Here is a 113,529-nt window from a genome sequence, read left to right as displayed (position 1 = left end):
TCTTTGTTTGCTATATTGGTGTATATAAGCATTATCGTCGTTGTTGTTCTAAAGATACTCGTAAATTTTTCTCATTTTTATCTTATCAAGAACCACTGGACCATAACAACGAAAATTAACACAGAATATTTTTGGTAAAGTTTTGTTCAAATGAAGGGTCACATCCTCTTTTAACGGATACATGTAGAAAAAGTTAGATGGGGTCCAGGCGCAGATCAAGGAATTTTTTTCCACGGAGGGGGGGGGGGGGGAGAGGAGGGGATCCCAATAAAAAAAAAATATTTCAACCCAGAAATTTCTTGACGAGCCAAAAAAAAAAAAAAGAAACTCTTTTCCCAAACGTGAAATCCTATTTCGTGTGTGTGTTTGTGTGTGTGTATGGGGGAGGGGGGGGGGTCAATGACTTTTAAAGCTTCATACCTAAGACTTTTCATACCATTTTAACACAGATCCGCGTTTTCGAGGAAGGGTCCGTGTTTTCTAAAGGGGGGGGGGCATGGTCAGTTTTACTTGTTAGCTCACCTGAGCTGAAAGCTCAAGTGAGCTTTTCTGATCGTCCGTCTGTCTGTCCGTCCGTCTGTCTGTCCGTCCGTCTGTCTGTAAACTTTTCACATTTTCAACTTCTTCTCAAGAACCACTGGGCCAATTTTAACCAAACTTGGTATGAAGTATTCTTGGGGGAAGGGGAGTTAATTTTTTTTTAAAATAAAGGACCAAGTTCCCTTACAAGGGGAGATAATCAAGAAAAGACAAAAATAGGGTGGGGTCATTAAAAAATCTTCTTCTCAAGAACCACTGGGCCAGAAAAGCTGAAGTCATGACCCCCGGGGGTAGGGCGGGGCCACAATAGGGAATCCAAGATTTACATTGAAATATATAGGAAAAATCTTTTAAAATCTTCTTCTCAAGAACCACTGGGCTAGAAAAGCTGAAACTTATGTGGAAGCATCCTGGGGTAGTGTAGATTTTAAATTGTTCAAATCATGACCACTGGGGGTAGGGCGAGGCCACAATAGGGAATACAAGTTTTACATTGAAATATATAGGAAAAAACTTTAAAAATCTCCTTCTCAAGAACCACTGGGCCAGAAAAGCTGAAACTTATGTGGAAGCATCCTGGGGTAGTGTAAATTCTAAATTGTTCAAATCATGACCCCCGGGGGTAGGGCGTGGCCACAATAGGAAATACACGTTTTACATTAAAAATCTTCTTCTCAAGAACCACTGGGCCAGAAAAGCTGAAACTTATGTGGAAGCATCCTGGTGTAGTGTAGATTCTAAATTGTTCAAATCATGACCCCCAGGGACAGGACTGGGCCACAATAGGAAATACAAGTTTTACTTAGAAATATATAGGAAAAATCTTTAAAAATCTTCTTCTCAAGAACCACTGAGCCAGAAAAGCTGAAACTTTTTTTGGAAGCATCCTGGGGTAGTGTAGACTCTAAATTGTTCAAATCATGACCCCCGGGGGTAGGGCGAGGCCACAATAGGAAATACAAGTTTTACATTGAAATATATAGGAAAAATCTTTAAAAATCTTCTCAAGAACCACTGGACCAGAAAAACTGAAACTTATGTGGAAGCATCCTGGGGTAGTGTAGATTCTAAATTGTTCAAATCATGGCCCCTGAGGGTAGGGTGGGGCCACAATAGGTATTACAAGGGGGGAAGTCTGGTAATGAACAGCATGGCCAAAGTTACTCAGGTGAGCGATGTGGCCCATGGGCCTCTTGTTTAGTATATACATTTAACTGCCCCCAACCCCCTCTAGATCCGCGCATGGGGTCATTTGAAAATAGTATTCTCAAGAATCCCTGGACTAGAATGAGAAAATTTCCAACATAGCATACATTCATTTTTTTCTTTTTTCAAATATTGATTCCAGCGAGAAGGTTTGGGCCGGAAAGAGTGTTCATAATTTAACAAAGGAATTTATATATCCCCCCAAACGAAGTGTGTGGGTTTGGGGTGGGGGTGTTTTGAGTCTTTCGGAATCACACTGTCCGTCTGCCTAGCTGTCCGTCTGTACGTGATAGTTCGCCAAGGATATTATAACTTTGTTATGAAGAAACTGGAAGGTCATACTTGGTACAAAGATTACTAATGATCCGAAGGTGTGTCATGGTTTTGATCCAACATCTTCCCAGCAAGTTCAAGGTCATTGGAAAAAAATAGCAAGTATCATACTTGATACAGAAATTGCTCATGACAAAATTAAAGGGTTTGACACGACTTTCATCCAAGGTCATTCCTGTAAGTTCAAGGTCACTGACAGAAAACTGTAAGATTACTGTATGTGTTATAACTTTTGAAGCTCATACTTGGAACAAAGATTGCTTATGATCCACTGGTTTGAGATAACATAGTACTAGACTGGCAGAAGAAGTGGCAAAATTCGTGCCTGGATTATAAATTTATAAGGGGTGGGAGGAACACAGGAAACTTTTTCTCAGATTGCTTGAGATGGGTTTTCCTGACCTTGAACAAAGGTTTTTTCGGCAAGTTCAAGGTCACTGGCAGATAAATATTTTTTTTTTTCCACATGCTATAACTTTGTTATATAAAATCACTGGAAGCTTTTACTTGATACAGAGATTGCTTATGATCCAAGAATGTGTTTTGACCTTGATCCAAGGTCTTTCTGGCAAGTTCAAGGTCACTGACAGAAAAGTGCAATATTCTTTTTCAGGTATATCTTTGTCATTGGGTATCACTGGAAGCTCATAATTTGTTCAAAGGTTGTTTTTGACCTTAACATAGGTCATTTAGGCAAGTTCAAGGTCACTGATATAATAAGTGTAAAATTCAAAAAGGTCTAGTCGCCCACGTGGCGCAGTGGTAAGAGTGTCTGCTCTAGAGTCGTGGATTATGGAGTTGATCCTTACGTCGCAGGTTCGAATCCCACTGTGGGACGCAGAGACTGATCCTTCGGATGAGACCGTACAAACTGAGGTCCCGTCTGGCAGTAGGTGCTGGCACGAAAAAGATCCCTCACTGCTAAACGGCCATGTGTGCCGAGTATAGGTCAAAATTTGCAGATCTCCATCGGCAAATGGTGGCGTCTCCATATGATTGAAAAATTCTCGAAAGGGGCGTTAAACAACATACAAACAAATAAACAAAAAGGTCTATACTTTTGTAATAGAAAAAATTGCATGCATTTGCATTTCACTGAAAAGATGATAAATATATCATCCAGAGTGTGTAATGGCCTTGACTTAAATACGAGGTCACTTAGAATATGATGTTTTGGATGAATAGTCTGAAAGAATACGTGACTGTGATTTTTTTTTTTTATGTCGGTGACATAAAGATGGTGTTTGCTCTTAACAAGCTGCAGAATGTGTCATGACTTGACGCAAAGTTATTTGGACAAGTTCAAGTTCACTGACAGGGGAATTTTACATTCCTTTGCTGTCTTTCTACTGTTGAAACATTGAAAGTTGATGCCCCTTACAGGATTGTTTATAACCTTAAAATGTTGCATGACCTTGACTCAAGGTCGCTCTGTCCTGTCCAGAGCTCCGACGGAAGACCTATTCGTTGCATTGCAACGAGCTCGGCTCTAGTTTTTTGACAACTTTTCGTTTTATTTCATTTTTTTCAAAGTCGAATAAACCAGTCTACTAAAAAAAGGGGAAAAAAAGATAACCTTTTCTTCTTATCATATAAAAACAAACAATATACTGAGAAAATAAAACATAACTTTGAAGCATAGACTATTTACAGCCATTAAGTGTGCGCCTTTTACATTCACCTTGTGTGTTTACAATTATGTAACACCTCCCTCGATAGCGCGTGGCAAAGGAGGTCACCGGGGATCAATCGGCGTGTGTGATCCAGCGACCTAGTCATACACAAAACAAATCATAGAATGGCCATTCCAAATTCATTTTGTAAACTAAGTCATGAGTGGATAAATATGTTGAATTTTTCAGATTATTTCATAATATCTTTGATTAAATCGCTAGTGTATTTTATTTAATATTTTATTTGCTGAATTACAGGAAAGTTGCATAGTTATTTTTATAAACAATTTATTTCTCGATATCGAGTTAATTGTCTGTTTTATTCATAATAAAATTCAAAATATGTAACCTTAATTAATTCCTACTAGTAATGGAACTGTTGAAACTTATTATTACAAATTTATTAGACACCTAACCTTGAACAAATTATTTTTTTCTACTAAACTTGTTATGCGAACAAAATGATAAACATGTAATTATTTATAGGTTCCCATTATTTTTTCTGAAAATCAGAACACATTTATCAGCTCTCTTAAGGTTTTACGGATACATACAATGTACACGCATGCAAGTACAGAACATGCACGTTTTATAAGTGCATATGCAAGAGCGCCCCAAATATATGCATATCGAGCGTTTGAAATTCAGAAAAATTCTAAATCCCAAGTCTTTTTTTCCCATTATCTTTGCAATAAAATATCGGTTAAACTGAAATGATTTTATTGATTTACAGCATATATTAAAGTCAATTATAGGTCCGCTGAGTTGATCATGAGTTGTTTTTATAACGGGTAGTCCTTCTGGCCAGTCATCGTCACGGTTTGTAACATCGTAATTACACAGGTAAATACTAAGATGTCAATCCATATATTTTCCATAAGAAATGAATTACCGGGAGATGTCTCGTTTTCTCTGATCATATATATTAATTGACAGCGTTTATGAACAGCTGTTAAATCACAGGCCTTTGTAAACCGGTAAATCACAAAAAAAGAGAAAAATCTGAGACAAAAAACAGAAAATATAAATGTCTCTGGAAATAACATTGCCTTTAGATAACTAAAATAAATTAATGTCCGCCGATTTTTGAATTAATCTGAACATTCATTGATGTGTACCTGTACAAGCAGTGTGTATATTTTTATGAAGCCTTCGTCCAAACGAACAATATAATAAATCTTGAATGAATTAACTAACCCCTCAGTACACACACATTCGCCTACACCTGAAATCTAATCAAAATCAGATCTTTTTTACGGCCCGAAATTCTGATAGTCGCTGTATTTCTAATCTGATTGACTATACATGTACAGTACAGGCAAAGCGGATCCCGTATTTCCCGCGTCCCGTCGCGGTATAAACACAACGCGGGATTTGGCCAGGTGAGACAGGTAAACCGCGTTCCCTCCGCGGGAAATTCATCACCTACCTGTCCCCGCCGCGGTTAAAGCATCGATCAACTAGTATCGTAAACAAACGGGAGTTATCTCCCCGAACAGGAATTTTGCGAAATTCCCTCTTTAAAAAAAAAAACAAATTAAAATCCCGCAGTGTATGTATATTTATGAAAGTATTTTCTTGTATTTCGCAAAAGATGAAAATAATGAATGAACAAAAAAAAAATGTAAAGCAGAATATATTTAATCGGTTTTTTTTTTTTTGTTTTTTTTTTTTTTTTTGTTTTTTTAATTTTATTTATTATTATTAATTTTGTTAAGTTATATATCAATACTAAAGCGACATCTTTTTTTAAATAGTATCAAGAAAACTATTTATAAGCTGAGTCATTTGAGAGTTTAACGTGACAAATTTTAATGTCGGAAATATAAATTCTAATAACTTCTCTCTTCAAATTATATGCGAACTGCAATGTTACATACACGTGCTAAACAATAGTCAGTGCGAGTTCCGATTAACAGTTTTCAGCATTCCTATGAGGAAAAAAATATATCTATATACCGTTCATGTTTTTTTTAACCAATTTTAGAACAATATAATTCATTTAAATAATTTCACTTTACTGTATTAATGTGCAAGGATTTCCCTGAAATTGTCGAATGACCGGAAAGCTGTAATATTCGATGGTGAGCGTTTGCAGTGAGTGGGCGCGTGAACGTTATAAAAGATATCAATAAAATATAACATTTTTTTTCCCTCGGTATTTACTTCTTTTGTAAACAGTGGTTTGTTTTTAATTTAAACATTTCTCCAATTGCAGAAGATGGAATGTGCATGGTGATGAACTTCACAAAACAATTAAAACGGGGGGGGGGGGGGGGTTATATCACTAAAACTTATTATTCTCAATAATACTCAAGAAAAAAAAAATCAATGCCAAGTTTACTTGAATATATTCTGTTTCTTTGTGTATTAAGTATTAGTCGCGATAATTTCCTGTGTATAGGGATTAGCAGAGCAAGAGCAGGAAACGGCATGCCCTAGGGGTTTCACACCTGTCCTAGGGTACCTGTGGTAAATTTCTCTGCATGTGCAAGGCGTTGTCTAGCCATACAACACACCAGTCCCTTCAACGTTTCATTATTTCATTATTTCTTCATTTTCAAATGTAACTACAACCATGAAAGTTACGCGAGTCAATATATACTTTTTTTTTACCCTGAGTGTATATTAAAAGGAAAAAGATCAATCATACTTTTAAAACAAATTAATAGAGTTTAAATGAAATAAAATAAATCAAATCAAATTATGTTTTATTACTTTTTTTTTAAATGACGACGGGCTTGGTATTTATGTTTCTGTTTAATATATATGTACATGTACATGTGCATGTATTATGCAAGTAGAATGTAAAATAAAAAAAAAACGTACAGAATGTTACGGCACGTGCAACGTTTTTCCTTCGGTCAGTTTATTGATTTATCGGGTCCATCGATTAAAACAAAATATTCATGATAGAATTTCAATGAAATGAATTGCTTCTGGATTATTTTTTTTTTCCAGTTTCAATATGTCGTTTCTGTGAACAGATAATATACTGTAGCCGATTTATCAGTTTATTGTCCAGTTGTGGACTTTGACTAATTCTACGATCAAGTTTCTGAAAAACACCGAAATAGTGACAGCCACAGACACTATTTAAGGTCTTTCGTTTAAATAGGACGATTAAAGACAAAAATATCTACCGAAACAAGATCATCGTCGCAAGCCACGGGTTTTGTGTCCATTCTATTTCCACAAACCCGTGGCTGCCTCCTACCAAATTCTCTCGATCTCGCGACTGAATCATTGAATATTTATAAAGTGACGCCAGATTTACCCTGACCAATGAACTCACTCTGTAGCAATTTTTGGTACGCTTAAATGGCGGCGCCTATAATGAAATCATGTTCGCTATGCGTGGCAGATTTATTGAAAAAAAATACGATAGATCCTGAAGAACAGATGTGAGTAACGTATATTCTAAAATACTTACAAAGTTTTACATTAAAATACAGGGTTTCGAATGTAGACGTTGTGTGAGAACGCTGAATAGCGTTACTCGTTAAGAAAGGAAATTCGAACCGAAGTTGATGTACAGCTCGTGGTTATGGTTACATCCAAATACAAGATAGACTGATCATTTTCATTGGTTCTGACTTGAAGCGTCAGATGTTATTCCATTGGTTGAATGTACGTTATTAATATTCATGAGAACAAGAGAAATTAGAAGGAGGCAGCCACGGGTTTGTGGAAATAGAATGGACACAAAACCCGTGGCTTGCGACGATGAAACAAGATATAATAACATATTTTGGTGACATGTGGTAGGTACATGTATATGATATTTTAGGCCCGATATCCAAGAGGGGTCCAGTGTTAACAAATGGAAGTGACTTACCTTCTCTATTTCATAATACCGCGGGTATGATTTTTTAATAAAAGGTTAATTCTACGTTATTTTTATGGATTTTTCATATGGAATACATTGTAAATGTGTACTAGAAGATTAATTTATGGAAAAAGACGAATAAAAATATTCTTGGACCCCGGGGTGAATATTGGGGGGGGGGGGGGTTCCTGTCCACAAGCACCTGTGCAGCATTCAAGCTTAAAAGACCATTCAAACAATACAAATCAGGAACAGTGCAAATCTTTTGAAATCAGAGGTAGAATCAAGTGCCATGGATCTGTCATGTTGTAAATTTTGAACTTACCGGTTGTCAGTATTTACTGCCACCCGGTAAATTCAACCTTTATAGCATGAGAGATCCTTTTCACGCTAGCACTTACCCCGACACGAGACCTTATACGGTCTCATCCAAAGGACCAATCTCCACGTTTTACTACTTATCCAAACTGGGCATAAAACATTCTCAATGAATTTTTTAATCATTATGTTGAACCTAACAAATTATTCCGACTCGCTGTATGATCTGAAAAAACATGGCTGAACTTATCCATTCAGAAACTCACAGACTGGTATTGCTTTTAACCAGTGTGTGTTATGGCCTTGATGCAAGGTCATTTCGCTACCGTATTTGTACTAGTGAAACATTGCTGGTATCATGCAGAGTGTGATATGGCCTTGACTCAAGTTCAAGGTTACTAAGGATAAGATGTTTTGACTGTATGTATGGACTAAAAGAACATGAAGTGTCAATGTGAACTTTTCAAGTCGGTAACACACAGATTGGGTTTTATGACGAGAGTGTGTCATGGTTTGACGCAAGGCATTTGGAATGTTCAAGGTCACGTACATTCCTTTACAGTTTTTCCTAGCGAAATATTGTAAGTTGCTTCCCCTTACAAGATTGCTTACATGTATAACTTTAGAATGTGGCATGACCTTGACTCAAGGTCACTTCTTCCTTCCGCAGCTCCAACGGAAGACCTATTCGTTGCTTTGCAACGAGCTCGCTCTAGTTAATACAAAATCATCAATTTGAATAATATGTATAATTAAGAAATAATTCCTAGGTCAGAGGAAATGTTGGAAAATATACCCTGATAGTTGAGAGATTTTTGTAGGCAAAGCCACCAAGCCCGAATAATTCTGATAACGAGGGAATTATTTCTATTCTGCTATATAAACTCCTATATTTGGAAGCCATCATAAGTTGTCTTATGACATCACAATTGAATGCTATCTTTGTTCATTAATTGTATCTCAAGGATTAGAAAAAGTACATGTACTATGTAATCCAAACCCAAAGTAAATTTTTTCCTGACATTTTGTATCACAATCAAATGATACCTATATCTAGTGAAGGCAGTCAAAATTAAAGGAAACCGATTTAAAATTATTGATAATTTGTTGATGACGTTTGTGATTTATTGGAGAATAATAGCCGCAGCATATCTTTGATCTTTGCAATAACCATAGTAGAATGTGAGATAACTAAAGAGATATAAATAAACAATAACATAACAATCATGGATAATTAAGATTAGTTCTGACTATACAATCATATAGTTATGTTCCCTGTGTACAAAATGCATTGTCTTCATTTCTATCACAGACACTTACACACTTATCAGCTGTCACTGTTACATTTTAGATATCTTTTTGAAGACAGGGCTGTTTTTCAGAGCCCAGTAATTGTTTTCACTTGTGAGCCATGCTCCCCCATCTGCGATCACTGTCGTCCCCGTCAATAGCTCTGCGGCAGGGCTTACTACGTACAACACAGTATTACCAATGTCTTCTCGTTTCCCAAGTCTTTGGACTGGTATTGACTTTACAAAGGCATCAGTGATTCTTTCTCCTCCTAAAAATATTAAAGAATATAAATAATTTGAATAACCATGTCCCTATATCAGTCATAATCAGTGTGTATAATCAAATTGTCAAGGGAGTTAATTGCTGTTTTGGGTCCACTATATTTCTTGTATAAAACATACAAAAACTTGTCAGTCTTCCAAATCAAATTGCTATAAAACAGCATACATACAGTAATTTGTATATGCCCCGAAATAGAACTCACCCAGTCTCTTCATTCCTTCCGTGTCCGCTATGGGGCCAGGTGCAACACACATCATTCTTACTCCATTGGGTCCCCACTCTACTGCCAAATGTTTAGTCATAGCCTCTGAAATAGACAAAACTATATACCATCCTTCCAACATCTATCAAGTATCATGCTGTATGTTTATTCTGTGACTTATTTTTCTGTAACAAGTATGAGTTAGTTACCAGTTTTTCTCCAACTCTAGTTCTGTAATATTTTGTAATTATTAAAGTACTTGCTGAGTGTAATTTGACAATTAAAAAAAATTAAGGAATGAGAATGGGAGCAGTAATAATAGCCAACATTGAAAATGATAACAAAAGTAGATCACAGTTTTATTGTGCACTCAAATACACTTAGCTTAAGGGAAAAAGAAATACTGTAGAGGCAGTTATACTTGGGGGAGGGATTAAATTTTGATTATTTTAAGAATTAGATTCCTTGATGAAATTAAACTGCAAATAAAATTGCAAACTACAGTATTAATGCTCTTTATGTATTTGCAGAAGAAATCATGATGTGGAGTCCTTCAAATCACTCTTCAATGGAATAAGACTCTGAAATCTAAAATTTTCCTGCTTCTAATGTTAACTTTACTCTTAGTTACTCCTATGAGTAAACATCGATAAACATCCCTACCCTTCTTATATACCTCAGACTGTGCCAAGTCAAAAGTATCTTGCCATGAACATATAATTTCTTCTTACCAATGGCAGCTTTGGCTGATCCTGCATGTGTTTGTAAAATCCGTCCACGAAAACTAAGTGTTGCCGTAATATTGATAATAACTCCACCATTACTCTAAAAAATCAATAAAAATGGTTTTATAATAAAACATTTCACTTATGTACTCATCTAAACTACAACAAATAAACTAACTTTGATCATAAAATTAATTATAGAACAAGCTAATTCAGGGATTTTGTGTCTCCCACTTATGGGACAAAATGTACCCTTGCTTATTACATTTTTGTAATCAGTTTGCCTCCTAGATGCCCAGGAGCAGAGCAGAAAATTTTCAAGGAAATAATGCATTTTCACTACACAAGTACATTCAACACAGCCCTGCCCTAATACCAGAACACCTGACCCTGGGGCCACAAACTTTACAATTTTAGAAGAGGCACCCTTGCCCATCATAACTATGCACTTAGTTTATCTGCTTAATACTCAGAGGCAGAGAAGAAGATTTTCAAAGAATTAATGCATTTTCACTATACAATCGATAGAACCCCGCCCTAACACCAGAACCCTGACCCTGGGGCCATGAAATTCACTTTTGGAAAAGACACCCCCTACTCACCATAACAGTAACTATTTACTTAGTTTGTCTGCTTAACATCCAGGAGCAGAGAAAACAATTTTCAAAGAGATAATGCATTTTCACAATATGATCATTTAAAACTCCAGAACCCTTGACCCTGGAATCATAAATTTTGGAAGAGGCACCATTGCTCATCGTAACTAAGCATCTAGTTTATCTGCTAAATATACAGAGGAAGAAGAGATTTTATGCATTTCCACTATATGATCATTGGAGTCCTGCCCTAACTCCAGAGCCCCTGAATGTCTCAATTTGGTAGAGGACTCAATCCTTATTACAATCATGACAGTTCAACTGCTTAATGTCAAAGAGTAAAGAAGAAGATTTATAAAGATTGCATTAATTTTGATTGTTTTAGCCCCACCCCTCAGATTCCAAAGGGGGGAGGGGGAAGGGCCATCAAATTCAAAATTTTTGTTCCCCTTTCACTCATAGATGCTATATGGCAAAATTGTGTGAAATTTGTTCAGCGGTTCCAAAAAAGCTGAAAATGTTCAAATGTTAATGGATGAAGCATGTCACACGATGACGGACAAAAACAGATACTGTAGCAATAGGTCACCTGAGTGACTCAGGTGATCTAAAAATAATATATGCCAACACAAATGGTTTATAAATCTCAATATTTACTGGATTTGTAAGCCATATTAACTGGAGAGTCAGTGTGGAAGAAGCAACTGCAACATTACAAAGGATAGTGTAAACAATGGCTGCAGTGGTTGGTGCCAGCTGTGCAAGAGAAATTACCGTATATACATGTACTCACCTATAAGTCGGATTTTTGGGAGTTAAACTTTGGTCCAAAACTGTACGTCTGACTTATAGGCGAGTTATAAAAAGAAAGGTATTTTAGAAGGCCAATCCCTCTAATATAAGCTTCAAAAATACAACCAACTTATAGGCGGACCGACTTATAGGTGAGTATATACGGTAACATTTTGCAACCTATCAGAGGACGCAAAATTACTGGACATACTGATGGAAAATAATGTTAATATGACATACTGATGGAAAATAATGTTAACATATCAAGAAAGATAACAAGGAAATTGTATCTTGTTACACACACATTTTGAATTTATCTGCAAGAGTTTTTTAATGAAAATTTTGTCATTATGCAGCCTTCAGGGTTTCTTTTTAATGAATACCTCACTGTATAATAAAGCAATAATGGACTCTCAGAGGGTAAATATGCCTCTATATTCACTAGGAGAATTCAATATTGTTCTTGACTTTGCCTTAGTATTATTCTAGTGAATATGAAACTAAATTAACTACCAGTACCCAGAAAGTCCATAACTGAATAATATTGAAATACAGTAATCAGTACGTGTATTGAGGAATTAAACAGTCAGGTTTAGTGGTACAGTAAAACTCATTTAGTACGAACATGGATATAGCGAACTCACAAATACAGCAAAGTTTTTCAGGGTCACCGGCAAAATTCTTAACAATTCTTTGTAAAATTTTACAGTTATAACGAACTCTGATATAATGAATTTTCAGAAATAGCAAACTGATTTTGAGTCCCTTTGAGGTTAAAAATAATGAAATTGACATCTTTTATAATGAATTTTCAAAGATCTCAAAATTTGATATATTGAACTGACTTTATTTTCAGTAAGTATTTATATATAAAATTCAATTCAAAATAAAACCTTAGTTATCCAAGGTATGTTTTGTAATAATTGCTTCCCTAACATATTTGGTAGTAATACTTGAAGGAAAATGTGCATATTGTGAATTCGCTATATATAGTTATACAAATTCATTAAAAGGATATAAGGAATTATGGATATAGCGAATTAAATTCACAGGTCCCCAGACCTTCTTATAACCGAGTTTTACTGTAATTGTAGTTAAATACCTTCATGTACTTGTCAAACACAGCTTTGGAGACATTAAAGGTTCCATGAGCATCAATCTCCATAACTGTTTTGAAGGCATTAAAAGAAAGGTTCTCAGCTGGACATAGAAAGTTTCCTGCTGCATCTGAAAAGTCAAACATACCAGACAGTGTATTATAGTGTACACTGTATTTAATATTCTGGTATAAACTACCTGCAATGGCCAGTTTATATTTGTTCAATACAGTTATGGACATGTGTACCTATTATAATTAAATAATCATTATACCCCCCGCTTGAAAAGCATATGGGGTTGTTTATAGTGATGGGGGTGTCCGTCCGTTACGCTTTGGGGTATTCATCTCTTATCCGCAACTCCTCTTAAACCACTGAATAGAATTTAATGATAAGTGTACTTTCACAGAATCTTTGTTACATAGTGCCATTGTGCACCTCCTATTTTACTTTTTGATTGAACTTATATTTTGGGTTTCCAATAGCAAAACATAGACACTGCCATTTTTTCTATATTATTGAGGGGTACCCATCTCTTATCTGCAACTCCTCTTAAACCACTGAACAAAATTTAATGATACTTTCACAGAATCTTTGTTACATAATGCCATTGTGCACCTCTTATTTTACTTTTTGATTAGACACTTATTTCAGGTCTCCCACAGCAAAACATGGACTTTGCCATTATAAACATATATATACAAATGTATGTGGGGGGGGGGGGGGTATCATTTTGTGAGCTCAGTGCTCACAGTACCTCTAGTTTTGATTTTTTTTCAATTACTGTATAATGATTGCTACAATAGTTTTTCATTCACACTCCTACCTGAAAGAAACAGTACTCTGTGAGAAATAAGAATTATATGTTGTTTGTGTCAACTGAGTATATACAGGCCCACAATGGTTTTTTTTTTATCAGAAAAAATATCTATTTAGTATTAATTGAAAAAAATATATAATTCAAGTGTATTTGGCCATGCAAGTACTTACTGTTGACAAGGATGTCAATATGTTTGAATTGACCCAGAGCTTCATCAATAGCTTTTGTTATAGTCTCTGGCTGTAAATATTAAATCAAATACTCAGTACTATAAAATACTCAGTACCTCAGTACTGTAAAATCACTTTTGGTGGGGTCAAATTTTTGTGGTTTGAAGAAAAAAACTGTTCATGAGGATTGGATGTGATGGTAGACAAACAGGTGTTATTGTAGTTTGAAATTTTAATACTGTAAACCAACTTTTATTCATGGCCAAGAAATATATTTGAGTTTGGCAACCTTGGTTTACTCGTGAATATTTCTCACCATCAATTATTTATTTCTTTGTGTATTTATGTAGAATTATTTATTTGTCACGAAAATTAGTCGTCACAGATAAATTTAAAATTGAGTAATTGCAAATAAAAGTTATTGCAATTAATACTAGTAGTTTACAGTATTTCATGGAACACAAGAATCCATGGGTCTCTTCAAACCACAATAACAACCCCCCTCCTACTCTTTAAACAGTATAGCATACAAAAATAATTTAACCTGACAATTATACCATATGAGAAGAATATCTTTATTTAGTTAAATTTTCTTTTATTCAGAAATTTAGTTAAATGCAAAACCTATGGCATTGTGCATTGTTGTGCATTGCATTGTGTCTACAAATGAGTAAATGTTTAACCTTTCTAACATCCATTTGTAGTGGCAGACATTTTTGACCTGTGCCCTTTGACAGTTTCTCAGCTGAACTTTTCACAACATCCAGTCTGCGGCTAGCTATGACTGTGTCACATCCATGTCTGTGCAATAAAATTATACAATATTATTATGCTTCCTGTCAGTTTGTCTCTATATAATCAAAACCCAACTATTTTCACATAATAGCATGCAAAATATTTATATAGCGTAAGCACACTATGCCGAAATGGTGCATGGCTGTTTTTTCTGGAGAAAATATGTTGGCACCTATACTTTAGGGATCAAACTCACGATCCTAAGAATGTCAGTCCAATGCACTACCATTGACACCACAAACACTATTACATTAAAGAATGTGTTTTCTATAAGTATAGTTTTCCTACATTTGACACAAAAGAAATAAATGAATTATCATTTCCAAAAGATTGATATCATTGACAATGATCTTGAAGAAAAATTCTCTAACAACACATATATGAATTAATCAATGATCAAAACTGCAATGTAACATGAACTGGTACTTCAGAATTATTAAAATGCCTTTTGATATAATGCTTGATACAGATTTATGTTCAAGAAAATTTTCATTTAGATTTAGCATCTGCCAACAGGTTTGGGATTGAGAATTTAATTAAATTGTTCTATACAAACAACAGTCAGTATAATATTAATAATTATATTAGTGTTATTATTTGGATGTACCACGCTCTGGCTAGTGCACCATTCAAACCCTGACTACAATTTTTGCAGAATACATCCAAATAAGGCTTAGATAAATACAAAGTGCGTCTCCTATTCCAAACTGGAAAAAAATCGGGTTGGTTCATATATACTATAGGGTCAGTCAGAGAACTGGAAATGCACAATTTATAATTTATCTAGGCCTTATAACACTAAATAATAGTGTTGTCAATGAGTATCCAGTCAACCAGATAGTTACATGTAACTGTTGAACGATGCATCGGTTGGTAAAACTGCTACTCAGTTACTCGGATATATATATATAAATATTTGTTATAAATAAATAAAAAGTGTTCATAAATGAATTCTAACACATCCCCAATTTTTCTTTCCATTATATATATTGTTAGATTTGATCTACTAGGCTTTCCACAAATAGGATCACTTTGTTGTGATTAGTTTTCACTGTTAATTTCATTAAGTAATTGGTTATAAATAGTTAAATACCTTATTCAAACCTAATACTAGCCACTTGTACTAGATATAAACACGCGCCCCAATCATCAAAAGCATGGAAATATTTTAAAAGAAGACACAGATCACTAGCTTACAATATATAGCTGTACAAGTAATTTAGGCTGGACTGAGGATATTGGCCCTAGTTAAATGATAGCTCAGTGGTTAGAGCACCTGACTAGTAATGCAGGGGTTCTGGGTTTGATTCCCAGTCCAGCAATATGTTTTTCATTATAATAATATATGTATTTATCAATTTTCAATTCCTCCTTTCTATACTACATAGCATTACAGTATATATAGTATTTCCCTCAAAATGACATATGTGCATGTATTTAAAAAAAAAGAAAGAATTAATTAAATTGACATCCTGCAAGTCAACCTTAGGCTCTTTCAGATTAACTCGTAAATTATCGATCTGGGAACAACCGATACTTTTCTGGATCCGCCCCATGCATCTGCACACATGGTGATAAAATATGTCACGTTCTAGTTTTTGCACCCCCAATGAATCTTTCCATGCTGGTTGCATGTAAAAAAAAAAATATACATAAAGCCTTACCTCATCAACACTTCTGCGATCGTGAATCCTATTCCAGTTCCACCTCCAGTAATAAACGCCACTTTACCTCTGAAATACCGTAGAATATATTGGTGTAGCTCTGTTTCACTTTCAAAATCCGCCAAAATAAACTTTTATACGATACCAAATGAACTAATCTAAAATGGTAACCTTAATACATCTTTCTGAAAAATGTATTTGTATTCAGGTATTAGTGGTTCGTCAGACATTATTCTTTTCGATATAAGGTCCACCAGCTGATATGTTCAGTTTACTCCCAACCTTTCACGCGTGCAGACGGTTCCTACTGTCAATATATTGACTCTTTATTGTGTGTTTGCATGCTCTCATGAGCTCACAATATATATTGGTCTCAATAAATCTTTTAAATTTTATCTTACGAATTAGGTTGAAATTATTCTGCTCTTAAGTGCAGACCACGTCCAATGAATTCGATCGTTAAGGGTTCGTAGGATGAAGGACGCTCTAATATTTCTCAGTTTATCTCAGGGGAAGGAGGGGGGTGGGGTAAATCTGACAGCGGTACCTATACGTTTTATTAGATCAGGTACACAAAAAGTTTTAGTTGTGTGCTGTGATTATTAAGTAGATATATTTATTTATAGTAAACTTACTGTTATTATCAGCAAGACAAGGGGTATCTTGTGCATGATGTGGATTCGTAACAGGATCTGGGAAATTTGTCGTTAAGTTTTCTAGACATTCGACTAAATCACTGACATCTACTCCTGCCGACTCCAACCTTTCTATGTTACGTCGTAGGTCAGACAAAGATGACCGTGCAGTGTTAGCATCAAAGGATTCGCTGGTGGCTTGACTTCTAAGATTATCCAGGAGAGAATTAATTCTGCTATTGCAGTTTTGTACGGATGGCAAATTCGCTCGTGCTTCCCTTTGAAGAGCCATTTTCTAGAATGGCGCACATTTTGTATTGCCTCTCACGATTGGTTCCTCGAGAATTCAAATTGAAAACCATTGTTAACAGATTTTTTTTAATACATAATCTATATTTCACCACTGTAAACTATAGTTTACGAATGTGGATTATAGTTTATCATGATAAACTATGATTGACAAATGTAAAAAATAGTTTATCTCTCAAAACTATCGTTCACGATCGTGAATTATAGTTTACGTTTGTTAAATATAGTTTATGAGTATAAATGATCGTTAACTGAAGTTTACGGCCGAAAACTATAATTAACGAATGTAAAACATAGTTTATCTGATAAATATAGTTTCACGATTTGTGAAACTATGATTAACAACTCTTAACTATAGTTCACGATTGTAAATTATAGTTTACAGATGTGAATCTATGTTTATCAACAAAATCTATTGTTAACGTTTAATTACAGACAGATAAACTTAGATTAGCATTCGTAAACTATAGTTAACAACCGTTAAATATAGTTTTACAGATGAAAACTATAGTTAACGATTCGTTAACTATAGTTCACGGTTTGTAAACTATGGTTTACGGTCGATAAACCTAGTTTATCAACTGTGAAACTAAGTTTCGCTAATTTTTGTGAAATTGGCGTGCCATAGAAGTGCGCTGATTTTTAGTTTTATGGCCTTTCATTCCAGTTTCAATAGTAAAGAATGTTGCTTTATATCAATATGTTTCATTGTTTAAATACTTTAATATAAGTTAGTACTACCCAATACTTGTTTAAATAAATAAAAAAAGTACATGTGTCATTGGAAAAAACGCGTTTATATGGTCACATTATTTCTACTCCCCAATTTCTATTGAATCAACTTCTCCTAGTAGCCATGTCGGTACAGTCGTTAGAGTCTTATTTAATATTTAGCATCAGTGCTAAATGTGACATTATCTGCACATGTATACGAACGCTAATCGTAATCATTCGAAGCAAGATCTTATTAACGATTGTGTAATTTTGAAAGTGATTTTATAAAATTAATGTCATCAAATCATAGAGAATGCGTTTTGAGCACAAAATACTGTGCATAAAAAAACTCCGATGTCATGTCTATAAATACATAAAACCATGTTACGACTGTATTCTAATAGTAAAAGAAATATATTTGCCGACAAAGAAAAAATTATCCTAAACTTCTAAAATTATTTCCACTAATTAATACGTATCAAAACCATGTTAGAGAAGTGAGAGTCTCGTGTGTACCTATCGACCTACAATTAACCTTGCCGCAAGCCACTGACAACAGGTCGCAGGTGATCATCTTTTAAAAACAAACAGCCAGATCCGTGTTTTTACAACAATTAACACCCAGATCAAGAAATTTGAGCAGACTTGACAGACCAGTTAAAAAAATTATCGTCCGGATAAATGAACCAAAATATAACGTAAAAATTCATTTTGTGGTGAAAAAGGACCGCCCGGATACGGAACGCGGAATTCCGGTTAACCGAGACAAAATAACGTTAAAAAATTTCGTTCCCATGAAAAATCGTCCGGAAACTGAAGTGTACGGATATCTGGCGTCCGGATATCTGAAGGTCCACTGTATAAATTTGATTTGTGGCCCCACCAAGGATCTGAACAAATCTGAATCTACACTACCCAAGGATGCTTCCATATAAATATGACTGATGATGGCATTGCTCTTCTTGAGAAGAAGATTCTTAAAGATATTTCCTATAAATTCCCATGTAAAACTTGGACTCCATGTTGTGGCCACATCCTACTCTCTGGGTCATAATTTGAACAAACCTGAATCTCCAGTATGTAATTAAGCTTTCACATAAGTTTCTTTTCTTGCCAAGAATTAAATGACCATCAATATTTTTCGGGGGTGCTATTGATATAAATTTTGTTGACCATTTCTCTATATAGAGACTATAGAGATTACCATATAAGTAGAATTTTTAGCGAGATGCAAATTTAGTGATTTGTTCTTAATAACTTATATACAGTCAAACCTCACTATCTCAAACTCGCTGGGACCAAGAAAAAACTTTGAGATATCCAAGGTTTTTGAAGTATCCAGGGTAAAATACTTAAATAAGAGCTTGGGACTTCCAAATCACTTTAACATATCCATGGTATTCGATATATCAGTGATCTAGATACTGAAGTTCAACTGTATAATTTTAGCAAGAGGTAATTTTAGCAATTATATACTACCATGATAGATAAGTCTTACCTCCTACTCAGAATAAATTATTAGCAATATTCAATTTTAGCACCTCAACAAACTTGCCAATAATGCCAAAACTGAATCCTTGTTAAAAATTCTGCTTATACCATATTCTTTACTGACTATAACAAATGGCAACAATTGGGAAGTACTAGTATATGTATACATATTTGTTTATTTTTAAAAACTGTATAGTAACAAAAACATGTGATAAATTTTATAATAAACTAAAGTATAGAATACTCACATTTAATTATAAGGAAATAGCACCAATCATTGTTCATAATATAATTCCTGATCTAACAATAACTGAATAATCACAGAATGATAGACTTGTGTATATGGATGTAAATGACAGATTTACCGCTATATATACATGTAGGTATGGGTAATGAGAACAAGGATCAAGATTTTCAAGCAATCAATTCATAAAAGCTTTAAATATTCTGAACTAAAATGATGAAGGACATGGAAAAAAAAATTAAGAATACATGGTATACTAAAAAGCTATAGTTTTTCTATTGATATACATAAATAGTTAATATTTCTGATAACGTTTATTTTATTATGGTTGAGAGGCAAAAACAAAACAAAAAACAAAAAAATTCTGAATAGAGGTAATATCACTTGATAAAAATCTCGATGTTATTGGAACACATAATTTATGTTATCCATCACAGTCTATATAAACCAAGTAAATTGTATATTTTACATTTTAGATATCAGTTGTTTGAAAACTGGGTTGTTTTTCAGAGCCCAGTAATTGTTTTGACTGGTGAGAAATTCCCCCCCATCAGGGATCACTGTGGTTCCAGTCAGTAGCTCTGCAGCAGGGCTCACTATGTACAACACAGTATTACCAATGTCCTCTCGTTTTCCTAGTCTCTGGACTGGTATTGACTTTATAAAGGCATCAGTGATTTTATCTCCTCCTACAAGTATTACACAGAAAGTCAAATTGAATATATAAGCATATTCAAAAATTGATAGACTGATAGTCAGGAGATCTGAGGCTTGATGGCAACTGATCAGTTACATGGTACTCACGTATGTGACCTATTTCTTTGCATTAATTGTTTTTTTCTGATGTGTTCCTTTTTGCATAAATTTTTAAATACATGACTCATTCCAATGAACCCCCTCACAAGTTTTTGAATGGAAAGCAAAATTTTATTATTTTACATTAAAAGCCACATCCTTTAACCTGGACTGTGGCCCCCATAAGCGATGTAAGTTGACCTCTTTCTAAGACCAACAGATGGTGCAAATATAGGCATCCCAACCTAAACAAGTCTTAAATTATTGCAAAGGAAACAAATATTTTCAATTAGTAACAGTGCTTTATTTTTACTGTACCCATCCATGCTTTAAATTTGAATATCTTGACCTAAAAGTCCTGAACTATAATCTCAGATTAAGTTATAGAATTGAATCTTAAATTATTTGATGCTTAATTAACTTTTCAAATAATGTTATTCAAAAACTTTTCTAAATTTACTGATAAAATTTTTTAATAACAAGAAAAAAAAAGAAAAAAAATGGCTGAAAAGGGGGATAACTCTAATAAAAGAAATTGAGTTTTCCAGCATTCTTGCAAGAGAAGAAAATAAAGATAAACTTTTTTTGACCACAACTTAATTATATTATATACCAATGATTCCTACCAACTAGTTTGAAATTAATGTAAAATATAGTGGAATGCCAGAATCTCAGTTTAATCTTCTATGTGCCCCAAATGAGTACTGACCCAGTCTTCTCATTCCCTCCGTGTCTGCTATGGGGCCAGGAGCAACACACATCATTCTTACTCCATTGGGTCCCCACTCTACTGCCAAGTGTTTAGTCATAGCCTCTGAAATAGTTATTGAAAAGGTAATGTATCTTTTCCCATGCACTTATAATATCTTAATACCCATACTTGCAGCATTCATTAACTTGACCAAAATCAAAACAGGTAGGGAATAAGTACATGTATATATTTATGCACACTGGATGTTCATCTTATTAAATCATTTAATACATGTATTTCATGACAATTAGCACTTTTAACCTTTGAAAGTGTGCTTATTCCATAGGTTTGAATTTACAAATTGTGTCATATATATAACCAAAAAGCTTCCCTAAAATGAAGGTTTGACAGAATAATTACTTTGCTAATAAACATCAATATAATTACACAAAGAAATGTGCCTGATGTTACTTTCATGTGACACAAAATGAAAATCATTAAAATTCTTCCACTTGTATTTCACATGCAAAAATACTTAATTGAAATTACGACATCTATGTGAATTTTTTTTTTTCGCAAGAGTGTACCATGTAATATTCAAGTTAATACTAAGTGAAACTCTTTTCTTGTTAGACCTATTTGGCTTTAAATCAACTAAGATGAGAATTAAACTTCATTCTTACCAATGGCAGCTTTGGCTGATCCTGCATGTGTTTGTAAATGCTGTCCACGAAAACTAAGTGTTGCTGTAATGTTGATAATAACTCCACCATTACTCTGAAAATTCAGTCATTTGAAATGAATATTATAAAATTGCCCATTTCCAGTCAAGTAACTAAATAATTTAGCCGTACAAGGGATATCGGACTTTGTTTTAAAATGCGAAAAAAGTCTGTGAAAACAAAACTGAACAGGTCAAGTATTATTATTATCTAGTAAAAAAAAAACATTGGTAGAGGACTAGGTTTAATTACTCATGTAATCATAAAAACAGTTTGTCTCTGCCAAGAAAGAAACATAGGTAATCAAAGATTACAAAGCTCACCTCGACGAATGTTATCTATAAGTAAGGCAAATTTCACATCATATTTTTTTTCTAGTTAGGGTACATCCCAAGATCGATATCCATGCAAGTTTGGTTTAAGTAGGACTTATAGTTACTTGGAAATAGACCTGCTCAAAAAACTTTTAACCTGTTTACTAATCAAGAAAATTTTGGTCAGTTCCAACATCCAAAGCAAGTCTGGAAGTTTCATCCTTAAATGCACCATCTATGCAAGTTTAATCATAACAGGCCATAATATTATATAGCTACTCCAAAAAAAATTACCCTGGTCACTCATCTGGAAAATGCAAGTCAGATTCAGAATCCAAAGAAAGTCTGGAAGTGTCCATCCCTAGATACATCATCCATGCTAATTTAGTTAAAATATTGCTAAAATTCACTCATGTGGAAAATCTAGGTCTGATCCAGCATCCGAAGCAGGTTGGTTAGTGTACATCTCTAGATGCATCATCCATGAAAGTTTGGTCCAGGTAGGGCTTATAGTCACTTGGGAATGAGACTGCTCCAAAATCTAAATCTGGTCTCACATGTGAAAAATCTATATTAGATCCAGCATCCCAAGCAAGTGTGATAATGTCCATTCCTAGATGCATCATCCATGCAAGTTTGGTCCAGGTAGGGCTTATAGTTACTTGGGAATGGACCTGCTCCAAAAACTTTAACCTGGTCACTCATCTGGAAAACCTAGGTCAGATCCAGCATCTGAATCAAGTGTGGTAGTGTCCATCCCTAAACGCATCATTCATGCAAGTTTGGTCCAGATAGGGCTTATAGTTACCTGGGAATGGACCTGCTCGAAAAACTTTAACCTAGTCACTAATCTAGTAAAATGTAGGTCAGATCAAGCATCTGAAGCAGGTATGGTAGTGTCCATCCCTAGATGCATCATCCATGCAAGTTTGGTCCAGGTAGGGCTTATAGTTACTTGGGAATGGACCTGCTCCAAAAACTTTAACCTGGTCACTCATCTGGAAAATCTAGGTCAGATCCAGCATCCGAAGCAGGCGTGGTAGTGTCCATCCCTAGATGCATCATCCATGCAAGTTTGGTCCAGGTAGGGCTTATAGTTACTTGGGAATGGGACTTGCTCCTTTAACCGGGGTGCCAACGCTAACACCGACGTCGGGGGTATAGCATAAGCTCATCTAGACTTCGTCGAGGTGAGCTAAAAAGGTTTTAAAAGATGCTAAGTACACATGTATTTTAAATATAAGACCAACATAGCTATGTTTTCTATATTTATATGTAACTTATTTCAAAATGTGCATTTTTTTCCCCTAAAACAAAGTGGTTGTGTTTAGTACAGCATTAAATGAAATAAAATACAGAATCTGGTTTAATTGTAGCTTGATACCTTCATGTACTTGTCAAACACAGCTTTGGAGACATTAAAGGTTCCATGAGCATCAATCTCCATAACTGTTTTGAAGGCATTAAAAGAAAGGTTCTCTGCTGGACATAGAAAGTTTCCTGCTGCATCTGAAATGTCAAACATACTTACTACATGAGATTGTATATAGTTTCTGTAGATCCTGGTATAAAAAATAATACAACATCAGCAAATGTTGAAGGAAATATTCATTTATTATTTATCAGAGCTTTTAATTGACAAAATTATGTGCTTTTTAATCATTCATAAACACTCTTATGTGAATAGTAGATAGGCCAAAAAATAAGTACTGTAAATCACAAATATTTTGGCTCTACAGGCATCCAGAAATGATTTCTCATTTAAAATTTACTGGACCTACAAGAGTTGCCAAAGGACAAATGATCTGTTTCTTACAACAACACATGCAAAGTTGAGAGAAATTGAATTTAAAGTTTATGCTGAATGCTTACTGTTGACAAGGATGTCAATATGTTTGAATTGACCAAGAGCTTCGTCAACAGCTTTTGTTATAGTCTCTGGCTGTAAAATGAATCACATATGAAATAATAAAGTATATTCTTGGTAAACATACTATAAATACATAATATATACATAATATATGTACATACATTTATTATATATCATATACCCAACTGTGTATCACTTAATTTTATTGTTGATTTCACACAATCACATGATGGTGTGATCTAACTTTCAGGATCACCACACAGTGGTTTTTTGAATCCATATCACCCCTTTCTGAAACTGATGGTGTAGTGCACAGTATGCATGACGTTTTTTTTCTTGCGTATCAAAGAGTCCCTTGAAAAATGTTTTGTTTCATGGAAAAAGTTTTATGATTGATCCAAAACTTTTCTTTTATTATATTTTGCTAATTATAGAGGGGTATATGATAAATTTATCATTATAACAGTAACTTGATCCGAAGAGCTGTATCACCTCTTGTTGACATGCGCGAATCATCAGATTAAACTTGATGCTTTGCATCTTGTTTGATCTGATGATCTGCGCCTGTCAACTCAACATGATACAGCTCTTTTGATCAAGGTTACTGTTATAATAATATATATGTATTAACTTACATGAAAGTTTGTACCTGCTTAATGCACATTTCCTAATTATTGCTGGGAAATTACAATAAGTATACTGTAGTATTCAAAATTGTATTTTCTGAATTATGAGACTTTCCAGAAATGCATGTAAGGGATTAAAATTGACCTTTCTAACATCCACTTGGAGCGGCAGACATTTTTGACCTGTGCCCTTGGACAATTTTTCAGCTGAATTTTTCACAACATCAAGTCTGCGACTGGCTATAACCGTGTCACATCCATGTCTGTAGAAAAGGAAAAATAATCTAGCTTATTCTTATACATGTTTTATAAAAACCATCAAAATGACCTTGAGCCTACAAAGAGTCACAAGGCAATCTTTATGAGATATTATGTATGTTGAACCATTTTTTTTTTTTTTTAATTTATTATCATTAGCTACATGTATTCCTTTTTGTAAACCTTGAAACACACAGGGTATCTCTACTTGGTTCAAAGTGCAATAATGCAAACAAACTACATTGTACATGAGGACATTTTCATACATTAATTTGACAATGTGAAGTGTTCTTTTTCAAAGATTTTTTTTAAAAAATCAGTATAAAACATTGGCCCCACTTATGATGCCTTAGGAGCAATAAATTGAGCAAGTCTGAATGTACACTGGACAATTACCTGTGCATATTAATTTGACAATTTTGAATCTGTTTTATATGAGTTTTTGTAAATTTCACTGTTAAAATTATAACCCCAGTCCTGCTCTAGCTGGCAGCCATAAACTGAATGAATTTAAACATTCCCTACAAAAGGAAACTTTCACTTATTTCTTTTCTTTAAAATATATTTTTAATTGAATGACTTCTCTATTTTCAGTATTTCTTTAAATTATCTTCCATTGGTGGTAGCCAGATGACTGGGTAGAGCATAGGCCTGAGTATCGCAAGATACCTAACGATACGATACTGTAGATTCCTAAATATTTACATTTCCAATGTCTTTGTCCGAGATAAAATTTCAAATAGTAAAAATACTTTATTTCTACATAAATCTACTGGTTCATCAAAAGGCGTGGTGAAAAAAAAAATCACGTGCGGGGCGGGACAAATAGAGACAGAAGCGGGGCTTGTAGCACGTGACTTTGCAGAATCAAGAGCATGTAAATATAAGGAATAACTGTCAGATTTTTTGGTTTCATGACGATGACCAATCAATTGGCTTGCGTGATAATTTTATGCATAAATGCCTTTGGCGTTTATGCAAATTATCACGCAAGCCAATCAATTGATCACATCATGAAACCAAAAAATTAGACAGTTATTCCTTAAATATACACAAGGAATTAATTATCACGTAATTACGTGAGGAGAACCACTCGCGAAATAAAATTACTTTTATTTTTATGGTGCTTAAATCAATGTAAAATCTCTCGATCAACCGTCCACCCGCGAATTATTGTTCTCGCGATTTAACGTCAAAGAGTCATTTCTTGAAAATAAGTACTCGCGAAAAATGAGGAATCTACAGTACATATACCACGATATGGTCTTGCAATACAACATGTATCATGATACAGCTGTCAACAATTGAATTAACCGTCATCTTAAAATATTATTCTTTGATAACCTCTACAGTTATAGAAAATACAAAAAGAATATCTAGATACCCCTGACCAAAGTTAATAAAAGGTGGATTTATAGTTTTGACATCGTATCTTTTCTTTCCTATCTTTTTTTCAACCATTTTAAAACATTAAAGGACAAGATAGGCTAAGACCCCTTTTTGGCCCCTGGTTTGGGGTATCTTTTAGAATGATGCAACAATTTATCAATGAAAACTTGTTGTCACCCCTAGCTACCACAGAATGAGTATTGGTTCCAAGTTATGGGATACACAGAGGTCACAGGAAGGTCAGAAAATATGTCAATTTCTGAATTTTCTCATTTTTAGGCAAATTTTCACCAATTTTACAGCACATTTTGTTTCAGAAAACATAGAGCACAAGCTTGCCTACCTACTAAATTTTTATATTTCATACATTAGTATCAGATGCATCTTGTGTACAATAATTTCAGATAGGCAAGCTTGTGCTCTATGTTTTCTGAAGTGAAAAGTATCTTAAACTTGATGAAATTCCACAAGAATTGAGAAAATTTGGGAAAATGTCTTACTTCTGCATCCTCTTGTGACCTCCATGTAAGCTTTGAAAGAAAATTAGTGCTGGTTTTAAAACAAGCATCATTTTAAGTTCTTAACAACAAACTATCACAGTTTAACTGTGTTCCAATTTTTACATCAAATAAGGGGCCAAATTCGGCCGTTACCATACTTTGTCCTTTGTTAGGTTGTATGTGGAAGTTTCAAACAAAACAATGAAAATCATCTTGTACTGTATCACGATACATTCATGGCTATACGATACACATATCGTGAGCCCTTGCGATAATACGATGGATGTATTGCTGTATCGTTACACCTCTAGTAGAGCACCTGACCAGCAACTCAGGGGGGTCTGGGTTCGAATCCTGGCCTGGTTTGTCTGGTTCATTTTCTCCTCATAAGTTGAATTTGGTGCTCTGACCATGTCATGTAAGTGACACTGTGAAAGATCTGCCAGGGAGGAGTCTGTAATGGTGTCTACATGGAGGAATGTGGCCATTACATGGGTTTGATCACAAATGGATATATAGCTCAGTTGATAGAGCATCTGACTATCGATTTTAAATCCTGGTTAAGGCCATCACATTTTTCTCCTCACCAGTTACACTTTAGAAAAGGATATAACCTTCAAACTTTACAAATTTTAAATTTTCATTACTGATGAATGCATTGTTAAACACGTTCGGTTGAAACTGGGCCAGCAGTTCTCAGAAATGAGGAAATTTTACATTATTAGCATTCAGCAATATATCTGCCAAGTTTCTCCATGTCAATCATTAAAATTAATAAGTGACCACGAATAATTCTGGATAGAGACTGATCTGATGAGGGTGATATTACATTATTCTTTTTAAGATCATTAATTAAGTTGATGATTCAGAATCACCATAGCAGTTCAATTATAATCATCTATAATATTTTTTTTATGTCTGACCACAGTAATAAAAAGGAAAGAAACCATTAAATGTTAGATCTAACACCATGTAATGATGTTCTTTAATGTTGAATGGGTGGATCCAATATTCACTAACATCGGGAGTCGTCATCAGATGTCGTAAAGTGTAACGTTTGCATTCTCTGTTATGCATTAGACATTGCGTTCTTTACACTTAAGGAAAACCCCAAAATAATTACCTCATCAATATTTCCGCTATTGTGAATCCTATTCCAGTTCCACCTCCAGTTATAAATGCTACTTTTCCTCTAAAATTTATAATAGACAAATAGTTAGACAGGTCCAGCACAATCTCTTGATTAAGCTATATAGCTTGAAATAGCTATATAGCTTTATTAAGCTATTCAAAATAGCTTGATAAAGCTATTTATATGCAGGTTTTCACAAAAATGTTATTTGTACAAAATAGACAAAAAATCGCAAGTATTTGACTATTCATATATGTAATATGGGCTATCAATTCAACAACCCAAATCAAAGATAGTTCTAACATTGCAGCATTTGAATACTTTTAAGCAAAAGATGAATTTCCATTGTTTGGGTAACTGTACACTACCTTGTGTGCGTTAAGGCATGGATAAGTATGATTGTACTGAATTATTACCAATCAATTATCTTGTTGACCATAATTGGCCTCCTTTATGATTTCATTGAAGAAGTAACTGTATCAAATGCTTTATATAGCCCCAAAACTTTTAGAACTTTGAATACAAAGTCTCTTAAGGAGACGCAATTTGATGAGTGATTTTTACATGCATTATTTTCATAAGAGTTCAAGGTTGAATATTATCACTGCGCCAAGGTGCAACTTTTTGTGCATACTTGGAAAATAACACATTTGAGAAAAAAGTGTGATAAAATAGCTAAATCAAGCTATTCTGAATAGCTTAATAAAGCTAAGTAGCTAAATCAAGCTATATAGCTTAATCAAGAGATTGTGCCGGACCTGTTAGAAATAACTTGCGTCCTTTCACTTTCAAAATCAACAAAATGTTATTGCTAAACAATTGTACACAAAATATGTGCAATAAAACGTGACAACCTTAAAACATCCTTTTGAAAAATGTATCTGTAATCATGTATCAGTGATTCGTCAGACATTCTACTGTTTTAAAAATTAAACTTAGGTCCACCAACTGATATCTTCGCTAACAACCTCACATGCAGACGCCCACAACTGAAATGAAATAAAAAATGTCGAGTCCGATGCTCAGTGTGTTAAATTTTTAGATTATTTAGTTATCGTAGAAACACAATGAAATATTTCTTAATTGCCGAATGTTTTCTCTGAATCTGAAAATAAAATACTGTAGCACTTAACACTTAATCTACTGGGAAATTAATTCAGATATGACACAATATCCCATCGGGTTCGGCATTGCACAGGTCTTATGACCATGGCTGTTTTGAGTAGAAAGAGAAGATGTATTTTACATGTTCTTTGTAAGTGTTCTTTTGCTACATGCTTTAAATGATTAAATGATTCTTGATTTACATTTAAAATATATGACTGGGGATCTATCAAATTGAATAACTCGGTAGTTCTATTAATTCTGACCATATCAAATGTGCCTGTATTTGTTTCACTGTTTGCTCTGAGAATGAGGTACTCCCAGTGTTACACGTTAGGGTATTACATCCCAACAGGTCGTAATAATCCAAACAGTTATATATATGAATATCAAATGCCAACATTACTTCTCAATTGTTCTGTGTATTTTATAGTATATTGCAGCAGCAAATTGAAAGATTGTAGGACTCGTCATGATTTGTTTGTTGTATTGTTTTCGACCACCCCTGCTCAGATCTGAGTGGTTTCTTCTTCCATACGAGTTAAACTCTTGCTAGAGTGTTATTCTTGGGTAGCGACAGAGCAAAAAACCTAAGTAAGACACTATATACAATTGTAACAGGAAAGGAGAAAATGTATGGCTGGACTGGGAGTCGAACCTGGGACCCCTGCATCACAAGTCAGTTGCTACACTGACTGAGTTGTCCAGGCTGATATTCATGACCCAAACATTACATTCCCCCTCCTTGAATTGTATTTGCCCTCAAAAACAGAACCCAAGTTCTTATTGCCCCAGTAGGACTTTCACCTTTAAGTCCAGGGTGGCCAATGGCACCAAATTATGTAACAGGAAAGAAAAAAATGTATGGCTGGACCGGGAATCAAACCTGGGACCCCTGCATCACTAGTCAGGTGCTCTACTGACTGAGCTATCCTGGCAGTTATCCAAACCATTACACAATAAAAAGCTAAAAACTGGTATAGTTTCTATTAATAGATGGTGTTGTCAGCTGGCATCTTGTTTATGTGTCTAGCCAGGATTTGAAGTACTGCAATGATGGTATGAAGGCAACCTCAGGTGATAGATGGTTCCAATCACAAATTTTCCTTGGAAAAAAGTAGTAGAAGTGTGTGTCAATCTAAGTGTGTGGTAACCCGACATATGGTTGCCTCTGGTCCTTCTGTCACAAGAAGCTCTGTATAGATCTGCAGATATGGTCACTAATGCATGCTGGATCTTATTAAGCAGTCTGATCTTAAAGCCCCTGGTTTGTAGTGGTTCCCAGTGTAGATCTTTAATCATGTAGGTGATGCTGCCTGGATGATGATCTTAGTCATTCATAGTAGCCAATTGTGCCACTCTTCCTTTGCACTTTCTCAAATTGGTGTATTTGCTTGGAGTTCCAGGGGTCTCATTCAAGGATTGGTAGTACTAATCCCTGATATGCTGCAGATCTTGTTGTTGGATGGTGGGGGTGTCTGAGAACATATATTTCAAGTTCCAACACCCTTAATATCTTCAGGATACATCTGATTGGGATACTCATATGAATATGTAATTCAGATTTATTCACCTACTCTACTGTAGACTTTTTATATACAGGCAAACCTTGTTTTCTCAAACTCAATGGGACCAAGGTAAAACTTCAAGAAGTCAAAGAATATGAAATAACAAGGTTAAAAAACATAAGCAAAAAAGTGGTTGGGACTGCCAAATCACTCTAACATATCCCTTGTATTCGAGATATGAGTGTTTGAGATAATGAAGTTCAACTGACATGAAGCCTGATTGGGATGCATGTATTTTCGCATATCCAGTTTAAGTCTTTTTGAAATGTTATATAGAGTGATTATTATACCTGCTCAACAGCAGAGCACAGTTTCATGTTCTACCAGTTGTAGATTAAATTGAGCAGAACATTTCCTTTTCAGAATGACATCAATGATGTTGAAGAGTTGTAAAATAAAACTCATATGATGACTGCTCATAGAAAATTACATTAAGAATTTTTTCATTGTACAGATGACAGGTACATAACTGAAAGATATTGTATTCATAAATAAGATGTTTTCTTTTCTGTAGGTGTAAATATTCTGTGTCAGATATCTCCTAGTCTTGCTGTGACGAGAGATTTACCAATACAGTGTGTCACAGCTGAGGATAAGATGAACAATGCCAGACTGAACATTCTCTACACATCTGGTAGTGTCCCTCCAAATGATTTGTACAGCATTGTCTTATATTACCAGACTGAAGAATGCTTTAAGGTATCATATCTTTATAAATATTTATGGTAATTTTACAACAGCTTGTTAAGGTATGTCACTCGTCAGATTTTTAGAAAAGTCAGTCAGAACCTCTAACTTCAAAACTATTTATTACAATTCAATTTTTATAACATATTTTAATTAAACAATGCAAATTATTCAACATTCAATTAATAAACTGCTCACAAAATCATAAAGAAGCAGGATTTATGAGGGACTATTTCTTGTGGTGGAAGGATATTTAGAAGAAAATTCTTCAAATCTACACATTTGTTAAATTTAATAGCTTGGAACTTTAGCGCCACATATTTTTACTCAGAGAATATTTTCTGTTATGATATGCTAGGAATATTAAATATAGGTCTTAATTTATATTTTTAGAACAAATTTTACAAATTCACTCAACAGACTTTGCCAAGAAATGAAGATATATTATAGAAGTCAAGATAAAATTTACACTGTTTTTTGCCTGAAAATGGCATAATTTGACCAATATCTCAAAATTTACATCACTGCATGACCCCAACTTCTTCTTTCATTATTTTGAACTACACGATACTTCCAACCGATCAGCACTTAAGTCATAAAAAGCTTGATACTATAAAATATTTTATTGTCTATTTAGATTTTTAATACCCTAAAGATGATACTTTTTTAGTGCAAAAAGGTCACAACATAAATTTATGCGCATTAATTTGCATGATTTGTTCAATGATAAATATTATTCAAACTATTTTACGTAAAATAAGATTACATTTATTGCCATGATTACATTTGATAAAATATGATAAAGATTAAAGTGATTAACCAACGAGTTACAATTTAAGTGCAAAAAGGTCAAGTTAATTGTACCGTAGCTCAGTAAAATGCACACTGACCCCTTATTTTCTGTGCAATTTTGAGTCATGCTATATGAGTACTTATCTAAAATATACTTCTCAGAAAATCCTTGATATAACTAATTTCACGAGTGACATACCTTAAGCTGAAGTTATGAATGAGTTTACATATCAGTTATGTTGGATTTTCCCCATGAAATACTGCTAGGTTAGTCATTAAATGTTTTTACTGATTTGAGTTTATTAATTGGATTTGATTTACTAAACAATGTTGTTCTATTTTTCAGTGCCCTTTAATGAAAAAAGTGGTTATATCAAATAACTCTACATGTAATATTTTGATTGACTCAAGATGGAAAGCAAGAATAGAAATACGACCCAATAACACAGATGTTGTTAAACAAGACAAATCTTGCTTGTAAGTTATTTATAGTTTATGTATTTAGTAAAAGAGGAAAACACTTTCACTGAATTGCAGAATCCTACAACATTTTTTATTCTCCTGCAATTTACATATTACAAAATCAAAATTTTGAGAAAACCCTTTTGTGTTAGTCAGCTGATTAGTCTAGTGGTTTAGTCATTTGAAGTAAATTTCTAGATATATAGAGAAGAAAGCCGTTTTATACACTCAGAAAAACTTATTTCATACATAGCATTTTAAACAGGAAAGTGAAACCCTTATAAAATCAATGATATACAGTTGAACTTGTTCAGCGTTCAGACTTTCTAAAAATAATTTCCATTTTTTGCTATATAGAGACTAATCTCACTTGTAAGTGTTCAGTTGTAATAAGAGTATATAGTACAGAATGGTCAATTTTAAGTTTTGTCTTAGTTGGTCTTTGGGTCTTTTCCAAATAACTATATTGATGTGTTTCCCTTCATAAACTGCTTATTCACACTTAATGAATTTTTAAGACAAACCTACATTAATCAGAGCTTTCAAAAAGTTTGGAAACTGGTGGTATTTTTACAAAAATAGAAGGTACCAGGTGGAAATGATTTTAATTAAATATGTTATCAAATTTTTCTCCATCAAATATTTTGGCCATTACAATCATGATTTCAGCCATTTAAAAATTCTGGGTATTGACAGATTTTGAAAGACCTGATTAAAATCAATCTTTTGTTTTAATAATACATTATTGTGTTTGTTGGTACTGAAGAAGCTTTCGTACAAGCTATTTAGATATCCAGATTGTTCATTTATCTGGATGATTCTTTTTAGAACTAAGCTTCTGCACTAAAGAGGTTCTAATGTAGTTTGTTCTAGATTAATGAGGCTATACTGTAGTTTATTCTATAAGTTTTGACATTTATTTTTTTTGTAGGGAGGCAAAGTTAAGTAGAAAACTTCATGAATATGGGGAATATGATTTGTATGTGGCATTTAGTCCCTCCAGCACTGGAAAAGAAACACAAAATGGCTCAATTAAATGTAAAGATCCAGTATTGACAAATATGCCAGATGATTCCTACATTCGTAAGTTAAATAGTTCTTCTTATTCTGTATCTTTTGGTTACCAGTTAATGATTTTAAACAAATAGAGACAATTTTTTTTCTCTTTCTCTGATTCAGCCAGTGTTACTGTAAAGCGATTCAGGAAGATCATGTTCAGTGAATATTTTAACACATTTATATTTAAACTCTTAATTTTCTCTTTTACCTACTTCTTAAATATACCATGTAGTATGTGTAACTTCAAAAAAGAAAAAAATTGAAGAGAATACATACCAGTATTGTCGCTTTATAAAGAATTCTTTCTTTACATGTCAGTGATTTTATGGTACACTTTTATATTTAGCAAACATTGGATTGATTTCAAGAATTTGATAAGATTTTTATTATTTTGTATTTATTTTTAGCAATATATGTTGCCATTGGTTGTTTTGCTGGTGTGGCTATCATCATAGCAATTGGAAAATTTCTATACAAAAAAAGGTAAAAGCATTGGACAGAAAAGATTGTTCTCTCTCTTTATCTCTCTCTCTCTCTCTCTCTCTCTCTTAAGAAGAAAGATATTTGAATTGTAAAATTAACATGAACTGATTTTGAGTTTTGTAAAAAGTCTCTCTGCATCATTTCATGAGCTTATTAAGTGATTTTTAAATGAAATAAGGATGATGGGCTTCTTGCCCAACATGACTTTTGTTTATGTTTTTTTATAATATTTTGTAGATGGTATTGTTTAAACAGACTGTTTCTGACTACTGGAAATGAAAGCTTGATAAACCCAGTAAGAACACAATAATTATCAGACATTAATCATTTTTCTGTATTTTTGCAATGCTTGCATGTATTTGATTTATTCTCATTTACTCAGCATGCTTTACATTGGGGCAGATCAGAGTTCAAGGCTCACATAAGCTTTTCTGATTTAAGTTTGTCTTTCATCCATTTTTCATTCCTTAAAATATGTTTTTTTTGTCTGTATACCTTTTCACATTTTCAGCTTCACCTCCAGAATCACTGGACCAATTTCAACCAAACTTGGCACAGCGTATACTTTTTTGTTGTGATGGATCAAATTTATACTAAGGGCTATTCCAGGAAAAAATGTACGGGAGGGTTGGACGGCACTTAATATATTTTTGTATGGGTAGTGGGTCTGGAGCAATTAAATTTGTATGGGTGGTTGTCCTCACTCGATATATTTTTAGATGGGTGGTTGTATTTACCCTCACAAATAATTGCAAATTACTTCTTTCCTCTCATTTTTTATAGATCGGTAAATACTGATATTTTCGTCCTAAACAGTTGTAAAGTGTGTTTACATTGAAAGTGAAAGTAGAATCGAACAAAACGGAAACAAGGGCAGATAACTATAAAAGCATGTGCAATGTGACTGCAATGACAGTGGGAGATTGGAAAACGGATTCGTTGTGCTTTGGACTCCCTGGTCCAGTTTCTTTTCGCCTGTTTAATCAAACATGATTACATTGGTAAATTAAATGATATCAGAAACAATCAGAAAGATCATTTTATTTTAAACCGAAAGTAGAAAAAATGTATCTGATAATGAACGTTTTAGAGCATGACTACGGAGTTTGCAAGTCAAATATTTTACTTTATACCACATACAGAGTAAAAGGAAGATGAGAAATGAGTTTGAAAACAATATGAAATATATTATGTCAAAAACATGCCAGTCCTTAACCTGTTAAGTGTTAACTTGTCGAGCTTGTATGCACCAATGCTCTAAGTTATTAGATGGGATTTAGAATTCATTCAATATATTTTTTTAAATCAAAGTTTTCACTTCACAGACACTGCCTACAGAAGTTTAGTCCCCCCCCCCCCCCCCCCCGCCCCCGAAAAAAAAAAAAAAAAAAGCAGGAATCATTTTGTTATGAACAAGGTCAACAACAATTGTTAAGGATAGCTAGGCTATAATTTACAATATTAATTTTAATTAATTGTAGGAATGTCATTTCTACTAGTACATGTGTATACATACTTGTAAAAGCTTTACCTAAGCTTTACAGACTACAAAGTCATGCATCAGAACAGATATACAAATCACTATAATAAAGGCTTTCAGTGGTTTGTATCATAGGCCTAAAGGAACAAATTTTTTAAGCTGTAGCAGGAACACGGGGAACTGTTACAACAAAACTTATGACTAAGACTAAAAACTTTAGTTGTTCGTAAAATCTTACAAAACTTATGTTTCTTTTAAAAATTGTTGGCATAAAACTATCTAATTTTTTTTCAAAAAGATTTAAAACATTTTTAAAGTAATGCAAAAAAGAAATTTATTTGCATAATAACATTTTGATCTTAGTCATAAGTTCTTTTGTAAAATGGGCCCTGGTTGAAAAGATGTCAAAACCCAACATTCATTCGAAGTCAGATAAATTACAATACCTGAAAAAAGTACATAAAATTTTATTGTAGGTATATATATATATATATATATATATATATATATATATATATATATATATATATATATATATATATATATATGACACATTTTTTTTTAATTTAGATGGGTGGTTGTATCAACAGCAATTTTAAATTGATGGGGGGTAGGGTAGAAGGTAATTAAAATTGTATGGGTGGTGGGGTAAAAATAAAAGTGCCTTCCAACCCCCCTATACAATTTTTCCTGGAATAGCCCTAATGAAGGGCTGCATCCATTTTCTAGGGGAGATAATTATTAAATTGTGAAAATCATTGAGATTATCAGAAAATATAATTCCTAAGGCATGTGTAAGGAATCACTTAATCATAAAAATGCAAAACTAAATTCAAAACTTCCTCACTGAGTACAAATTCAAGATTGGTGAAATAAATGCATCAAGAGCTAGGGTAGTACCTGAGGTCAAATTTTTAAATTGGGATTTAAAGGGGGAAATATCTTCCAAATTATAAGTGTTTTTTAACAACAGAATAGGTACAATTAGTCATATTAATAATATACACATATCTCCATGTAGTGAAGATTAAAATTTGTTTAAATCATGACCCCAGACCTAGAGTGAAGCAATAATGGGGGAGGAGGAGGGTCAAAGTTACATTGTACATGTATATAGGAAAAGATATTTTCAAATTCTCCTTAAGAACAGAAGAGCTACAAATTGATATATTATTATATAAATATTCTCATGAATGATAATTCATATTTCTTCAAACTGTGGCCCCTGGGCCTTGAGTGAAGCCACAATAGGTGGTCAAAAATTAACATAGGGATATATACAGAAAAAAAATCTTCTTCTCAACAACAACATGGGTACACTTAGTCATATTAATATACAAGCATCCGCATTTAGTCTAGATTTCAAGTTTGTTCAAATCTTGGCTGCTGGGATTGGAGGATGAGTGGCCTACAACAGCGTTTCAAAGTTTAACATAGGAACATGTTGGAATCTTTCTAAAAATCTGATCAGTAAAAGAAGGTCTAAAATTAGTGATATTAAAATACCAGTATTTCCTCGTGAAAATTCAAGTTTGTTCAAATCATGGCCCCCAGGCCCAGGGTAGTGCCACAAAAAAAGGGGCCAAAGTCTGTCATGGAAATACAAAAATGGGGTTTTTTAAAGATTATTCTTTTAAAAACAGAGGGGCTAAGTAACCATTAATCATATTTGTAATTAAACATGCTCATGTAGTCAAGAATTTGATTTGTGCAAATCATTGTCACTGGGTATAGGGATTGGTTACAATAGGGAGTCAAATATATTTTGTATAGGAATTTATATGGGGAAAAAAATCTTGAAAAATCTTCTCAAGGATAAAATAGCTACATTTAGCGATATGAATTTATACTTACAGCAGTCTTGCTTTATTGACATAAGAGGTCACACTCGTTTTAAAAGAAAGTCTAAACAATAAAAATGACAGAAATTGCATAGATGTAGATGTATGTAAAAAAAAAAAAAAAATGCGAATACGAGAGGAAGCAATCTGCGTTGCCATTTGTCTCCCCTTCTTTTGACAGAAAAAGTCTGAGTTAGCAGACGAGAGTCCCGATTCCCCATTCAAACCCACCCCACGCACAACTCTTAGGCAGCGTAAGACAACTAAAAAGCAGACACGATCTGCTGATATATCTGGTGGGGACTCGGTAAGTCTGTGTTCAAAAAACTGTCATCCAGGGTTCATATCCTCAGAATTTGAATTTTAGAATAAGTCAACTTTCAGAAGAATAGTTTCCTTTCCAATTTGTAAGCACAAAGCTTGAGTGAAGAATATAGATGGAAGTAATAGTACATAACAGTTTATTTCATTGAAAAAAGTCACAGCTCTCAAGACAAAGCTTTCTTTTATATCCTGTTTTAAACATACAAATGTATGCTTATGTCCATGTCTTTTTGAAATAACTCTGATCTTGTGTTGGCAAAAGTTTCTTTGATTAAGTTTTCTCTGAAGTTAATGATATTCTTGTTTATGTCTAAGACCAGTTAACTGTTAGAGTGATGACATATAAATGTTGGTATGACTTTACAGGGGGCCTACACATCAGAAGATCTGGGCGTGATGCAGACAACAATAAACCCAGCAGATGAACAAGACAACAGACCAAAGAAAGAGAGACTCAAGTCATTAGATACATTCAGAGGGTATGAATTACATGTCTGTTATTTTTATCTTGATTTCTTTATTTCAAGTGCATAAAACTTATTAATATTCATAATGATGTCAAAGAAGTTTATTTTTTAAGTAGCTAGAATGATACATTTTCTGTTTTGGCTGCTGAGTCAGCAATGAATTGCTGTACCAGATAAGGTGTAAAATTTGACCTGTTTGAAGTCATACAATATCATTCAACAGCTATTTTAAAAGCTATTTTTGTGCACAAATTGCACATAATCCAATATTTATAAAACATCACATTCAAGCAAAATATTGTAAAGTGGCTTTAATTTTTATATGAATATTTAGGAAAACTGAATTCCTATTATTTCTGTTTATTTATTATAACTATAAATAATGTTACTTTCCTTTTGTGTCTGGATTGCCCTTAAGTCAGATTAAAAGTCAAAGCAATGAAACTATAAACTCTACATGTAAATCTACATGTAAATAAATTATATATATACATGTTGATAAAATAGTTTGTTAGCAAATACACTCATTATCTAGGTCTAATAGCTAGTGTACAGGGATTTACCTCCATTTTGTCTTTATCGATCTTTTATCCTTTGGAGAAATACCAAAGTAGTACCATGGTAGTTAATAAATGTACCTTTCTGACTACCGGTAATAAGGAAAAGTTTAAACTATGGTGTCTACAAATACATTGTATTTATGATTTTATATTATAATTTTTTTGGTGACATGAAAGTGATATATGTATAGGGAGAATGCTAAGAAAATGATACATAGGTGACCACAAAGGGCTTTTAATTTTATAATCAGACAATTTTGACTTTCAGGATTAGTATAATCGTTATGATATTTGTTAATTACGGCGGAGGGGGATACTGGTTTTTCCGTCATAGTCGATGGAATGGTTTAACATTTGCTGACCTTGTGTTTCCATGGTGAGACATGCATGATGTCATTCTTTGCTTTGGTGTTGATGTGACTATATATAGCTACCGAATTAGCAATCATTTTCAATCTCCTCTGACTTGCATTTACTAACAGTCTGTGTTTGATTTATGTTACTGTATTTTATATTATTTTCTACATGCTAATGAAGTATTACTTTGAAGTAAATGTGTCAGATTTCATATATGATGAGATGTATGAGAGCACTTCATTTTAATACAAGTCTTTTGAACTTACATTATACTGTAAATTCCTTATTTTTTGCGAGGACTTAATTTTGTGAAATGACTCATAAATGTCAAATCGTGAGAATATGAAATTGTAAGAGGACTGTTGATGTTGAGTTTTTAGCTCACCTGAGCTGAAGGCTCAAGTGAGCTATTCTGATCAAAATTTGTCCATTGGCTGTTGTCATCGATGTAAACTTAAAACACATTTTCATCTTCTTCTGAAGAACCACTGGGCCAGTTTCAACTAAACTTGCCACAAAGTATCCATGGGTAAAGGAGATTCAAGTTTGAAGGGCCTTGCCTTGTTTCAAGGGGAGATAATTATAAATTTGTGAAAATTTATGGCATCATTTAAAAATCTTCTCCTCAAGAACTACTGTGCTAGAATTTATGAAACTTTTGTGGAATCATCCTGAGGTAGTAAAGATTCAAGTTTATTCAAATCATGAACCCCCCACAATGGGTGATAAAAGTTTTACATAGGAATACATAGGAAAAATTTTTAAAATTCTTCTTCTCAAGAACAGCAAAGCCATGATTGGTCATATTTACATAAAAGCATCTTCAGATAGTGTAGAAGCAAGTTTGTTCAAACCATGACCCCCGGTGTAGGGAGGGGCCACAGTGGGTGACCCAATTTTTACATAGGAATACATAAGGAAAATCTTTTAAGTCTTACTGTTAATAACAGCTAAGCCATGATTGGTCATTTTTACATAAAAGCATCTTCAGGTAGTGTAGAATCAAGTTTTTTCAAATCATGACCCCCGAGGTAGGGTGGGGCAACACTTTTATATTAAAATTTTTTAGTACTGAACTAATTTCATTTTTTTTGTAGCCGAAGTGCTCAGGTGAGCAATGTCACCATGGGCCTCTTGTTTACATTCATTTCATCCATAGAAAAATAAAAGTATTGTCAAGTAATTTTATTTCGCAAGATGTGCTTCTCACAAAATTACGTGTTTATAAATTCTTAACGTACATTTAGGAATCTACAGTGCTTTGGAAGTGATTAAGAAATATCAATTTATAATCTACTAATAAAACAATCACTCTTATGTATTTTTATGTTTTTATTATTCAGTGATTGCTTTTGTTTCACCAAGTACAGCTTGCATCATTGAGTTGTTGTTTTATTCTCTATTAACTAACCGGTAAAAGCCTTTATGCCATCACTAGTATTTAGATTCATTAGCAGTAAATATACATGGAATTTTCTTGTCTGCATGTGGTGCTTGTAGAATCAGTTTGACCATCATGAATTTTGTGAACTATGGGGGTGGTGGCTACTGGTTTTTTGACCACTCTGACTGGAATGGTCTGACTGTGGCAGATCTTGTGTTTCCATGGTAATTCACTCGTATTTTACTTACCCTATATATACTCGCTATCACTGAGTAAGTACCTCTCACTGATCTTCTGTTTTGCTGCACTTTCTATTTACTAAACATTGGTGCATATTGTTTGCTACATTTAACAGCATTGTGTAGGTCAAAGGATTGTTTTCTTTCTTGTAATTTACAATATTTTTAATTAATTCCCTCAAGGAATTTAAAATAAAGTTAGAAAACATGCAAAATAATAAGTTTCGATTTTTATATGGGAATTTAATTTTGATTTTGTATGAATAATAAATTTACATATTTTTTTGTAATAAATGAGTATACTTTGCTAAACATAGTTTGGAAGCGTTGCAGATTTGAAAGTCCATTTTTGGATTGTGTAACATTGCAGGTTTATTTGGATTATGGGCACAGCCATGGTGTACTCATTTACAGGACTGTTAAGAAGAGTCACCCCCAAACACAAAATTTTCTGGAAAATATTTAAGAGGAGCTGCATTTTGTTTGTGTTGGGTTTACTGATAAACACGGGAGGATGTGAGGGTATGTATCTGCATTAAAACAATCATAGCAAATTAGCAAGGTCTAACTTACATTGTACAGACTTCTTATGTAGGAATTTATTACAGAGGAAATTTTTCTTTGTGTTGACAATCTTTTCTCAGTAAATGCTTAAGCTTTCTAGTATTTTTAGCCTTGAATTATAGAAAATTTGCATATACATGTATATGAAGTAAAATTATTTAAACAATAAAATGCTTTCTTTGGTTGTTAGTATGGGAATTAATGTTGCAGCTGTTGCAGAAAAAATGCATATGTAATTTTTTTCTGCAATAGCTGCATAGTTATTTCCCATACTAACAAACAAAGAAAGACATTTTATTGTTTATACTTATATCTGTACAAATAATCATTGAAAGTAGGATTTAGTAGATGAAATAGTGTATTGTTGATATATATGTCATTGTAAGTTTCATTGATGGAACAGCCACTGCTCAAGAAATCTGTACAGGTGATATGCTTATTGCTGTTTACTGACAGATAAACAGCAATGGTTTTCTTAAGAAATAAAGGACATAATATTCATTGGATGTAAATATTCTATCAATCCCATGTGAAAAAGGAAAAAAAAATTAAACAAAGAATAAAATCTTTAACATGTGTATATATTGAATGACACTTCACAAGGTAAACACATTTTATTTAGAGACATATATAACTTAGGTCCAAGTTAAAATCTACACTTTGTGGGTTTTTTTTTTATCATAATCTACAGTTTTTATTTGTTTTGACAGCTACTGCTCTTACTAAGCTGAGAATACCTGGCGTATTACAGAGGTTCGCTGGAACATACTTTGTCGTGGCATCCATTCACATGTTTTTTGCCAAAACAGTGGATGTTAGCATGGTAGGTATGCAGTAAGTTTTGTTTTGTTCTTTCAAATTTGATTTTGAAGTTAAGTTGGTTTGCTGAGTTTTGGAGCCCGATGATTAGATATACATAAATTAGCTTCAACAATATAGCCCTCTCCGATATTTTTAATTTGATGTTTTCAAGAGAGGGCTACTATTCAACAGGATCTCCATAAATATATATTTTTTTTGACATGGGCCACTTTGGGCAAAATAAATTGCTTTTGCATTTGACTTAATTTGAATAAGATGGAATTTTTATTCATTAACAACAACCTAGCTCTTAATTTATACATTAGCACAAGGTAAAATACAACTGTGTGTTAACCAGTCATCTTCTTCAGCAGGTCTTGCAAGATGTACTGAGACATACGCTTGAAATTTAGAAGGCTTGATAAAAAAGTAAAAATGATTGTTTCGCATAGTAAAACTAAAACATTGATAAATAAAAGCTTTCAAGGTGGAATTTATTTAAGAAACAGCAATATTTATACTTAAAATAAAAGGAATCTCAAATTTCATATGTTATTTGTGTCACCCGTGCATGGCGGATATATAGACATCACTTTATCTGTCTGTCTGCCTGTCAGGGAGAGTAAAGGTCCCTGCAGATGACAGTGTATTTTTATATCAATTGATTTATCATTAAAGTCATATGTCTGTATCATTGATATCTCTCAATAACCAAAATCTTGCCTGTTGACTCCATTCCCAAGTCACACATAGGGGAATATTAAATGAAGATTTGTAATCAAAAGCAAGGGTCAAAGTTAAAGAATAAAATAAATGATATGTCTTGAAGTAGTTTGAAACAAAATAATCATATGAATCACATCCACAAGGTTTTCTCGGTTTAATGAATGATTTCATATTTATATACAGGTAGAGGATGGTTAAAGCAAAATACTGGTACCTATTATTTTGGACTCAGTTGATTCAAAATTATTTATATCAGCTTACAGTGTACCAAAGAGCTATATGTATACATGTACATGTATATGCTTTTTTTAAGTTATTATTTCTAGAATTTGCTATTCCCTTAATTAAGCATTTGTTCTGATTTTCAAACTCAACTGATAAACAAGGTACTTGAATAAGAAATATTTATCATATGGACAAAGGATGGATCCATTCAGTGTGAAGAATTAACCTGTTTGTAAAAAATAAAGCAGTCATCAAACTGATAATTTTAATTCCTTACTTTCAGTACACCTACTGGGGCTTTATCCGAGACATTGTGGATTATTGGCTGGAATGGATATTTTATCTCGTTTTTGTGACTGCCCATATTGTTATCACCTTCGTATTAGATGTACCGGGCTGTCCCAAGTAAGATAGAAAGAGAGAGAGAGGAGAGCAATGTTGTATATTAATCATGAGCTTTTTTGTTAATGGATTTTAAAAAATCATGTTTCTCATGCCTTGATCATGATCAGCATACAGCAAAACTTTTTAATATAGTGAAGTGCCAGGGACTAACAATTTTGATTCATTACAAATGTAATTCTATATATCTGTTCACAACACATCTTAAAACTGAAATGAAAATCACTTCCCTGTAAGTGTAAATTCATGTTTGCTACATACAACTGTGGTTTACTGTATATGTCTGGCCTGCTTCCTGACAAGCTGAGAATTTGGAAATGTAAATCATTAAAAGCTGTTATATAATGTATCAAAAGTAGGACTAAGGTGTTTGATGGGAAGATGTAGCATGGTCGTGAATTGTTTAGAGTAAATGTGTCTTGTAACATGAGTTGTGTCATTGCCAGGACAATTATAAAGCATCAAGGCCACAGAATTATACAGTGAAATTTTTTTCAGTTTTTATACAATATTTTGAACACTGCTGTCTGTTTTCTAAAGTAAGAATCTTCCTTTGTTGTGTTTATTGATGTTTTAAGTTATTCTTGTGTTTTCTTTCAGAGGATATGTAGGACCTGGTGGTCTACATGAAAATGGACAACATATGAACTGTACAGGTGGTGCTGCAGGCTACATTGATAGAAAAGTGTTTGGGGAAGGACACATCTACCAAAGCCCTACATGCAAGGTTTGAAGAACAGATATATTTCTTAGTGTATTAAATGATGTTAAGTTGGATCAAGTTTTCTGATAACAATCTATCTCTTGATTTACAGGAGATATATAAAACCACAGTGCCTTATGATCCAGAGGGGCTTTTAGGAACACTGAATTCCATATTTTTGTGTTTTTTAGGGTTACAGGTAAGAGACTACAGGTGCATGATTTTTAGTATGTTAAATAAATTCAACTTTATTTGGTTATAGATATTAGTTATGTTAAATTAAAAAACTATTCATCAAATTTGGAATAAAAAAAAACATTTATACCAGCTTTGAAACTATAATTACATTGCTCTTACAACAATAAATGATATTTTTGTTTTATATAGGCTGGTAAAATTTTGATGACATATAAAGAGCCAGCAGCCCGAGTGAAGAGATTTATAATTTGGGGGGTAATTTTGGTAAGTGTAGATAACGTTCCCTTTCAAATTTTATACATGTACCTTTAAATGGGGTGTATGTATGGCATGCATGTCCATCCTTATTCATCTGTTAGCTTTGTAACTTAAATATTATGTGGCTTAGAATCATCAAATTTTTTCAACTGATGCATTTTTGGTGGAATGTGTGTCACACTTGAAATATAAGTCTCTGTGACAAATAATGGTGTTAAGGTCAAATATGGCAAAACCTTCTGGTTCTTAATTGGAAAATTATTTGGCATAGAATAATCAAACTGGTTAGTTAATGCATCTTAGGTAGGCGTGTCACACACTTTAAGGTGGCTGTGATCTTTAATTAAGATGATATGTTCAAGTACGTCAAATTCCTTCTGGACTTATGTAGTTTTAAGGCCTAGAATCAAAAAAACTTTGCAAATGGATGCAGCTGTGGAGAATGTGAATTACACTAGAAATCAGGTTATATTAATGTTTTAACACTTCATGAAGAGATTCATGATACATTTTATGGGACATGAATTCAACATGTACATGTATGTTTATGGTGTTTTGTAGTGTATAATTGCCGGTGCTTTATGTGAATTTAAAAAAGATGGAGGAGCAATTCCAATCAATAAAAATTTATGGTAAGACATCATATAAAAAGACTGAATCTCAGTTTATATCATTAATATATTATCTGTGCTTTTATCATTGTGCATGCAATATGGATGATTTATGAAAATGACATTAGAATTAATTTTGAAAAAAAACATATTCAGAATTATTGAAAATAACCAAACAATGATTATTATCTGAAAAGATTTTTCTAGTTCATTTATACTTCTATTTTTTACAGGTCATTATCTTTTGTTCTGTGCATGGCAGGCTTTGCCTTTTTCTTGTTAGCATTTTGTTACCTTACCATAGATGTTTATAAAGTGTGGAGTGGGGCACCATTTTATTTCCCAGGTAAGGTGCTAAACACCTCTTCTATTATCTTCATTAATTACACATTAATGTAAAAAGTAAATCATCAACAATAACTTCTGAGTTTTATCAATTAGATCAGTGAGTTAGACGTACAACAAAGAGAGATTTTATTCACTTTTTTTCAACTACACAAGAATATTGCTGTTTTGATATATTACTAAAATTAAGAGAAGATGTTTATTTCAAAGATAAATAAAAAAAAAAAAGAGGGATACAGTCATTGTTAAAAGATAAAGATATTTTTTTTTAACATATACATGCTTATATTAAATACTTGATATACACATATATGTACATAGTGACATCAGTTTATACTCAAAAAAATTATTAACTGTACATATAATTGGAAGTTTAAATATGGAGTTAATTAAATAAAATGTATCTTATAAGATATGCTGTTGATGACACAGTATTTAGATAAAATGCTCTGTGGTACTTGTCCTTTGACAGGCATGAACTCCATTTTTATGTACATTGCCCACACTACGTATCAGAATTTTTTCCCTGTTGGTTGGAAGGTGGATGAAAACCACTGGCAGCTTCTGGCACTACACTTGTGGGGCCCAGCCTTCTTTTGTCTCTTTACCTACATGATGCATTGTAAAAAGATTTACATCGCCATTTGAAAACTAATATGTGAGAATTGCAATTATATAACTCTCCCTAGCAAATCCCAAAACTGAACATCCCATTTTCCTGAAATCAAATGCAATTTTTATCATTGCAGTGTACCAATCTTACATAAGAAAGGCTAGTTAAATTGCAAGAAAGAAAATTTAGCATAAAAATGTAGAAATATCTTTTGAATGACAGGTTTATATTGAAATCTGTTATGAATACAGCCCTTAAGATATGCTGCTTTATGTATCACTCAAACACTAAGTACCATAATTATACCTTGCATTTGCTTTTTACCTAAATTAAGCGGAGTTTATACAATCAAAGTTTTTGTTGTCTTTCTGAATGGTGCACTTTTTAACATTTCTCTATATTCAAATGTGTAAATTTTGTACATTGATATACATATAAATGCAGAATATGGAGACTTCTTGTTACTTTCTAAAGGAATTGGTTAAAATCCCAACGTGATGCTTCTGATTTTGAGAAGTGTGTAATTCCAAGCTAGGCATTACAGTCTTGTTGAGAGATTCATTTTCAGCTTCAGCCAAGTCACTTCCGTTTCTAACAGTTTAATTAAAAAAGTCTTGTCATTTGTTAACTTTTTGAAATTCCTTGTAAACTAAAGTTTTCAGTCTTTTTGAAATAGATTTCAGTCTTCTCCAGGTTGGCTTCATGCTAAAATCACAAACTGGTTTGAAGTCCTATGGAGACCCCAAACAAAACATTTTCTACTTTTAAAACTAAAGTTTTTGATTGCTATGTTGAAAAATGGTATAGTTATCAAAAAGATCTGCATGCCCATTTAAAAAGCTTTAATTCTTGATGATTAATGTGACTCAGGTGAGCATTGTCTTATGGGCATTATGTTTATAATCCACTCTGGAATTAAGCCAGAAAACAAGGGTTTTCACTGTTCTTTATTTCATCTGATGTTAATGATATCATGACACAGATGTGCACTGCTTTGGAAAAAAATACAACTAGCAGTTTCATTTTTTATCTGCAATACAGTGCAGCTTAAATTACCCAATAATGCTTACCATTTAAATTTTTTCCTTGTAAAATAAAAGGCAGAACTTCTCTAAATCCTCAGTTACATAATTTTGTTAAGGTATTCAATTTATTTCAAGACATGCTTTTTTTTTAATTATTAGAAAAATTGTTGACAAACAAGAAATTAACAAAGTACACTTGCACTTTTCAAGTGATTTGGATCAAAAGTTTTGCAAAGTGAACATGTTTAATACAAATTTGTGTATACCTGGTAACTCATGAAAAGACTGAGTAAGTTATTCAATAGCAGCATAAATGGAATATTAATGTATAAAAATTTTCCTTTTCCAGGTATGAACCCTATTCTGTTGTACATGGGACATGAAGTTTTACATCGTCATTTTCCAATCAGCTGGAAAGTGTCTTCTGAACATTTTGCTCTACTCTTTATGGACTTATGGGGCACAGTATTCTTTGTCCTTGTAGCACTGGTTTTGTACAAGAAGAGACTTTTTTTCTCCATTTGACATGTATGTGACATTAAGGTTCAAAATCCATTTCAGTCTACTCTTTATGCATTGCTCACATTGAAATCAGATACCATTTGTTATGTCAAATAGTGCCAAATATGGGGATTAAATCAGAGCAAGTTTTCTCTGTATTGAAAACATCAGTAAATTTTAGTTTGGTAAACCATAGTCATGTTTTGTAGCAACAGTAACAGAAATTGACTTTTGGGAATTTTTTTTTAATAATATGCACTACAATCCTCTCAATAACCTGTTTAAGCAATTCATTTTAATACAACACAGCCTAATTCTAGTTTGTTAATGAACTATAAATATCTCTCTTTACATGTACCGCAAATTAACTCAAATTTCAAGAAAAGTTAGCCTTGCCAGTGTCCATGCAGTAGACAGTGTGATGATCTGAGTTGTATGGTATGATAATATGATTTATCATTTCTAAGGTTGAATAAGACATGTATCAAACAGATTTGACACTTTGGAATTTATGACAATTTGACTTTAACCATTTTCATATGATGTTAGAGTATGTCCTTCCGTTCAGTTTTTTTAAAGTACTTATATGTACATGTGTATACTCTAATAGCAGCTACAATTAATGTATTAAGGAAAAACCTTTTTGGTTTTGTTTTATTCATCATGGGTTGTTGCATTCATATTACATGAAACATGATTTATTGTACAGTGCAATATACAACTTTAATAAAATTTATATACACGATTTCACTTATCACTATGTACACAATGCTTTTCTTTAATTAGTGAAAAATCTATCTGATGTCTTTAAAATCCCGTCACAGATTAAGAAAGATAGTAACGCTTCAGTACTTTTATCTGAATGAAAAATGTGTTGCCACAAAGGACAAATACAGACGTTTTTCAAGGTCATCTCCAATTGAATCAATTTGGATACCAATTCTTTCACTAAAGAATTCATTCTTAAGTGGATATTAAGTCTGCTTGGTTAAAGAAGTCGTTAAAAAGAAATTGTAAACGGTTTAAGTGCATTTCTTTTACTAAAATTTTCCAATGTTGCAGCCTTAAGTGATCTAAAGTTTACTTAAAACGTGTCATGGGTATTGAATGGTTATTGTTATGAGAACAGCACGGCAGATGGTCGTCCTGTAAAATAGGCTCTCGAATTTCTGTCTTGTGGTATTTATTATCTGGTGTTTTGTCCTGGGCCAGATAGACAAGAAAAGTTATGGTAGAGAATGACGTCATCAAGGCGGCTGCTCCAGCCACAATCAGACACCAGGGGATAAGGACGGTAATAGTCACGTGACTCGCCGCTGCAGGGAACTGGAAAGTCTTCTTCATCTGGAGGGTGATGGTAGTTATCTTACCAACAACTACCCATAGCATGATAGCTGAAAAAGTGTACAAAGTCTTTATGATTAATGCGTCGGTATATTGAAAACTTGGTTTTTCACCCAGCAAAATATTAAATTCCCCACCTGAAACTGCAAAACAAGCGCATGCTACAATGCCAAATCCCCGTCTTATAACCTTCGGTCTGTAGTACAGAAGAAACGACACTAACCCTATCATGAGGCAGGCTATGCTAATGGATGCCTCAATCTGGTACTCCAAAAGGCCACTTAATGCATTGACTGGAAAAAGTAAAATTAGCATAAAAGGGCATTCATAGACTATAAAACAAATAAGAAATGGTATATAAAGTACAAGAAATTACTTACAGCAAAATTCTTTGAGTAATTCAAGATGTTGGACGTGAAACTTAGATAGGTGTTTGTTATCATAATCAACAAAGGTTTCTGTAAAACAGGCTAATTCAGTTCCGTTTTGGTATTGTCCTTCAAAGCAGAATGAAAAAAACCAAAGTCCAGCCGATACTTCTGCCGACAGGTCAGATATAGTACCAGTGGACCCGTTTGTCGCAGACGACTCTATGACGTCATCGTAGAACTCCAAATGGAACTTCATCCATCCCGGTGTCGCAATGGTTGTGAGCTGACATAACAGCGACAATGCAGTGAAAATCAAGAGTAAAGTGAGGTTTTCGAACAGAAAATGTTTTATTTCACTGTCGGATTTCTTTCCCATTTTACGACTTTCTTCCAAGTTCTTGTACGGATCCTCTAACAATAAAATCGTTCATTTACACCAAATGTTCATGCAGTATCAGCAGCAAACAACCACCTTGTATTTTTTTCCTAACAGCTGTCAAAACTGATGTATATAATTGTCACTGCTTCTGAAGGCTTTTGTACTATGAATCCTAGTTTCTAGTTAAAACCACGAGTTTGCCTCGATCCAGCGCACTGAGCTACCGCTAACATACGACCCCATTCAATCTACCCGAGGACGAAACTCGATATTTTATTTGTGCAAATAATTCTCTTTGTATATTTAATTTTTTTTAACTTTTTTCTTCAAGGTCACGATCATGCCACTCGTCCTGTTTCAGAGCAACTGATGAGTCTGTAAACATTATAAAAAGTTCACTTGTAAGTTGTAACAGATAAATGCAACTGACAATACTTGCTTAATTTAAAATGATTATCTTCCAATTATAATCATGAGTGAATTATAGTATTTACGAACAAGTTTGCAGAAAATCCTGCGTTGATCCCATATTTTTGTTTGTTGTTTGTTTTGTTGTGATTTTTTTTTTATGCTGCAGGAGAATTAGAATATTTATTTTTTTTTAATCAAATGACAGTTAATCAGTTTAAACATTTCCAGCTTCTTCTCTGGAACCGCAAAACTAATTTCAACCAATTTCGGCATAAAGTACCTATGGGTAAGGGGTTACAAAAATTTAGAATTTCTTCCCCCATCCCCTCGGGCTTGAGTGGTGGGGGCTAACACCTTCAAAATTAATGCAGTCTTTAAAATCTTCTCTACACCTTGACATAAAGCAGTCAAATTGTTGGCATAATTGTAATAAGCATTAAGCCCTCGATCTACCAAATTTGTGAAATTCATGACCCCAGGATCAAAGGTTCCTGATTTAGGGCGGGGCTCTATTGATCATGTAGTGAAAATGCATAAATTCTTCAAAAAGTTTATCTTCTCTCTCTCCTGTATATTTAGCAGACAAACTAAGTGCATGGTTATGGTAAGCAAGGGTGCCTGTTCCAAAATTATGAATTTCATGGCTCCTTAGCCAGGGGTTCTAGTGTTAGGGTGGTGTTCTGTTAATTATATAGTGAAAATACATTATTTTTTTTTTGAAAATCTTCATGTCTGTCCCTTTGTATTTAGCAAACGAAGTGCCTGGTTATGATGAGCAAAGGTGCCTCTTCCAAATTTGTGAATTTCATGGCCCCTGGGTAAGGGGTTCTTATGTTGATTATTTAGTGATAATGGATTAAGTCTTCGAAAATCTTCTCTGCTCCTGGGCATTTAGGAGGCAAACGGAGTACAAAGTTGAAACGAGCAAGGGTGTTTTTACCAGATTTGTGAATTACTGGACCACTGGACTAACTGTTCTGGTGTTGGGCAGGGTTTTATTATCTTGTAGGGATATTTGTACTGCACTGAGAGAGTTATTCCCCTTTGCTATTCAACTATGATAATTAATCACTAAAAATAATGTAATTGTTAGGTCAACTGAATACAAGAATTATACAAAAAATTGAAGAATAATACAAAAAAGAACTTCCATATTTTTAATGGCCAGGTAAACTTGTAAATAATAGATAAATAAAAATGAGACAAAAATACTTTTTCTTTGTACGTTAAATATTCTTCAAAAACCAAGCGAAGTCTGCATGGTGATAATGAAAATGAGAGTGTATTAGCACCGGCAAGTATGGGCAAGTGAATTGATCTACTTAAGATTTAGTACTGAGCACTAGACTAGCGGTAACTATTTTGTCCATCCATGTACATCCTTGCTTTTGGGCAAAGTGTTCCTCTATCAGTTTATCTTGTTTTATTTCATACTTCTTTGAATCCTTTACAGTGTTGTATTATTCCTATATAACCATTAAGGCCGTTGGGCCTCTTGTGTGTGTGTGTGTGTGTGTAAGTGTGTGTGTGTGTGTGTGTGTGTGAGTCGATATCTTCCTAATTACGATTAGTTTTCCCCTTTGCAATATCAAACTACAAAGTCAATAAACAAACTTCTTTGTTAAACTCGAATTAAGTACATATATTATACTGAATCCGAAGTTTTAAACACAAAGCCAACAATGTTTTGAAAATCTAATATATGTATTGTGACTTTGATAAAACCTCAATTAGAATGCTTTTTCTTCTTTCAAAATAAAGGGGGGGGGGTACTAAGAGTTAAAAATATAAAATTATGGAATCAACAATAGAATTTTCCAAAAGTATTTGATGATTTGAATAAATATTTAAGAATGATAAACATATGTATCTACGTGTTGAGGTTTTGTTATACAACTTCTTTAAAATCTTTCCATATTTCAGTTGTACTTTCACTTTGAGCAGAACTATTCATTCTGTCCATCCTCCTGTCACTCTTTCTTGTATTAGAACAGCTACATTTTTGGAGGCTGCCAAAAATTCTTTTTGCATATGATTAGTCATGTAGTATATGTACATGTATCATGGAGTTGGAAACTTCAGTTATGGCACAGGGGAGTATTAAAAAGAATAGTCTAAAAATTAAGCTTCTCATCAGACCTCGTTCTACATTATAAGTGGTATCAAAAGATTTATTTTTTCGTTGACAATGACAAGTAGGAGTGCAGGAAAATCTTGGCTTTTTCATCTCTTCCACTGGGCTTTTTATGGTTCAGAAGGGCTTGGTCCATATAAAAGTTATCGGGCTTCAGATGCTGTAAATCCCGATGAGTGTTCAGGTTCAAAGTCCTTTAAATTCCCAAGCAGCCATAATTCTATGCTGAACTTGCATGAATAATTACAGTATCAATAAGGATGTATACTGCTTATATCTTTGAAGTTTGATTTGGATTTTACATATGACCTATATTTTATGGATGAGTAATCAGGACTATATTTCTGTCGTGGTTTTAATGTTCCATGTGACATATGATCACCTGGATCTTTTTGAAGCATTCAACTCCCAGATTACTGTAAGTCATACTGTGACTAATGCAAAATGCATATAGATCTATGTTGTATCTACCAGTCAGAGGTTTAATGTATGTGACTTAAATTCTCACTGAGCCAATAGATGGGTTTTTTTCAGTACATGTACTTCCATTCAGAAGCATTACTAGTCTATAGCGTGTTGCATGGATACTTCAAATGCTTCCGATGCTGCATACATTTACCAATGTATTATTAGATATAAACGCCGTTGGAACAGGTCAATTCTAAGTTTGTGGCTATAAGTTTAGTTTAACTTAAATGAACATCATTAAGGATGAATATTTGGCTTCGGATGTTGTAGAAACTGGAACATTTGAATTTTGAAACAAGTTTTTCTTTCACCAAACTTACATATATGCTCCAGATGAGGATGTATATTTCTTTAAATGATTCTCCAGATGTTCCATGTGACTTGTATTATTCAGATGAGAGAACAGATTAAAGATTTCTGAAAGATTTATTTTCATTCCAAAGTAAGTTTAAGCAATGACTAAAGTTGCACGTAGGTTGCATTAGGGTTAAAACAACAGGCCTTTAGATCGCTTATATCTAACTGACAAACTAGGGTTGTTCTTTCTTTTTACTCCAAGTTTGTCCGCAAGATGAAAGCTATCTAAAGGCCTGTGGATAAAACTATAAATTTTCGGATATGACCTACATTTCAAAATAACATTTTAGCTCACCTGAACCGGAGATTCAATTAAGCTATTTTGATCACCTGTCGTCTGTTAACTTTAATATTTTCGACTTTTTCTCCAGAACCACTGGGCCAAATTTAACCAAACTTGACAAAAAGCATTACTGGGTAATGTGAATTGAGATTTATTTAAATGATGGGCGAGGCCGTCTTCCAAGGGTAGATAATTAAGAAAAGACAAAAATAGGTTGGGGTCATTTTAAACATCTTTCTCAAGAACCACATGCAGGGCCAGAAAAGATGAAATTATTTGGAAGCTTTCTATAGGCATAGTGCACATTCAAGTTTGTTCAAGTCAGGGTGGGGCCGCAACAGGTCATCAAAGTTTTACATGTATATACAAAGGAAAAAAATCTTTAAAAACCTTCTCTAGAAGAGCAGGGCAATGGTTAGTCATATCAATATGCAAGTATCCTCAGGGAGTGCACATTCAGATTTGTTCAAATCATGACCCCAGGGGATAGGATGGGACCGCAATATGGAATCATGTTTTACAAGGGAAAATATGAGAGGAAAATCATTAAACCTCCTCTTAAAGAACAGCATAGCCATGAATTACCGTACTTTCAAGCACCCCCAGGTAGTGCAGATTCAAATATGTTTGAAACAATGCCCCTGAGGGTAGGGTGGGACCTCAATAGTGCATCACAGTTATAGGGAAAAAATCCTTGAAAAATGAAGGCAATGGTTAGTGGAAGTAATATGTAAGCATCCTCAGTTTGTGTAGATTTAAGTTTGTTCAAATTGTGCCCACGGAGGTAGGGTGGGGTCACACTAGGGAATCAAAGTTTAACGGGTAAATATAGAAGAAAATCATTTTAAAAAATTCTTCTCAAGAACAGGTTTGTTCAAATCATGACCTCAGGGGGTAGGGCGGACCGGAGCCAAAATAGCCGAAATCGATGTTTTCAATTTGAAATATTTTACTATAGTTTTAAATACCTTCACAAGAACACCAAAGTTATGATTTATCATATAAAGATGCAAGCATTCTTAGGTAGTGTAGATTCATTCGTTTTTTTTTTTTTCAAATCACGGGTAGGGTGGGACGACCATAGAGAATCAAAGTTTTATATGCAATATGAAAAGTTTTTAAAATTCTTCTCAGGAACAATGTGAATTAAATTTTGACCATTTAAAATTTTTATCAGAACCCCTTGGGACTAGAGTGGCACCACAAATTGGCCATTTGGGATAAATATTTTTCATGGAAAATATAGAGGGAAAAATCTTTTGAAGAACAAAAGGACCAAGGAGGCTTATATGAGCCTTGTGGACCATGGGCCTCTTGTTCAAGCACTTATTATAAAATCCACATATGTGGATATTAAGTGAGATAAAGTTTCATTTTTTAAATTTTGCACGCAAGATATACTAAAATTGAATTGCAAACAATTTCAGTAAACCTTGTGGTGCAGACAGGAATCACCATTGAATTACAAGGGAAATTTAAATTGCAGTGAGAGTTATGTCTCTTATCAAAGAGTAAAAGAACGTCTCGGCGGAAAAATTGGGGGGGGGGGGCTCTCAGGGCCAAGGTATCGCTTTCAGTATTCCTTAGTACTCTGATGCAACTAATGAAATTACAGGTCAAAGTGTCTTCTGTTTACACAGATCTTAACCTGGTGTGCATCAGAAGAGATGAATTATTACAAAGTAATTAAAGATAAGACAAAAGGGGTTAACTACTTTTCAAATTTCTTTTACAGATTAAAAAAAAAGATAAAAAAAATTAAATGAAATTTAATCCTGTAACAGTCACTAATTGGTTATAGCAAACACTGACTTTGAATGAACCAATCCAAGTAAATACCTTCCTTTGAAGTATGACAACAGCCGTGTATCAGTGACTGACTTAAATCGTAAAAAATTGTTTACTTTTGGAGTTAGGCGATGGAAATCTCGCCATTTTGTTTACAATATCTGTTTATCTGTCAAACAGAGACTCAGTCATTAATTTACTTTAAACCTGAGAAATGTCGTTCATGATATCGTCTGGTCCAAATGAATTCTATGGTCCCCAGAAAAATAGAGCTCAAATACGCAGATCTGTTTATTTTGCCATTCAGCATGTTTAGGATGGGTTCATACAAATAAAATCAAATTTTAAAAGACGTTATATTTTTTTGACGATTTAAAAAATAAAAACCACAAAAAGTCATAAAGTTATTACCCGGGGTTTAAGTATGTCTAAAGTGCAGTTTAAAAATGGCATGTTGTAATTTACGAAATTTGAATAGAACCTATGATTGATTTTAAATAGTAATAACTGTCAATCGGACAGAAACTAAATGGTTGAAGGAAAGCAACTTGTACTCTGACCTTCATAATCATATATGAAATCTTTTAAAATTTTTCATCAACAATTTCTATTAATCTTTTGCTGACAACGTTATGGACTTTTGGTGACAGGAAAAAATATTTTAGACATGCACGTTCAATTAAATTCTTATTCATGGACATTAACCAACGAAGAAAGACATACGTCAAATACTGATAAATATTCAAAAACAAACTCGCAAGAGGCCATATCACTATTTATTGCTGATGATAATGTATATTAAAGCTACTTCATCTTCACTAATCAGAGACATCTTGATTCTAATACTAGTAGATAAGTCAATCGCATACCCATTAAGGAGAGTTCTTCCCCAAAAATATGTCTGTGATTTAGGATATATAAAATTATTTATTCATATTTAAATCCTCGAGTAGCGAAATATTTATGTACAAGATGAGCCTCTGAATGAAAAGAGAGTTATCTGTTAAAAAAAAACAACAGGTATCTTTTTTAAATAGAAACGTTTTTTTCTTTCTAGAAGATAATTGTGTACCTAAGATAACAAGCATTCTGAGAGTATTGCATTAGCAATACTAGTCCCCTACCGGCAAGTGTAATCTGGTTCCCGTTAAGAATTGAAAATGCCATAATTCCGTCAAAAATCAATGAAGCAGGACGAAATGCAAACTTTTTCTATAACTAATCAAGGTAAAGTCACATACCAAAAATCAGCTCAATATCTGGAAGCGTTTAAGAGAAAATTGCGGAAAACCCTTAAAAATTGAAAAGGCCGTAATTCCGTCAAAAATCAATGAAGCGGAACGAAATGCTAACTCGATCTGTAACTCATCAAGATACACTCTCATACCAAAAATCAGCTCAATATCTGCAAGCGTTTAGGAAAAAAAGTGCGGAAAAACCAAGTGGGACAGACTGACAGGCAGACAGAGGGACAGACAGACAGCTAGACAGCTAGACAGACAGACGGACGGACAGACTCAGAGGAAACCTATAGTCCCCTCCGGTTTCACCGGTAGGGGACTAATAACCTATGTGAGCCAGAAAAAAAATTCTCATTGCAAGAGAGAATAAAGTTATCTAATTCTTTATTGAAAAAGAAATTAAAACAAAATTACTGTCACAAATATTTTGCCTTTATATTCAAACAATTCCTCTATACTGCATATATATTGCAGAGGAAATATCTCCACAAAAGAGACGTATAATGTGAAAATAATACTTCAGACTTTTTCCTGATGTTGGAATATAAAGTCTGTACATTTATTTCATATAGATTACATGATGACATTTTTTGCTAGAATTTTAGTGTTATATTCTTTTTACAATGCATATTTTATCTTTCTTTTGATATTAATTGTAATCACTGACTTCCAAAATTTCAAATAAGAAAATAGTTACATATCATATTAAAACAGCGTATAATACTGAGAATATATGTCGAGCCCTTCCTTTGTGTACATGTTCATTTATTGATTAGTGCCACCATAACTTGTGAAAATTTAAATGATTGTGTAAACTCTGGTGTCCGTTAAATAATCAACAAGTTCATTTTTAGATATTGCAACAAAACATAATCTAATATCTGGAGAGTAAATCAAGTCTTATCTCGGTCTGGCAAATCGAATATAATCGGGACATTTATCATCGTTTTGAAAGCGACATTTTCCACCGGGTAAGCGCTGCAAGAGAGCCCTTTGTAGATCTTTGAACATTCTGGGGAGAAAGTCCCATCAAACTAAAATAAAGTGACAAAACCTCGCACAAAATATGCCTAAATTATACTTTAGATAATCAAAGAAAGAATGAACTGGCTTTTTTGTTTTTTCATATACATATATTTTTGTTCACGTAGTAACTGATATTTCTGCCTTTGCCTCAGACGATACATAGAAGATCTTACCAAAATAGGTCTAAGGATAAAGCTGTACTAGTGATTTTTGTCTATTTTTTTCCAGTTCTTATCTACGCAAAACATTTAGCCAATACGTATATGTATAAATTTGGCTTTTTCTTTCGATGATGACATTGGCTTCTCGATACTTTGTTTCCGTTTCTCTGCTCCGCTCTGTTAATAAAGTTTAATGAAGCAAAAACAGCCTTAACACCAGGGAAATTATCTACTTTAATATACGGACTTATCGATAACTGCATTGAATAGCGTATTGAACTTTGTTTTCACAAATAATCATCACGAATGGTTTGAATCAATAACAGGACCAAAGGTTATTTTAGAAGCACTGTATCGTAAATTAGAAACTTCAGCTCAGCAATAACGCAGCCATTTAACAAGATCATATTTTAAAAGTAAAATCGCAGATTGAATATTTCATGCAAGTTTGGTTATTGCTTTTAAAGGCCATAACCTCTACATTTTAACTAGTCGATCAGAAAACACGTTTTGCTACTTCTGGCACTCGTATTTTTTGTAATGGATACCTGTAATTAGCTAATTATTTTGAAAATCTGCCCGGAACTTTAAGCTATTTTTCTCTGAAGAGAACATGTTAATTTCCATGATCAGGTGAAAGTATTGACCTCTCAATATGGCGAGGTTGATGTAACACTTCAACAGTTCACAGAGTTTTCAGTCTACCTAATCAAGGTGCTGTTAAAAGCTCTATTATTATGGAGAGTATTCGATACGTGAAAATTTTACATATCAAACACAGACCCTGAACGGCGTTTCGACGGATTTTAAATACCAAAGAAAAATGAATGTAAGAGGATTTGAGCAATGTAGACTTTATCGAGATGAGAACTTTATGAAAGAAAATAACTGTGTAGTTTAACAGGTTCTGTGGAAGTGAAAGGGCTGTCGGGCAGTCGTTTATACGGTGGACTAAGGATGTTCATTGAAAGTGTGTATTGAGTATGTTGCATGGTGATATGGATTTCTGAAACTTTATTAATGTCTGCTACGTCTAAGGGATTTTAAGAAGATTTATATATTCATTTCTTTAATATGACATATTCATGTCAAATATAGTCGAAAAAGGCGAACTGTCGTCAGGGAAGAAATAGAAGGATATAGAGACACGACAACGTTTTCCAAAATGGTTCTCAGAGAGGAAACGGTTATTGAAGTGAAATCATTGGTGAATCAGATGGAGAAAGTAGGGGATGTGAACCAGGTCAGGGAAGTGCTCGGATCGGAGACGATAAAGAATAGATCACCGGAAATGACTCGTACAAGAAGTCGGACCTCTAGCCAATCATCCAGATCTTCTGGAGTGGACAGGGTAAACGCATGCATGGCCAATAATCTCTTTCATTCGGCAGTCAAGGGAAGATTCAGAAAAGTAAAGCTGATTCTTGATGGAGGATACAAAATTAACAGCAGAAATAATTACGGCTACAGTGTTCTTGTTGGTGCCCTTCACATAGATTGTGACGAAAAACGTAGAAAAATGTTTCGCTATCTGACATCAAAAGGAGCAGATCCAAAGCATAAAGACTGCAAGCACAAAAGGTCTTTGCTCTCATGGGCTGCTATTCTAGGTCGTGCAGAACAGGTCGACCTGTTGCTAGAGATACTGAACGGTGACCATGACCTCACCGATAAGGATACAGAGGGAATGACGGTCCTCCACCACGCCACTCAAGGTGGTCACGTTACAATAGTTAGAAGATTAGTGGAAGAGTTTCGTCGTTTTCGGTTGTCTGTTGACGTTTCTGACAACTTAGGACTTACACCATACCTTCATGCCAAAAGACTAGGATACAAAGAGATCACTGACATTCTTCAAAAGGAGGGCAGGGCCTGCCCAGGTCAGTCCGACAGTTACACCTTCAGAAGTGCTGAGGAGTGGTCCGAAATAGGCCAATCAATGAAGGAAAAACAGTATAACCTTAGACGGAAATCTAACTACGAACGAGCTGCCATTCTAGGCAGCAGCAGATTGTTAAGGCTACATCACAATTACTACGAAACACCTATTATACATGTATCCGCCCCCGTGGCGGAAGCGGTCACAGAAGACGATAACAAGACAACGTATTTTGTTGTGAAAAAGGACCCACCATTGCGCTTACAACCACAGCAAATACGAGGACACCATACCGCACCTCCATTTTCTAAATCTGAACCTACAAAAGCTTTTAGGTCACACCCTCAGAGTCTACAGGAAACGCCACAGGAGACCCCCAGGATTCATCCTAATCAAACTTTATCATTGCTTTCTTTAACCCCAGGGGCAAGGATAAAAGAGCCAGAGAAATTCCACAAAAGTCAACCCGATTTATCGAAGGTCGAAACAAAACCACCCAAACCTGGTCATAATGCCACCATAGGATCTTTTATGAAAGTTCTAGCAGAGCAAAACACTTCATCTTACCGACCCACTATAGTAGAAAGTCCGCATAATGTAGAAATGCCGCGTATGCGCACCAAGAAAGACTCCACGTTCGCCAGTATATTTGGTAAGAAAAGAGGAAATGAGAAGAACCATGGAAGGAAGAAGAGATGTTCCGCAAAAACAGGAATCTCCACTGGAAGCAAGAAGGCAATCAGGACTTAATCACATTCACCCATTAATGACATTCTTTAATGACACCAATTTTCATCTGCCTTGAAGAAATTGTTTTAAGTCTCAATATTTCCGTATTCCTTGATACAAATAGTCTGAGTTTGTTTAACATGACTAGTAATGATATAGGTACCTAAATTTGGACAAGAAAAAAATCATTTGATCAAATGTATTTGTACAGTTAAGAATAAAATTCTGTATTGAAAACTTGTATCTAAATAATACACTGTTCTATTGATGTAAATTTATTGAAGGATAAATGAAAAACGTCATTTCAGTGACACCATTTTTAAGATAATGTATGGGGTGTATTTAGTTGAATTTTTTTTTAATTGAGATAATTTTTATTATACCCCGTAGAATCTTTAAATATTTTAATGTGTTTTCTTAAATAGTTTTTTTTATATTTCTTGACAAGAAGAACCTGTATTCATTCTTTAGAACGTATATTCTCTGTTTCTCGAAATGGACAATCGTGAGAGCAAAGGTCATAGAACTTTAATGGTCACTGTTAGGTGAAGTGGGCTAATCTACATTTAATAGCTTTCTCCCATTTTAATGATAGCTGCCAAACTACGATTTAATCTAGCTTTAATTAATCGTGTAAGAATAAATGTTTTTTAGATCACCGGGTCACTACAGTGAGCTCATTAACTTATACCAGTGGTTTCAAAAATTTTAAAAATACACTAACTTTTGCCACTTGCTATACATGTATCAGCATTTCTGAAAAGAAAATTCTGCAACAGATTTTAAATTTTGGTTAAAATTCTTGCCAACTTTAAAACATGTTGATTTGCGTAAACTGCTCAAATGAGGGATTTGATTGAATTTCGTCTATTTACCTAGATATATAAGTCAAACCTTAACGTTAGGCTTGTTTGATATGGAAAGGGCCCAGATTACCTTATAGATATCATTTAACTTTAAATGGATTTAAAGACTTTGCATACCTATCTGAGAAGATCTTTCTTACATCCGTGGGCGTCTAACACCTTGGCGGATCACCTGATTACCTATATCAGGATGTTTTATTTTCGGTAGTTATTTAACCTTTATGTACAATTCCTCCCTTTGTGCTGAGAATCTGTTTATTCAAATCCATTTTTATTATTGACTTAATCACTATATCGAAAATTCCATAATATCCTGTTTCTTTTTCATTGAATAACAATATTAAGTGTCTTTTTTTTATTGTTTTATGGAAATCGGCATTGGCGAAACCAGATACCGGTATCACATTGAAAAAATCGTTTAGATAGGTGAATACTCTTTTTGGAGTGTTGTGTATTTAATATGCAAAGAAAACAAAGGAAACAAAAATAAAGACAACTTTATTACAGAAACATTAAACTTGTACAATAAATGATTTTTCAAATGTATCATTTTCCAAAAATTATATAACAAGATGAAGTTTCAAAAATAAATATTTAAAGTCTAAAACATTGCATGAATACAGGTATTAATTATCGAACACGCAGGTAGATCGCTAAATATAGAAAAAATATCCAACCTGGACACACTGATGAATGCCACGTAAAAGCAACGATACCTTGTTGACGGTCAAAAATAGAAATCCGTTAAAAATGCAACATAAAGATAATGAGAAACAACTACAAGTAGTTTGTCACTGCCCTCTCTTATTGCATAACCAAAACATTCTCCAATTAAAGAGCTTATGCTATATGAAAAATATTAAAAGCACAAATTATTATACATTTTCACGAAAGTATCAACATATTCTAGCATGTACTCAAGGCGATAGAATGATACAGTAATTTCAAGATGACATAACAAATCACTTTTTAAAATTAGTACCATTGCGAAATCAGTAAGATGGACGCTAACAACAAAAATTATTATAAGTAACGGAAACATATCTGAAAAAGATTGTTATACATTATATAGTAGTGTAAGATTTGGCCACAATCTTTTTTTCCGTACTGAAATGATGATAAACTATGGGTTCCTTTCGCAAGAGAAAAAAAAGTGTCGAAAACACCAAGAAAATTCATAGTGGTTTTTTATTCATTGTCGATTTTTCAGCATATTCATTTTTAACAATACGAACCCTTCAGCATGCAAATTGTATCAAAAGGTAGATATAATTCTTCTATTCGCTGTTACTCGAACTATTCATACTGCCTGAGTTGCTATTTTCTCCACTTCTTTCTCGTTTGATGCGTTGGTCTCGTCTTTGATCTCGACATTATCTTTCTTGGAATCATCCACAGCTGCTGCAATCTTTTCAGCAGCCATTATTTCTTGTAAATAAGTCTTTATATCGATCTTCTGTCCTCCGTTGTCGACCATGAACACGCCATTTGGATCCGCACCCTGAGCACTTTGCGAACTCTGTGTTGCGCTTGGAAGATATACCACTTGTCTGTTTTGCTGGTTTGTTACGCCAACGAGTGCTTGCACTAGACTCTGAATCAGCTGTGTCGAACTGTTGTCTGTGCCTTGGTTGTCTGAGCCTTTTCCGGTTCTGCGCATTTGGATGGCGTTGTCGTGTACATCACTAAGGTTACTTACACAGCTAGAGACGTCACTGGCACCACCTCCCACAGTGTCACTGAGTCCACTCATGGTTCGGCTTACATTTGTTGCTCTTGATGCTGAAGGTGTTGATTTGCCTGGAGGTTTGCAGCAACTGAAAATTCTTGGGGCTTTGTTGTACAAAGCCTCTCTGAATTTAGGATGGCTTAGAGCATAGACGATTGGATTATGCATGGCGCTAGCCTTTGCCAACATGACAGGCAGCTCAGAGAGGAAAGGGGTGACCCATTCTGTTGGACCAAATTGACCAATCAAAGCCACAGTAGCATATGGACTCCATGACAACAGGAACAAGGCCACAATCATAATGGCGATCTTTGCAATTTTTACCTCAGCTTTGGTTTTCTCTTGATTTGCTTTAATGTCATCAACCTTCATTTTGGCTGCCATTTTCTGCATTTTTTGTTCGTGTTTTCTCAAAGCTCTGAGGATCAAAATATACGACATTGCAATTACAAATACAGGAGCGGCAAATCCAAAGAGATATAGGAAAAATATGTATGTCCTATTGCTTGGAGTTGTGGTGAGGTAATCGAAAGTGCAGGACGTTTGAAATCCTTCCGCTACGTACGCACCCCAGCCAAAGAGAGGTGGCAAAGAGGCGCATAGAGACCATACCCAGACCAAACAAATCATGGTGAAAGCTTTCCTCCTTGTCATATTATGGGCTGCTTGGAGAGGATGTGCAATGGCATAGTATCGATCGACACTGATGGCGGACAGCGTGGTAATGGACATAAGACCAAATATACCACCAATAAGTCCATAGAGCTCACACGCTACAAAATATAAATTTATCTCATTCATTATAAGGATTTCAGTTTTCAAGAGCATGAAGATCTACAACGTACAAAGGTACTTATAATATTTGCTTAGTACCTGTATTTCCCCAGATCCATTTTTTGTTGAATGACGATATGGTTAGAAGAGGAAATCCCATCACCAAGGAAAATATCAGGTCGCTCAGCGCCAAATTTACAATGAACATGTTGGATGGCGTCTTCAAGTTTTTGGTGCTAAATAAAATGAAATTTATTTGTCAGGTCTATCAATAAGTCCATGCTTATGTTAAAACCAGGCGTTTAAAAATATATTGTAGCTAGATTGACCGAGTTGGTTATGGAAAAACAAACAAACTATATGAAATTAATTAGTACAAATACTCGGAATTTCTGAATTACGTATTATACGTACGTGCTGAAAATATATATGACGGTGGCATTTCCAAAAATTCCAACGATGCCGACAATTGAGATGAATACACCAATGGCATAATGCCACGTGTCAGAGACCAGAGGGAACTGGTACCAGTGAGGATGAACGAAGAAATTATAAGTATCAAAGACGTGTGTAGTCGTCTCATTCTCAAAAACGTCAGTAACCGCAGCAGATGGCGAAAAGATGGCTGTTGCTACAAAGAGAAAATGCAAGAAAGTAAGCATCTCTATTTTGCTATATTTTGAAGTTTGGCATCAAATCCATTTAAATCTTGTTATTTGTAGAATATTTACTAGGACCCTCCTTTGAAAAACAAAAAAAAATGTCTTCTTCTTTTTTTGGCGAGTTTAACATGTGTCTTTTTATAGTATTTGTCCTATTTTTCTAGACCATTTTTCATCATCAATTTGCTAGGATTTTTTTATTGATTAGAGTTATTTAACACACGTAAAGTAAGATATATAGTTATCTTGTAAGATTCGCCAATTGTCGTTTCTAGTAAATTCAGATTAATTTGCATCAAAAAGCAGATTAAGAACCGCAACTCCAATGTTACGTATTTCGTGCAAAAGTTGATCAGATAAAATAATGAGTTTTTAAGCCTCTGACAATGTTCTAGGCGGTATAAGAACCGAGCTTATTAGTTATAATTACACAGGTTAGAAGGCGAAATAATATGTCCATGCCATTCTGATGTTTATTTGATATAAAGTGTACGTAACTTGGACGTAAAAAGAATCAGATTCAGTGCTATATATATAGTATTCATTTATCCAAATTGTTGCATCTTTCTCCAATTTTAAGACAACTTAACTTTTAACCAGGTGAGTATATTTAAAATCAGGCACTTGATTAACGTTACCAAAAAATTCATTTTATCAACAGCAAACCCCTTACAAATTATTAAAAAAATTAAAGTTTCAGAAAACATTCTTCTCAAATTAATATTGCTCTTTACACGTATACAAAAAAAAAACTTTTTTACATCAGAGAAAAATACAAAATAGTGCAAGATGTACAATATACATTTTTTGTAAGTAAAAGTAAGTGAAATTCCAAAATGTAAAACCGAGTATGTGTTTACTTACTGGCCATGGTTGTTCCCAGTATAGAGATGATGTGAGTACTGTTTGAAACCACGAGGAAGGAGACGACTTCTACCGTATTTATATCCTAACCAGCCTTCCAGCCCTACATCCTGTGTAAGTATCTTAGGCTCTGGGCGTTGGCACGAAGGGAATTAATTGACAAAGAAAATCTGGTCACGGAATTATTGTTTTTCTGTTTTTGTCTTGATTAGGGACAATGCCTCTTTAAAAATATTGTTTGAGCTGGGGCACGAGTATTTTATACACGTTTCAAACTGATTAGATCCTAAAATCTTCCAAAAATTCTCTTTAACTGATTTGGTTTTCTATCTTTTTAAAATGCTTTATTCTGTGATTATTTGTTTAAAAAAATATCTTATTTGACCAAGAACCTCTTTTTTATATTTTGCCTCCCTGTCTTGACAGATTATTAATTAATGTGTGATGTGTAGTAATTAAAAAAAAATTAAATTTCAAAAGCAATAATGTAAACAAAGCAAATTTAACACTTTTAACTTTAAAAAAACTAACTAAAGATATTTGATAGAATGAGGTTACTTATACCCGTCAATAGAGGTGTGTTTTACATTGTAAATGGAGGATGAAAAATAAAGGATTTCTATTTCCCTTGTAACCAAAGGCTCACCAGAAACATCATAACCTGGACTAAAAAATATCTGAAAATCCAAGTATATTTGCATTCCATCAAAATACTCAAATATAGACCTTAACAATTTCAAGCCCTATAGTAACAGTTATATAAATATTTTTTAAATATAATTTTGTTTCATATAGTATGAATTTGGTAATGTACATTTAGTTTTATACAATAAAATTTTTGAAATATAAACTGATTACAGACGTACATGGTTAACTTACAACTAAACTTCAAGTATTTAAAGGAATGGGATTACTTCAGACTTTTTCATCTCCAACTTCATCTAATTATGTAGTTATATTCCTCTCACTCCTGCATATAGTGTTTATGTTTTTCAAACTTGAAATGAGTACAATCAAATTTTAAGCCAAGGCAGGCTACTGACAAATAAGCTTATATTGCCGATATTTCTGTAAGTAAGCGTTTGGTAGGATTTATGATTAATGATTTTGTTTGCAAATACCTATCGTTCGGTCATAATTTGCCTGGCATGTTTCATATCTGTGCTTGAGCATTGTTTTTTGTTTTTTTGTTTTTACTAATTTTGATTACTCCGTTTACCTGTACATGGCGGGTGTGACTAGTCGACAGGGGATCCTGACTCCTCTTAGGCACCTGATCCCACCTCTGGTATTTTCACGGTTCATGTTTTGTATTATTTACAGGATTTTTGAGATTTATTTATTACGAGTTTACCTATTTTACCTCAATGACACTTTATTGTTCACAATCAAAATGAATTACTCCAAATATCTTTTAGTTTTCTTTTAAATAAACACAAAAATTAGTCTGAAAGATAGTAATGGATTAACCAATGAAGTTTGTTATTTGTATATTTGTTTGTTTTGGTTATCATAGGGGATTTGACGGGTTGTCATAATTGTACGAAAATTACCGGTATATGACGCATTATAAAAATTTTCCTTTATTGTTTGTATTTGATATATGTTCACCTTTTCTTTAAAATGTTTCAAAAAAAAAAAAAAAAAAAATGTAAATTTACAGAACTATCGCTATGCCAAATATGTGAGTTCTCGAATTAACATTTACAAAGTATTTCCTTGTAATTTCGATAAATAAGGAAAAAAATGTGTAGTTAAAAAAATTCATCATATTTGAAAACAAGGAATAATAATTGTTTAATTTTAATTACACTTTGATGAACAATGTTTTAAGCAACTTTTAATCTTCACCCTGAAGCCCCAGGAAAAGTAACGCTGTTCAAAGATTGGAATATGTATCAATGCTAAAAATCAAAGAACATCCATGTGACACGATGTTATAGCTGAAATGAAGCACATTGCAATATATAGGAAACACTTTATAGATGTAAATATAACGATTGATAATTTTTTTGTAAAGGAATCCAAATATTGAATTCAATTTTGACTAAACATGATCCTTAAGGACGCCGACTGTATTTTTAGGAACCATCTAAAAATGCACTTGCATTTACTAAACGGCTATATGGCTTTTTTTCACTTCAAAGCAAATTACATGTATATAAAAATACTTCAATAAACTTTTTGCTCATTTCTAATATATATGTGATGAGTAATACTTTATTTTATAATATTGTATTTACGAAATTTCTTTTTTTTTAATTGAATACTACAAATTAATAGATCCTAAGGCTTCATACAGAAAATGACTGTTAAATAATTGTGACAGTTTCAAATTCCGTTTAAGAGCATATAATTCACATGTATTTTATATATTTTTCATTGACTCCATCTACCGATCAGTTGAGAAATCGTTAAAAAATAAAATCTTTAAAATGCAATTAAACTTTTTTTTTAATTTGGGAATTCTTAATTTCGTTAAATTTGATAAATTGTGTTAAAATAATTGTTTTAAACGTGTAAATACGCTTTATTTCACTATGCTACTCAAAGAATTGCGCAATGAAAACCCAGTTCGGCCCCTTGTAGTCTACTTTAAATGTCTTCTACTGATATGAGCTCTTATGACCGTTAAAAATCAGTTCAAGACATCGGTTTGAAGATTTCTGCTTTTGGAATAAGTCTAGTATATTGTCAATCTCAAGACCCCAGCGTTGTCAAAGTCAAGTAAACTAAACCACGTGATTTTTTTGTCCTTTCCAGGATCAAACACGTGGCTCTTTTAGGACATTAACACACGGCCAGGTTAAAATCGCGTGTAGATAATCATGTCAATGCATGATACCTGGATCCTCCCATCAGGATTCCAAGAATACCTGTGTTCGCTGGACACGTTATATACTAATGTAGTACGTATCATGGATACTACCTTAAGATGCTCATCACGGTTCTGTATTCTTGAGCGGCTATTTCACATGCATACAGCACCTGCACTTTAATGTTTTATGCATCATTAGTATAATTATGTGAAGTCATTTCAAAAATAACGGTATGGTTACATGCGGTATCATGATCGTCAACATTATCTTATGCTTTATTGTGGAACATATTTTCCCCGTAAAGTAGATGGATTCATTTCCAAAATGAAAACCGAGGAGACATATTCTATCAAATTTCTTGGATACCGAGTGATCCATTTAAAAAGGCAATCGATTATTTAAAATGGTGACTCAATTTCATAACTTCTAACCAAACCCGCCTGTACGGATCTACGTCAAAAACCTGTCCTTGTCAATGAATCAGGGTAGCCAAACAACCGGCTCTATTCACAGATCCAGAGCACGAATTATCAACTGCGCCTCCTCAGAGTAAATTACAAGATAGAATAACACATCCCCTAATACCCACTTGTTTCCTAAAGGTCAACCAAGAGGGGGCAATCGGTTCAAGAATTCTGCCCTACAAACAGACTCAACAAAGATAAAACGAAGCGTCAGTGCTAAGAGATGGTCATTTTATATTCAATGTTGTCAAAAGATGTCAGTGCAAAAAGTTATCATTTTCCAAATTCTTATACATTTTACCGAATGTGTTCCCCGTCGTCAAGGTAGTGAAATATACAGGAAAAAATATAATAAACCATTTTAGATATCCAAGAATCCATGATGTAATTAGTAATAAACAAATATTTTCTTAGTTTGGGACGATATCCGACTTGTTGGCAGATCATTTGCTGGAGTTGTAGAGCTGAAGCAGAGGGATGGATCGTGGAACAAAGTATGTGCTGACCATTTCTGGACCCCACAAGTGGCTGCAGTAGCATGCCGTCATTTGGGATTTGAAGGAACTGCAAGGGCCAAAGGGAGGGTGAGTAAAAGTGAAATTTTGAAAATAATTGCAAGATTAATTTAATGAAAGATGCAACTAATATTTACATGTTTCATATTTAGGGGATTCAACAAAACGAAGAACATTTTTCGATGTTGCAATGCAAAGGTTCCGAGGATAGCTTGGAACAGTGCCAGTCTGTGATTGGTAAGGTAAACATCCCCAAATAATCCATTCCGTTATGTAACAAGTTTCTTATATTATAAATTTATAATCATATCATGTTTATATTCCAGCGAACAGTTGCAGCACAAACAGAGAAGCATTTTTAGTCTGTGCCAAACCACGAGGAGTAAAAGGCCGTACGTATTCATATCTGTAGACATTTAGGATTTATCTGCTGAATGAGAACTAGATTCACTAATTAAACTGGAAACAAATGCAAGGAGCATATATTTAAAATGAATGATTCAAAATGTCTAGATGCTAAAGAATGAAATATTTATTAAATATTTCTGTTCGTAGATCCCGCGAATTGCTCCGATAGACAGTTCCTATGTATGAGTGAAAACAAATGCATTCCCTCACGCTGGCGATGTGACTATGTGTCCGATTGTAGCGACGGCGCAGATGAAGTGAGCTGTACACGTAAGATTCCCGATATACATCAAAAGTTTTCTGATGGGACGGATTGTTTAATTTGACCTTTGTTTATTCACTTTTGGAACAATTCTTTTTTTCGTAAAAATAGGTTTATTTCCGTTGACATTATGGCTACGTATCATCAGGACGTTTTGATAAGTTAATACCTTTTTATTTTTTCTGTACAGCAATATTTTATGTGTTTTCATCAAACTGTAAATCTTACAGCATCGACCGACATTCCCCTGACTTCCAATTATCTGCGACTCTTGAGCGTTACTGGACAACAGAATGAGGGGATATTACAGTTTAACCTGGCTAATCAGTGGGGCACCGTCTGTGACGACGGCTTCGATATTGTGGCTGCGAACATCGCTTGTAAGCAACTGGGTTTTCCGTAAGTAAAAATCTTACCTAAGCAGGTAATTGTTATGAAGTATAGAAGGTAATGAATTATGATTAGGGACATAGACCATAATGTGAGAGGATTTCTAATTAAGAGGATTAAGTTTACATAGCGTAATCATCTTTCAGTAAAGAAGAGCTCAATGCTTTTTCTGGACTATGTAAAAAATTATTAGATAATTATTGTGGCGAATGAAATAAAAACACACACCGAATGTTTAAAAAAAATCTTTCATTTAATTAAAGAAGCAGTAACTTTATTTTGTGTAGCTATGGTGCTGAAAAAGTGAAGAGCTTTGGCGGAGGCAATGGACAAATATGGATTGACGAAATCAGTTGTCTTGGAAATGAGACGTCAATATTAGAATGCAGAAGGAATAAGTAAGTTCTGTATAAAGATAGTATACTTATTCAATGAAATAATTCCTGATTGATTGTGTTATAAATTATTGAATCGATTTTGTGAGTTTTGGAAAAAATGAAAAGATGAAGCAGTTATCGTTTTCTTTTTGTGTTTTGAATTTGTTAGTGAGTAGGAACCCGGGTTTTGATAGTTACTTTGATTATAGTGCTAGTAGACTGGAAATTCTTTTAGATCAGTATGGTTCCTAACTTTAATGGTGTCATGTATGGTCATTTGGAGCCATTTAATGATAAATATTTATGAAATCTTTACAAACATGTTATTGCGATTTATGGTGCCTCTCAGTATATAAATAAAATAATTTCTAATTTATACATGCATCATATTTATACCCCCCGCAAACAAAGTTGGAGGTAGAGGGTAGGTGGGTTATATAAGAATCACTTTGTCCATCTGTCTTTGCAATCTTGTCCGGGCTATGACTTATGGAGAATCATTGGAAGTTCATACATGTGCATGGTACGAGGATGTTTATGATCTGAGGGTGTGTTATGGTCTTATAATTAACTCAAGGTCTTTCGAGCAAGTTCTAGGTCACTTGCAGAAAACGTATAATATTTGTGGCCAAACTTCAACTTCCTTTTGGAGAATTAGAACACACCTCACAAAAGATTGCTTATGACTTCAAAGGGTGTCAAGTCCTTACCCAAAGAACATTAGAGGCTCATACTTATCACAAATATTACCCTTGTGACCTGAGGATATGTATTGACCCTGACCCAAGGCCATTTTAGCAAGTTCAAACTCACTGGTAGAAAAAGTGCATTATTCGTGTCTGGTCTATACCTCTCAAACGGAGTCTTATTAAAAGTTGATACTTGAAGTTGATGCTAAAAAATGACCTAAGGTCATTTTTGTAAGTTAAATGTCACTGGAGGAAATATTGTAAAATTCTTATACACTGAGTGTGTAACTTTGTAATGGAAAACATTGATGATTGCAAATTCATATTTAAAAAATAATACTTAAGTCCTAGAAGTGTTTCATGATCTTGATCCAAGGTTATTCCGGCAAGTTCAAGGTTACTGGCAGAAAAAGTATCAATTTGGATCCAGTTCATTATTTTCTAGTAGATAAGTATTGGAGGTTGAAACTTCAAACAAAAACATATGTGAGCTGAGGGTATGTCATAACTTGACCCAAGGTCATTATACCAATGAGAAAAGTGTCAAATTCATGTCAGGTTCATATTCTGATGGAGAAACATTGGAGGTCCATAACTCATTTAAAAGGTGAAGATAACGAACAGTGATCAATATCATTAAAACAGTAAACAAAACAAATCGCGAACAGGGAAAAAACACAGACTCCTGGAAACACCAGAGTGGGATCAGGTGTCTAGGAGGAGTGAGCATCCCCTTTAAACCAGTCACAACCGCCGTGGGCCCTATGTATATCAGGTACACGGAGTTCTCCTTACTTTATTTAGTATCAATGTAATGTCCTAACAAACAATATGAAACATGTCAGACAACATATGACCCAACTATAGGTTGTATTTAACAACGTCATTATAAAGACAGTAATATTGGCAAAAATCTGACTTTACACGGGGTGTAATATCCTTGTAACATAACTCATTTGTCAGTAGCTTGCCTCGGCTTAAAAATGTTCGTACCCAGAGCATGGTCTTGCATATCCATTTGGAAGACATAAACACCATTTGCAGAATTGTTGGAATATTACTACATAAATAAGGGAAGTTGACGATGGAAAAGCTGAAGTCATACCGTTTGTAATACAGTTAATTATCAGTTGACATGTGAATGCAAGTAACTAATGTTAATTGGTAATACGTCGTCGATATATCAAAATGTCGAGTTGAAGGCCACAAGAAGTGTAGGAATATAAAAACAAGTCGGCTAATAAAGAAACACAGTTAGTGCCTAATGAAAGTCCAACAGATTGTTGGAAGACCTGGTCTCCAAAGAAAACATAGATATTGTCAATGAGGAACTCCACCTTCCTTCAGAGTACCTGTATGTAGAAACAGAATGCTTTTTGACAAAGTAATTTTGTAGATGACTAGCCACCAGATATGAAAATTTACGTGTTCCATTTTTATTGATGAAATAGTTGATATCAAAAAACCTTCTATTTAATTTCTCATGAGGAATGGTTGTATAAAGCGTAGAAAAGTAATATGTTTTGATGGTATTGATGTTTGAAAAGTTTTGAGATTTTAAATTTTCCAAAAGTTCTTTGGAGTGTTTTTGAATTACTCCACGTCTTGAATATGTAGTTGCACAATACTTCTGAAGTTTCTCCATCACTGCAGTTAATATTTTGGTGAGAAGAAAGAATAGGGGCTTGGTTGAACATTTGATAGACCCTGTATATATATTTGCTTGTAAGAATTTTTATGAAGCTTTGGAATCCAGTATAGGTACGCTTAATCAAACTCACTCCCATTGATAGGAATGTTAAAAGTATTTAAAACTAAATGGTGATTTTGAAGAATTTCATCTTTTGAAAGGGAACTGTGAATATAGGTTGGAGTTCTCCTAAAATGTTTTAATAATGAGTCTTACAAAGACTATATTGTTACAAGCTTTGTCAGCTGGAACCAATCTTATTTTTCTTGTAGTCTTTCTGACTTTATCACTTCCGGTCTACTGAAAATGGAAGGATTGATATTTTCATTTTGCCCTTTAATTTTCTAATGCGATTGTTTAATATTTATCTAAAACGCTTTATCCATTCGGACAAAGCAACAAGATCTTCCCCTTCATATGTAGCCCATCGTGTAGCATTCTCCAGGATGGAAATCGTAATAGAAATGAAGTTCTCTCACCATTTGAAAGATCAGGGCTCCATGAATTTTAGACATTTTAAAATATTAACTTTTAGGTAGTCATTTTGAACTATACTTAAATCACCATTAATGATGTACCCAGCTGGACTAATTTAGGTAGTCATTTTGAACTATACTTAAATCACCATTAATGATGTACCCAGCTGGACTAATTTAGTTAGTCATTTTGAACTATACTTAAATCACCATTAATGATGTGCCCAGCTGGACTAATTTAGGTAGTCATTTTGAACTATACTTAAATCACCAGTAATGATGTGCCCAGCTGGACTAAAGCTGAAAGAAGAGGAAGAAGAAGAACACTTACGAGGATTTTGTTTTCACTCCTAGATTATTTATGACAATGTGATATGTATTTTTAACCAAGGTCGTTTTGGCAAGGTCAAGGTCACATTTGGAACATTGAATTTAGGACTTTTAAAAAATATAGCGGTGGTATTATTTTCTGAGCTTGTTCACCGTATCTCTAGTTTTTACTTCTCTTGCATAAAACAAAATTTGCAAAATTACAGACCGCATTTTATCTTTTGAATGACACCTTTAATTTGAGCCTGCAATTAGAAGAAAATTTAATTCTACATTTTTCAAATTTTATGCGCTACATTTAATTTTCGTCATGCTTCAGCTTTGCTGCTCATGACTGCACGCATGCTGAGGATGTTGGCCTGGTCTGCAAAACCTCACCAAATCCAGAGGGTATGTTTAATGCATCTCGATGAGTTTCTTTTTTTCTAATTTATCCAATGGCTGTTTGTGTGTGGTTTTTGTTCATATGTTGCAATAGAGAGTTGTTTAAATCCCTCTGTTTTTGCCCACAGGTTGTGGTGTGCCAAAGATAGAACCCAAAATTCGACGAATTGTTGGTGGACACTCGTCCATACGCGGAAATTGGCCCTGGATAGCCAGTATATTCCTCCACATTCCGCCGATGAGTCAGGAACAATTCTGCGCCGGAAGTCTGGTGAACGACGAGTGGATTCTAACTGCTGCTCACTGCTTTGATAGGTATTATACAGGCATGTCATATAGCTGAACATGTTTTAAGTTATGAAATTAAAAGCTAAGAGTGATATGAACCGTAATTTGTAATCATGGATAAGAGAGGAAATGTTTCATTTATCATTATGTATTATTATTTATCTAGATTTTCTTATACACTTAAAATGTATAATTGACTTCCTAAAAATAGTAAAGCTTAGAGGAAAACAAATGTTAATAAAGTTTCTCTACCGATATAAAGATACAAAATAAATTTGTAAGAAATAACTTTTTAAAAAAATGACTCTAAAGTACATATAAAACATTTTTAGAAAAGTCGCTTTGCACACCTGAATTTGATTGATTGATTGATTAATGTTTTACACCTGAATTTGATATCTCAAGCAAAGTAGAAGATTAAGTAGAAATTAATGATTGATTTTTAGAACAACAGATAAGAGAGACATTCGTGTTCGATTAGGAGAGTATAACCTTCGCCGTCGTGATCCATCAGAACAAACATTCAATGTAACAGAGCTGTATCTCCACCCATTGTATACCAAGGCCTCTCACGACTTTGATATTGCATTGATAAAACTGAACAGGCCGGCAGATACCAGCACTGAATACGTCAACAATATCTGTTTGCCTCTGGCTTCAGAGGAAAATTTCGAAAATGATTACTGTTTTGTAGCAGGTTGGGGGAATACAGGTAACACAAACAGAGATTTATCTGCTATGATTAGTTTTTGTTTTACCTCGAAAATGTAAATTTTGAAGTGTTATACTGTTATACTGGAAGAGGTTATAAAATTAATTTATCGAATTTTGAAAAAAAAAATGTGTTGCAACTTAAAATGCTTTTCAAAATAGTTGTTTAGTCTAAACAACATTGAAACGCGTAACTTAATTTCTTTACAAAACAGTTGTTTAGTAAAACGTGAAAAAAGTATCATTGTTTTTCATGTAGATTCAGGACGTTTGAAAATGATAAAAAATATTTCAATAATCATAATAGGTTCAACAGATGCATCAAAGACCATGGTGTTACAAGAAGCAAAAATACCATTACTAGGAAATGATGTATGCAAAAGTATATACAGGCAGCTTACAGACAATATGATGTGTGGGGGATATGTGTTCGGTGGAATAGATACTTGTCAGGTATGGCAAATTGTGGTCATTTCAGTTATAATATATGTAATAACACTTTTTCACTGTTGTAAAAAAGTTTAGACATAAGAAAACCTGCCTTCATCTCAGAGATAGCAACTTGGCTTTAAGCATACTCACCTCCAAAAAATGTATTTTGCTGGTTTGATATGCCAATCCTAGTGCTTCAGTGGGGAATTCCTGTGATTCTGGGGGTTTCGGATGTACAAACCCTGTAGACAAGGGGGAGGGGCAAAAAACGGAAATACAACAGAACTAACGAGGGTGAAAGTGTGGAAACGCGTTCAAAACTACGACAAGCATTTGTAAAACCCCAGTTACATTTCCAAAAACGACCAATAGCCGATGTTTTTGAGGCAAAAACAGGATTCTTTGGTCGACATTCGCCAGTTCATGGGACGTTCTCTTGCCCGATTTTGGCCTCTCTTTTCGTCGGCCGACCAAATTTGTGTTCGTCGGGCCAAGTTTTATTTTTTCTGCGTCTGTGCCCGATTTCTTCAATTGAAGCAGTTGTTGAATAGTCCGTCGACCAACCTTAGATCATCGTCTGACCATCGACGGGCAGTTTATTAAGTCAGTCGTCGGTCGGTCGACATTTAGGGATAGGGTTTTGGTAAATGTCGGCCGACGGTGAAAATCAAACTGCGGCTCAGCGAAAGATGATCGGGCGAAGGTTAGCCGACTTACAAGAATTTTAACTTTTAAAGGCATCGGTGTTCTTAGGAATTAATGTGACTTTTCTGCGTCGCCTGATACTAGTGTCGGCCGATTATGTTTTTTCAGCCGACGTTACGAGAAGAACTTGGTCGCCCGACCATTGGCTTAAATGTGACCTAGGTATACAGTAATACACCTGTATCGTTCGACACACCTTCCATTTTCCAACGAATGCTGAATAAGAGTAGATAGTTTAGACGTAAATTATTCATGTAATTTTTGCTATTTGTCCTTTGCTACCTTCAAAAAATGCATCCGAAAAGGCTCTCCAGATTTTATAATTGTTCAGTGTTAAATTGTAAATATACACATCCCGGTATATATTTAAAGTGCAAAATTTGAAAATGTACCGTAGATTAAACATTTTTTTTTATACAGGACAGGTAAAAAATCCCCTATCTCCCTATCCTTATGGCTAAACAGTGAGTCGCTTAGGAAAATCCAAGCATTATAACGAATGTTAGAGATTGTATCAAAGATGACAAGTTTATTTTTAGGGCGATTCCGGAGGTCCATTAAGCTGTAGACGAAATGGTCGCTGGGAAGTGGGCGGAGTGATCTCGTGGGGCAATGGGTGTGCCCAGGTGATGAAACCAGGCGTGTACACAAGGGCTAAGCCCTACTTACAATGGATAACAGATACCTTATTAGGGAAAACAGCGCCATCGACAGCTGCTCCAGCTAAGCCTCTCTTAAACTCATTGTTTGGTCGATGAAATTTTATAAAATGTACTCAGTTAATACAAGTGTACTGTATAATTTTATACGCACATTCCTTAACAAAAGAATCTCAATAGCAGACATTTTTTCTTCATTTAAAGCATTTTATTTATTGATTTTGTATTTATTGTTTTATTAAATGTATTTTGTTTCTGAAGACTTGTAATATATAAAGAATTTTGTCAGCACATACAACCTATCATTGAGTCAAATGCTGACTGACGTTTTTCATACTAATTCTTAGACCATTATTTATACACTGAACTGTCTTTTTCCCGATCATGTCAAGGAGCACACGGCGGGGGATGCCCACTCCTCCATGGCACCTGATCCCACCTCTAAATTTTGAAGTCCGTGTTTGCTCTGCTCCAAATTTGTATCGTTTCATTGGACTTTCGAGACTGAATACTGTTCGTTATCTTCATGTTTCATTGCTATATAGAAGGAATTCTATTTTTTTGCAAAAATCTGAATAAGGTTTTGCATTCTCACACGTTTTCAAAAAAGACATCACTGAATTGGAAGAGTGCTTGATTAAGTCCATGTGATCGGTGAACGATTTAACTTTTAAGTCCATGAGGTGTAATACTACATATAGGGTAAAAACACTTTTTAAGATTGGTTTCCCAACCTTTTGACTCGGAAAGTAATTAATATCAAAGTTAAAAGAGTATCACAACAAACAACAGGCAAATAACTCTCAATGAATTTCAAATTGGGATAACAATAAAAATTATCTTTGTTAATTTGAATGTGATAAAGAATTTTTGAAGATCTTAATCCACCTCACCACTTCCCAGCAAATAGTAAAAGAACAAATCCAATCATACAACAAAAATATCATTAAAAAATAAAACTGTTTATGTTTCTCTATTATTAAACATGCACAATGTGATCAATAAAGTGTAAAGGTGCCCATTTGACTGAATGAAAACTTTCTACGACCTCCCTTATGAATGCGACTGGATCGTGGTAAGGTAGGAAAAAAAAACTACTTTCTATGTGAAGACATTTAGGATGCTGCTACGATCCTAATACGCGGAAAATCGGGGTTTTCTTCATATTTTCCGCGTCTCAAACACGTTCTTAAACCACGTCCTATATATATATATATATATATATATATATATATATATATATATATATATATATATATATATATATATATATATAGTACGTTCCCACTAGAATCCTTCCATATCATGCCACGGTATGAGTCTGCTATTGCACAACTTCGTGCAGCTACCCAGTAGCAGATCGTATATCATGCTAGCATTACGCAACACGAGTATATAAAGCCTTCATATCTGATGTTTTTTAAATTTAGAAAGAAATCAAAACTTTCACTTGTGAGGAAAAATATTCATGCGTTGTGACACATTTTCTTATAAATCAAGTCGAAGAATTTAATTCAAAATTGAAATCACCCGACAGTGTACATGCTCAAGCATTTACGTTTTATTGCATTAAAAAAGAGAAAGAGAGCTTGTTGAAAAATGAGTGGGATCATCATTGTGCATGGTAGGTCGTGAAAGAAATACACGTACAACAGTTTTGAGAATGTACAAAATTTGCATAGCGAAAGACTGAACTGACTGGTATTAATAGTCATGTCGGGAAAACAAAGTTGGTCGTAAAGGCCACAGTCATTGTGAGATCGTACCAATCGCGGTAAAGAAATGTAGGGCACGTAGGATGGACGTAGTAATGATGTAACTGCAACGGAAAGGTTCTGGTGCAAAGGTGATGTTTATCTGTGCATCCAATAACGTCATTACTGCGTCCTCGATACGTGCACTACGTTTCCTTACCTCACTTACTATAACCCTAAGGGGTGTGGATGGATCGTACAATGATTGTAAGACCAGTTTTAGCTACGACTTTGCCATGAAACAACTTTGCTACTACGTACGATTCTTCCACGACTTTGATATGATGCATCACCACATTTCACAGCGGACAAAGATTGCACTACTTGAAAATCTATCTAGATCGTGAAAATTCTTTGCAGAATATGGGAGCTTTTTGGAAACGCAGATGGATCTTGAGCTTGAGAAAAAAACATATATTGTGAGCATGCACAAAATTTACTTTGCAGGTTGTATTTAATGGCGTAGGAACAGTTGCAACCTATTTTTTTATCGACTTAGGTCAGTCGCGGCCGTGATTCGAACGCACGATCAAATAGCGACGCTTTTATACTTAAGTAGACAATTATTTTTCATGCTTTGTATTTGGTCATCAACAAAATTACTTTGTTAAGAATCAATTTGATTCTACCTACAAGTACACTGAAGTTAATATTAAAAAGATGCCTGAGTTCCTCATTGACAATATCCATGAAACTCTTCCTACAATTTGATTGAATACCGATAGGCACTAATTGGGCTTTTATATTAGTCTACCTGTTTTTATATTCATATGAAGCAGTGTTTATTTAAAAACTTCTTCATGAGAAGAAGAAAATACTGCGGCCTCAACTCCACATTAAGATCTATCGATGGCGTATTATCAATTAAAAATATTTATTCTCATTCATATGCAGACTCGAAATATCCAAGTGAACTCGAAATAAAAGACACTACAGACTCTGCTACATCTGTTACATATTGGGTTGTTTTACTGACTTTAGATTATAATGACCAACTGAAAATTAAACTGTAATTACAAACGGGATGACTTTGGCCTTTCTATCGTCAACTTTCCTTTCATATCAATGTAGTAATATTCCAACATCACCTGCATATGGCATGCTCTGAGTAGGATCAATTTTTAAACCGGGGCGATCAACTGACAAATAAGTTGATATTACAGGAATTTCACCAACCTCTTTTAAAGTCGGCTTTTGCCAATCATGTGATCGTTATAAAATACTTGGTAGCAAATATAACCTATCACTGGGTCGTATTTTGGCTAACGTTTTTATTCCAATTGTTAGGCCTCCTTTTTTAGCTTCAGAATGTAAATCTGACCTCAAATTAATTGTTTTAGGTTTTTGATAGCTCTGCCAACTACCAGTAAGTTTGTCTCGCTTAAGTCCAAATCACTTCTTCAGATCATTTTGTTTGATATTGTCTAGGTCAGATTCACAGTCATCCTGTCTGAATCTTTGGAAATATGCGTATCAAGTTTACTTTAAACTGATCTCCAAGAGTAAGAAACGAGTGTTTCACCATTTCGGTAGTATTTAACAAATATGTCCTGTCTGCCAATAAGAGCATACAGACTGACATATGACATATATGTCATCCATCATTGGATTGGCGATATCAGACCATTGTAGGGTTGCAGAAGTACTGTTACCTAAGGCGGTGGTGGTTTATAAGTGGTAGTCTGCGTGGGTGCAGGGTTGTTTTGCAGTGCACTAGCAATACTTCCACCAGGGCGGGCACTGATTGTTTGAGTCGTGCTTCTTTGTGTGCCTTTAGGGACTGGATGTCAATTCTCTGCTCCATTAAGAAGTCTTTTTTACCATGTCCTTACAATTTTATAAATTCCCTTAACAATGGACGAAAACCGCGCTACCACTTTAAAATCTACTTAAATCGTGAAAGGTTTCTTAGGGTCGTGTCAAGGTCTTCACGGTCTTATGAAGAACGCAATGGGATCGTGGTACATTGAGGTATATCGTGGAATGGCAGACAATTCTGCACATGCTCAAAATTAACGGAATGAGGTTGTGATTTTTAATGATGGTAGTGAACAAAGTCGCAGAAGGATAGTACGTAGTAACAGCGGTTGCTTTGTAGTTAAGTCGTAGTGAAAGCTTGGCTTGATCGTAAAGCCCAAGTCGCACTGTTACGTTTTCAGATCACGGAAAACTACGGTTAAGGGTTCCGCATGTATTCTTAGATATCCGCAGTCCGTTCGTTGTTAGTGTCGTGGTAAGCCCTGATAACTCGGATAATAAATCCTGAATGAGCCGTAAATCGCTACGACTGTTTTAAAAACAGTCGTGGAATACCGGGATCCTTCTTTGTTTCTGGGACATCGTACACGCCAACAACTGTTATCCTACCATCACCGTGAAACCACCGTATAGACTTTCCTGGTGTTTCGGGGTCATTCGTGACACAATTGATCTAAGGATACTCGAGGAGTATGAAGGTTACAGTAATATAAACGTACGGATAGAAAGAACAATCCGTAAATAACCCCAAGCCCAGCGTTGTTGTAGGATAAAGTCAAGGAAACAAAACAGACACTCACAAATAATGGTGGTGAACCATTTTTTCTTACGTTATAAATAAGGCAGCAGTAAAAGTTTTAACGGATAACCACTTGTTTTAACGGTAAAATTACGGGTGATATGAGATACTAGTAATTTACGATTTTTCAGGGATAGAAACACCTTTTCGTTTTTTTTCTTTGTTTTTTTTTTAAATTGAAAGAATGACATCTGATTTCTCATTCCTCTATATATATCAGTATTTTGATATGTATTGAAGCTTGCTTGAAGATTGAACGTTCGATCACATTATTTCCTAATTTCCTTTACTTGCTTAGGCGTAGCGACGTCTTAAAAATCTTCGTCATTCGTGGCATGCTCATATAAGAGCCGTGAGACGTTGTAGCATTATCGTGCTTGATTGTAACCGTAGATTGGCAATCCCTGGTGAGACCGTCGCATTATACGGTTTCATCACGGGATACCGTGCTTGTCCGTTAAGTGTCCGTGGTGTGACAAACATGGTCCTTAATGGAACTGTGTTAACGCTGTAACCTTGAGGAACCGTTATATAATCTTCAAACAACCGTTTCGTTTGTTTTTCATGCTAAAAAAATCGTGTATGCATAACGATCTCATACGGTCTATAAAATCGGGGTGAAGCGTTGCAATCTGTGCGTGCAGCCGTGACAGTGTGACTGGGGTTTAAATCATTTCACGCTCTCACGGCGACTTATTAGCGCCAGCTACGTCACTGTTACGTCCATATTACGTGTTTTATGTTTTGTGGCCGCTTTCACAACAACCATAATGACTGCGGTACGATCTTACGACGTGGCTCATGCATGTACAACCAATCAATGACTGAATATTTCAGTTTGATCAGGAGCTGAACAAAGAACGTAGCGGAGTCTTCGTTCAGTGTGAAGCGAACCTAAAATAAATTTTAAATTATAACATGTTTAACGTTTGTTTAAAATATTCTGTTTTAAAGATACATATCCCCGAAGGTCAGTGGCAGTGGTACTTGCTTGAAAAACTCCGACTTTGATATTCTCCCTAGTTTTATATTACATATGAATGTGCTGTAACATTCCATTTAAAAATTGAGAAAAGCAATACTATTTTTAAAGAAAAACAATCGAAATTCATTGATTTTCTTTTGAGAAGAATATAGTATTTATTGAAACGAAGGATTTATCAGTTTTTGACCATTAAAAAAAAACAGGAAATTGTCTTAAAATGACATGTCATGGTGGAGTAAATTTTATCTTAAAAACTGATTAAGTGAACTTGTGAAACACGATATTTGAGCTTGACAGGTCCTTTGCCTCCCCCCAGGATACAGTATATAATGAAGTGTTAAAATTCAAGTCAAAGTGAAAAAAGATGAAGATAAAGAACAGTAATAGATCTAAAAGCATTCTACAAACAATACAAATCTGTGAACAGGACATCAAACATGGAAATTTCAGAGGTGGGATCAGATGCCTAGGAAGAGAAAGTGTCCCCAGTTAGACCAATGTACTGATCAAGGAGACGGAATATTCCATAGAAAAATTTAGTATAAAAACAAAGGTCTTACAATTCGTATAAGACATCTCAGCCAAAATACGACCCAATGATAGGTTAATTGATAAAAGGTCGTCGATACATCTAAATGTCGAGTTAAAAACAGTGAGTGTTTTATTTTCATATAGATGTTTTTGAACAAATTCTGCTTCATAGGAATATAAAAACAGGTCGGCGAATAAAGGGGCACAATTAGTACCCTTCGGTATTCCAAAAGTTTGTTGGAAGACCTGGTCTCCGAAGGCTACAAAAATGTTGTCGATGATGAACTCCAACATCCTCTTAATATCAACTTTAATGTACTTGTGTGTAGAATCAGAGTGATTTTGTTGATGACCAATCACATGACACGAAAATTTTCGACTTCCATTTTTTTTTAAAGAAGCAGTTGCCTATTATGTCAGGAAGCCTTGTTTTAATTTATCACGAAAAATAGTCGCTTAAAGCATAGAAAAGTCGTTAGTTTTGATGTTACTGACATTTGAAAAATTCGGTAATTTTAAATTTGCTAAAAGTTCTTCGGAGTTTTTGAGAATCCATATCTGCTTTACACCACTTTTAGAATATACTGTAGCAAAGTATGTTTAAAGTTTCCCCTTAGCTGCAGTTAATAATTTACTTATGAAGCTCGATCTTTGAGTTTGAACAGCCCCCCCCCCCCCCCCCCCCCCGAATTCGGAAGCCCAGGATACGGTAAGGAATAAAATGTTAAAATTCAAGTCAAAGATAAGGAACTGTAATACATACATTTTTTTTGTTAACATGCAGTACATATATTTCTCAACGAAAATGCACGCAATAAAACAAAGCAACATGTTTGCTTTAAAAATATATTTATTTTAGTGTGTGAGCAAAAAAACATAAATAACATACATCCTTATTGAAAAGAAATATACCATAGTGCAGTTGTTCAGTTTTAATTTTGAACAATAGTTTTTTGTATCCAGTTTAAGTAATCGTACACTTTAGTGTACACCCCAGGCGACATTGGATCTGGAAAAAGAAACAATTGATCTTTATTTAAAAAAAAAAATTAATTATCCCTAATTGACTCATATTATCAGAAAAAAGTAATCGACAGATACACAAATAAATACATAATATATACAAGTACCTGCACAGCCTACTCCCCATGACGTAATTCCCTCTATCTGCCACTTGCCGTCTATGTTACAAACCAACGGACCGCCACTATCACCCTTAAAGAGAACTTAATGTTGTTAAAAATATTTTTATTTTACAATTCCTTTAGAATGTAATTAATTAAAGCTAAATATAATTCAATAAAAATATTTTTATATTTAAATTATTCAACATTTCAAGATAAATTTTTTGGAAGTTTTCAAAAAATTAAGATCGACAGCTAACAAGATTAAGACAAATTCGTATATTATAATCGATTATCTCCAGTTCAGAGATCAAGTAAATACATGGAGAACAGCATGTTACCTGGCAGGTATCAATCCCTCCTTTGTCGTATCCAGCACAGATATTGGTGCTAAAAATCTGGCCGTCTGTGTATCTAGTGCTGTTACATTTTCCCACATCAATGATAGGGATTTCTGCTTGCTTTAACACATTACGACAGCAAGTTCCTGTTTAATATTGCACACCTTGTGTACATTCCAATTTCAAATGTGCATTTTTTCTCTTTTTCATTATTAAGTATATTGCTTGCCATGAGATAAATATGAAAGGTGTAACTCAACGTTCTTATTACTATGTATAAATACAAATAGTCTATTTCTTTCAATATAAAACTAAAAAATATACCCATGGTGTCTCCAAATCCTGTTATGTAGCAGTGCTGTCCATTGGACACAGTTCGCTTAGGTAAGCAGACGAGATTGACGTAATTATTTAACGTCACAGGGGTTTGCAACTTCAGGAGAGTGATGTCATTTTCTGTAGTATCTTCATCGTAATTTTCATGGACAATAATCTTTGAAACACCCACTTCCACCTGGTGTGCATCTTGTTTATTCATGTGGTGATTTCCCAATAACACGTGCCATTTCGACGGAGATCTGTCACTAGATTTTAAATCATTCTTTCAGTTCACATTAATTATTTTTGGAAACAATGATTCATTTTTTTCTATTATAATTACGAAATTTAGTTTTTCAAATCGATGATATCAAATTTGTTAACTTCAAAATGAATATTTGCTTAAACGAGAGATCGTAATTCCAATGGATTAAAGATATAATTTTGAACACACTCCTCAAAACAGTGTCCTGCTGTCATGACCCACTGTGGGGAGATCAGGGTACCTCCACACATGTGGTCTCTGAACGAGCCATACTGCAGGGAGGCTTGCCAAGGCCAGCTGCCCGGGGTAGCTTCTTTACCTCCAACAATTTTCGAGTTACCCAAAGATGGCGTTATAGGTGGTACCCCACAGCTGGAACCTGCATGAAAGAGGAGGCTATGTGAATTTTAAAGGATACAACTTGCTGAATTATAAGTCAGTATTCATTCTTCCTACTTACTGCACAACACTTCGTCATTGCCACTTGCACAATCATTTCTTCCATCGCAAACGGAGCTTCTGTCTATACATGTTCCGTCACTACATGTGAAATCATTTGGTGAGCACGTAGCTACAAAAAATACGTAGAGCATTTCTAGACTGCTCTTTTCCCAAGGATATGATTATCACAAATTCTTTTATTATTCAATTCAAGAAAGAGAAATAGTACGCTACAGAGAAGTATAGATGGGATGTTCTTTTAGAAGTAATGAGTACAGTAATTCTTTGGTTGTCTTTGTCATCATCTAAACAACTTACGAATTGGATCATGGATTGTGTATGTAATGTTGAACCCTATCTCGTTTTCACTTTCATCGGTTTGAAATCGAATATAGAGGTCTGATGCTGTAGAAGTCAGTTTTTGTGGATAATTAATTCCACAGTACTTTCCGATGAGTGGCGATCTAGCAAATGGTCCGTCCAGCACCTGTAGGTTGTCGTATTGGCATGCACGATCTTTCTCAAGGTAAAAAGTCTGAAGAAAAAACAAGTCTTGACATACTTTATAAATTAAAACTAAGGTAAATCTGGAAAAGTCTAAGAAGTAAAATATAAATTACGTTAAATTGGAGAGTGATGACTTTGTCTGCAGGTGCCTTAATGTGCCATCTGCAGTTTAGATTATCCGGGTAATTCATTCCCAACGTAAATTTCTCAGAATAGATGAAGCCGGAAGTCCTGTTAAGGACAAGTGGCGTGCTTCCATGACAAGCTTGGTCCGTATTAACAGCTTGTGTTGATACTGCAAAAGAAGTGAAAGTTAAATCAGATACATAGCTTTTTTTTTCGGCATACAGGTTTTCATTGAGACAATACAATATTTACCATTTAATTTGACGGCTGAATAAGTGGCTGTAAATCCAATGTCTTGTGTGCTTCCATCACTGACAAAACTGACATACATATTATTGGTTTTGGACACAACAGGGGCAGGAAGTGTGTTTCCACAATTTTTTGCTATCATTTTTCCGGTTGAACTTTGTCCATCAAATACGGTAACAGAATCAAATGGACATGATCGACCACCCTCAACACCGAATTGCGTGTATGCCAAGCGTATAGCATAACCAAATGGTGCAAAAAATCTCCATATACATCCAGATCTTGGTGGATATTGGAGGCCAACCCCAAAGTTAGGAGAGGAGATCGTCCCCGATGTACTACCGTTGATGTATATGTCTCTGGTGCAGTTCAAGCCGGTCGGTGATGGAGTGGTGTGGGAATCCCCAGGTACCACAACAGATGCTACAGAAAAAGCAGTTAGTAAATAGTTTGATGTTTTTAGAGGTCTTCTGCTCCCAATTGTATTGTTCTAATGGACTTTTGAGCTTTATCACTGTTCGATATCTTCACATTTCTAAGTGTATCTTTGTGTTCGTAAGATAACTTAACATTACAAATGTCTAAAATCTAAGAAATTGTACAAATTGAATACAATAATATATTTTACTTGTTAAGATTTCTGTTTAACCATTACCGTTCGTCGCTGACCAGTGTAAGAGAAATCCCATTTCCTCATTACTTCCATCACTGAGGAACTGAACAATAACGTGATTACTAGACAGAACCATGGTGGTGGGGTGTTGTGAACCACAGTATCTTCCTTAAAATCCGAAATTGAACCCAAAAATAAGTTTTTGGCACACAGACACTGCCAAGGTAAAAAGTGAACAGAAATATTCATAGGAATTTAAAAAAAAAAAAGAAAAAAAAAGAACTCACCGATTAGATTATTTTGATTTCCATTATAAATTGTGACTCGATCATAATCGCAGTTTTGGGCGTCTTCTAATCCAAATTTATCAGCGAAAATCAATTTAATGTGCTAAACAGAAATAAAAAGATTATCATTATTGTATTTATCAGTAGCTCAAAAAAAAAAAAAATTTAAATTTACATTGCTTTTGTGAACTAATTAAATGCAGATTTTAGAAATAAATATACATGTATTGCTACTTAACAAAGCAATTTCATTACAGTTTTTATATTTACGATTGATAATTTACTTTGTAGTACTAACATGCTCCCCTTTTTGCACGAATAACAGCCTCAATAAATTATTAATAGATAAAAAAAATTTTATGAATTGAGTTAGAGTACTTTCCATATATCTTTTAATTCACAAATGGTTGGCATGTTTTGATTAAGTATAGGTCTTTTTTACATGACCCAACATGTTTTTGTATGGATTTGAGTCCGGGCATGTTCCAGGACAATAAAAGTGTAGAAACTACATTTTCTCTCAGAAACTCTCTAGTGTTTTTTAGTAATGACATGCTGTTGAATAATATATAAAAATAGTTTTCTAGGAAATACTAAACAAGCACACATGGAACTTATGTCTTTCTGATGAGCACGAGAATGTTTCTCAAGCGCAATGCATTTTCCACACTAACGTGGCCGAGAAACAATCCTGGTGGAAACTTAATTTAAATATTTTAAAGGCAAAATTCACCATATCTTTTGTTTGCGCCTTTTTTTCGTAGCAATGTTCGTCCTAAATGTGCCTTAGTTCAGAAAAGCATATTTGGTTAAAATGTTTTTGATCTTTACATACACTGTATACATTTAAAATGACGTTAAAACTCACCATGCCTGTAGGCACGTTGATTTCCCATCGACAGTTCATGTCACTATCGTAATTTGAAGGATAATTCAAACTGTGGAAACTTCCCAGCATGCCAGTCTGTGTGCCTGGACTTCCACATCCGGATGAGAGAGCTGGAGAGACGGTAGTTCCTGCCAAACCTCCACAATTCCGTTCGTCGCTGTTATCTCCACAATCATTGTCACCATCACATCGCCAGATCTGTGGGATACACGTGTGGTCAGGGCAAGAAAACTCGTCCGTCTGGCAAACCCCTAGCATTAATTTAATGAGAGTCTAGATTTATTATCACACCTTCATCAAAAACAAAAACAACAAAAAAAAAAAACGATATTTGATTACATGTATTTATTCACCCTTTCCTTACCTGAGGAAATAGGATGGGCTGTACCAGATCCGGAAATCGGGGTAGTGGTTGTGGTACAAGTTCTTTCGTCACTTCCGTCTCCGCAGTCATTATCACCATCACATACCCAAGAGTAGTCTACACACTTGTGGTTTTGACATTGGAAATCTTGACCACCACAGCTATCTTTAATAAATAAAAGTTATTATTATTAATATGATGACACAAAAAAGATTCCTCACTGCTGAAAGGCCGCAAATGCCGAGTACATATCTAAATTTGCAGCCCTCCACCGGTAAGTGGTGGCATCTCAATATTAGTGAAAGTTCTTGAAGGGACGTTAAACAACCAACTTGAAATGAGCTTAGATCGCTTCTGGTATCGATCGGTTTAGTATCTGTTCGATCGAAACGAAAAATAAAAGGTGCACAATGGCAAAATGTAATAAAGATTCTGTGAAAGTCTCATTAAATTTTATTGAAGTGGTATAGGAGGAGCTGCGGATAAGAGATGGGTACCCTCAATGGTATAGAAAGAATGGCAGTGACCATGATTTGCTATGGAAACCTCAAATATCTGTCCGATCGAAATAAAAAAAATTGTAGGAGCAGCACAATGGCACTATGTTCGAAAGATTCTGTGAAAGTCTCATTAAATTTTATTCCGTGATATAGGAGGAGTTGCAGATAAGAGATCGATACCTCCAATGTTATAGAAAGAATGGCAGTGTCCATGTTTTGCTATGAAAAACCCCAAATATCTGTTCGATCGAAACGAAAAATAATAGGTGCACAATGGCACAATGCAATAAAGATCCTGTGAAAGTCTCGTTAAATTTTTTTCAGTGGTATAGGAAGAGATACGGTTAAGAGATGGGTACCCTCAATGTTATAGAAAGAATGGCAGTGTCCATGTTTGCCATGGAAAAAAAATGTTTTGGCCAGTTGAAACGAAAAATAAATAGGAGGTGCACTATGTCAAGATGTAAAAAAGATTCTGTGAAATCTCAATAAATTTTACTCAGTGGTACAGGAGGAGTTGGGGATAAGAAATGGGTACCCCTATCACTATATACCCCCGTTTTTCAAGAGGTGGTATGATAAATCAATAATATATAACTTTCTACCTACCTGTTCTTTGAATGAATCTGTATGATAATTCAAATCCTCTGAATACGTCGCTGTCATCTGTTATGAATTCTAAGTATAAGTTTTGACCAGAAGACACAAGGTTTATTGATCTATGTCCACAAAATTCTCCAAGCAGTTTTGCATTTGTATTTGACCCATCATATACATTCAGGTAGTCATAACTGCATCTGTTTATTTAAAACAAAATCCTTCAACACTTCTTTACCCGTGAAAATGAAAATAATTCAAAAAGAAATGCCCTCTGCTTGCTGAATGTTTTTTATGTTATGATAACATATTTCTATCATAAAAGTGAGAGAAATGAAATTTAAGCTATTAAATTTAGTTTCACCAGCCGGGAAAAAATGAGAAAAAAAAGTTGAAAATGAAAATTTGGTGAAGGAAACAGAACAAAGCCAACTGTAGCGAAAACTTACGAATCATCTGCCTCCAGGTTAAAGTATGTAGAAGTAAGTCTGATAACCTTCCCTACAGGAGCATGGATCCGCCACGTACAATCCGCGTTATTGTGGTACCTAGACCCCTGAGACTGGCTGTTAATCAGACCGTTATTGGTTGTCAGATAACCATGGCCACCACAACCGTGGGAGCTTCCAGAATCTGGGGGTAGAATCTGACATTCTATAACTCTAAAGGGCAAGTGAGAATTGCAGGGGAAAAGGGAAAACCAATATCAATCTCAAAATTCCGATAACATTGGTCAAAATGCAGATTTGAAGATAAACACACACTATCGTTATAAAGAGCTGATACCAGGTAGATGAAACTTTGTTATAATTGCTTTGTTACTGTTAAGATTACATTTAAAATGTCAAATCCTTAAATTTGCTTCTTAAGTTTGCTACAATTCGAGATATCATTATTCTTCATGACGTGTGAAAAGTCAGTCAGATATGATGTAATGTTTATCTATTCTGACCTAATAATTGTTCTACTTCCTACTTTTCATGGTGAGGTTAGTGTGTACTATGAATGTAAAATATCTTAGGTATGGCAGTTAAAAAATTACCTTGAAAACAATTTCGTTTAGAAAAAAAATATTAATTTCCACGCGTAGCCAGAGGATACATTTGTCATAGATTTTGCTATAAGATAATTTGAACGTATAGGTAAACCTTGATTAGACTTTGGTCATCTTAATTCAGAAATCGTTGCTTTGGTCTCTTTTTTTAAGTACACGTGTTGACTGCAGTCACAGTCATTCGTAAGGCAAATGTTATTGTTAAACACAAAATTAATGAATTTAAAGCAAAGGGGGAAAGTCAGTTTTGCACCAAAGTAGCCAAAGTTGCTGAGATACAAATATAGATTCTGCGAACTGTGACATCCTTTTTCAGTACAGTTACAGTGTATAGTCAACTTAGGAGGAAATCAGCATTGTTCCTACCAGAATGTATCACAGCAGGCAGGATCAGAATGTACAAAATCCTCAGAACATCCGCCATTTCTGCTATTGTCTACAGGAAAGGGTAATGCACTGTTCTTATCACAAAGATATGGAGCTTATGATAAGGTTGGGTTGACCACAATAATTATATTATAGCCCATACGTGACCATTTCAACATAATAAAATTGTAAGAATTTTTCCATCCCATTTGGACTGACGCATTTGTATAGTTCCTATCAGCAAAAAGTTGAAAGTTATCCATTGTCATTTCAATATATGCCCCACAAAGTATAATTATATTTGGAGTTATCCAGTGCACACAGTTTTTGTAATTTACGATTCTTCAACGTAAACTTGTTTTGTAATTTACAATTTCTCAATGTAAGCTTGTTTTGTAATTTACAATTCTTCATTGTAAGCTTGTTTTGCAATTTACAATTCCTCAACGTAAACTTGTTTTGTAAGGAATTCTTACTGTTACCTGTAGCTGGTTATTTTCTAGACTAAAATGACACCAGTCCGCTAAAAGTTGACATACATGTACATAAACATTTTGAATTTTGAATTGCTGGGGTCAGATAATGAAAAACAATTTCAGGCATATTTTTATTTATTCAATTTTGTGTAATTAGTACATACAAAATGAGTATATTATCTTCTAAATACACCGTATTATCACATCAGAATTATTCCACAATCTGATTGAATTCAATTTGACTGCTACAAGTATGCTTGCTTTTGTACTCATAGCTTGGATCCTGGCTCTACAAAAGAAAAGACATGTACATAAATACAGCTGCGAAAACATTTAAAGTAATACAACGACAGACACTTTTTGTTGTAAACCATCAAAATTGATAAGATAAATGTAAGTATTAAAGTGAGTAATATAATATAGACAAGTATATTTTCTACTTACCCATAATGAGTTTGGTGTGATTTCCCTGTGCCAACAAGTCGCCATTTTCAGAGCGGATTTCTGCGGATAAGAAGGCCACACGCCGACCACATTTCACTGTCTTTGCATCAATCACAATTGTTTCTCCGACTCTAGCAGGCTTTATGAATCTTTATATAATAACATTATGGTAAACAGTATATTTAATGCAAACTTTAGCAGCAAATCTAACTGAAAATGCGTCTTTTTGTCAAATCAAGTTTAAGGTAAGATATTGTAAAGTAAGATGAAATTTTCAAAGAATTTCACAAATTTGTATACTAGGTTTATCGGTAGTTTAAGTAGAAAAGAATACTGTTGCCACTGCTGATATTTAAAATTAACAGAAACAATTTTGCCACGAGCCGAAGAATATTACCGTAGTGATAGGTCAATACTAGCACTATTTCTGTCCCTGACTTTGGTGTGGAGAGCCCAGGAAGTGACGGCATCTACTAACAGTGACATCATACCCCCGTGTAAAGTCCCGTGACTATTCCTGTGTTCTTCTGTTACCTCAAACTCACATGTTATATTTCCCCCGCCTCCTGCCACAACAGAGATCTGAAGTATTCACCAATATTTGATATCGCTTTGATACCTTACATATAAAAGGTTCATAATTCAGAAAACCCTATAGTTGAGATATATAAGAGCGGGAAATAAACAACAACAAATAAACCAACAAACAAACATACCACCATCACCCCCTCCCCCTCCCCCCCCCCCCCAAAAAAAAAAAAATCAACTTGGTCATATCATTTTACGATATAGTATTCTGAATAGTGAATATCATTATAAGATAAGACAGAATTTAAAAAAGTCTCGTCACTGTTACAACAAAATTAAGGCATAGAAATCCATTCTGTCTCTGGATACTATGGCTTAAACAGACAATCTTTTCTATGATTTTCTTTTTTTTTCTCGTTGTACTCCTCTTTTTTGTCAATTACTAGTAACATTAACAATTAATATGGTTTTATCACGAATTTGGTAGCGAAAATACTGCGAATATGCGATTCGCGTATATAGTCTGCTCCATAGTAAAATTTCAAATGATGGAGACACCATATAACTTAAATAAAGTATTAATCTCCCTTATTCCTTCATGGCACCTGATCCCACCTCTGATGTTTTTAAAGGTCCATGTTTGCTCTGCTCCAAATTTATATTGTTCCAATTGACTTTTGATCTTCATTACTGTTCGTTTTTCATGGGGTCGAAATTAAAAGGGATTTTTGAAAATATATCTCAAATAGAAACTTTACATATGCATCCATTCAATGTTTTGTACGAATTGTTGGTTTTATACCTAAATTGGGCATCTAAAGACTGCACATATGTCATATATCTAATGTCCCGGAGGATTATCCGAGGGACACCAATTGAACTCTGAGTCTGTGTCCCTTATAGACTCAAAAGGGTGAGGCCTTTTTATATTGGACGACGCGTCTGCAGTATCATTTCGTTTTACTTTGTACTTCATATATTGTACAAAGTTTTAAAGTAGAAATAAAAAAATTAAAAAATGAGAAATGTTTGCAAATGACAAACGATAGACGGTTATAACAAATATATTTGATAGTATGACGTATATAAAATTAATTTTCGACAGTCATGCAGGTTAGGGAGAAGGATCGATCATATCCTTAAAAGCCAGTGCACACCCTGCAATGAATCCCATGCAATTAACCTCTTGCATTTTTTTTGTTTTAAATTCTCTGGAGTCTGGACACTCACTACAACTACATTGTAACTGCATACATATCTTCTATTTTCTATTCCAAAACTGTACATTAACAAAGTTGTTTTGAAGACTGCATCCAAGTGAAACTTAACCTATTCTCTTTAGAGAAGTGGACAGGCTTTCGCCTACATCCACGTAGGCGAAAACCTGTCCACTTCTCTAAAGAGAATAAAACTTAACCATACAGTCTTAAAATAGAACTAAGCTCTATTCCAGAAACAAGTTAATAATCGAAACTGTTGCATGCAACTAGTATATTTACTTGGTACACATGCTGCAATTTATCCCATTAATTGCATGGGATTAATTGCAGTGTGTGCACTGGCCGAGCCTTAAGTGCACTTTCAAAAACAGCGGCGTGTCAAAAATCAGATCGTCAGACAGTGAAAAAAGAGACACTCACCGTTTGTATTATATTTTCAAATCTCTTATGTCCAAATACTCTTCCTTGAACGACTTCTTTAGCGATTGTTAATCCCTCCTCTTCAACATTCATTTCATTTCTTCTGCTATTGGTATTAATTCTACTTTACAACTCAATTTACAGAGTTGTCTTTCTTGTTAGACTATCCAAGTTTAAGGCTTGAGTAGGTCGTGCACAACGTACACCGGACCATAGACTAATTAGGTAAGAAAATTTAAGAGAAAATCTTAATATTAAGTTATCACTTTATATAATAATGTCTCCGCAATAGAATAACTTAATGCATCAAAAGTATTTCAAATTTCAATATCCAGACGGTAGTTATTACTATACTGAGTCTACACGCTGACCTCTCCAGATTCTTGTTTTTTATCTACGGAGGCCGATTAGGGTCAATGCGAATATATAAAGCAATCGACCGAGATTCTTTTGCATAAACAGATTGATATGAATAGAATAAACGACCAAAGCAGTGGGACCTTTAATCACTTGCTTTTACCTAATTTTAATGGATTTTACCCCCATTCCGATTCCCCGTCGGCTATTTTACGTTGCATAAGGCCATCACCGATATATGCTTGTCATTATAAAAAAATTCCCCAAAGTAGGATCTGGAATATGTTAATGCATTAGTGTCTTTTTTACATGTATGATAATTTTCAATTCGTAAAGTATGCTTTTTAAATGTTAATGTGATTAATATGTTGCAGTGCGACCGTTGCGGCGAGCACATGCAGTTGTGTAAATACCTCATTCACTTTAACTTAGATCCGCCTCTTCAAAACCACAATACATTTGAAACCATACCCTATACAGTGTCAATTCTTCGGGACTACTTTCCCTACGAATAATGATATGGATTTTTATTATATACCCAACTGTTTGTCACTATTAATGGCCCAAGTAAACTGGAACGAAAAAGATCCCTCACTGCTCAATGGCCCTGAGTGCCGAGTATACATGTAGGTCAAAATTTTCAGCATCTGCTTTCCGCCTGCAAGTTGTAACGTTTCCATATGAGTGAACAATTCTCGAGAGGGACGTTAAACAACAACAAACAAACAAAGAAACCATATTTGATTTGTTTGTTGTTTAACGTCCCTCTCGAGAATTTTTCATTCATATATAGAAGCCGCCACTTGCCGGCGGAGGGCTACAAATTTATACCTATACTCGGCACTCAGGGCCATTGAATAGTGAGGGATCTTTTTCGTGCCAACACCTACTGCGACACGGGACTTCGGTTTATACGGTCTCCTCTGAAGGACCGGTCTCCACGTCCCGCAGTGGATTCAAACCCGCGACGTAAGGATCAGCTCCTTACTCCGCGACTCCAGAGCAGACGCTCTAACCATTGCGCCACGCGGGCTACGTCTCTTTCAGAGAGAATTTAATAATTTGCGACCAATTTAGGAAGCAACTGAAATCTAAAAATTACCTTAGACGACATGTTATAAGAAATCTGTATCCTTCTTTCACTGTGACCAAGAACTTCTTGTCTACGATGTTAAGTCCGAAACCAAAAACGATAAGAACAGGAGACCGTTCCTAAACATTTTAAAAAAAATCTACCAAAAACAGACAAGACCGCTCCTGAACAAAAATAAAACGTTTTCACTTAGTTTTCATTGCAATGTACGTGCTGGTATTATATACAACGAACATGTTTTAGTTGTCTATACCTAGTAATATATAAAGATATTTAAAACATACAACCACCAAAAGCAAGAGTTAAATGAAAAAAAAAGGTTTTTTTCTGTCGCAGATCACACTTTCATTTCATTATAAGAAAACTTAGTATAGTTGAATATAGTAACATGTTGGCAATTTTGACAGAATTAAACGCTATGTATAAGTAAAGGATATCTTAGTTACTAGATTAAACGCACGTCATATATGGCGTATTTTTTATAAGTTCAGACAACTAAAATTAAAAAGATTTTCTACTTGTTTTATTACTTTATATACATATAGGACTTTCCTGTAAATTAAACAATTTAAATCAATCAAGTTTTAAAGAATTAGAAATTTAAAACAATAACCGATTTATTTACCGACTCCGCATTTAATTAACAGACACAGTTTAAAATCCTTTTTACTATGAAAACATGAGGTTATTCAAATTCAAAATCGGTGAAAATTTTAATTTGAACGTTAATACCATATATCATGTTTATCTACACTCAATCTCGTATTTTTATTTTTTTTTTTTTTAGCTCAGATACACCATATATAGCTTTAAGCAAGCTACCGACTAGGAGAAATATGCATCTAAACTGAATTCCTAGCATTTTTCTCTTGAATTGGCCATCATGGTAAGACAACTCCTGATCGCGTGCTCGACAGTTTACTTGGGTCATTAATTTCAGAGGTAGATGCCCTAAACAATCAAACTATCCATTCGTCTGTCAACATTTATATATGACTTGATGAGATCATAAGCCTAATTTTAGAGACTTCGTATTCACTTACTGTGAAGATAAAATGGTTTAAAAAGGACAAGTCATAGTTTTGAGGTCTCTCAAAGTTCAAATTTAAAAGGGTAATATTATTTATGTCAGTATTTTCAAGGTCACATATAGGCGGTGCATTTTCACTAATTAACTTCCATTTTTTGTATTCGTTACGCTGAATATGGTTTTAAAAAATACACCTAGATTTTGATGTCACTGCAACGAAGGTCAAAGTCGAGATTATTGACATGTCTTTTAACACTTATTGACTTAATAACTTTAATAATTGTTCTCAATCGTTCCCAGTTTTCTGATTGGTTCAAATTGGATATCATGATTAAGAATAAAAAAAACACCATAAAAACTGTGTGTTTCTATTTTAAGCTCCTAAAAAGCTTATAAATCTGATGTTTCTAATATTGGAAACATCTTCTGTGAAGAAACAGTAATGATGGTGTCTCAATAGTCATGTTTCCAGGGGCGTAGCTTCCACTGTGGCAATGAGGCAACTGCCTCACTAGATTTTTCACCACCACCATCCCTTTACATGATCAACAGTACACTGTAGATAATACGTACAACTAATGGCATTTCTTTTAACATTTTAAGCAGTTCTATAATGTTGAATTGAAGTTTTAAAGAAATAATAGCAAAGTTTAATAAGATGCGCTTTCACCTTTAAATGTTTCAAAAAGTTTAGTAAACATATAAACTCTTCTACATTCTTTTACAATACGTAGTATCATGCTGAAGTCTTAAATAAAGAAACCAGTACAACAAATGAAATTTCATTGCATTTTAAAACCCCCAACTCCATTTTCTGTCGGAGTGACCCCTCGAATGACACTACCCGGAACCTGCTGGGGGCTTAAGGCAGCCCCAGACTTCTTTCTGCTACTGTACATGTATGGTTTTGCCTCACTAGAATTTAAAGTCAAGCTACGCCCCTGGTTTCTAAAAACAGATACTTCAGCTCCCATTTATAATTATGACATCATAATGAGTAGGACTTATCAATGCCTTATACGAGATACTATTGCACTTATAAGAAACATGGATTTTAAAATATTTTTCATTAACTGATACATATATAATAATAAAACAAATGTAGCCTTTTGATTCAGCACAATCCCTAGACATGTAGACCTTAGAGAAAAGCATATTGACCTTGAACTTCGTGCTCGGTCAACATGCTTTCTCTTATGTCTATATATCTAGGGACTGACCTCAGCAAAAGGCTATATTTGTATATTATTGATATATTATTGACCTCACCCTTCCTACATTTACTTGATCCAGTAATTCACATTCTTCCTCCAATCATGACTTACCCTCTTTTTTAAATTAAGGATGGTTAAAGGGAAAAAAAATATTTGTCTTTGTATGTAGATGTATTTACTGGTATTTATATGTGCTCATTGACTAAAAGGTCAAGGTGAAAAAATCAAAAAGTCTAAATTAAACTCAGCACAGTTATCTAACTCCATCTGTGATGAATTTTTAGAAATATTCTATTTTATCATTACTAAATAATTATAAAGCTTGTTATCAAACGTAATTAAATAAAGTTGTAAGAAATTTAAACCAATGCAGACAATAATTTAATTTAATTTTTTTGATGCAGTGAATGAACAGAATAAGACAGAAGGCTTGGAAGCTTCTGCATTATAAAGGTATAAATATTGTATAAAGTGACATCCTTTATCCCCCCCCCCCCCTTCCACACACACAAGGCTATACATACAAAGACTCAACCATTGCGAGTTAGATCTCTCTTTCTCTCTCCAAATATCAATGATTTCTCTTCTTTCAGGTCCCCCTAACTGAGTCAAACTGCATGTAACAGTGGTTCATGCTCGTATTATTTGCCATCTATAGATTTGTTGTTGTTTGCCGCTTTCGCAAAAGAGCGGTGACATTCAATCTCATTTGTCCGTCTATCCTTCTGTCTGTCTGTAACAAAAACTTGCATTACCAGTGATAAGATTTTTCAAAATATATACTTTGTCTCTTGATCTCATGACTTTGGCCTTGAAAATTTACCTACTTTTAAACCAATTGACTTTACATGAGAAAAGTTTGGGGTTTAATGTTTCACATGTGTATTACCTGTGTCAAGACCTTTCGGAATATACTATCATTTTTGACACTTTTCAAGAACTTTAACTTTTGTAATAACTTGAATGAGAGAAGATAGGGCTTTCATATTCCACATGTACCTGTGCCTATACATTTCTGAATATGTTATGATTTTTCACCTTATGGTCTTGACCTTGAAGTTTTTTCAAAACATTTTTTTCCTTGACCATAGCTTTTGCAACCGGAGATAAGACTTTTACATTTTTTAAACTTGTTTATTACTTACCTGTGATAAGACCTTTCTGAATGTAATGTGAAAATTGACCTCCTGACCTAGACCTTGAAGTTTGACTTTCAAAGGCTTTAATTATTGCTTTTTCTTTTACATCAGAACACATTACTTAAAAAAATAACTCTTTTTTTTTACTATGATAGACAAATTAAATCAAATTTAATATGCTATAAATCATTGCACCCCCAACAAATAGACCCCGAAAGCGGGGAACCGCAATTCTCTTAATTTGATTGTTTTCAATGAGTCTAATACGTATATTTTGGTCGCCCGCGTGGCGCAGTGGTTAGAGCGTCTGCTCTAGAGTCGCGAAGTAAGGAGTTGATCCTTACGTCGCGGGTTCGAATCCCACTGTGGGACGTGGAGACCGGTCCTTCGGATGAGACCGTATAAACCGAGGTCCCGTGTCGCAGTAGGTGCTGGCACGAAAAAGATCCCTCACTGCTCAATGGTCGTAAGTGCCGAGTATAGGACTGAATTTGCAGCTCTCCACCGGAAAGTGGTGGCGTCTCCATATGAGTGAAAAATTCTCGAGAGGGACGTTAAACAACATACAAACAAACAAACAAACGTATATTTTGAATATCTAGCTAATCTCAACGAAGTTGGGAGGAGTTGTATAATACCCTCGGCGTCGGAGTTTGCGTCGCCGTTCTCAGGTTAAAGTTTTTGAAGCAGTTTTCTTTTCAAGTACTTCTTTGCCCTATTTTAATCAGAGATGCATGAATGATGCTCTAGTATGTTTCATTGAACCAGTCAAGGTTTCAGATGCTTCAGTCTCAGCTAAAGAGTGTCCAAATTAATGTTTTTGAAGCAGGTTAAAGTTTTTGGAGGCGAGCAGGTCTCATTTCCAAGTAACTATAAGTCCTATATTAACCAAACTTGAATGAATGGTACATCTAAGGATACACAATACTACACTTTGTTCGGATGTCGGATCTGACCTACATTTTTTGGATGAGTGACCAGGTTGAAGTTTTTGCAGAAGGTTCATTCTAAAGTAACTATAAGTCCTATGTTGACCGACTTTGCATGGATGATATATCTAATGATGTACACTACTGGACTTTGGATGCAGGATTTGACCAGCATTTTCCAGACGAGTGACTTGGTTAACGATTTTGGAGTAGATCCATTACTAAGAAACTGTAAGGCCTCCTGAATCAAACTTGCATGGATGATGCATCAGGGGACCTACCACGAAACTTGCTTCAGCTGCTGGTTTTGATCTGCATTTTCCAGATGAGTGACCAGGTTTAAGTTTTTTGAGTAGACTCATTTTAGAGTAACTTAAAGCCCTACCTAGACTAAACTTGCATGAGCAAGGGATGAACACTATCAAACTCGCCTCAGATGCTGGAATTGACTTACATTTTCTTAATGAGTGTCTAGTTTTAAGTTTTAGAACGAGTTCATTATCAAGTAATTGCAAGTCCTATCAGACCAAAATTGCATATATGTTGCACCTAGGGATGCGCACTACCGAGGTATTAGATTATTAGTTTAGCGTGGAACTTGCCTTACGTAAAGATAACATTCGTTGAAGTGAGCTCTGTATAATCTTTGATTATCTCTGTTTAAAATTTTGTGGTTGCGTCCTTGGTATATGGGACTTATATACACGTATGCACTGTATGGACGTGCATGCAATTTTAGCCCTGTTGTTCTGTAAGTACATTAATAGTAATTTAAAAACCTATATTCTGATTCCTCATGGTTCAAGAGGGTCTTAGAAAACCAAAGTTGAATCTGCTTTTTATAGTAATTTTACAGACAGTAGCCCTGGTTTTATCGACATCAGAATTTTAAAAGATTAAACAGAAATATTTGGAATTCTTTTGTAGCCCACACCAAATCTTGTTAGCGTATTTGAGGAAACTTTACATGTTTCTACTTTTCTGGATATTTGTTTTTTTAAAACCTTATGTATCTTCACTATAATTTCTGAATTACCATCTCTTGGGCTTGACCTATATTTCAACAAGTCCAAATCTCCATGACCCAAGGATACCTTGTGGAAAGTTCTTTATTCCTAGAGAATAAGATAGAAATATTAAAAGTTTATCTGCAGTGATATGTCGGAGAGAAAAATAGAGAAGCTAATATGTGAAATATGATATTATTGTAAGTTTTGAGTTTTAATTCAGAATTTGCAGTATGATAACAATATTTATATACATGCAGACAACACATCAAACATAATATATGTAATTGAAAATTATATAATTAAGTTAAAAGATAATTACGGCAACATATTACTTACATATTTGGCTACATCCAGAAAAAATTCTCAGTCTAATTATGAGTGAGCCTGAATTCACTAAAGTTTCGCATGACTTCTGGAAGACAAAATGGGATACAGGAAAAATCGGATTTCATAGATCACACGTGGATACGTAAGTAGGATTTTATTTTTCAACAACTTATCTATTAGCATTTTCTCTACAATAACCATGCAAGATAAAGAAAAATAAGGTTTATCCACCGATTGAACTATGAGGCACCTGGCTTTTCGACGTTTAATGTACCTGTAAGTGAATGACGTGCAGCAGACGAAAGTTGCCTGGGATAGGGACAAATATAGAAAATACATAGAGAATAATAAAATATTTCAATTTAATTGAGTTTTTATTAATTTATATGAATCATGCATTCATTATCATTGCTGCGAATATTTCATAAACTACACAGAAACGGGAAATCGGAAGAATTGGTGAATGACAGAATTGTCTAACATAAGACTGTGCACACATAGAAAATATTTTTTCTTACCTTTATGATTAATGTTATTTTTATATATTTAAATTCACAGGTTATTGGAAAAGCATAAAGATACACTCATCAATGGCCGAGAGAATATAAAGATTTTCTTTCCGTTATGTGGAAAGGCCTTAGATATGAGACAGTATAACATTTTTTTTTTTAATTTATCAAGTACTAAATACAATATATTTATAATAACTACTGCATTACCAATTTCAGAATAAATGTAAATATACTTTAAGTTTCTATTAACCTTATTCCAAATATTTTTGATTTTTTAAATTTGTGTTTAAAATGAGTAGAAATTAATACAATATGGATTAATGTTGAATAAAAAAATGTTTGCCTCATTAAAAAAAGAGCGAGTGTATATACCTTTAAAAATATTTCAGCACTGTATTAAAATTTAGCTTGTTTTCATTATCTTTTTAATCATTGTTAGCATATGGGACCTGGGGCATACCATTATAGGTGTGGAATCAGTCAGAAGTGCCCTGGAGGACTTTTTTGAGGAGCAGTCTATCAAGTATACAGTTTCTGATCTGTCAGAGGGGACAGGTACTCTTTTCATCGTAAGTCTGCAAGAGTTTATGGGGGGGGGGGATTTTAATTTACTAAGTTAAGCATATATGTATACACACACACCCACCCACCCAGATAGGAGGGGGAGGGACACTTCTCTTCCAACGGTCATGGATAGACAGACGCCTTTTCTTAATTTCCGTATACCATTGATTGGCTACTCCGAAACAACCAAAACTAACAAGTGATATGACGCAACAATTCAACAACAAAAAATTTTAAGCATCAGTCTTAGGTCAATCTTAGACCTTTATATACATATATATAATTTTATTTTATATATTATTTTCAGAGTGAAGACAAGAGAATAAAATTATATTGCTGTGATCTTTTTGAATTCAACAGGTACATTTATTTTGGTTAGTGTTTGTCATTTTGGAAACAAATATTTCAAAAGAAACGTGTAATATAAAATTTGCTTATTTCAGGGAGTGTGAGGGGTTAATGGACGCTGTCTGGGATAGGGGTTCAATGGTGGCCATTAATAGAGAGGACAGACAGCGGTAACAAAAACAAATAAATTTCCTTGCACATAAAGTAGTCAAGTCATAAACCTAATACTTATTTATTGAATTTTTATACTTTGCTATGTTCGTGGGAGTTTTTTTTATTGTCATTCACTAGCATTTAATAATGCAAAATTCAGTATGTCTGCTCCTTGTCTGACATCAATGTACTCTACAGTACTTTAATATCATCATGATGGACAAATATTTTCATTGTGAATACCAGAAGGAAGCATGCTACCGCTTATCAGTACTTTTAGTTCTTTGATTTACAATGTAGATAAGCTTTATTAAGCTAGTTTTTAAATATATTAAAAAAAAAAACAGTCCGGAACTGGAAAAACCCATCGCTTTCTTCCCCTTGGCCCTTGGAATTTTCAAAGTTATCAAAATCACCTTGCCCCCTCCACCCCATCCCCCTTAGGAAGCATAAGCAGTGTATTAGTATTCAGCTAATGTATATCACTAAGGGAGTTAGCAAGATTCCAGTTTCCCAGGCCAGGACTATTAAATAATCTTGCTCGATGGGAACTGGAATCTTGCTCCCTCAATGATATACTTTTTAACTGTTTTATTATACCGATACAAAAGTAAAATATAGAGGATTAGGCATTAGCTCACTTGACTAACGCATGACAAAATGGAGATAAGTCCAAAATGATTTTTAAAAAGTTAGTAACATCTAACGAACTAATTTTTATAGGAAAATCAGTAAATGTATAATAAAAAAACTATTTAAAAACTATTAAAAACGTCAAGAAAATCATGCTAATTTGATTTTGTAATTTATTCCTGTATTTCACTGAGTTGTACATTTGACAGGTACGCAGAATTTCTCCTAAATCTTCTGTCGCCCGATTGTCGTTATTTGTTAGAGACACTGGAATATGACGAGACTAAGTATCCAGGTGGGTGTAGTACAATCTGCTTTATTGCCTACTAATCTGACTAAAATTAGTCACCTTTCTTACACTCTATTTTTTAAAAAAATTATTATCAATTCTGTTCTTATTTATGAAATAGTTTAAAAATTCTTAAATGAAAAATAAAAATAGGTACAATTTAATATTTTCAAACATTGTATATAATATTTAAAGCTTATTTGTATGCATACTTGCCAAATACACTTTTTTATCATTCATTATCCTATAACATTATATATATATATATATATATATATATATGTCTAGTAGTTAGTGCACTTAAAGGTAAGGTGGTCGCCCGTTCGGCCACGTCGGTTTTCTCCGGTACTCCTGTTTTCTCCCACTGAAATGTCCAACGTCACTCGCGCTAAAATCGGTGCAATAAAGGACCCCATTGGAAATAAGCTTTTCAGCTTTCATTAGCTATCCTTGGTATTATATGTACATGTATATATTTTATGTATATACAGACTAAACATTTATTTATTTAGTTATATTTTGGGGATTTCTTTATACATTTGCTGCAGTAATAATAGCCCTGCCTATAATTTTAATGATGTTGACTTTTGATAGGGCCTTATCATCTCTCATTCAAAAGTTATGACCAATTTTGAAGTTTTTGTGACAAACACACAGCAGTGATGACAGAAGGGGCGACATTAAAAGTGAAATTTTTACCTGGGAATAATTTTTTGAAATACTCTATTATTTTAAGTACTCAAAAACTATAATGCTTTGTGAAAATAATTTATGAACTCCGTTTTTATTTTTATTGTAGGACCACCATTTTATGTCCCAGATCAACAAATTTACGAACTGTTTGGTAAGTAATTAAGAGCCATTCTCTCTAATGACTTTAACTTTTATATAGGAGCTGTGGCACGCATAGTCTCAGAATTTCTTCAAACTCTCTATGATAAAAGTCTTTGATACCGTAAACTCAAATCAGGCAAAAATTGGTTGCTACGTGTCATGGTTACCATAGCAACATGTCCTAAAATTTGAAAAATGGCATTTTTCAACATGTTCAGAGTCCCACAGTTAACGTTTGCAGCAAAGCAAACAAGTGGCAATGACTGTTTCTGAAAGTTGAAGGCCTTATGTCTTAAATGCATGATAAACATGTTTGGTAAATCATCTATTACATACGTTACTATGGAAACAAAGTATTCAAAAGTAATAATTTTGTTTATTTAATTTTATAAAGTCATACACTTAAGAATAAAAAAAATTATAGGTTGAAATGCAAGCAAATAATAGACAAGAGATCATTGTAACATATACCAAGGACGAAATATGATATTTCTTATAGGTTAGCAATGGTTGTCATGGTTTTGATACCACAAAGTTATTTTAAATTTACTTTCTTAGTGTTTTAATCTTATCCTATCTTTTTAAAAAGCATATTTCTATATAACTGATGATCAATTTTTAAAGGCGCTGGTGTGACCCTAATTTTCACATTTCAAAAAATTCAAATTCAATTCTTGAAATGGAGCGTTGCTATGGAAATTAGCGGAAAAAATATGCATAAAAATCTGAAAAATATGTTGTTTCCTTGGATACGTACCCTTGTATGTAGATTCCAAAAACTTTTATGATTGATATATATGAACAACTAACCTGACTTTCAATTTTGACTACCAAGCAATCTCTAACTGGATGCAAAAAGCTAGCACATAGAATTTAATATTGATATAAAATTAACAAAATCGAACATTTTCCCTTCTTGGTAACCATAGCAACAGTGTTGTATTTTTCAACAAACTTTATCAATATATGATATTCAACTTTAGTTCTACCAGATATGTACTATTCAAGGTGAGTCAAATAATATGTTTCTTGATTAAAAGCTATGTAAATTCCTAAAGCAGCAAAAAAATATCACTTTAAACAACTGGTTCGCTGTTTCCATGGTTACACTGCAAAGTAACAATTAATCCCAATATTTCTTATGTTGTTGGTGTTGCAAGGTCCTAAGGATGTATATGTGCCAGTCATGAATTTTATTGTTTTTCCTCAAGATAGTAGCATTAACCCAATCTTAGCAACAGATTTTGCATGGTAACTCTGTGTTACCATGGCAACCATGAAAGTTATTTTTAGAATAATATTGCCAATACTTAATTACTTAAGGTCAAATATTTTTATTGTTTTTCTTAGGTTGTTGATTGAGTTTGATCATGTAACACCCATCATTAGTGAATATTGAGCGTTTTTCAGCATTTTTCAGCATCTAAAATGTATTCCAAATGTACCCATGGTTACCACTTACTTAGAGATAAATTCTAAATAGTTTCTTTATAGCATAAGTGGCAACAAGGTGTCATGTTTTTGTGAGAATAGTTTGTTTGTTATTCTTAGTCTTTATTAAGGCTTAATAAAGATTCAAAGTAGCTGAAAATCTCAATTTTTTCAACTTTTCTGGCTGTTACCATGGCAACCAAGACACATAGCAACGAAATTTTATTTGATATATGTTTCTGGTGTCAAGTTGTTATAATAGGCAAAGTTTCATCAAAATCGGTGACCATGCGTGGCAAAGAAGTTTAAGTGGTTACAGAGAATCGCTATTAAACTGCAATTTTAAATCATACAAACTGATATATTTCATGTTTTGCCATATAGACAATAAACTTGAGGCAAAGCCTGTTGAGTTAGAATTAGTTTTTAGCTTACCTGAATTTTAACGAATCCTTGATTACCTCCCCTTGAAAGAGGGCGCGGCACTTCCTGTGAACAAACTTAAATTCCCTTCATCCAAGAATGCTTTGTGGCAAGTTTGGTTGAAATTGGCCCAGTGGTTCTTGAGAAGTCGAAAATGTGAAAAGTTTACGGACTACAGACGATAGACGGACGCCGGACACTCTTTGATCAGAAAAGCTCACTTGAGCCTTCGGCTCAGGTGAGCTAAAAAGTAGTCTAATAGTATATTTGTCATACAGGTCTACAATGAAAACATCGGAGGCACAGGTTACAAACAAGTACGGAAGCTGTATGGAAATGCGGAAATGAATCTGAAAACTGTCCTGATAAAAATTATTCTTGAATTGCTCTTAAAAGGACGTTTGTTCATCTTATAATTTCCAGCCTATTCAGCTAAATATAATCAACTTGAAATTGTATTCAAAGGTGAAAAGATGAACATTACCAAGCTAGAGAGAGTCGACGCCTTTGAAGAAAGACACAAAGCATGGGGAATAGACAGTTTACAGGAAAACTTGTTCTTATTGACTTTGAAGTGAAATGATATACTATTGCAATGGAACCTTAACAAAAGAAATACATTTGATGTATACAAAATTTTGTATGTTGCTAAAATTGTTTTCAGTGAAGCTACATATATTCTGTGTAATCAGGAATTCTGCTCAGGAGATTGTGTCATTGTAATTAGTTTCTACTTTTTGGTACCATATAAAGGCTTATGTAGACAATCTCGAATAAATTTTGTTAGCAGTTATTGAAATTCTTATTCAACTATTTAATTTTTATTGCTTTAAGTGAAGTTGTTTACACGAAAAGCGTAAGCGTAAAAAGGCATAAGGGAAAATAGAAATTTTGTATTGATTTACATTCAACACATTGTATTTTTTAAATTTCATTTTTGATTTCATATAAATTGTGAGATATTATGGGATTCTTGAATCAGTAAACAAATTACCTAATTGAAGATATTGCAGCGATGTGATGATAGAGAGATTAAAATGAGGTATTCAAATATTTGTAGCAGCAAGAATTATGGCTAGGTGGAACCAATTTAATAACTTTCCATAAATTAAGCAGATAACATTCATTGAAAAGAAAATATAAGTAAAATAATAAACACAAGTCAAAGATAAGGAACTCTCTCTCTCTCTCTCCCCCCCCCCCACACACACACACAAAGGTCAGACATATTAAGACAAGTCAGACAACAGACATATTAAGTAGATTTGAGGCTGAAAAATGAATTAAACGAATCAGTGAAATAGATCATTCACACAAACAATAAAAAAGTATTTTGGGGTTCAACTCATTCCTCCCTCAGGACAGAGAATCTTACTTTAAAAAATAAAATTATATGTATAATACATCTAAATATAATAAATTCCTATTTATGAATTTTTTTCTTTCAGACTGTTGATATTATTGTAATATGAAGATTCAAATTGAAAGTATACTCCTATTTTTCCTGGCAAACTAGCAACATTTTAACATTTTCACAGCATTTATAACTATGCCATACTGTTGAATCATCACTGTTCATGGGGGATCAATATTCGTGGATTTTGTGAGTAATCCTTACCCACAAATTGACCTTCCGCGAAAAATACACACATACAGTGAATCTATCTTAAGACTGGAACATAAACAACGAAATTATGTCCCCACGAACAATGCAAATTCAACAGTATTTGCTTTTTGTGTGTTTTTATGTTCTTGTTTTTTTTTTAATTCAGATAAGCTAATATAAAACAAATTGATATTTTTAACTGAAATATCTCAACCTCATTGTTACATATTTAATGGTTAATTGTGTTTTATTATTATATCGAACGAAGCAAGATAATAATTATGTGACAGTTATTACGAAATTCTACTTTACGGAATTGAATTCCAATCATGACGTGTTATTTATACCCGAGTCAATTCATGCACAGAAATTCTTTATTGAACATGTTGAAGGGGCAGTGGTGTGAAACGCATACAATATATTTTTGTTTCTGATTGGTTTCCACAATGAATATCTTCATTCAAGTAACCGGTCATAAATTGCCAAAAGTAAACGGCAAGTTATCTCGTGTCTGGACGCCAGAGGTCGACTTTAATTCCCAGGTAAAGTCTAGATTTACCAATTTATGCATTTAGTTGTTTAACTTTTTTATGTAAACGGTGATTGTTCTGAATTGTGACACTTGCATGGGATAAGCTATTTTTGTTGAAATATTGTATGCAAGTGAATGTTTATATTAGTTCTAGAACTGATTAGCTAAGACCTGGTAAGCCTGAAAAATCTTATTAGCAATAACATAGTGTACTCTATATAACAAGAGGTGGAGGGCAGGTGTGGAGGGAAATCCCATTTGCTTTTCCTGTTATGGAAGGTTAAATGTATCATAAATATATTGAATTAGACAGGCTCGACTCTGGTCAAAATGGTATCGATATGCTTCATTTATTAACAAAATGTTCTGAATATAACATATACGCCAATGCAGTTACCTGCATGTTTACTTTTCGCTAGTAGATCATTTTGTAATTTGTATTTTCTTGCCAGCAATCATTGACATGGCAGAGCAACCTTACGATTGGTTAAAGGCATGGGATGAAAATGATATTGGTTTTCACAGAGACAACATAGATCCGTACGTTGCTTTTGTTTAGAGTTAGCAATCAGCGTTATTTCATTAAAAAAATTAAATCAAGTTTGACCTTTACCTAATTTGTCTTTAAATCTATATTTCAAATTTTGTTGTTTTATGAAAATTTACATAATTTGTGCCTAAAAAATATATATGAAAAAAGTTTTATATGACAGGAATGACCTTATAACGTAAGCCATAGTGATGAAGTTAAGACCCTTTTTAATAAATATTTACGTCTGTCTTGTTTCTTGTTTGTACACTGTGTGACTTCACATAAAACTGGAATATCTTTGTTTTTACTGTTTATTAATAGAACCGATCTTAATTTGCATCTGATCTATCAACAAAAGTAGAATACATGTGACTCTTTTTTTTTTTTTTTTTTTTTTTTACAGATTTCTTTCCAAGTATATTGACCGACTGATAAATGGAAGGAAGAATATCAAAATCTTTATTCCTCTTTGTGGCAAAACAGTGGATATTAAATGGTAGAGTTTGAAAATGTAACATATAAGATTATATTGTAATATATGAAAAGATATTCAAATTATTGTCTTCAATAACAATATAGTTCATAGACTTGAGTTGTAGGAACTATTTTTTTCATTTCACTGACCAGGCTTTGGGAGCTGGGCCACACAGTCATAGGAGTGGAACTGGCCAGAAAGGCATTGGAAGAATTCTTTGAGGAACATAATATTAGCTATACTGTATCAAAATTACCAGATGGAAAGGGAGAAGTGTTCACTGTCAGTTTCACTTTATACATCATTTTACAATGAATATTCATACACCATAGAATTTGCAAATTAAAAAAAATTGTTGTAAAAATGAAGGATTAAATGAATTGAAATCATAAATATTGAAGTTTTCTTGATTTGATTTTTAAAAATTTGGAATAAATTTTAATAACAACAAAGTCACAAAGTATAAATATTTTCTGCATTTCTTTTTCAGAGCGAGGACAAACGAATAAAGTTGTATTGCTGTGATCTGTTTAAGTTCAATAGGTAAATAACAACTTTAACAGACAGTATCAAATTTATTTCTCAAAATTAGGTTAGGTAGGCTAAAGTATACAACTATATTCATAAGAAAAAAATGTTAACAAACACAAAAGTGTATTTACAGTAAAAACCCCACTTCTTCTAATGCTTTGATTATTATTATTCAATTATATTTCTCAGCATGTACAAATGTATATTAAATAAGGATAGCTTGTAAAGGAAAGCTTCGTTTAAAAGATGTATTAAGTAATGACAGGTTTGTGCAAACTGTAATACAGATTTCCTTAACTTTTGTGAAGCAAACTTACGTCATTAAAAGCAAGTATTATTATTAAGTGGGCACAAAAATGCATGCTATTAAAGTGTAAAAATATAGAGTGATTATACTGATAAAATTAAGAAGAACATATAACATGTTCATGTATATATTACATGTACATGTATATAATTCATAATTTAAGAATTGAAAGCGGAAACAAATCCGATTTCAAAATACAAACTGAAAACAAATGCAAGACGAAATCTATTATACCTGCATTGACAGAGAGTATTTGAACTAAGCAATTTGTATTAACACCTTTTGATTTGTAAAAGGTGAAGATAACGAAGCAATCAATCTCATTTATCCAGTAAAAAATACGAATAGTTAAAAGAGCAAAACGTGAAATACCAGAGATGGAATCAGGTTCCAAAGTGTTCGTTATCTCTATATATCATAGACCGGTCATACCTGCCGTGAGCCCTCTGTATCGATCAGGTAAAACAGTGTAAAACAATGGGATGACAATGGGTATGAAACATGCCGGTAAACATACGACCCAACAGTATGTTGTATTTGCAAGCAAGATCATTTTATCGACCACAGAATATGCTGATTTTAAACGAGATCGTTAAAAGCCTTGTTAAGATCAACCTATTTGTCAGTAGCTTGCCTCGGTTTAAAAAAATCATTGTTCTCAGAACCTGATCTTGCTTATCAGATCAGTGCGGAAACGTAGACGTCATATAAAGGACTGATGATATTGGAAAAATAACTGCACAAATAGGGGAAGTTGACAGTGGAAAAGCTGAAGTCATCACATTAGTCATATACTTTAGTTGTTGGTTGGTCAGAAACATCTATCGTCAGTTAAATCGTCAGTTAAACATCCAGATGTGAAAGAAATGTTTCAGACTCTGTTACTTTTTTTTATTTCGAGTTCACTGGGAGAAATCGAGTCGACAATGAATGAAAATAATTACTGTTTATTGATAAAACGTCGTCAATATATCTAAATATCGAATTTAAGTCATCAGGAAGATTTTTTTTTTTGATTAAATGTTATTTTTTAAGAAAATAAAAACAGGTCAGGTCACAAAGGAACACAGTTATTGCCTCTCGGAATTCCAACATACTGTTGGAGGACCTGGTTTCCAAAGACTACATAAATATTGTCAATGAGAAACTATAGCATCCTTTTAATATCAACTTCAGAGTACATGTACTTGTGTGTAGAATCAGTATGATATTTAACAAGTAAGCAAATGACCAATCACAAAATACGAAAATTTCCGAGTTCCATTTTTGTGGAAAAAAAAGCAGTTGTCTATGATGTTATAAAGCCTTATCTTTAGTTATTTATCATGAGGAATGTTTTATTTACGATTTTTTTTAGTTCATGTGAGGGGCTAATGGACGCAATGTGGGACAGAGGCTCTCTAGTGGCAATCGAAGAAAAGGATAGACAGAGGTATGTTGTATATAACCGCACAGTTTCGTACCTATGGCTCAGATAAGTACAGCTCAGCCGCTGATCCGTCTAGCTTACCTGCTGGGTTCATGCTAAATTTATAATAGAGTAAGTGATTGTAGTTATAACATTTACAGCATCATTGCAGTCAGAATTGTACCAATGCTACTGAATTCTAGATTTATCGACGAAGCCCGTGCATCAAGAATCAAAATTACAGTATAAATCTATCTAAAGTACGAAAGGAAAAAAGTAGAATTGGAGGACTATCAAACGTAATTGAAACGAAATGATAAAACGTAATAAAAATGTTCCTCTCAGGCCATTCCTTCTCCTGATTCAATTCAAGTGTCAATGATTGATTGAGAGAAATACCCAAAGACTGAAATTTTAAAGTTATGTACTGGTTTATGTATCGATAAAATTACAGTTCAAATTTCCTTTTTTACCATGAGCCAATAAAAAGTGTACAATCTACATGTACTTGGAATGCAAATTTAGATATTAAAAGGCCAGGTGGAATGTTTGTACAGGTATGCCGAGCTTATGAAGAGTCTGATGGGAGAGGGCTGTCAGTACCTGGCGGAAACTCTGGAATATGATGAAACAAAATTTGGAGGTATCTGCTGTGGTTATAAAATATGTTAACAATGATTATGAGGGATATAATGTGCTGCTTAATGCGTTAAAAAAGTAATTTAAATTTAATATCCCACTTTGGTTACATAGGTATAAAATTTGATTCACGATGATTTAAGAATTTTTAAAACAAATAGTGCTCAAACTGTGTTTGCAATAAATGATTAGGCTGTTTTTACTTATATTTATAGGACCTCCACGTATTGTATCGGAGCAAAATATCAAAGATCTCTTCGGTAATAACTATATCGTTCAAACCTTTAGTTTCTATATCTCAGTTGATAATGGTATTGTTTTTAATAAAATAAACTTTAATTTTGTAGGTGACAAACTTGAAATCACTCATTTAGAGAGGAAAGACATATTTACGCCAGCATTTAAAGAGACATGGGGAATCGACAGTTTATTCGAACATCTTTACTTATTCTGTCTTAAGTAATAAATACATTTTTACGTCATTTTGTGCATTTAAAAACAGTCCTATATTCATATACCCAGAGAAACCTAAGAGGATTTCAAGATTGGATGGATAAAATATGGAGATAACGAACAGTAATCAAGCTCAAAAGCCAATGAAACAATACAAATCGGGAGCAGAGCAAATAGAACCTCCAAAAACATCAGAGGTGGGATAAGGTGCCATGGAGGAGCAAGCATCACTTGTCGACCGGTCATACCTGCCGTGTGCTCCTTGTCATCATCGGGCAAAAGGAAAAATCCATAGACAGTTCAGTGTGTAAAGAATGTTATTTGTATGAAAAACTTACTGATAAATTGTATTTGTACACAAGGTCATTGTATCAGTTATAAAACTTGCGAAATGTTGACTTCAAATGAGACAGTTGATATCCTCAACCTATTTGTCAAATCTCATATTAGATTAATTGACGGTTACGTCGCGAGTTGGAACCCACTGCGGGACGTGGAGACCGGTCCTTCGGATGAGACCGTATAAACCGAGGTCCCTTGTTGCGGTAGGTGTTGGCCCTAAGTGCCGAGTATAGGAATAAATTTGTAGCCCTCCACCGGCAAGTGGTGGCGTCTCCATATATATGAGTGAAAAATTCTCGAGAGGGACGTTAAACAACACACAAACAAAACAAATTGTTATTCCGGAATAACTAAATTCCTTCGGTGTCGTTTTTATTCCCCCGAATATCGGGGCATATTTTCTTCGGTACTGTCTGCCCTTCAGTCCGTGAAAACTTTAATAATGGGCTTTTTTTAACTACAGTGAATAAATTCCTCGACGTCTGACACTCACATTTAACCATAAATGCCTTTTCTAAATTAATGATTAAAGACCCTTTGTTCATCTGTCTGTTATTCATTAAGAAAATGTGGGTAACTACCTAATCGGGATC

The 113,529-nt window shown here is 34.1% G+C and overlaps 11 protein-coding genes across 16 annotated transcripts; 5 read left to right on the top strand and 6 right to left on the bottom strand.

Annotated features, from left to right (window-relative positions):
- Positions 1 to 9,011: 9,011 nt before the first annotated feature.
- LOC133204394 (peroxisomal 2,4-dienoyl-CoA reductase [(3E)-enoyl-CoA-producing]-like) lies at positions 9,012 to 16,588 on the bottom strand. Its single transcript, XM_061340120.1, has 8 exons — positions 16,507 to 16,588; positions 16,336 to 16,404; positions 14,560 to 14,677; positions 13,877 to 13,946; positions 12,892 to 13,016; positions 10,408 to 10,501; positions 9,677 to 9,781; positions 9,012 to 9,460 (listed from the first exon to the last, which is right to left on the bottom strand). The coding sequence occupies exons 1-8, from the start codon at positions 16,563 to 16,565 to the stop codon at positions 9,240 to 9,242; spliced, it is 861 nt and encodes a 286-aa protein (XP_061196104.1). The 5' UTR covers positions 16,566 to 16,588; the 3' UTR covers positions 9,012 to 9,239.
- A 3,396-nt stretch (positions 16,589 to 19,984) lies between these two features.
- On the bottom strand, positions 19,985 to 28,985 carry LOC133204385 (peroxisomal 2,4-dienoyl-CoA reductase [(3E)-enoyl-CoA-producing]-like). The gene is made up of 8 exons (XM_061340107.1): positions 28,880 to 28,985; positions 28,017 to 28,085; positions 24,892 to 25,009; positions 24,123 to 24,192; positions 23,635 to 23,759; positions 21,898 to 21,991; positions 21,233 to 21,337; positions 19,985 to 20,417 (listed from the first exon to the last, which is right to left on the bottom strand). The coding sequence occupies exons 1-8, from the start codon at positions 28,936 to 28,938 to the stop codon at positions 20,194 to 20,196; spliced, it is 864 nt and encodes a 287-aa protein (XP_061196091.1). The 5' UTR covers positions 28,939 to 28,985; the 3' UTR covers positions 19,985 to 20,193.
- A 239-nt stretch (positions 28,986 to 29,224) lies between these two features.
- Positions 29,225 to 48,558, top strand: LOC133204331 (heparan-alpha-glucosaminide N-acetyltransferase-like). 3 transcript variants are annotated; one of them, XM_061340071.1, is made up of 17 exons: positions 29,225 to 29,280; positions 31,212 to 31,396; positions 32,523 to 32,653; positions 33,570 to 33,721; positions 34,105 to 34,180; positions 34,418 to 34,475; positions 38,192 to 38,304; positions 40,710 to 40,817; positions 41,203 to 41,354; positions 42,107 to 42,219; positions 43,432 to 43,553; positions 44,151 to 44,277; positions 44,366 to 44,452; positions 44,641 to 44,715; positions 45,271 to 45,341; positions 45,554 to 45,666; positions 47,653 to 48,558. In XM_061340071.1, exons 1-17 carry the CDS (start codon positions 29,229 to 29,231, stop codon positions 47,826 to 47,828), a joined length of 1,911 nt encoding a protein of 636 aa, XP_061196055.1. In that variant the 5' UTR covers positions 29,225 to 29,228; the 3' UTR covers positions 47,829 to 48,558. The 3 variants fall into 3 exon arrangements, with proteins under 3 accessions (XP_061196055.1, XP_061196042.1, XP_061196047.1); XM_061340058.1 differs by lacking the exon at positions 40,710 to 40,817 and adding an exon at positions 39,121 to 39,228; XM_061340063.1 differs by lacking the exons at positions 40,710 to 40,817; positions 47,653 to 48,558 and adding exons at positions 39,121 to 39,228; positions 46,138 to 46,316.
- On the bottom strand, positions 48,424 to 50,046 carry LOC133204404 (uncharacterized). Its single transcript, XM_061340131.1, has 3 exons — positions 49,529 to 50,046; positions 49,286 to 49,441; positions 48,424 to 49,198 (listed from the first exon to the last, which is right to left on the bottom strand). Exons 1-3 carry the CDS (start codon positions 49,893 to 49,895, stop codon positions 48,885 to 48,887), a joined length of 837 nt encoding a protein of 278 aa, XP_061196115.1. The 5' UTR covers positions 49,896 to 50,046; the 3' UTR covers positions 48,424 to 48,884.
- Positions 50,047 to 58,466: 8,420 nt separating this feature from the next.
- On the top strand, positions 58,467 to 60,578 carry LOC133204375 (uncharacterized). The gene has a single exon (XM_061340095.1). The coding sequence runs from the start codon at positions 58,933 to 58,935 to the stop codon at positions 60,394 to 60,396; it is 1,464 nt and encodes a 487-aa protein (XP_061196079.1). The 5' UTR covers positions 58,467 to 58,932; the 3' UTR covers positions 60,397 to 60,578.
- A 1,675-nt stretch (positions 60,579 to 62,253) lies between these two features.
- On the bottom strand, positions 62,254 to 64,382 carry LOC133203273 (rhodopsin, GQ-coupled-like; the record flags this gene model as incomplete). The annotated part of the gene is made up of 3 exons (XM_061339094.1): positions 62,254 to 63,743; positions 63,844 to 63,980; positions 64,159 to 64,382. Coding segments are annotated over 3 exons (1,563 nt in total), but the record flags the coding sequence as incomplete, so codon positions are not given.
- LOC133204355 (neurotrypsin-like) lies at positions 64,311 to 77,125 on the top strand. Of its 2 annotated transcripts, none has more exons than XM_061340082.1 (12): positions 64,311 to 64,398; positions 68,968 to 69,137; positions 69,221 to 69,305; positions 69,395 to 69,460; positions 69,624 to 69,746; positions 69,969 to 70,137; positions 70,416 to 70,526; positions 74,010 to 74,080; positions 74,203 to 74,389; positions 74,809 to 75,074; positions 75,381 to 75,526; positions 76,750 to 77,125. In XM_061340082.1, exons 1-12 carry the CDS (start codon positions 64,389 to 64,391, stop codon positions 76,966 to 76,968), a joined length of 1,623 nt encoding a protein of 540 aa, XP_061196066.1. In that variant the 5' UTR covers positions 64,311 to 64,388; the 3' UTR covers positions 76,969 to 77,125. The 2 variants fall into 2 exon arrangements, with proteins under 2 accessions (XP_061196066.1, XP_061196070.1); XM_061340086.1 differs by lacking the exon at positions 64,311 to 64,398 and adding an exon at positions 65,296 to 65,384.
- A 6,438-nt stretch (positions 77,126 to 83,563) lies between these two features.
- On the bottom strand, positions 83,564 to 90,821 carry LOC133204453 (dorsal-ventral patterning tolloid-like protein 1). Its single transcript, XM_061340189.1, has 16 exons — positions 90,738 to 90,821; positions 89,767 to 89,950; positions 89,330 to 89,517; positions 88,221 to 88,385; positions 87,836 to 88,107; positions 86,968 to 87,070; positions 86,723 to 86,848; positions 86,071 to 86,490; positions 85,806 to 85,987; positions 85,504 to 85,720; positions 85,205 to 85,315; positions 84,934 to 85,123; positions 84,486 to 84,745; positions 84,162 to 84,307; positions 83,827 to 83,911; positions 83,564 to 83,705 (listed from the first exon to the last, which is right to left on the bottom strand). Exons 1-16 carry the CDS (start codon positions 90,793 to 90,795, stop codon positions 83,629 to 83,631), a joined length of 2,784 nt encoding a protein of 927 aa, XP_061196173.1. The 5' UTR covers positions 90,796 to 90,821; the 3' UTR covers positions 83,564 to 83,628.
- A 509-nt stretch (positions 90,822 to 91,330) lies between these two features.
- Positions 91,331 to 94,143, bottom strand: LOC133204445 (acyl-coenzyme A thioesterase 13-like). The gene is made up of 4 exons (XM_061340176.1): positions 93,826 to 94,143; positions 92,055 to 92,239; positions 91,658 to 91,806; positions 91,331 to 91,502 (listed from the first exon to the last, which is right to left on the bottom strand). Exons 1-4 carry the CDS (start codon positions 93,916 to 93,918, stop codon positions 91,483 to 91,485), a joined length of 447 nt encoding a protein of 148 aa, XP_061196160.1. The 5' UTR covers positions 93,919 to 94,143; the 3' UTR covers positions 91,331 to 91,482.
- Positions 94,027 to 106,916, top strand: LOC133204413 (probable thiopurine S-methyltransferase). 2 transcript variants are annotated; one of them, XM_061340143.1, is made up of 10 exons: positions 94,027 to 94,050; positions 97,924 to 97,972; positions 100,952 to 101,066; positions 101,483 to 101,575; positions 101,876 to 102,005; positions 102,308 to 102,360; positions 102,444 to 102,518; positions 103,344 to 103,429; positions 104,223 to 104,267; positions 106,577 to 106,916. In XM_061340143.1, the coding sequence occupies exons 2-10, from the start codon at positions 97,927 to 97,929 to the stop codon at positions 106,687 to 106,689; spliced, it is 756 nt and encodes a 251-aa protein (XP_061196127.1). In that variant the 5' UTR covers positions 94,027 to 94,050; positions 97,924 to 97,926; the 3' UTR covers positions 106,690 to 106,916. The 2 variants fall into 2 exon arrangements, with proteins under 2 accessions (XP_061196127.1, XP_061196136.1); XM_061340152.1 differs by lacking the exon at positions 97,924 to 97,972 and having other exon boundaries at positions 94,033 to 94,050.
- A 1,247-nt stretch (positions 106,917 to 108,163) lies between these two features.
- Positions 108,164 to 112,623, top strand: LOC133204429 (probable thiopurine S-methyltransferase). 2 transcript variants are annotated; one of them, XM_061340167.1, is made up of 9 exons: positions 108,164 to 108,259; positions 108,702 to 108,789; positions 109,185 to 109,277; positions 109,409 to 109,538; positions 109,747 to 109,799; positions 111,452 to 111,526; positions 112,060 to 112,145; positions 112,357 to 112,401; positions 112,489 to 112,623. In XM_061340167.1, the coding sequence occupies exons 2-9, from the start codon at positions 108,713 to 108,715 to the stop codon at positions 112,602 to 112,604; spliced, it is 675 nt and encodes a 224-aa protein (XP_061196151.1). In that variant the 5' UTR covers positions 108,164 to 108,259; positions 108,702 to 108,712; the 3' UTR covers positions 112,605 to 112,623. The 2 variants fall into 2 exon arrangements, with proteins under 2 accessions (XP_061196151.1, XP_061196143.1); XM_061340159.1 differs by lacking the exon at positions 108,164 to 108,259 and having other exon boundaries at positions 108,687 to 108,789.
- The last annotated feature ends 906 nt before the right edge of the window (positions 112,624 to 113,529 follow it).

This window comes from Saccostrea echinata, unplaced genomic scaffold (assembly GCF_033153115.1).
Source record: "Saccostrea echinata isolate AGI-Se365-2 ecotype Australia unplaced genomic scaffold, CSIRO_AGI_Sech_v1 ptg000002l, whole genome shotgun sequence".
NCBI classification, from domain to species: Eukaryota; Metazoa; Mollusca; class Bivalvia; order Ostreida; family Ostreidae; genus Saccostrea; species Saccostrea echinata.
The sequence above is the reverse complement of the archived record's forward strand: the minus strand, read 5'-3'. Positions and strand labels throughout refer to the sequence as shown.

Excerpts from the sequence above, each read along its gene's own strand:
- LOC133204394 (XM_061340120.1), bottom strand. The coding sequence starts at position 16,565 with ATGTCTGACGAACCACTAATACCTGAATACAAATACATTTTTCAGAAA. Across the intron at positions 16,405-16,506 it reads TTTCAGAAAGATGTATTAAG|AGGTAAAGTGGCGTTTATTA; the intron begins GTTACCATTTTA and ends ACGGTATTTCAG. Across the intron at positions 13,947-14,559 it reads TACAAATGGATGTTAGAAAG|CCAGAGACTATAACAAAAGC; the intron begins GTTAAACATTTA and ends TAATATTTACAG.
- LOC133204385 (XM_061340107.1), bottom strand. The coding sequence starts at position 28,938 with ATGTCTGACGAATCACTGATACATGATTACAGATACATTTTTCAAAAG. Across the intron at positions 25,010-28,016 it reads ATAGCGGAAATATTGATGAG|ACATGGATGTGACACGGTTA; the intron begins GTAATTATTTTG and ends CCTTTTCTACAG. Across the intron at positions 23,760-24,122 it reads TATTGACATCCTTGTCAACA|ATGCAGCAGGAAACTTTCTA; the intron begins GTAAGCATTCAG and ends TTGACATTTCAG.
- LOC133204331 (XM_061340071.1), top strand. The coding sequence starts at position 29,229 with ATGACCATGGCTGTTTTGAGTAGAAAGAGAAGATGTATTTTACATGTT. Across the intron at positions 29,281-31,211 it reads ATGTATTTTACATGTTCTTT|GTGTAAATATTCTGTGTCAG; the intron begins GTAAGTGTTCTT and ends TCTTTTCTGTAG. Across the intron at positions 40,818-41,202 it reads GCAGATCTTGTGTTTCCATG|GTTTATTTGGATTATGGGCA; the intron begins GTAATTCACTCG and ends GTAACATTGCAG.
- LOC133204404 (XM_061340131.1), bottom strand. The coding sequence starts at position 49,895 with ATGGGAAAGAAATCCGACAGTGAAATAAAACATTTTCTGTTCGAAAAC. Across the intron at positions 49,442-49,528 it reads ATTACTCAAAGAATTTTGCT|TCAATGCATTAAGTGGCCTT; the intron begins GTAAGTAATTTC and ends TACTTTTTCCAG. Across the intron at positions 49,199-49,285 it reads CGCTTGTTTTGCAGTTTCAG|CTATCATGCTATGGGTAGTT; the intron begins GTGGGGAATTTA and ends ACACTTTTTCAG.
- LOC133204375 (XM_061340095.1), top strand. The coding sequence starts at position 58,933 with ATGGTTCTCAGAGAGGAAACGGTTATTGAAGTGAAATCATTGGTGAAT.
- LOC133204355 (XM_061340082.1), top strand. Across the intron at positions 69,138-69,220 it reads CTGCAAGGGCCAAAGGGAGG|GGGATTCAACAAAACGAAGA; the intron begins GTGAGTAAAAGT and ends TTTCATATTTAG. Across the intron at positions 69,461-69,623 it reads ACCACGAGGAGTAAAAGGCC|ATCCCGCGAATTGCTCCGAT; the intron begins GTACGTATTCAT and ends TTCTGTTCGTAG.
- LOC133204453 (XM_061340189.1), bottom strand. The coding sequence starts at position 90,795 with ATGGCGGATGTTCTGAGGATTTTGTACATTCTGATCCTGCCTGCTGTG. Across the intron at positions 85,124-85,204 it reads CAATGACGAAGTGTTGTGCA|GTTCCAGCTGTGGGGTACCA; the intron begins GTAAGTAGGAAG and ends TCTTTCATGCAG. Across the intron at positions 83,706-83,826 it reads ATGGGGAGTAGGCTGTGCAG|ATCCAATGTCGCCTGGGGTG; the intron begins GTACTTGTATAT and ends TTCTTTTTCCAG.
- LOC133204445 (XM_061340176.1), bottom strand. The coding sequence starts at position 93,918 with ATGAATGTTGAAGAGGAGGGATTAACAATCGCTAAAGAAGTCGTTCAA. Across the intron at positions 91,807-92,054 it reads AGTATTGACCTATCACTACG|ATTCATAAAGCCTGCTAGAG; the intron begins GTAATATTCTTC and ends TATTATATAAAG. Across the intron at positions 91,503-91,657 it reads TCACACCAAACTCATTATGG|AGCCAGGATCCAAGCTATGA; the intron begins GTAAGTAGAAAA and ends TTTCTTTTGTAG.
- LOC133204413 (XM_061340143.1), top strand. The coding sequence starts at position 97,927 with ATGAACAGAATAAGACAGAAGGCTTGGAAGCTTCTGCATTATAAAG. Across the intron at positions 101,576-101,875 it reads AAGGCCTTAGATATGAGACA|CATATGGGACCTGGGGCATA; the intron begins GTATAACATTTT and ends AATCATTGTTAG. Across the intron at positions 102,361-102,443 it reads GATCTTTTTGAATTCAACAG|GGAGTGTGAGGGGTTAATGG; the intron begins GTACATTTATTT and ends TGCTTATTTCAG.
- LOC133204429 (XM_061340167.1), top strand. The coding sequence starts at position 108,713 with ATGGCAGAGCAACCTTACGATTGGTTAAAGGCATGGGATGAAAATGAT. Across the intron at positions 109,278-109,408 it reads AAAACAGTGGATATTAAATG|GCTTTGGGAGCTGGGCCACA; the intron begins GTAGAGTTTGAA and ends TTCACTGACCAG. Across the intron at positions 112,146-112,356 it reads TGATGAAACAAAATTTGGAG|GACCTCCACGTATTGTATCG; the intron begins GTATCTGCTGTG and ends TTATATTTATAG.